General features: G+C 41.3%; 11 protein-coding genes and 1 long non-coding RNA gene across 27 annotated transcripts; 1 reads left to right on the plus strand and 11 right to left on the minus strand.

The window, feature by feature from the left end:
- Window positions 1-9,366: 9,366 nt before the first annotated feature.
- Window positions 9,367-11,233, minus strand: hoxb1a (homeobox B1a). Its single transcript, XM_048246250.1, has 2 exons — window positions 10,590-11,233; window positions 9,367-9,680 (listed from the first exon to the last, which is right to left on the minus strand). Exons 1-2 carry the CDS (start codon window positions 11,224-11,226, stop codon window positions 9,367-9,369), a joined length of 951 nt encoding a protein of 316 aa, XP_048102207.1. The 5' UTR covers window positions 11,227-11,233.
- A 13,179-nt stretch (window positions 11,234-24,412) lies between these two features.
- Window positions 24,413-27,354, minus strand: hoxb2a (homeobox B2a). The gene is given in 3 exon segments (XM_048245124.1): window positions 24,413-25,678; window positions 26,577-26,673; window positions 26,675-27,354. Coding segments are annotated over 3 exon segments (1,164 nt in total). The 5' UTR covers window positions 26,996-27,354; the 3' UTR covers window positions 24,413-24,932.
- Window positions 27,355-29,642: 2,288 nt separating this feature from the next.
- On the minus strand, window positions 29,643-84,417 carry hoxb3a (homeobox B3a). Of its 14 annotated transcripts, none has more exons than XM_048245115.1 (5): window positions 84,029-84,417; window positions 53,881-54,093; window positions 38,884-38,950; window positions 32,588-33,170; window positions 29,643-31,883 (listed from the first exon to the last, which is right to left on the minus strand). In XM_048245115.1, exons 4-5 carry the CDS (start codon window positions 33,060-33,062, stop codon window positions 31,126-31,128), a joined length of 1,233 nt encoding a protein of 410 aa, XP_048101072.1. In that variant the 5' UTR covers window positions 33,063-33,170; window positions 38,884-38,950; window positions 53,881-54,093; window positions 84,029-84,417; the 3' UTR covers window positions 29,643-31,125. The 14 variants fall into 14 exon arrangements, with proteins under 14 accessions (XP_048101072.1, XP_048101067.1, XP_048101069.1 ...); XM_048245110.1 differs by having other exon boundaries at window positions 53,881-54,096; XM_048245112.1 differs by lacking the exon at window positions 84,029-84,417 and adding an exon at window positions 70,492-70,596 and having other exon boundaries at window positions 53,881-54,096.
- Window positions 55,523-70,566, minus strand: hoxb4a (homeobox B4a). Its single transcript, XM_048245127.1, has 3 exons — window positions 70,492-70,566; window positions 58,206-58,636; window positions 55,523-57,259 (listed from the first exon to the last, which is right to left on the minus strand). Exons 1-3 carry the CDS (start codon window positions 70,518-70,520, stop codon window positions 56,940-56,942), a joined length of 780 nt encoding a protein of 259 aa, XP_048101084.1. The 5' UTR covers window positions 70,521-70,566; the 3' UTR covers window positions 55,523-56,939.
- On the plus strand, window positions 70,843-80,540 carry LOC125295723. Its single transcript, XR_007193689.1, has 2 exons — window positions 70,843-70,975; window positions 79,922-80,540. It is a non-coding gene; the product is annotated as an uncharacterized LOC125295723 (long non-coding RNA).
- On the minus strand, window positions 71,513-74,010 carry hoxb5a (homeobox B5a). The gene is made up of 2 exons (XM_048245125.1): window positions 73,318-74,010; window positions 71,513-72,641 (listed from the first exon to the last, which is right to left on the minus strand). Exons 1-2 carry the CDS (start codon window positions 73,895-73,897, stop codon window positions 72,394-72,396), a joined length of 828 nt encoding a protein of 275 aa, XP_048101082.1. The 5' UTR covers window positions 73,898-74,010; the 3' UTR covers window positions 71,513-72,393.
- On the minus strand, window positions 76,022-78,581 carry hoxb6a (homeobox B6a). The gene is made up of 2 exons (XM_048245132.1): window positions 77,919-78,581; window positions 76,022-76,632 (listed from the first exon to the last, which is right to left on the minus strand). The coding sequence occupies exons 1-2, from the start codon at window positions 78,346-78,348 to the stop codon at window positions 76,376-76,378; spliced, it is 687 nt and encodes a 228-aa protein (XP_048101089.1). The 5' UTR covers window positions 78,349-78,581; the 3' UTR covers window positions 76,022-76,375.
- A 1,514-nt stretch (window positions 84,418-85,931) lies between the features above and the next one.
- Window positions 85,932-91,151, minus strand: hoxb7a (homeobox B7a). Its single transcript, XM_048245131.1, has 2 exons — window positions 90,642-91,151; window positions 85,932-87,062 (listed from the first exon to the last, which is right to left on the minus strand). Exons 1-2 carry the CDS (start codon window positions 91,072-91,074, stop codon window positions 86,800-86,802), a joined length of 696 nt encoding a protein of 231 aa, XP_048101088.1. The 5' UTR covers window positions 91,075-91,151; the 3' UTR covers window positions 85,932-86,799.
- A 1,183-nt stretch (window positions 91,152-92,334) lies between these two features.
- On the minus strand, window positions 92,335-97,344 carry hoxb8a (homeobox B8a). 3 transcript variants are annotated; one of them, XM_048245129.1, is made up of 3 exons: window positions 97,282-97,344; window positions 94,229-95,070; window positions 92,335-93,409 (listed from the first exon to the last, which is right to left on the minus strand). In XM_048245129.1, the coding sequence occupies exons 2-3, from the start codon at window positions 94,650-94,652 to the stop codon at window positions 93,093-93,095; spliced, it is 741 nt and encodes a 246-aa protein (XP_048101086.1). In that variant the 5' UTR covers window positions 94,653-95,070; window positions 97,282-97,344; the 3' UTR covers window positions 92,335-93,092. The 3 variants fall into 3 exon arrangements, with proteins under 3 accessions (XP_048101086.1, XP_048101085.1, XP_048101087.1); XM_048245128.1 differs by lacking the exon at window positions 97,282-97,344 and having other exon boundaries at window positions 94,229-96,742; XM_048245130.1 differs by lacking the exon at window positions 97,282-97,344 and having other exon boundaries at window positions 92,335-93,406; window positions 94,229-95,603.
- A 4,141-nt stretch (window positions 97,345-101,485) lies between these two features.
- Window positions 101,486-108,498, minus strand: hoxb9a (homeobox B9a). The gene is made up of 2 exons (XM_048246378.1): window positions 106,887-108,498; window positions 101,486-103,406 (listed from the first exon to the last, which is right to left on the minus strand). Exons 1-2 carry the CDS (start codon window positions 107,398-107,400, stop codon window positions 103,171-103,173), a joined length of 750 nt encoding a protein of 249 aa, XP_048102335.1. The 5' UTR covers window positions 107,401-108,498; the 3' UTR covers window positions 101,486-103,170.
- Window positions 108,499-113,108: 4,610 nt separating this feature from the next.
- On the minus strand, window positions 113,109-116,400 carry hoxb10a (homeobox B10a). Its single transcript, XM_048245759.1, has 2 exons — window positions 115,580-116,400; window positions 113,109-114,197 (listed from the first exon to the last, which is right to left on the minus strand). Exons 1-2 carry the CDS (start codon window positions 116,373-116,375, stop codon window positions 113,923-113,925), a joined length of 1,071 nt encoding a protein of 356 aa, XP_048101716.1. The 5' UTR covers window positions 116,376-116,400; the 3' UTR covers window positions 113,109-113,922.
- Window positions 116,401-135,350: 18,950 nt separating this feature from the next.
- On the minus strand, window positions 135,351-137,172 carry hoxb13a (homeobox B13a). The gene is made up of 2 exons (XM_048245760.1): window positions 136,445-137,172; window positions 135,351-136,040 (listed from the first exon to the last, which is right to left on the minus strand). Exons 1-2 carry the CDS (start codon window positions 137,109-137,111, stop codon window positions 135,793-135,795), a joined length of 915 nt encoding a protein of 304 aa, XP_048101717.1. The 5' UTR covers window positions 137,112-137,172; the 3' UTR covers window positions 135,351-135,792.
- Between the last annotated feature and the right edge of the window lie 7,007 nt (window positions 137,173-144,179).

The raw sequence follows: 144,179 nt of genomic DNA on the forward strand, positions 1-144,179 counted from the left end.
AATGCAGTACAATACATATGCAAACCTATGGACCAGTAGCATGCACCAGGTATTCACAATATCACTTAACTTAAGTGATATATAACTTAACAAGCACAATACTCAGTTCTTAAGGGTATAAGTAGCAACGTCTCCGCCGTATGTGGCGGCTGCCAATAATAGCAGAGATGGCACAGTACTTTGCAAGCTGTTTAGCCCTCCCTTTGACATACATACATACATACATACATACATACAAATAAATAGATATACAATATAGGACAGGATAAAAACAAATAAACCAGAATAGGATGTAGATTTTATATGTGCGTGTGTTATATTTTATATGTGTGTACATGTCAGTGTTGACAGTCAGTGCATGCATGCGAACGCATCAGGAGTAACAGGCATGTGTGTGACTTTGTGCCAGCATGTGTCTTATGTGTATGCGTGCAAGCTTACGCTTTATGGAGGATTGAAGAAAGAATGGCAGGATAAGGAGGAAAGCTAAGATCAAAGACACAGTATGAGCGAGATAGTGAGTGTGTGTGTGTGTGTGTGTGTGTGTGTGTGTGTGTATGCTATGCTTAGATGTGCACATATTCCATCGGAATGTGCAGCATTTAATTTGCATCTGTTCCCAAATCTTTCACACTCTTTCTCACCCTGTCACTTACTGAACAACTCCTGGGGTCGATTTTCTATGGTGAGAGTGATAGAGGAAAGAGCAACGAGAATGTCTGTGGTTAGGGAATCCCAGACCATGTGTGTGGAGACCAAGAGAAAGAGGGAAGGAGAGGGAGAGAGAAAATACACCCCAAAGCAACCTTTCTCTGTACGCTGGCAATTGACAAGCAGCCATCAGCAAGCAGCAGGCAAGCCTTCTCCATTCCAGAATGTTGTCTCCTGACTCTTAAACAACCCTGGGATCGTGCACAAACCACAGCAGTCAGTGTGATCATAATCAATATGCAATTTCACCAAATGGGATTCTATTGTGATTAATATACAGTTCAGATTACACTCAGTTAAGAGAATCACAAAAGGCGCACAAGGACATTTATTTGGAATCTAAAGAAATGCACTTTAGTGTGATGACACACAGACTTGTTCTGTTATAATTGAGGTGGTACATTTGGTGGTTCATCAGGTTATTCTTGTCTTCCTCTCATTAGTGACCGTTGTGGTTTGTTTGGTTGCTGTGAGGTTGAGTCGGGGTTTGTCCAGGGGTCACAGAGCTGTTTACCCTCATAGCTTTCAGCTGCTAATTCTCCCTCTGAACTACAACAGGCAAGTGTCCACATGCTGTGTTGACTTGAAGTAAACACAAGCCATTGTGCTAGCTAGCCTTATTCAGCACCCACAGAGGTGTGTGTGTGTGTGTGTGTGTGGTTTTGGACAAGTCATCTGTAAACCCACCTGGAATAAGGACATGGGGTCAATGGTGACCAACAGATGAAACTAATTTCACAGTTTGCTCTTTCTCTGTATCACACATTGGCTACACACACACGCTCATTCTATCTCTCGCTCTCTTACAAAAAATTAATTATCTGACTGTAAACTGTAATATTTTTCACAGCCTTTAATGTCATTACACACTTAGAAAATAATTGATAATTGATAAAGTGATTGATAATGATAAAGTGATTGATAATGTGTTACATGCTCCAAATGTAAAGCACTTTGAGCTGCATTCTGTGTATGAAAGGTACTATACAAATAAAGCTTATTATTATTATTATTATTATTATTATTATTATTATTATTATTATTATTATTAGATCATTCATCTGCTATCAATATCATGTGACTTTGCAGTGGCCTCACCCTGATAACAATTGCTTGGGTGCCTCTGAAAGACCTTAAAGTGACCATAGTTGGCCTCTTAGGGGCGCATGACGTCACTGAAGACCTTTGCCAAAGATACAGATGACAACATGACCATTCAACTCCGTAAATGTGATCTTTATCATGTGCGCCCAGTGAAAAATACTCCATTAGGTCGACACATTGACATATCTGGACGTGAAGTATCGATATTACAGTCGATGTTTGTGGCTGATAGTTCACGGTGTAGTTGGCCTTTTTTTGGCTAAGACGTCATGCTAAGGGGACATGGAAGATGATATTATTGGACTCAGTCGTCTGCAGGGTAGGCCTATGACCGATACGTCCACTTTGAGCTGAGTTACGAGTTCCATCATGTGGTTCTGGTCTTTGGTTGACGTCTTCCCTGGCCTTCCTCAGTCGTGTCAGGCATTCTAGACTGATAACCTTTTGATCTGAATTCACCCAAGAATGTGATGCAAAGCAGAAATGAGTTGTGTTCTTTCCCAAGAAAAGTGAGGCACGATACTTTCACACCTTTTAAAACTAAAGTTGACCATTTTAGTGATCGATCGTCTTTTTATAGCCTTTATCTGAAATAGTCAAACGGAAAAAATAATCTACCACAACATTAAAGAACAAAATATGACACAGGGATACCTTAGTTCTTCACTACGCTTTCATGAATGTATTTTCGTTTTATCATGGCTTGGGAGGCAGGCTTGGCCGCGGGGTCGTTGAGAGTTCAGCCGCGGTTCTTAACATATTCAGTTGTATGAACCATGACGGCCCGCTGAGAGAGTCTTTCTCCTCCTTGAGTTTGATGGATTGTGTGGAAAAGCCACTTTTTTAGTCGAATTCACATCGTGAGGGCAAATGCTAGTGATAAGACGTCCATAAGAGGTGTTTAGCTGTATTTATGAACTGTGTAAATAAATGGGTTAGGCCATTACAGTTAGCAGTAGCCTAGCTAATACATTTAAACAGTAGCCTGTAACTTTTATGTATTTTAATATGTTAATCATGAATAACTTTATTAACGTTTGTAAAGCCTGTATAGCCTATAAATTATGTCTATTTAGCAATTTTGTCTATATGGACATAGATGAGGCTAAACACATGCATATAGATATAGCGCCTGTAAAATTCTTTGTAAACTTTTTTTAATACACATTTTGAAAAAAATGTCAATATCTGACTTCAAATGTTTTCAGTTTGACGTGGTATTAATGGTGGCGTGGATGTTATGCTTCGACTTTTATTAATAGGCTAATGATAATAAAACGTTTATTTCTCATAAGCTTTATGCAATATATACACACTAGCTCCATTCTCTCGCAGAAGAACAAATTAATTATGCCCGGAAAGCAACAATATTTTTGAAGGAGTTAAATATTTAGACAGAAATTATAGGTTTTAAGTTTAACGCTCCATATCCTGATAAAACACCTGATGCGTATGGAGCCAAATACATTTTTTAAAACCGACCTGTGTCTAACGTTCATTTTACGCGTGCATGGGAAATAATATTCCCAATATAATTAACTTATTTAATTAACTAAAATAGTTTGACAGTGATGGATGCTAGGGATCAACAGGTTTTATATTTTCACTTCAAAATTAGATATGGAGAAAACACACACAAGGAATTGGTGCAGTAGTTTTAGAATGTGGACATTTAAAAAAAAAAACAATGCCCTAACATTAGGTTGTATTTTACCTTTGTGTGGCATCAATAAAAGTGATAAGCGATTTTTATAGTTATTGTTTGTATTTACTATTGTATTAGTTGTCTCTATAAATATAATTGTATAAATATGTAGGTTTCAATTCTATAATATATATATTTTTTTACCGTGAATTGTTCAAGCTAAATCATCGTTTATCCGTTTGCAAATGACAAATCATAATTTATCCTAATTAATTATAGGTTAGTCTATTGGACATGAAAGTCTTTTTTGCATATATTACCACTTGAAAGCGTGAACCCTGACCTGATCATGGCTAAAGAAAACAGCAACAACGATGTTAGCTCTGTGAGGGGAGGTGTTGCTATCGAAACGGTGGGTCTCTTCATCGACATAAATAACATAACGGATATTTACAGTACGGACGAAACATTACATGGACACTGGACTATAGAGGGGGGAAACTGAGGGGGAGGGGAATGAAGGTGAGTCTCTCTAGAATGTGGACAGGACAAAGTGAAGGCCCTGGAGAGGTGCTCCAGGGCACAGGCTGGAGAGAGAAACCTGCGGTTGACCCCGGAGAGATGGAAGCTCATCGCGGCTTCTGACAGCCTGACCCCCGCCTCTCCCGAATTAATTTGGGCCTGAACTCTAGATGAACCTAGGCCTGGAGAGTGGGCAGGCAGGCTGGGCTGTTGGAGGTAGGGCCCTGGGCAAACCTATCCGCCTGTGTAAATATTGAAGCAGTCCGTCAGAGGGTCGAGGGATGAAATGGAACTGTCAAGTCCGCGTAAACTTTGCAGAAGAGGTGAGGCTACGAGAGAGAGAGAGGGGGGAGAGCAAAAAAAATGGGCAAACTCGTTTCCTCATCCTCAAATGTTCCCGACCCCCACCGACCAACCATGCCCTTCCATCCACCTCGTCTCCTGTTGTCAGCACCCAAAAACTCAACCCAATTCTCATTCAGCAACACCCGCGCGCGTTCACCTGCGGCACTCCCGCACAAGAAAAGATGGACGGCCTCCAATTGGGTGGTTATAATTTGAGAAAAAGGGAGACCGAGAGACTGTGTGGACGGAAGTGTGTGTGTGGGGCAGAGCATGGTGAGATTCTTTCAGGGTGAACTCATTGGGTAACCCCCTGACTTCTGTTTTCTTTCCCATAACTCATCCCAAGTTCAGGGGGCTGAAGTTTCTGCGCTCGTCGGCTCTGTTTTATGTGCTGACTGAGGATTTGGATTTGCTGAGATGTGGAAGCCGCGCTAGGCCAGATAAAATTATGAGTGTATCGATAACAGCCATTAAACGATGAAAATGAAATCTAGCCCTCTGCGTGAACAAGGTGCAGCGGGGCGTTCTGGTGTCGTCACGTTTATCATTGAGCTCTTTTATCAGCTAGTTGCGTTATAGGCAGTGCTTGACATCAGTGGACATTAAAAAACAGAAAATAGAAAAGGCAAAAATAATAATGCTTTAATGTATAATGTATGCCTGGTGCACTACTGTTACCTTATAGAAACTTTTATAGGCATTCATTTGTGAATGGACACTGTAGCCATGAATGCTGTCTTACTAAAATAGTCCTGAATTATAATATAATTTGGTGCACTTTGGTGCGTAATTCTGTGCACTCATTAATTATAATGCAGATAGGCTGGCAGAATGGAAATTATAGTTGTAATAAGTCTCTGCTGTATCAGTGCAGGTAGTATCAGTGACAGCCATGATTAATTTTAAATATTGCATTGACCAATACATATGCATCCCTATCTGAGATGGATCTGTATCCAGCCGCTTCCTTGTGTATAAACAGCTGTGTGGTGTGGCACCATTGTAAACATATCACTATACTCTTTAAGATATAAAATCACTTACAGTATAATGCTCATATCTGCACTTTGCTTGGGGTAAAGTATTTCTTCATTCAGTATTCACTGAGAGGACTTAGATAACCCTCAGGGAGCAATTCCAGTCCATTAACACTGGGTAAACTCTTACATTGCTCATATGTGACGCATACAAAAGTCTTCTATGAAGACATGGGCAAAAAAGAAAGTGTCTGTGTGCAGGCAAACTTTTCTAGTGCGTAACAAAAACCTTTTTGGACACCTCTATGACATTCTATTGCGCACGAGAAGCCTTCTGGTGTCCATGTTACTTTTGATCATCCATGATGTGCTTTATCTTGTTAGCTGCTCACTTGTTATTCAAAATCTACTCTGCTGTTCATTAAGTCCTGTTCTAATGTCATTTCATTTCTGAGTTAGACGGGAGTATAGACCAGGCTGTTTAAAGGCCTGTTTGGGGGTAAAGGACAAATGCCCAAACAGCGTGCAAGGACATATGACCATATTAGCGCTCCTGCGCTTTGAGAACTGTCATTACATTTTTCTTGTAATGTTAACATGAGCTATGATATAGGTATATTCTAGGCATACTCTATACATATGTATTGTTTTAGGGCTCTTTGCGTTTCCCGAACAACGACTAAAGTTAGCGCTGACCTATGGTGCGATGCATTCTTCAACTATCAAAGCCTCCCAAAAATGTACCGACGTTGTGCATTTGAGCCATAGTTAAGACGCTTGAACTAACTTATTAATCAAGTGATGAACTGTAGCACGTTGACGTAATCACTTGTCTACCCCGGTTTCAACCATTTCCCAAATTAGGTATATCATTACAAATGAATGCATTCTCATTCATACCCTACAACCTAATAAAATATCAATTTTGACATTCAATTAACTTTTACAGGACTCTACATATCGAAAAGATGTCCATTGTGGTTTACAACAAGTTCCTGTCACCAGCTGAATGGATCAGTTGGCGTAGAAGTACCATCAAGAAGTTGCTCCTATTGATGATGATGGGATAATACCGGTTAGATTTATTTTTTAATGTGCGCATTCATCATGCTTATACCCTGCTATAAAACGGAAAACACATCCCATCTCTACAACATGAGAATATTGAGGCAACAGGTTAAACGTTCTCAACTGAGAGCAGAGGTTCAACATAGCAAGATTGTCTACAGGTGTGTGAATTCACCTCCGTGCTCGTTTCATACAAGTGGGTCTTGCATGTGCTTTGCTTGAGACATCTTGAAGTGTGGTTATTTGGTGGTTTGGTGGTTGATCTTCGGTTTTGGTAAACACTTGCATCGCTCGATTTGTTATAAGGTGGCTCAAGCAATCTGTTTGTGTAGTCTAGTCTATGTTTTGGTCATATCATTTTCATATTGGCTATGGGATGTGATTTTAGTCATGACTGGCAGAAGAATGAAAATATCGCGTTTTTAATTCTTGTCCTTGGATTATTATATTCATAGCAATCACCTGTCAAGTCCTGGAACACTTAAGATCTAAATAAAATTATCACCTGCCATAATTACATAATTATTGAACACCTGCTTTGACAGTGTGTGGAGTCCAGACTTGACAGCGAGAGGAGTCCAGTCCGTTGGTCTAAATCCATGTCTTGAAAAGAGCTATTGTTCAGGAATCACCACGTGATACGGTGGTGTGTGCTCTGGAGAAGATAAACTGGCTTGTACATTCATCTGTGGAGTTCGTGGACCTCTGCCTTAACAGTCTACACGCTGGGGAGAAGGCTTGGCGGTACTCCAACGCAAGAATTGAAATGCAACATCAGTCTTGTGGGGAAGTAACTTGTTCCTAGAATGTCTGCTTCAGTGGCTCGTGAGGTAGCTGGCCCGCTCTGGAAGCTTTCTGGCGAGGGGAAGCAGGCGCGTCACTCAGGCCCTTAAAAAGTGCTCTTTTGTTGGACCATGGGGGTTTGTAAGCTAGCCAAAATGGATCCTGGCACGACGCAGACCATTCCAACAATGATTATTTCAAACCACAAGTGTACAGTCGAGGTTCATTTTTACTCAGACATTATAATTCACAACCTAAAGTCCTGTATACACAAAGCAATGTGACGATGTTGTTTTAACATCTTCACTGAGACTAAGTCTGTCGGATAATTGGCCACTGATTTTATTTAAATTATTAATAGCAACCCTGAATGTGGTCAAATTCCCCCCATGAAACAATTCTCACTGTAGCTAATGCAAGTTATACATTTTGAAGGTGTTGGAAGGTTGCTAAATTTTCAAATAGTAAAACATTATGGGCTACTTGATTTAGTGAAAATGAATCATATCTTTGGTACACAGTCAGAATATTCACGTGACATAGGTTTCCAAGTAATGTTTTTATATTTATGTTCTATAAATACTATTTCAATTCTTTATTACCAATTGTTTGTCTCCACTGTATTTGCCATGCAAATAAAATGTTTAAATACCATTTCCACACCTGCTAGTGACAGAGTGGCATTGTGGTTTTGTTTGCATGTGTTTTTCCATTCGATTTAGAGCTTTTTTGCCAAATATGTACAGATCTCCACACCACCAGTGAAGGTGGGTAACGGAGTCTGTTTACATGTTTAGATATCCCAAAGGCGTCGCGAGGTAAAAAGGTCAGCGCCAGTCACTAGAAATCTCGGCTGCATTCCACACACAGCTCCTCGCACAGCCAGGCTTAATTCGCTGGCTGGTGGTCGCTCTCTCCGGAGTGCTGGGGTGAAATCGGACCTAGTAAAGACAGGGATTCCCCCCAGTGAACGTCCGTGGCAGATGTATGTGTTTTTTGAAAAAGTGTGGGGTTTGCTTAGTGCAACATGGACAGATAGCGAGCAGCCTACATTCCTTGATTGTAGATTATCTAAATGTATCATAGTAAATGTCACGTTACAGTAAGACTTTTGCTGGCTAGTGAAATATAGCCTACCCTACTCAGTCTCAACACAGAAATTAACCAGAAAATAAAATGGCAAATTGTGTCTGGAGAACTTACTTTCACACACGGACGTTGTAAAAATGTAACTTTATTTGAGGTAGTTGCAAAGATGAGACATAATTGAGACTTGTAGGGGTTTCAGAATAAGACACACAGACAACTAATAAAACTCAGTTCGCCTGTGAACAGATTCTACGAAATACATTCAATTGTCCCAAACCAATAAAACAAACTGGGGCATAGCCTACTAAAACACTGTGCTGCCATACTTCAGCTCACCAATTAGCTAACGCATTTTGAAAACCAGATCCTTTCACAGGAACAGGTGCATAAACATTGCATGATAGCCTACATTTTCCTGAGCTTTACTCTCTAACAGATAACAGAAATAAATAGCTAGGCCTACCCATCCATAACGACAATCAAATATCCTATAATGCAAGTTATTCTTTGTTTCACATTTACAAATCATTTTAAAGAATTATGTATTTGAATTTAATTGTGAGCTCTCTTATAAAAAAGTACAAATCTGACCGTGGTCTGTATAACGATACATTTAGATAACCAACGTTATAAGACAATACCCTGTAACCGTAGTGCAAAGGGTTTTAAGCGAACCGTGGGACAAAAAAATAAACATATCAATTTAAGAGTGAAAATTGCCAGTGTTACACAGACCAAACAAGCTAAGACATTAAAACAAGAAAACTAAAATACGTTCTATAAAACAATATCGTTTGCCAGAAGGCTCCCTGTAATGTCAATTAAAGGCTCACTTCGATATTAGTAAACATTTGAAAGTGCATTGCATGAAGACCCTGTACATTGACTATGAAAGTACAATTTTCCGTACAAAATGGATGCCCATCACGCATCATCAGTTAGAGCTCACATCAAGTGATTAACTGGAGCAGGAGCTGCAAAACAATTTGCAGCACAATCCCTCTACATAAGTATTGCATAAGATGGGTATATGTTTCCTGTTCGACCCTACTTATATTTTTAACCTCATAATAATTTATTACGTGGTGATTCAGTGCCACAAGTTCCGTCTCATTTGACCCATTAAGTCTCGGAGCTCGGTGACGCCCCGGGGGACGTGGAGGTGGAATGGTCAGAGTTCTCCTCGAAATCCTTGGTTGCGCTCGTGGCAGGAGCAAGTCCTTCTTTCTCGCGCTTCTTCTGCTTCATCCGTCTGTTCTGAAACCAGATCTTCACCTGGGTCTCGTTCAGCTCGAGCGTGGCGGCTATCTCCACGCGCCGCGCTCTCGTGAGGTACTTGCTGAAATGAAACTCCTTCTCGAGCTCCGTCAGCTGCTTCGTTGTGAAGTTGGTCCGGATGGTGCTCTGTGGGCCCAGTCCGTAATCTGTCACTTTTGCTGCGTGAAAAACAGACGGTGTCAGACAAGGGATTTGGCATGGCTAAGTGACATGACATGGACAAGAGTTAGAACTGATCTTCACAGCCTTTTGGTTCGTCTTAAGCGCGTCTTAAGCGCAATAAAGCAAATCATGTTGGTGATCATATGACTTTAAAACTCCATGAGTTCACTGTAAGCCTGTGGAAAATATTTCACATATAAATGTCTCTTATCAGAAAATGATGTTCACAAACACCATGGTTCAACAGGCTATCATGTGCAAACACTCTAAACTTAGCACTTCCCACTATAATACCACTCAGAGTCTGTGGAAGATATCAAGGCATTCACCGTGATACAATTCCATTGCATTCCCCTCTCAGGCTTTTATGAGTGTATGGGATGTGAGATCACTTTTGATTTGGATTTAAAACAAAGTATATACTTGGCATTCGAGAGTAATTCCGTAGTAGGCCAACGTATAGCACAATCCTTCGAGTGACTTGACAAGGAAGGAAAGACTGTGAATACAATGGGGGCCAAAAAACGAATGCAGCCCAGGGAGACCTTGTAGAAGTTAAAGATAACAGGGCTGGGGCATTTCCTATGGAGAAAGAAAGCACGTCTGCTCGATGCATTAGTGCAAGGGGGTAGGGGAGAGGGAGAGGAGAGCTGGATGTTTGCAGGCCAACTCTCCGCAAGGCGCGTCTGGGTTGAGATATCACACTGTTTCGGGGCCAGTCAAAGTAAGTACCATATGTTGTGCCTCAGAGATATAGGGTATTTCCTCTGTTTCAGAGTGCTCTGGAGCAACTCTGGAAATATTCGATGGAAACGCGCGATGAACGTCATGGTGCAGATTAACACACAATTGAAAGATAATTTCTCCTTACAACATGTGAATGGTAAACAGTTACACAAACTCACCTGTTTTCGGAGGGTTCCTTTTGACTTTCATCCAGTCAAAAGTCTTCCCTGCTTGTTTCTGATCTGTTAAGCTTTCTCTGCCCTGAGAGACCGATATGTCTGCATATGTGCCTTGTAAATAACCCCGCTGATGGTCTTGACCCTCGCAGCTGTGATGTTGATAAGGGGCTGAAGGAACGGCCCCCTGCGCTCCACAGTAAGCACCGGCTAGCGATCCGTAGTTTGGTCCGACATTGGGAGCGGTGAAGCCTTGTGATTGATAGTACATTGCGTCCTGCTCGTGGTTTATGTAGTACTGATGATGTCCATAGTCCTGACTGGCGCACGACTGCGGTCCATAACCGGTGGCAGCGGTGCCACTGTAAGGTAGGCCTATAGACGTGGGATGAGTCTGAGGTTGGTGATGCGCATAACTGCTGTTCTGGTGCTGATGTTGGGAGGCCGCTGCTGAACTGCTGCTTCCCACGAAATGTCGTCCATCAGAGGTGAAGCTGTCATTTGTAGTGCCGTTACCCGTGGGGAAAGGGCCCGAATACCCTTGATCCAAGTGGTGGAATCCAGATTTGGGCGAGTAGGCGTTCGTCCCACGGTTACAAATTGTGTACTCCAAGTAAGAGTTCATTCTGGAATTGTCCATGCGCAATTGATGACGGAGGGTCAACCTGCGTTGTGGGGAAAGCTTCCTGCCCTGCAATCTCTCGACAGTATGTCATACGGAAGAGAGGAAAAAAATGCTTACCTCCTAAGTATTCTGACCGTGCTTCCCTATAACACAGTTTTACCTCAGCTGCTCGTCACGTGACCCGTCACGGCGCCAATAGTGAAGGGACGTCCAGAAGTTTGTCAGCGCACCGCGACCATCCATCACGCGTCTGACATTTGCATGACAAAGCCACTTCAATCAAACTAGCCCATCAATCTGATAACAGCACGAATATGTCAAGCCCTGTAAAAAAGGCTCTCCCTAACAGCGAAGAAAGAAATAAAGAAACAGTGGTCTGAAAGATCTTGCATGGAAGTTTCCACTCTCTATTCTCTCTTTATTTTGCACACTACTTTACCTAACTTGGTAAAATAGTAAAACTTAGAGAATTCCAACTCACCTTCCCCAACTGTTAGGCCGTGTCGTTGAAAAATGAATAGTTCAAGCACAGTGTGTATTTTTTACCCACTGGAGACTTTATGCACAATACCAGTATTCCTGGCTGAAATCTGTTTAACACTCGAAAAGAGGCTATTACAACCGTTCGGATCTGGGTTCCTGGTCTGCACTGGGCGCATCTAATTGAATCAGTAGACAGATCTGTTACAGAAACCAAATTAAGCAGACAGCAAGCCTTCTGCTAATCCCAAGGCATTGGTGAAGAAAAGGACATATTTTTTGTCACGTAGCAGTGTGTGCTCTGATGAAATAGTGTGCTGTGATGTAACCTGACGAGGTGCTGAGGCCAACTTCTTGTATTGATTTTGGCCGATTGGACCGTAATTTACATTGAAAGCTTGCCAGTTAAATTTCATTTTCGGAATTCAACCTAACAATGTTAAGTTTATGAAATAAAAAGGACATTTCCGTCTCATGTCTACAGCGGTAGTCTACAAGGTTGATAATGATGGAGGACTGGTGGTTTGACATGCGTTGGCGGATTACATGGTAGTGAAGAAACGGAGCAGCTAATTATTAATTGAAGTGACAATGGCTACAAAAGTAGTCCTCTTCATGAGGAAGCCCACGCTCAAAGGAGGAGAACACGACATGCTCTTACATATTTGCTTGATGCTACATGGCTGACAAGAGTGGTTAACAATATGACGCCCACAGTCATTTGTAACTTGTCAGGCTGTTTAAGGTTGGCTAGTGTCACTAGGAAAGGAATGGTCTCTCGGGCAAAAGTTCAAACCAAGGAGTTTGTTATTTTCCCTTGGTGACTATGTTTTCTTTGTCAAGCGCCCTTTAAAATGCAAGTCTTCCTCCCAATCAAATGTAGGCAGCTCAATAGCATCAGTAGCCTATCCTGCTTTGGGTCCACCCTGATTATAATGCCACAAATAATAAAATATGGGTTATATCATTTAATCGAGTTTATTTTTTCCTGAATTCAAAATATCACCATAGCCGATCGTGTTAGATATCTCGAGCGTGCTTTATTATTCTTTTACAGGGAAAGAGACATTTTTCGTATACAGGCCATTTAACATAAACAGAGAGGAGAGAACTTTGACCCTTCACCCATGCCCCTCCTCCGAGTGACATGGGATATCTTCGTTCGTTCACATTGTAGCATAGTATTTCGCCACAAACTAAAGAACATTAATCCGGTATGCAGCACTGTATGGCGATATCATATTCTTAACGAATATCTTTATTTTGGGGATACGTGATATGTAGGCTACAGCCTAATGTATATATTCACATATATATATATATATATATATATATATATATATATATATATATATATATATATATATATATATATTATATATATAATTATTGATGGGCAAATGTGATTAAGTCGTAGGCCTACTCTTTTCAAGATTGCTGCCCATGGAGATCTGTGGAGCGCAGAAATACCGAAATCTAGGCAATGCGGCAATTACACTCTGCTCAACCAATGATGGTAGGCCTAGACCTTAATGGATCTTGGGGAGAATGTTACCGAATTTGATAGAATATATATGTATACATGTACGCTTATGTATTATGTTTGTGTAGAGGCTGTTTTATGCAGATTTTATGGATACTTGGTGTTAGTTAATAGTGTCAGTTAGCTTCTTCTACAGTATAATAGACCGTATGAATCAGATGGATCACAGAAATTAAGAATACATCTTTTAAATGCGGAAGATTTTCTTAGGACGTTTCCCTAGTTTAATCCACCAAATCCACACTATCCGAGAAAGGACAAAAAGAGCTAGCTACACTACGCGTTCTACAAGCCACCTAGGGGTAACGTCCAGAAATTTCGTTATACATAATCTCCTCCATTTTTCCGGACAGGATCGAAAGGAGTTTATCTAGAAGAAAGTAGTCTAGCTTTTTCTACAAACCATTTTACCTGTATTCATTTCCTGGTCCGTTCATTAAGGTGGTGGCAACTGTAGTGTAATGCAAAAGCAATTGACCTAGCCAAAGAAGCAGTAAAAAAATTATACAAAAGAATAGTTGTATAAAAGTTGTATGATGAAAGGTTCAGTTCATAAGATTGTTTATTCAACTATTTAAAAAGCTACATCTATATGCGAATAGACTTGTTGATTTGTGGTGACAGTATAATCCATCCAGCCAGGCAAAAGGAAAGACGAACTTTATTCCTGGCATCTGAGTCATTTCTGAATGAAAATGCGTTTTTGACGCACACGAATAACTTGGTTCTTTCATACATTAGCCTACCTGTAGAAATGGTTTACCACACACCTTTGCCCTTTTGATAGTTTTTGACACACATTTTAATTGAAATGAGAAAAACGAGAGATGGATGCAATGATGTTGACTAAGAATTCGAAAAACGCTCTTTTAATCGATTTACGAATTATCAGGCCAAACAGTTGTGTGCTATCATGACACTATTATTTTGAATAGTAACATAGTCTAGGAATGGCTGTTTATAGCCAAATTTACATGTTTTCCAAATAAACAAATTAACCACTAATGTTAAGTTTTCTCTTGATATTTTAGGTGCATTTTTTGCTTTCCCAAATCGATCAGACGAACCTAAAGCCGTTTGTAAATTCCACCCCACCCACCTAGTGGTGAAGTAGAGGAACAGGCATATCATAGAAACCCTCTCACTGAATTTGTGTTGTTGTTCTCACACACAGTCCCTCCTATCTGCTGGTTCATTGGTGCTAGGATAAGTGGAAAGGAGGAGAAATAAACGTTTCTGAGTAAACATTGGCTGAGAACATATCTGAACCACAAAAATGCGCAGCGCAGCATAAAAATAATGTTTTGGTCCGCGCCATTAGTGCACTGGCTATTTATAGTTTTTAACCTTTAGTGTCTCACCATAGATTTTGAAAATATAATAAATAAAATCATTCAATATTAACACGATACATGTTAAACATGCAATGTTTCAATTCAGACAATATTAACACAATATTGCATATCCCAGTTTGGAGGGAGGGGACGGGGGGGGGGACGGGGTGTTTTGGCTGTCATCTGACAGGACAGTGGAGAAAGTGACAGGAAATGACCCAGGCCGTACTCGAACTAAGGTCCCCGTGGGCAGGTGGACCAGAATATGGTATGGCCGCTGTAACCAGTTGCACCACAGCCTGCTGGTTTCTTAAGACGTTTTGTTCTGCTTCAGCTGTTCAATGGTCGAGAGCATATATCATTATGAATTGAAGCTCTCAGTTAAGTCCAGAGGTCAGTACACCACAGAACCAAGGGGATAATTCCAAAACCTTACACCAGACCAGTAAGACTGGATACAAACTTTTGCAATGTTTTGTTTTCACAGTGTTAATACCTTTGTATAGGAGAAATGTGCTTTGGTCTTAACATCGTTCACAGCATCCAATCATCACCAAGGTTAGTGTATGCTGCAGAGGGTGCAGCTTTCCTCTGCCACTCTCTTGCAGTAAACAGTGGATAACATCTTAACTGCAGCCAGATGTGGTGCAAGCAAGCCGGGTGTCTGCACCCTCCACCGCCACAGAGGAAGCCCCGTGGATTTAAAATATATACGTTCACACTGTTTCTAAGGGCACACTAACATTGAGTTTACATTTAGTGGATTTGGCAATGAAATTCATACAAGACCATCCCATTTCGTGCTCACATTTTCAGATAAACACCCCCTCGCTTTTTCTCGCACACATATACACACACACACACACACATACACATACATACACACACACAAGCGAGCGCACACACCCGTGCATCCGCATGTATACACGCATACACATACTGTGTGACCATATGAGACAGTGAAAGACAAGCAAAATGGGCATGACAAGAACAGCTGGAATGGAACAGCGGGTTCAGAAATTGTGTAGCCTCTGAAGTGAAGTGCAATGGAATAGAGGCTACATTCATACACCAAACATGTATGATTTAGATAATCTCCGTTGAAGTTTGTTTTACAGGACAGGAACATGACTCCTTTCGTTGGTTTTCAACACACTGGTTATGATAGAATAAAAGTGGAAAGCTCCATAGTGCAATGCTGGCAGTTCCAGACACAACTCCACGTTATTGGAGAGGCTATTCTCCATGTTGTAAGTCAGTGTGTGATGAAAATGAGCTTGGAGACATTATTTTAAGACAAAAGGAAGTACATAGTGTTGCTTTGTAACAGTTTAACAGTGTCACTTTATGACAATCCTGTTCTTAGTGGGATCTTGTACCAAAAAATTACACTATTATAGGAACATGTCGTATGATTGGATTGTCATTCACATGCTTTTGCATGACCGTGATATATAACATTGTGAAAACTCTTCATGATCGATTGAAGCACTGTATACTTTTCATGTCATCGCACTAAGAGCTTTTATTCCTTCTCAGAATGCAGAAATACAGTTCCACGGTCCAGCTCCATAGTGCTGTACTGTGTTCACAGTCTTAAAACATGTTTTCAGTAATTGCTTTCCAACATGTATTTTTCCAAGTAAATACTTTAATCAATATTTAATTTGGTGTTAGATGAGCAAATCATATTTTACATAACCTTGGAAATGTGTAGATTTAAACAGAGCTCAACCCTATATGAACTTCAGAGGTGTTAGCCTGCCATGTTTGTCCTTTCTCTTTTCTATTTCCACACATGCTTGTGCCAAGAATGAAACCATTACACCCCCCACACCAAACTGGACTGAGGAAAGCCAACTCTAGACGATCTGACCACACCTCCCACCTCTCTGCAATGCCCCTCACAACAGCTGCATATTTCACACTTCTCCCCCTCTGCGACCCCCACACCACTCCACACGCCTCACGCCAGCATCCACCAAATGCTCACCACAACCCACAGCACCAGAACCCGCCCCAGCTCCGCTCACGCAGAGCACATCCACAGCAGCCAGGGGATTCACACCTTCACTTTAACACACTGCAAACAAAGAGTTGAACCAAATGAAGTTATAAGACAAACTTATAAGACTATTCAGACTATTCTACATCCAACTGAATTACTTCTTTACATAGTTTGATAGGAACAATCCCATATGTTTGTGCACCACTATAATAAAGCATCACACCAGCAACCAACTCCTATGATTTACATTGAATCGAAGCGATGTTACACGGTTTCTAAGCTAAAACATTTTTTGTCACATACAGCAAACATCTCCTCACAATCTGCTAGCTGCCTGTCCCCTGAATACACTGTTTAAAAAAGCGGTCTCTGTAGACAGCCCAGGCTCCAAAAACGGCAACTAAAACAGCCTGGTACAGCCTGGACCATGAAACATAAACTTTTCCAGCCATTCACCGAATAGGCGCGCATTCAGGAGAGTTTCAGTTGCACAGGAGGGAGAGGGTGGGAAGGGAGAGCTAGCTCTCTGTTTTGTTTGAACGTCAACAGAAGTGATGTTACCCAACATCGCTTAGAGCACCTTTAATATAAAATACTTTAAACCCTAAATCATAACTATGAGCATAACAACTGTGCCTTTTGTATGTGATGTTTTAAGGATGTTTGATTTGTGTGCGTGTTATCAGTATAATCACATGAAGTGGATTGCCACCCCAAACCGCCGTTCTCCATGACTGGCGTCTTGATGTCAGCCATGTAAACTGGATGCAAATGTCACAGGAGTAGTCATAGTGTTGAGGCTTACCAGAGAGTTGGGCACACACATTTCCATATGCAAAAAATGGACTTGGCACCATTACATGATTCAACATAATGTATTATTATTTAGTATGCTTTGCATCCATAGGCAGCCTGTTCAAGGAAAAAAGTTACAGTAGTGAAGAGAAATATATTTTTACAATCCAGCAACCCAAATGTTCACATACATTACAAAAATAGCATCAACATAGATGTAGGCCACAGCATATTACAAAAAGCATAACCTTAACCCTGGGTTAATATTAGCTTAGACTCCTTGTCTTATTCAGTTAGTTTAGTAAAATTGACTGATGTATAAAGGTATTCTTAAGTCTGTTTAAAGGAGAGAAGTCTAAAACGTCTGTTGGATGGCAGGAGTTGGTGTTCTCTGCTTAAAATGTGTATTTCGATCAAGGAGGTATTATATAGAACTGGAAAGAGGGTGGGGGATAGCCTACCACCTCCATTCATTTCAATGGCCCATGCTAGGCTAGCTATTTCAGCCAAATAAGTTTGAAATTCTCTGCATCCATCTTTTTACAATGCCGTTTCATGGGACTTTCCAGCACCATGTAGAGTTGGCCAATTAGGCGCCATGTTACTGTATGGATACACCTGTATGTCGTATCTGCAAAGTGGTAGTTGAACTGGCAATTTCCTGCTGGGTGGAAATTGGTTGATCCTCCTAACAGGAAATTGCCAGCTCAATCACCAATCCACACCGATGGCATAATGTGTGGCCATCGGAAAAGTGGCACCTTAATTGGCTTGTTTGTGTAAATGGTGCCAGAACTGGGCACATGTCAGGCGACATTTTTAAAGATGGTAGCGGCTAGCTGTAGTGCTAACTGGCTGAAGCTAACCCTCCAAATACTGGTTCCAATCTCCAGTAACACTGTGAGAGATCTAAACTAGATCTTTCCTTTTACTTAGCTGGTACAACGCCAAGCAATGGCAGGACCATGTGCATTATTGAGACCGCCTTCATGGGCAGTTAACTCAATCAAACCAGGTGGTAATAATTCCAGTGTGTTGATACCAATGGAGGACACTTATGTATAACTGTCCAATACTGTTAGTTCCCTCAGATAAAAGCAGCTGCTAAATGTTTAAATGATGAATAATGTGTGTGCTCTTGAGATGGGTGTAGCCCTCTGCTCTACTACTGCACGCATGGAAACCTTAACATTCATGCCTCAACTCAAATTCAACAGAGAATTTTGATCTGAGAACACATCTGAAATAGCAGCATTTAATGGCCTTGATGATGGCATCCTTTTTATCTGTTTATGTGAAACATACAGTAAAGCTTTTGTCACTGAGGCTGAGTGAACCCTCATCAGCACAACCTCTGGTGTTAAGGGGTATTGCACCACAATTGCTACACACTATGATGCAGGGAATTGATTGGTTCATACATGGTCATACATTTTTATTGGAGATTGTTGTTGTAAAGTATCATCTTTACCGTTACAAAATATACTCTTGTGTGAGTGTGTAAGTAAGGTTTGCTTACATTTGTGTTTATTCAAAGGCAGCATGGGTGTGTCTGTGTGTACACGTCTGTCTGTGTGTGTATTTAATCTGTTATCTAAGCATTTGTGTAAACAAGCATATTTAGAATTGTTTCCCACATTGTTCTGATATTTAGAAGCTATTCAAACAAAATCATTTCACAGTTGGGACCTTTGACAAAAATCATGGCAAAAGTATCCTAATTCTTAAATGATGTTCGGCAATGTCGTCCAAGCTTTTAAGCCACGTCACATGACCTACAGTACATTACTGGATTCCTGGATGCCTGCCCTGGCTTTCCAGAAAACTGTGGAAAGTGATAGGCTCAGTGAGAAGTGATCCTCCGACCCCCACACTCTAGCAGACTATTAGATTAGCACCCTGACTGCATGGCCCCACTTAAAACGAAGAACAAAAAAAAGAACGATAAATAAGACATAAAATAAAATCTACCGCAATGGAACAGACTGACAAGAAAATAGATCTTGCACAAGAACCCTGTGTGTTTGTGTCAACTGGGGCTGGTCCTTATTGTCTGTTAGTGCCCTTTGATGACAAGTTCTTACCTCAGCTTTTTGTAATCCTCACATAAACAATTACAGACGTAAACGTTTGGGGGAACACTTCACTTAACACTCCCCTCGTCATGGAACCTACCTAAACATGGTATAAACATGGCGCAATGCCAGTCACTTGATGACCGTGTGTATCAGATGACTTCATACTTCAGCTCTGTACACACAAGCCCTCTCCGGCTAGCCAGCTGGCTAGGCTACATATACACACTGACCCACTGAATCATGCACAGCAAAGGGACTCTGTGTCTGTGAGTACCAGAGAGGGTTTTATTTTACACCTTTTTTTTTAAATGGCATTTTTTGAGCCAAGTTAACTTTGAACTAAAGCATAAACTCTGTTTTGCAACTCTTACTCATAGATGATTGACAAATGATTGCACAAACACTTGCTGTGAAACCTTTCCAATGAAGTGTCCCTCAGATCTTATTTGTATTGTGGTATTCCCACACGTTTCATCAGCTTTCACACAACAAAAAAACAGGCCGAGTGAGGTCCTCCTCTGTGCTTGATGACACCCCCACACATGTGCTGGGAGGGTTCATGATTAATCGTGTTTAGATTGGTCGTCTCAGAAGCCTGTGTGGGCGTCTTGACCGCCGCCTGCCCCAGCATCTCTCAGAAGGTCCCCGTCTCTCAGAAGTCGTCGGCCACATCACGCAAACTTCTCAACACCTGATGAAACCCTTTGGGTTTTGTCAACTGTTTTCACTTTGTGTGTGTGTGTGTGTGTGTGTGTGTGTGTGTGTGTGTGTGTGTGTGTTCAGCTCCGCTCTTCCCATGTGAAGGAGGTGTAGGCTGAACCTGGTGCTTGTCACCAGCCCAGGAGGAGGAGTAGGGAGAGTTATGAATGACGTGTCGACTGAGAACATCAGCAACACTACAGTCACAAAAGACGCAAGAGCAACATGTAATGTACTCACAAGAGCCTGGTGTTTGTGGACAGGTGTATGTGTGTGTGTGTGAGCGTGAACATGTGTGTTATTGTGTGTGTACATGCATGTATGAGGAACATGTGGGTGTGTCAACATATTTTTTGGCTGGAGTACAAATGCACTTGGAATGCTGCTAACCCTCCACCAGCATTTCAGCATTTAGTGGTGAACTGTTACTAAATTGATCCTTACCCGTAGTGTTGACAGCAGTTATCTCCTTCTCCTGGCAGCCATATTGGTCGAGGCAAAGCATTGAGCAGTCACTGAAATTTGTCTTATCTATTTTAAGCCATCACTGTTCTTGCTACTACTGATTCACCAAGACAGCCAAGCAGACAGGTATATACAAAGAGCTAGTGGCCCTATGGCTCAGTAATATTGCGACATATCTCTGCCTAGAGAGAAACACACTGAAACTTGTCCTGACAGCCATTCGGTGTGTCAATCAATGTAACTCCTTTTTTCCAAAGTGGCCTTTCACAATCAGTGCCTGTGTTATGGAATGTGTAACATTATTAACAGTCTTTGTTAGAGCACGTTCTTAAGGTTTCCTTAATTGTAAACAAAAATAGCAATGCATAGACACAGACATAAAAACACATACGCACATATGTCCACACACACAGTTGTTGTGTTGTGATGATGGCTTTATAGCTGAATATATGTAGGCTATTGAAAATGAGCCTTACAGATACTAGTTATTGTATATTTAATACAGAAATTCATGAACTGCTGAAGTATCTCAAATGTATTGACCTGCATTGTGTACCAAAACTAATGTCCACTAACCTTTACTGAAATTCCTGGCCCAGAGTCTTATACCAAAACATGCTGACTGATATTTCAATAATACTATCTCTGTGCGACCAGTCAAGTAATAATGTGCCACCGCTGACAGAGCTCTTAATAATGGACTTTTATCAAAACTTGGAGGGCACTCTGCCTAGGTGACTGTCATTTATAATGGAGTTATGACAGCTGACTCCTGTACGCACTTGTATCACTTTGAAGGGTGGGGGGAAAGACTTGCCTGCTCTCCACTCGCACTACCATCTTGTAAGTCAGCCAGTACCTTGCAGACGGACAGTGGTGCCAAAAATGGTGTTTTGGAAAATAAATAAACAAGTTCCTGATTGTGGAGCGGGCGGGCGAACGATGGAGATTGAGAGGGGGGGGCCAAGCTGATAAACGCCCTGTGGGTATTGGCAACTCTCCAAGGAAAGCTGAGCGAGATAGATAAAAGTCGACGTGGCACCACACCTCAAATTATGGAGCCAGGGAAGCACATCAAAGTGGCCACAAACTGTTTACCCAATATCCCTTCCTCTTTCTCTTCTCTTTCTCTTCTCTCTCTCTCTCTCTCTCTCTCTCTCTCTCTCTCTCTCTCTGTTTTACCCTCCTTGGGGCATGTTGTATGCTTATTGTTTGCCTGTCCAAAGTCTTACATGCCAAGGCTGATAGGTGAGTGTCCTCTCCTTCTCAGGTGCTGCTGGAAGTGGATGTGATTGGGGCAAATGAGACGGAGAGTGAACGGGCTGAGCCATTGGCAGTAACAGGGAGTCTGACTGTTAGCCCAGAGGCAAAGTGGAGCCATGCCAACCTGTGACACGAGATGCAAAACACAGAAGCTACAGTAGGCTATGTTCGGTAGGTCCGCTGACTGACTGACTCACTCACTCACTTACTAAAGAAAAATCTATTGAATATTTAGGGAATCAGACACTAAAATAACTGATTATAGCTAGTTTCGGACACTACATTCCAAATCATTCCACATCGATAGCACTAGTTTAGCAACATGGAAATGCTAACATCGCAATGGGACTGCTCACCTTTGTTAGAATTATCAAAATGTTTTTACAAGACAACAAAAGTGATATTTTATGAACGTATACTCTATATTTTCCATGTTGCTCCAGGGTTGGCTTTAAATTGTTTTCTTGATTTCCCTTAATGTGGGCCTACACAAATGTATATAGGCCTAGCCTACAGAAAGTAACCGGTAATCAAAAGTAAAACTGAGTAAAAAGTAAAACTACATGTTCTCAGACATAAGATAACTCTAACCCTAGCTGAAATTTAGAGGATAACATGTTCATGAAAGAATGTCTGATTGTCTTCTTCAGTTCGTTCACCTTGCAATAAATGGTGAAGCACTGGAGAAACTGCAGTGTACATTGTTTGTACACTACAATTTGTGGTGTCTATGAAAATTTTATGGAGCACTATAGGCCTACCACTACTAGCCTACTACTACTACTACTACTAATGTACAGTTGAGAAGATGCCTGGGTGGGTCTTTGGCAATCCATGATGTTAACATTGACACCGACATGGTGCTACTTTTAACGTCTGTCTGTCTGTCTCTATGCTCTCCCCATGCCTATTTAATGTGCAGAATGTTTAATTAGCATAAGTAATTATTTCTCAGCAGGTTAACCTCTCTCCAGTGTTTTGTATCTATCTCCCATCTACATAGCCTATTTTTGCTTGTTCTCTCAGTCTGGTCTGTCATCTGTCAACTGTGCCTAGACAGCAGTGCAGATTGAAATTAATCCCATAGACTCTAGTGATCATTTTAAATGCTGAATTGATTCACAAGAATCACCACTGAGACTCTGACTGGGCAATAGGGCTAGTGGCATTGAGGAGCTAGAAGCCTAGAGGCTTGTATAGATGAGACAGCTCTTTCTCACACACACACACCGCCTATGCATTTACACACACACACACACACACACACACACACACAGCCAGCCTATGTATTTGTACACACACTCACATAACCTAGGCATTTGTAGCCTACCTATAAAAAATTAAAGCCTGGACAAACTGCAGCCAATATATAAATTAAATGGGTCCTACTTCCTAAGATTTGCTGCAGTGGCAATTCTTATAATAATATTATTAGTATTATTGACTGAATAATTAACCATTGACACACACTAAATAATGGCAATAACTATGTAATTCCAATACCATACTCATAGGCTACCCACTGAGATATACATAAGTCCTAACATTATGTGCAATACAACGAACATAAACCAGGTTTGTATTGTTCAGTCTTTTCAGTCTAATAGTTGTTTTGTTTTGAATATCGAAGCGCACACTATGACAGACGCTCCAGACCGGGTCTAGTGCTTCCATAATGGCCGCCGCTTTATTGTTCATATCGCCCATTGTGTTCCCATGCAGCGCCATTTTACATCCAAGCAGGAGCCCGCTCGGCCACTTGGTTTATAGTGCATGCAGTACATATAGAACCGAATTGTGAGTGTGTCTTTTGTACATGGAGAAAAGAGTTATGAGTCTAAACAGTTGGGATTTAAAAAAAAAATTGGCAAGGCTAAGAAAAAATGATTAGCCTATGGTTCTACATTGTGCAATTAAAAGGCATGTTCTACATAGGCTTCTCTGTTGCATATATGCACTATGATGAAGAAACCTGCCTTAGCATTTGGCTAATTGCTAACTGCATGCAGCCAAGAAACCGCCTTTCCATCAGTTAAGACCCGCATAATGCATTTCTCTCTCTTCAAAATATGTAAACCTATATGGTTTAAAGAAAATGTCATAGCCTATTCCACAAAGTCTTCTGAAGTATTTCTTATTCAGTCTTTGCCAACGGAGATACAAACTGGAATCCAGACTAAAACGAACCATTTTGATAAATCTGCTACCTAATCAATTTATGAAATGATGCTGTTAATTGCCATAAAAATAGTATTACAATATAAGGACATGTTTTATGATAGACCTACATTAAACAGGCCTAGTGTAGTGCTATTGCTTTCAAAGTGCATTATATGATTGTCTGTTAAAACCCGATAATAACGTCAGTGCATACAAATATTAACAGAAATATTAGCGCTAACCCAATTCAATTTTATATTTTTTATACACTTTTACAGAAGGTGCTAATAATCAAAATATTTCCATATAGGCCTACTAATGGTGCGAGAAAAATAATTCTACATGCAATGTGCAATTAAATCACACTTACTCCATCTTATAAAGGTCGTTTTTATTTCAACTATGAAAATAATGTACAATAAATAATCTGAAATTTGCTATTAAAGAATCTCAATAAATAAACTAGTTCTAAAATTCTTCAATAGGACTGCCCAACCAGGAGTGAATTTCTAAAAGCAGTTCAGTCTGACACAGTTCCTGAGAAGTCAACGATTGAGCTTAACTGGAAAAATTCCCAAATGTTATGCAGTGAGCACAAACTGAGCACACAGAAAATTAAAAGGAGATAAATACCTGAAATTTCGACAGGGGAAGTCCGGATGGGATTTCGATACGATTAAAACATAGCAATATTGTCAAATAATAAACGTGTTCGCTCCTTTACCATTCAGTGCTTCAATAATATTGTATTCATAATTAAACCCAAGATGAAAGGATATTTTCTATATAAATTTGCAGGAATGTTGCAGTCGAGAAGAATTCAAAACATTTTAACACGGCGACAGTCTTCAGGATTCTTGAGTTATTGGTGCTCTAATTGTTCTTACTGTCCTCCATTAGAACTGTAAATGCTGTAAATCTATTGTACAGAGAGTGCTCGTGAATAAGTCAAAGTCCTCTTCGGAGAAATCTACTGGACTGTCTAGAGAGCTTTGCAGACTCGGCGACAAAGCGTCCGAAATCTGCAGGCATGAATCCCCAGAAAAGAAATTCAAATCGGGTAGCGAGGCGGCGTCCTGTGGCTCCGTAAACGAGTGATCTGAGCCAGATGCACGGCCCTCGCCTATTGTTGCAGGGTTATCTGCAGTGGGCGTTGTGTATGGGGGAGAGTGGACAGCTGTATCAGAGGCAGATGCAGGCTCTTGTCCGCTCGGCTTATTCTCCTCGGGCGTGGGTTGCTTATTGTCAATGCTGTTTGTGTAGGAGGCTGTTGAGCCGCATGTCTCGGTTTCCGATGCCGCCGCTGAGCCAGAGCCCGAACCCGAACCAGACGCTTCCAGGGGCTGGCTTGAGTATGGCGATGCGACGTCGGTGCCTTCCAGAGGCTCGTACCCTTCAGGGTCGCCCTCTTGGCCCTCTCTGTGGTGCGTCGTTTGGCGCTTGTGCTTCATCCGCCGGTTCTGGAACCATACTTTAACCTGTCGCTCAGTTAGATCCAGCAGCGCGGCGATCTCTACCCGCCGAGGCCGGCAGAGGTATTTGTTGAAATGGAACTCCTTCTCCAGCTCCAAGAGCTGAGTGTTGGTGTAGGCTGTCCTCAGTCTCCGGGATCCACTGCCGTTGTCCAGCCCGCCCTGCGCCTCTGGAAACACCAACACATGACAGAAATAAGTATAATACATCAGACTAATGGCACAGTTAACTCGCTGCTGAAAGCCCCAACAAATGACGGGGCAAGCAATAAAAATCCCAATGCGCCATAACCCATTGCTTTGCGCCCACTGCGTTAGCCATGGCTGCAGAGCTATGCTTGTCTGTATATCAGCTTTGTAATGTACACCCGTGATTCCACCAAGTCCCATATTTTGTTTTGTTCCACTGCCTCCACGTTATATACTGACATCCAACATGGCCACCCCAAGCCCCGAGACATGGTTATGAATATATATCATGAAGACGACGCTGACACAGACTGCGATTAAATCGTTATTCTAGATTTACAATGTGGAATCGGAAGAAAAGTAACTTTATCAGGAAGAATGTGCACACAATCACATCCTCCTCCAACAGAATGGGGGAGGGGTGTTTAAAGATTATAGGACCTTGTAATCACACTATGCGTTTTCCATTTAACATGATCTATCATTAATTAATGTTCGATTATTAATATAAATAGTTGCTTGTATATTCACAGATAGCTGGCCATTTATCGTCTCCATGTAAATGACTAAAGGTGTTTTTGGCTTAGCTTTGAATGAGAGACTAGCTCATGCAAAGCAATACTGCAGGTTGATGCAGCATCTCGTTCGAGTCATGTTTATGACACACCGACTGCACACATTTTAAGACATAAAATAACACGTATAGCAATCAGCAAATTGAAAATAAATGTATGGCTTAATGACATGCTGTGCAGATGCCGGAGTTTTCTGAAACAGGACCACAGTTCACCTCCGTGTCAGACAGCCACCCAAATGCGTAAAAATTAAAATTAAAAAGGGAATAAATGTTCATAACATGATACACATTCCAGTACAGACCTGTCGGGGACTCCAGTCCCACGTTGGCATACCCGGAAGATGCAGGCGAGGGGGATGAGGCAGCTGCTGTAGCAGGTCCGGGTTTCGTGCACTTTTTTCGAGGATTTCTTCTCCTTCATCCATGGGAACTCGTGGGCCAGGGTACCGCCGCTCGCCGCCGGGACCGGGCCCTGCTGCGGCTGCGGCGTCCGGAGCTGGAGGCCATTGGAGGTGCGCTTTTGGCTCCTTGGTCGCGCCTGGTTGCTTGTGCAGGGGCTCAAGCTGGGTATGGTGTGCTCGAAAGGAGGAGGAATTACTGTCGAGTCCTTGATTGATGAAGTTTGAAATGACTCCAGGACAGCGGGGAAAGACGTCAGGCACTCAGCGAGGGAAGGCTGGCTGTTTATGAACCCAATCTCCCTCTCAAATTCAAAATTCATAGCTTCTCTTGGTCACAAAGCGGACGGCGATATCAAACAGCAAAAAGAAATAAAAACGAGAGATTATTTGCGCCCTGCTATGGCGTATTTGCGGGCTTTAATAATTGTGTATATTGGTGATATTACTAGCGTATGGGGACCTTGGTCTACTAAACTGAAGACTATGGGCGAAATTGCAGCCAATTCCTGGTCACGTGACCAAACATAGCCAATGGGAACGCGGGGCCTGGTGGCAAAAGAAAGCATTATTTTCACCAACTGATCAAAAATATCTTGGGATACAGGATTTGTTTGTATTAGCAGGGGGTAACTATTTCGTTAAAAAGGTGGCCGCTTACCATGTGTTCTGTCATAGCTGTTTCGTGTGGGTGTCTAGGTGATGGACCCTTATGACAAAGAATGAAGATATGTGCGCATTGCTTCTGGACCTCGGTGATGTAATTCGGTCGCATTAAGTGATTGTTAAAAGCGCATCCACAATATGGCAAACACTCAAATCTTTCTAGGCACTGATCATTAATCTTCAAAGTTTTGACAATAGTAGCAGACAATCAAGCTGTCGATATGTAACTATGCCCACACAAAATCTGTTTAATGTCGTGGCCCCTTATGAGGCTGCTTAGTCTTTCTTGGATGAAATGCCAAATACCCGTTACTTGACCATAAGAGAGCTCATTCTAAGCATAGTGTCTTGGTGAATTTGTGTTTGTACGCTTTGTAACGGGATTGCGGAAAGTGGAGATACAGGTCAGTGATTCACATCGCAATAGCCTATAGATTTTCTGAACATATGATGTAATAAAACGTAGCCATAGTGGTCATAGAAATAATGCGATGCATATGTTTAGCCCAGTGTGTTTAAACTGTCTATGTACTTTATGGACAGGGCCTCATGTATTATAACCAGTGCGAAGTTTTCACTGTCGTCGTGTTTACTGGACTGACTAAAAGTTCACTGAGAGGTCGCGTTTACAACTGGGAGTACTCAGTTAAGTGTAACAAGAAAGGGGTTTGTTGACTTTAAGATGCATTTCAGTAATATGCTGGTTAAAGGGAGAAAGTAAAATTACTCTTGCACTACATGTAATACTTAAAAACTCTGGAAGTTAACAAAGGCATTGTGGGAAAGAGTGGATATTTTTAGAATCGAAGTCGTGAAATAACAGCGGTGATCAATCTTAGCCCCAGCAAAAGGCTTGACAGGAGAAGCCCTCAAGAATTCTTCTCTTTTCCTCCAAGAACACAACAAAGAAAACGACCTCTCTTTGCTCAGTTATCGAGTAATGTTTTCCCTTAACGTCTTTCTATATAGTGACGTAGTATTAGCAAAACAGAAACACTGATTATCTGAATGCGTAAAAGAGAACCCCGGTTGTAATAATGTGTGTTCGTTGTGGATAAAAAAAATCTATTTTACGAATTTATAATTTAAAGGAGACACAGGGAACACATGATTTTCCAGGGGAATCTGCGTAGGTGGTTATGGTTTTTCACATGAGATACAAAGAGGCTAGCAGGCCACGGCGGAGGCAGAGGAGGTCAAATCACTGCGAGGGCCTCCACCATGCTGACTTGGGCTGACTACGCGTAAAGTAGGACAAGAGAACTGTGCTGTTTATCTCTCCAGCGATCGTGCTGACTTCAGTTTTTTTCACAATTTTGGAATTTCTTATTTTCTTTCCAAGAGGAACTGCCCTTTCCTGGATTTATTTGCGTCGCCCACATGTCTGATTGCGTCGGTAATTATCATTATAGGATAGCTTTTGCATTGTTTTACCTTCGGTTGCATGTTGAAAACTATCAAGTGTTCAATTAGTCAACGGTTGCGACAGAAATTGTGTTCACTGCTGATAAAAATGTACTGGAGTGTTTGTGTTGCAGTGTAAAGCGGCTGAAATGCCATTTGCCTTTCGACTCTGAATGCCTATTCTTGGCTATTTTGCTTGGGTACCTTACTCCGTTGAAGTGTAAAAATCAGCCTAAAGTAATACAAGTAGGGCAATGTTCATTACAATGTTCATGAATTTAATGGCATTTTTTATTTGCCAAGCTCTGAATTATGATTGAGAAGTGTACTAATTATTATTATTGTTGTTGTTGTTGTTGTATTACTACTATTTATTATTATTATTATTATTATTATTATTATTATTATTATTATTATTATTATTGGTATTATTATTTCTACTAGGCTACTACCACTGCTACTGTGGATTGAATCATTTAGGATGATATATCTGAAATTGTTAAATATTTCATTGTATTCTGGGCCTACATAGGCCCAAATCATACGCTTTTCGAATAAAAAGCAAAATAATGAATGTTTGGAGAACATTTCAGTGTGTTCTTGCTCAAACACAGTTAACCATTAGCAGAGTTTTGGAAAGTATTAAGTGCATCATGATAGAATGGTATCTTTAGCCAAGTTTGGATTTGTGTTACCCTGAGATCACGTGACTTTTTCAGGCGCGGACCCGAGGGCTCTTTCAGCGGTCTGCTATTGCCACGAAGAGAGACAGAGCACATGCTCCCATGAAGTGTGTGTGTGTGTGTGTGTGTGCGTGTGCGTGCTCGCGCGCGCACGCTGTTGGCTTGGTTGGTTGTGTGTGGGTTTTTTATCTTATGTTTAAAGGAACAGATGTAGAAGTGAATAACATAACATTTTATTAAAGAATTGCTCAACAGACAACTCTTACCAAGAAAAAGAAAAGTAGCTACAAAGGACAAAAGAAGTTCTCAAAAAAGTGTTCTATACTTCGTCTAATTCTCGACTATGCAGGAACGGTTTGATTCCGCTTCCTCGCCCCCTGTACAAGTCAAGACATAATTTATGTACAAGGGTAACATAAACTACTTGTCTCTAAAATACAACAACTAAAAATTAATTTGTTACAATGACAAGAACACAACGTCTTTATAACAGGTAAATACTAAAAAAGTACATTTTTTTCTTGATATAAATACATGGGGGGATAAATAATAGAAAAAGAATGTATTTAAACTGGCTATAACAAATAAATATATATTTATGAATGTTCACTTGAACACACATACCGAAAGACGCTGATTGGAGGTCTTCCATTTCAAAATAAGATTTATTTTTCCTTACCCATCAAAATGTAAACTCTAAGTGCAACAATGATGCCCAGCCAAGAGAGCATTAGCGTAAACTGAGCCGTCTACCGCTCTCTGCTTTCCTGGACATGCATTTTGTTCAAATATACCCTGTTTCCACGTTAAGTCAAGACATGAGAAAATGTGGGCTTTTCGCATTAGTGGTGGCTAATGTAAGTGAACCCTAAAGATTGGAGGGGGTGGTTGGGGGAGGGAGGGGTTACACCGAGTTGAGAGGAAGAGGGGTGGGGGTGGGGGGGTATGCCTGTGTACTACATAATTTCTCAACTCTTTTTTTTTTTTACCCTGTTCCGATGACACAACAAATAACAATATCTTTTCGGTGCATTGCCCATGGAAGTTGGTAGCACAACTTTTATAGGACAGCATAATAAGTAACCCTATAACCCAGTACAAAAGGGAGGTACACTACTTTGTTTTCCTAAGCGAGCAGCAAACAGTCGCTTGGTGATTTTGTTATTTGACCAGAACCGATTCAAAAAATAACATGTTAGTGAGACGTTTGAAAAGAGAGGTAATGTGAAATAAAGGGAAGAGAACCAAAACAATCCAGTGGTTTACTTGCACCAATTCCATGTAGCATACTGCGTTCTTAGCTCCGCATACTGGGGGAGTTATCCATAGACTATGCTGGACAGCCATGACGTCAGCATTGGTTTTAATGCTGACGAGGTACACAAATAGTTACGGTGATGCAACGGGAGTCACAAGAGGTCACACGGTAGTTAATTTTCCGTACAACACATCCATTATATCACCTAATAATTATAGTCATCAATTCCTCACTGGGCACGCCGTAGAAAAGGGAGATCTGTGTGAAATAAACACTAATGTAAACTATTATGACAAATGGTCTTACACTTGATGGAGAGACAACATCAATACAACGGTCTATGAACACGCAAGAAACCACTGGATCATCTTTTTCAACCCCATTGCATCGTCCCATGGGTTAGTGTTTTTTTTTTTTATTCTATTCACTTATTCCAAACCTGCTACAGATGCGTTAACTTGGGTGCTTCCTGGATTCTACCCTGAGAAGGATGGTGAGCTGACAGATCCGTGTATGTTGGATGGGGGTCACACGGTCCATGATGCTGGTTCGCTGACATCTGCGTAGCACCGTTGTAGTCCATGTTGCCCGACTGGTGGTGTGGCAGGTGATTGAGACCGTACATGGATGGCCCGGTGGTGGGCATCCCATCTACGTAGTTCCCTCCAACGTACACAGGACTGCCCTGCATGTTGGGAGTTCCGTAGCTGCTGTTACCCTGTAGCCCGTGCGGGTCGTACTCTGGCGCTGTGTTGCCATATTTTTGTTGCGAGGGGCAGCTTTTCATGGGGTTTTGGTAGGCTGAAGACATGGCATATGCGTTTTGATGGGGCTTATTGAAAGATGGCGGAGAGGGGGCGTCATAGCTGCCTGCCATTGAGTGCATGGAGTTCATGAAGCCTGCAGAGGACTGCATGGGGAGGGGTGGGCTTCCGGTGGGGGACGGTCCACCAGAGGAAGAGCCCATGCCTTTCGATTTCTGATCTTTTTTGTACTTCATACGCCGGTTCTGGAACCAAATTTTGATCTGCCGCTCACTGAGGTTAAGCAGGTTTGCCATCTCCACGCGGCGTGGTCGGCATAGGTAGCGGTTGAAGTGGAACTCCTTCTCCAGCTCCACAAGCTGTGCGCTCGTGTACGCGGTGCGCGCTCTCTTGGAGGCGGCCGAACCCGGGGGGCTTTTTTCACCGCCACTGCTCTCTACAGGGGTGGGAATGAAATAAAACATAATTACTACACGAGTAAATTGAATGCATCTTTCTCTAATAAAGCAGCCAACGAAACTTATCCCCCTGATATTAGTTGTCAACACTTCATAACTTTGGCATTTATTAAGCGATGAGAGCCCCAACATGACTCGGTGTATGTAAATTGTATTATTTCCAAAGCCCACAGCCAGAATGGTGTTGGGGTGATATGAAGACCACTTTCACTGTTATCATTGGTAGTTTGGAGTATTACCCAATAGCACAAATTCAAACTAATTTCAGAAAGCCTGAATGTTTGACTGCAAAGCAAGGTGCATTTGTCTGTTACAAAATCATACTAACGCTTCTTGACATTCGTCAAATTAAATGAGCCAGGGCGTTTATCTCAAGATATGTACAATCTCAGTGCGATTATCGCCCTTTCAGATTAAAAGAGATAAATTCAAATCCCTGCGTAATCCTGGCGTTTAGTAATTCGTTTATTTTCAAATGCTCATCAAGAGGGCGTAACACTCTTGATTTTGCACTGTATAAATAACGGGATCTTTTTCCACAGACAATGATTAAAATGGTGAATGTCTGATACACCCTCTTTTGTCTCTGTTCTCAGGCTAATAAGACTTGGCTAACATCTGTCTACAGCACAAGGAGGCAGGTGGGGGAGATGCGGGGGAAGGGAGGGGGATTGGCACACACCGTTAGCTGAACTTGCACTGGGAGAGCTGTTTTTTTGCTTGGTGTTCTGCCTCGACTCTTTCATCCACGGGAATATCTGCTTGCTGATGGTTGGATTCGGGGGCAGAGAGGACGACTTGGGGGTGCTTTTAGCTGCTCCCCCACCGTTGCCTCCACTGCTGCCCGGCTGCTGCGCTGTGGAAGAGGTGGAAGAGTTGACGGGGTTCTGGGGAGGGGAGACCTGGGGGGGCGGGTGGTGCTCAGGTGGTAGACTGGGGCGCATGCAGCTCCCGTTTAGCTCCTTCGTCTTGGTGTGCTGCTGATTGGCGTTGTTGCCAAGAGACTGCAGCGAGCAGGCAGACCTCTGATAGTCGCCATCGAGGTGCGCTGAGGACTGGAAGGCCGGTTGAGGGGCATCATAGCCGAAGCCATTGGCCCCTTGATACGAATAACCTCCATAAAGCGTCGAGTTGTCGTAGTAGGTCGTTTTCTGCATTTCCAAAAGTCGTGTTACCGGCTACCAGGGTCCTGACGACCTTCTGGAAGAACATTGGCACCAGGTGTCACGTGACGGTCTCTTTCCAACGGCCTCTTGGAAGCTGACCTGAAAGGTTATAAGAATCACATAATAAGAGAGGCTCTGGATAAATCCATCTTACTCCATGAAAGGCGCCATGACATGAATTGAGCCTTCCCACAAGGCGAGTTGCAGATGCTATGTCAGCTTATACTCTGCGCTCTTTCGCCCTCCCCACACAATCGTAAACACAGCCTAACACATTGTCCTATACTTTAAAAAGTTCATTTTTTTGTTAATCCGTTAAATTAAGTAAATTAATAAATAATTTCGTAATTGTGTGTTGTGCCATTACTTTACGTGGAATCATGTTTAGTTTCTGAGGAATAATAATTGGGAATTATCGTAGCTACAATGTCTTTAATGTCATTAAACTTAATACAAACCACATTTCTGTTGTCTTTCTTATAGCAGTCATGTCTGTATGAGAACAATTCAGTTGAATGAACACTGCATCATTAATAATTTAGTGTATTGGTTGATAATGCTGAATGACTATTAATACTAGACCATATACAAGGCTATTAACTATTTAAATGTTACCTACCAGATTGATAATGACTGTACATACTACCATTATATTGCAATAATATCGTTAATTTCAATGTAATAAATATCATGCTTGGCTATATAGCTTAACACCAAACTATAGCTTAGCTTATATAACAAATAATGGCTGCCAAATTTGAGTGCGTGTAACAAATCAATTATTTATCAGACAATCGTGGAAGATGTTTCTACAACTTTTTTGTAACAAATTGCCTGTGCTTGTGCTAGTGCTGCAGTTCAGACTGCATATGTAACTCACAGAGCATTTCCTTTAGGTTTTCTCCGGTTACACTGAAATGTATTTAGACAACATTAAAAACCAGAAAAACCGGCACCAATGTCTCTGTGGTGAACTTTGTTTGTGGGCCTCCGTCAAAACAAAATGGAAGAGGGTCCCTGGAAGCTTTTGGTAGGTTTGATTCATGAGGTTTGTACGACCAGAGAAGACGACGTTAACCTATGAACTACTCGACCACCTCCTGTTCTTCCAGAATTGGTGGATAGCCTACAAGACGCTAAAAAACTGCTACAATAATTAACAAACACTTGCCTTTCATTTGCAGCGACAGCCCCATTTACACATAACGCTAGATGTGTTAGGCTACATCTTGAACATCACCTTAACAGTAGGCTATAAACGGGAACACTTTTAATTCGGTTAAAAATAGTATGTATATGTTCAGTTGGTAATAACAATTAGGCCTACTTGAGAAGCTATTTACCAAAATTCTGTTTTCTATTGTCTACAGTTTTAGTATTTGTCCATCTTATTGTTGTTGATGAAATAATCATTGGTAACCAAGAGTCAATAATGCTGAATTTATATTCATACTCAATAATGCTGTATTCAGTGCACTTGCATTTCATAATCTTATATTTTAAGACCTAGCTCAAAAGAAAAACTCTAAAAACTGAGTCATTTTACAATGCCAAGTGGACGGTTCTCTGCCTCGAAAATGTAGCCTATATCGTGCCCCCTTCCTTTTTTCAAAATAATCTGAAGAAATAACTATTTCAAATTCTGCATGACTGATAAACCAGAGGATAGCCCTGCTAGTTTGCACATTATATATAACACACAATATCAATCCTCTGACCAAATCTAAAGGTGGGTAAATTATTCCCACCTCAGTGCCGTCAATGTCGTTACACAGCTAACTGGCCACTGACGATTGGGCCTTAAAAAGATAAAGATGCATGTTTCACTTTCAATGAATAATATTTTTAAAAGAGTAAAGGAATAAATTTAATGGCAGCTGTGTGTAGGCTATCTGCTTGACTGGGAATTCGAGCTACAGCTTTTGGGCATCAACTCTCAACACGTCACAAATGTCGCTCATTTATCTTTCCAGTGGACGGGCGGAATCCTAATTATTTACTCCAAGGAATTGTTCAGGGGAGAGAGAGAGAGCTTGGGTGAGTGAGTGAGTGAGTGAGAGGGGTAAAGGGAGAAACACAGCAGGAATAATAGATATTAAATCATATCGCGGTTCCATTAAATGGGACACGTAATGTCTTGGCCTGCTTGTTACGGTAACGCAATAACTAACTTTCCTATAGATTCGTTCCTAATACAATTATGGAGTCCGCGGCAGACGTACAAGGAGCAGACGAACCCCTGAACGTCAACAACAACAACAAGGAGAAGATGGGCATATGTCTGAGTGGCGAGCTCGTTTAAAAACGAATAAAACATACACAACCTACTGGAACCTTGCTTAGCACGGAATAAGCCGCATTTGCACATAGGTTATGCTACCAATAGCACACGGAGGTAGAATCAAAACAATAACTGAATAGCCTACAACCTATGTCTCTTTGGTCCACACATTCACATTGGTTGGTTGTGAGTAGCCTTTATTTCAACGAAGCAGGCCCCTGCTGAGCGAATTCGATATCAAACGAAATAACAGCCAAGTGTCAATCGCAAACGTTTGGGCAAATGGTGACAAATCGGAGAGAAATAGAGAGTAGCGTAGCAACGTCGCTCAATAGCATTAAAGCTACCTCAGCCCCGGGCTTGAAAATAAACGCGAACCCGAACATCAAAGACCGAGAAATAAGATATCTCCAAAAATGATTCCCGCGTTGCTTTACAAACAAATAAGAAGCAGAAAAAAATGAATCCGTTGGATAGGGATTCAGATGGGAAACGAGGGGGTTGCTGCGTGGAAGGAAGCTTAAAGCATTGTGAACTCTTCTTGAACCGCGATTGGAGTCATATGGTCATAAATCACTGGGACACACACTCCGCCATTCACAAACTGATAGCCTATTTCAGACCAGCTTACCTTAGCCTCTGAAGAGGGAAGCACAGGCAGGCATCATATATTTTTCACATTCAGCCACGGTGCAATCAATAAAAACGGGATCCCTCCGTCCCTTTCCTGTCTTGATATTCGCAGCGAGCGAGCGTATGATGCCGGTGTCTCGTGGACGGCTGCCCCGCGCCTTAGTCCGGGCGCTCCTGGACGGATCCCCTCGGCTTGGGAAGGGGGGAGACGGTCTGGCATGAAAGATCTGAGGTATGCGAGGGGCGCTGCGAATGGACAGGCAGCTCAGCTCCTGGCCGCCCCGTCGACTGGTACGCCCTGCTCGCTGATAACAATGGCCTCAGATTTCCCCCTTTCTCTATCTCACGGTGCAAACCTTAACATCATAATCCGACCAGAGCTCCGCTTCGCTGTCACGTATCCCCGTCGCATTTTTGCCCGTTTATTTGTGGTGGTTATAGTGCCGATTCTAGTCTCGTCTCTCCCTTATCCTTTTAGCGTGTTATTGTGTTGTCAACACAAGGCCTTTGCAGCTATTTGGAAATAACGGGGCATGCTTGGAGCGCCAGGCGCGGGAGTTAATCCCCATGTAACAGCGTCACCAGTGAGAAATTATGCTAATTGCAGCCGAGTGGGACAGGATCTGGGCCTACGAGCAAAGATCCAGCGCCAGGACTTTTTTATTCACTTGTCTCCCAGTTAGGTGTCTAGGCTATGCTAATATTGTTTAGTACACGGAAGAAGCGTCGTTTTTTCTCCCTCACTCCACTAGTCTATATTGAATTACCAGGAAGTGCGTCTCCAGCGCTGGCTCCTACTTGGCTCGAGGCAGAAACAGCATTCTATCTGTATTGTTAATATTTCATCACATGGCCCCAACACACCCAACTAGTAATAACTAATGCGCAAAAATGAGAAAGGGTGGGGAGGGGTGACAGAACAGGAGAACAGACAACAGGCGGACTGGTGAACGAGGGAGGGGTGAAAACAAATCAGTAAAAAGGAAAAAGGAGAGATAATGTGTGATATTTAACAGCTAGGACGAGTCAATGCCACATAAGTCTTTGCAAAAACTTCGATAGCGAGTCCATGTTAAAAATTCAAGAGGGCACTTCCTGTGTTTTCTCGGCATATGAGAACTTCGACAAACGTGGGACAAAAAACATTGAAAAACAAGAAAGAAAAGACGAGAAGGAAACGAGGAAGAAAGCTGGCGCGAGACCAAAATGGAAAAGAAAATATGGAGGTGTTTTGGAGACATTTTCTCTCCTCACTGTCTCTCACCATTTTTTCTCTCTCTATCGCTCTCTCTCTCTCTCTCTCTCTCTCTCCCTCACACTCCCTATCTGTACGCTCTTGCTCTCTCACCATGTCTCCCTCTCCTTTTCTCTCTATTTTTTATTATTCAAGACACTACACCCATCTTTTTTTTGCCTGCGTAAGATTTATGACGACTATCACCCACGGCAGCTGTAAACAAGGAACTTTAAAAAGATGCATTCGGTGTATTTACTTGAAAAGAGTGAGTCCAAACGGTGTAGGAGGAAGACGTGGGACAAAAATGTAGGTGTCTGCAACTTTCTCCTAGGCAGCATTGTTCCTCATTTTGCAACTATTGCTAAACGGATTAAATCAGCATCCTGAAAGATTACTAATTAACTCAAACGAGCTAGAAGAGATGAACGTCTTTTGAATCAGCACATTTAGATTTTAACCACCCACTACACCACTGGAGCTAAGTTGTGGTAAAATCGAAATGTTCAAAATGAATTTTGGAGTACAGCTCTCAGAACCTTGAGAGAAGAGTGTTATTGAACAATATTTTAGGTGATTTTAAAGGATGGCAAAGGACTGGTATTACCCTTTGAAAAAAGAAGATAACAGAGAAAGGATATGCCTTGCAGTGGTGGACAATTCCAAAAGACGCAAATATGTTGTGCCAGGAAACAGCATTTGTTCTAAAACATCACAAGGAGATGAAAAGACGAATATGTTTTGCCAAATGATGGATTAGTTGGAGGAATTTAAGCTTTTCGCGGTTTTCATGTGAAACTGCACTGCGTGGTTGTATGCTGTTTATGTTGTTTGTTGAAATCGTAGAATATATAAGCTTTACTTTCAATAATCTAGATTTCATGTTTTGTGTCTGTATTTGAAATGAGTAACGTGTGTTAAAATAACAGTAGGCTATAGGCATCGCTGTACATCCATTGGTTATGCATATGAAGGCAAATGAAGAATCATTATATAGGCTACTGCTAGATTATTCAACTTCTCATTAGTGGATATTCTCGAATGTCGGGGCTACACTGCAGGCTATAGGTCACATCCATAGGACTATCTGACCATGGGCCATCTACCATTACAGTAGTTTGAAATCATACAATAGCATACAAAAGTCACGACAGTAACCCGTGAAAAATAAAAGCAAATTCATTGTGTGTAGATGAAGATAATATCATAAGAGGTCTTTAACACAAGCTGTACAATATTTTGTTTGTTTGTCTGCAATAATAATGAGAAGCCTAACACAGATCTGCAAATAGCAGTTAAAAGATGGAAATCTCACCATGGACTCAACAACCAAAATATCTTTTCAAATAGGCTATGCAATATGTTCAAGTGCATGCATTGCTCGTATATTATGAAATCATTGTCATCAAATAAAAAGGATTGTAAGGCTATTATGGACCATCATTTTTTCGTTCATCGTTCCCAATCGCTTCAATAAAAGTCATGTCCTCATATTTACCTCTCCTGGGTCAACATTATCACATGTGAGCTATCAATGCAAGGCCATCATACAGTTCAAATCAATTCAACAGCAATGGTGCACTAGCACATTGGTGTCATATCACCCACCGCACTCATGCAGGATGTTAGCAAAAAATATGAATCAAAGAGTCTGGTGTACTTACCGATATAATGTCCTTTATCACCACTTGCTTTTATGCGAGAATGCAGCTTCCAGATTATAGGTAGGAACTGGAAGGCAAGGGAAAAAAGAGAGAAAGATGCAATCAAAGAAGGTCGCCGAAAATCCAATACAGTGCATACGACCCCTTGTAGACAAATCGAACACAAAAGCAATCTGAGATTGGGCCATGGGTGACAGACATCGTTAACCTTAAATTATTCTCGAAATATACGGGAAGAAACGCGAGGCCATCGAAAAAATCACCGAAAGCAGCGCAAAAGCCACCCCTCTCGATATTGATTTTAATCGTTTATTGAGTTACATATTATATTTTTGATTAATCCGCGTTTCGAGTCTGACTGCTGGTACTGAGATGCATCTGCTCTGCTGTTTGGCTAGTGATTGAACTGTTTCGGAAATGCGATGAAATTTTTCATTCGGTGACCTACATTTCCCCATATGACTTAACAGTCCACATTCTACGGCTTTGTTTCGCATTAAAATATTACTGGAGCCTTTACAAACAGTAGAACTAACTCAAAGACTGGTACTACTGGCTAATGTAACTAAGTGGATTAACATAGCCGATTATTTCGACGTTTTTTTTTTTCGTTCACAGACCATGAAAAAATATGATGACCATTGGCCTGAATGGATAAATCGCATAATGTATAATAATGATAATAGGCCAATAATAACCATTATTATTATTGTTATTATTATTATAACAATAATAATAGTAATTATGATAATAATTATGTTATGAAATGTTAAATAGTAACTCACAAATTCTCCCAATAGGAAACCTTTAAACGAATCAAATATAAAATGAACGAAAGTAAACGCCGAAAAGCAATCCCAAAGAAAGCCATAAAATAACAGAGGCATCATTCTGGAAAAAATAAAACCAAAGCCCAGGCATATGCTGCCCTAATCCCAGAAGGAAGCAAAAGTGGACCGAAAATGACTATATACAGTAGAGAAGGCCCAAGTCGAAATGAAATCAAATGGCCTTGCTGGTGTGCATAGTAGCGCTTATTAAAAGTGGAATAAAAACGTTGGACGCTCCCGTTCGCCGGCTCGTGACAGCTACCCCAAACACATAAATCAAAACGAGGATTCCCCGACCTCCCCGACTCTGCGGCCTATAGCGCTATAAAGTTATTTATTGCATCCCCGCACTCACGCACGGCGTTGGCTCGCGTCCATCCCTGTCGCCCCGGCCTTGTTTTGAACGCCACGCGGGTAGTTTTTGAAAGATTTTCGGTACCGATAGCTCGTCGGCGACCCGGAGCCTAACTGGACTAACCTAAAGTTACCTACAAAGTGAAGGGTGCTCCAGCCCCCGCAGCTAGCCACGCTGAGCTCTCAGAACAAAGGGAGGAGGCAGCTCTTAGCAGAAGAGCTGATGAGCCAATTTTAGTGGGAAAAACGGGGAGAAAGGGAGCCAGGGAGTAACGAAATTCAAGACAAATCAGGGCTAGCTTTTCCTTGATGCAACGAATATCCACCGAAAAGCGTCGTTTAGTGGGCAAGGTATCGAAGGAACCGAGAAGAACAACAGTGGGATTTGGCCGCCTGATTTCTGCAGGGTTTGCAACAAAGGCGCTCCTGCATAATTTATCAAAATGCATATTAAGTGGATGCACAGGCATTAGGGAACTGGGAATGTTTGCCTGCTCGAGATTTTCAATATAAACACTGCGATAGCCGAATCCCACTGCACATCCAATACACATGGAAGCACACACAGAGACAGAGCCCTGGGCACATAACAAACTGTTTTTTTACCCCAACTTTATTGTCGAGGTTTTTTTTTCGGTGTCTCTCTCTTGCTCTCCCTCTCTTGTTCTCCCTCTCTCTCTATCGCTCTCTCTCTCTCTCTTCATTCTGTAGAGCTGCCGTTATCACATCATTCCGTTAGGATAGTCGTCATGCCCCTGCCTTGTTCCAAACGGTGCCTACCAGCACCCATGCTTAACCGTACCCCATGAAACCCCTCTACTTGTGACATAATTTTCAAAAACCGTTGCATGCTCCATGTAAACACGAGCAGGCAGTCAGAAACACGAGAAATAAACAGGGAGAGGCGCGCGGCGTGGCTGTGTCGCGCTTTGACAGATTGGTACTGGGTTTGCAGTGTGACCTTTTGCGTCGAGGAGCAATAACTCACCAGATTAATGATCAATCAACGGAAGTACTTTGGAATCCCCTTGTAATGTCTTATATTTATGAATTAATCCCGGCCCTGTCGTCCCAGGCTTTCAAAGAGCCTGCATGGTGCCTTCTGGAAGTCAGCGAAACGCCAACCTTATCCCATTTGCTGTCTAATTACCAGGCGGTTGGGAACAGCAGAGTAAGAGCCTGAGAGAACCACAGTCAGTGAGTCCAGAAGGCCCCTCACCAAATCCAAAATAATACTCTGAATGATCCGCTCACGTGACACGCATACGTCAAAACTCTATCGTTTAGAACTAATTCGATTACTCTAACCTTTCATATAAAAATAAGGCCGTTTTTTTCGAAATGTGTTGCCACTTCAACTTTTGCCCCAATTCTGGAGGCACCACCCTCCAAAAATGGCCTATTTTCTCCCGCTATCTCTGTGAAGGTGCGCTTTCATCAGCTCCATTTGTAGAATTCCAGTGCCTTGAAACGTAATGAGCTCGAACGACGGGCAAGCCCCAAATGGCCACCAGTGAATTGTTTTAAACGAGGAGAGGCACAATATATCTTCTTTTCTCTCCCATTCTGGCGGATGACATGGGACTTTCAACACCAAGGACTTGAGAGCTAGAGCGGTGAATACGCGAGGCCTCTGCATCCAATCTCTGGGCGATAAAAGGGGGGGTTTCTTTGCTCGCTAGCGAGTGAGAGAGCAGGGGGCTTGGTTTTTTACACCCACGCAGATAGCCTTCTACTAAAGATCTCCGGATTACAATTAAACTCTCATTTGAGCCCGCCTGACCTGCGCGTTATGGCAGTATCGATCCCAGTGGAGTTGCCAGTCAGCACACAGGAGTCAACGCATATTTCCTTGAGGTGGAATTGTGGTACCTGTGCAAAAGCATGCGTTGTTATTGTATTTTTAGAGTTGTGCTAATGACGCAGACTTCATCGAGCACTCCAGTTGTAGCCTCTTGATTCAGCAATAAAAAATAGTGATGGTGAAAATAATTTTAGTTGACTACGCTGACTGCAAGCCGCATGCAAAGGTTTGTTGGAGAATGGCGAGGAGCTGCAACAGCAGTTTCCAGTTCTCTCATCTACATGCATGGATCCTTAAGATGTGGAGGTTTATAGCAGTCTCCACAGAAGATAAGCATTACCTAGTACTAAACAATGAGAATGCTCACAGTCAGTTTTTTTGGTGAGCCAAGTTAATTTTTACTTGACATTAGGGTCTTGACGGGGTAATCTTTAACTGCCTTTCAAAGGAGGCATAGTCTGGAGTGAGTTGGGGGGGGGTCACTATGGGCCCTGCACTCGGGACCTGAAAACTGCCAGCCTCATCAAATAAGATAAGACAAATAGGGAAAATTATGGAAATTCATATATATATATATATATATATATAGGTTTTGTCCAAACACTTAATAGGAAATTGCATTGTTGAAAAACTAAAGGCCCATTCTTAGACATGCAGCACAGCATCCAAAACATTGTGGTGTATAATAATTACAGTAACATTGTCACAACAGCTAATAATGCAAAGTGCCCCAGGGATGTAATTGTTGAGACCGGAGCATAATATGAATAAACTGTGCTCCATGCAGATACTGTCAGATACTGTCGTCTTGCACAAGTACCTTCACTTTCACTTCTCCCCGGTGCTATGCCCAATGTCAGTGATGTATGATCAAATCGATTAAATGATAGCCACTTAAGAGTTTTGTGGTTTGATTGAGGCCGTTCTCTGTGACGCGTAAACCGCTGGGTCACTTTTGCATTTGCTGGAGGGCTAACTACATTTTAGACAGCACATGGGCAGGAATTAATTCAGGCAATTTTTGTCCCATATTGTGAGCCTTATAAATAACTCCATACCATTCGGTGAGCCTGGCGAACGGTTGCGAGAGGGACCTGACCTCCAATTTGGCAACAAAAGGAGTTTCCTGCTCCAAAGCATGTTGATACTCACCCAAGCTACGGGCTAGGCTTGGCTCTAATCCTTGTGATGCTGTGATACCACTTAGGTTACATGTGGCAGAAGGTTTAAGTAAAAGTGATTGAGGGCAGCGGCTGTTCAAGTTGCATCTGCAATTTGGTGACTTCATCTCGGCATGAGATTAAGATTAACATAACGCTTGTTGAACGACCATAATTCCTATGAAAATGCAGGTGGTCATATATTTAGAGTATTATGAAATACTTCTATTTAGAGTAATGTGAAATATCAGCACAATGGCGCATCACTGGTCTTAACGCCACTGAAGTATTTTCTGGGTCGAACGCAGTTGGGCATGTTACGTCTGAGTAGCTTACATGACCTCTTCAATGTGTTCCACATTCTATCAAGGTTATGGCCTCTATGTTCAACGCCATAGCGAGATATGATGTGGGTGTAACTGAATTTAACATATGTAAAAAATAATAATAATAATAACCCCACTTCCATGTGTGTGATCTTCAGAGTTATAGAGGAAATTTCCAAGTGTGTTTACATGTGTTATACGCAGCATGACCCAGCAAAACTTTGGGGAAGATAATAATTCAACATAAACGTCCCAGGGAGAGGGGGGGGGGGGGGCAAATTCGGATTACTGGCATCACTTTATACTACTGTGGTGCCTTGTTTTAGGTTTGTTAGGGAAAAAATAACAAAAATAAATGCCAAATGTGAGGTTATCGCCAGGCTTGAATTTTGGGGGATTCCTGCAGCGCAGATTGGGACAAAAAAGCGATTCCAAATTGAGAGCTGCTAGAGTAAGCAATCCGTTGTCGGGGTCATAAATCATGGACACATGCGTCTTCTTTTTACACCCTAGCTGCAAGATCCATTCACTTAGTTCAACTCACCCAGCAGGTCTACACTTAAGGCTAACTAACTTGTGTCGTCTCATAAAACTTTAGGCGGCTTGGACAGACAGAGCTCAACAGAAGATAACTAAAAAGGAATCCAGGAGGTTCATAGAGGAGGGAGGAAAAGATACAATGAGTTAAGAGAGAGATAGAAGGGAAATGAGTAAGCTACACCTTCCGCCGCTTTGGTTACCTATTTGAGGGCATCTGTCTTCGGTTCTAGAAAGACAAAAAAGTTTGCGAGCTTGGGCACACCCAAGGATGGCTCCTGCCTCGGTCACACAACGGATAATTAATGAATTGTCTGCAGGACTGCTTTGGACACTCAAAGAAGAGTCCAGGCACCCGGCGTCAGTTGAAGCCTGCAAACCTTACCTGACTTCCAGCACTCCTCTCGGTCCCGTAAAAATGGATAGGCGCGTGTTTAGGGACTTTATGTTCAAGACACGCATGGAATACTTGCTTTGTTTGTTTCTCTGTTACCTTGGACGCACTAATTCTCACGGTATGCTACAGTTGGCATGGTTGTTTGCTGATCTCCACGAGAAAATCAACTAGAAACAACAGCAGTAACGCGTTTTGAATCCACTAGCCCATCTTGACAAATGCAAATGATTTACGTACTAAGACACGCGCGCACACACGTTGGAGCACTACGCAGGCAGAGGACCTGTCCGAACGCCTCCGAAAACACGGCTTTTGCTCCCCTGAATTCCGCGCTCCGACAGCGGCGTGTGATTCACCGGGCTCAGCAGTTGTCAACAGGCGAAAGATTCCACCTCTACCTTCTAACTCCTTTTCTGTCTCTGCTAGCGTGGAGCAGGGAGGATTGACACGGTGAACTAGTGAACCAGTGGACTGACAGGACACACAGGGTGGAGAAGGCAGCGGGGTTCGTCTATCCAATAGGGAACTACAAGGCTCCGTGGCCGACACATGGGCCATATGGCCATTACAACCTGCGGGCTTCTACAAGGGTGAACGCGGTCAACCTCATTCCGATAGCTGTCCATTTCCTGACAAATTCCTGTTCTCTTTATAAGTTTTCGGCAGTCCTATTAGTTCGCGAATAACACTAGAATATATTTTTACGCACAAAAAAAGAATAAAATTTCACTTCATTCCGATACTGGAGCGGATAATTTAAATGGATTTAATGCGAAGTTACCTTTTTGGGCACTATTAATATTCCCCTTTAAAAACCTACTTAACTTTGTTTGCAAATGAGTCTTTTGTGTGTACATATGTAGTCTACCCACGCAACAAGATCCCCACGAGTGCCCTTTTTCTCTGGTTTTCTTTCTGTCTTTCACACACACACACACACACACACACACACACACACACTAACAAAAGCGGGCAGAAAGGAGATACATCGTCTACAGTTCAATTATAGCGATTCAGAAGTGCAATGATAGTATCCGCGCTATTCTTAGCCATCGCACATAAAAAGCTACTCGTTCTCCCGTACATTTCCGGCTCGATGCTCTTATCGCTGCTCTCCATGCTTCTCAAGCTGGTGAAAACCCTCCGCGCAGTCGCTGGATACCTTTTCGCCGGTCATTTTTCATGCGCTTTCAATCGCTGCTCTCTTAGACCGTTATAAATTAGCGTGAGGTTTCGTATTGATTTATTTCCAAACTGGTAATCATTCCTGCATTACGAGGCAGGGGAACACCTGGCAAACCGGCCCCCTGCCCTCTTCTGCAGGGGAACACAGACGCTTAGAGACAGGTCTTGCACTTTTACCACCCCAATTACAGAAAAAATAGTTGCCAAAATAGCAGGGATGTGGGTGTTTAGAGGAATACTCAGATATGTTGGTATATATTCCGATTATAACGAAAGATATGATAGGTATGTGGTCAAATCAAGCCTAATGCTTTCAATCTTATACAGTCAGCCATTATTACGGATTTTGCCTTTGGGGTGAACAATTCTGAATCATCACAGTACTTTGTATTCTCCATTTGGAGAACCACTATAAGTCAGAAATACTGTAGATATGTAAGACTTTTCCGATGGTTGACTGATAGCTTTTGTGCCTTTTCTCAAAATGTGACTACGTCATTACAAAGAATATTGTTTTATTCGAAAGCATGTTCTATATTAGCCTATTATTGCCATGCACAAAGCTTGGCCCAATAGGCCCACTATATAAGAACTATGCGGGGTCTCCTCGACTTTTCATTTCGAGTGTGTGTGTGTGTGTGTGTGTGTGTGTGTGTGCATTTTATTTCATATACCAATTTATGTATTTTTGTCTACATTTGTATGCATATTTATGAGTTTTGCCTAGATTTTGTCGTTGAATATTGATCATTCTAATAATAAATAATAATTTTACCAAGCATGCAAACTGTGTGCTGCTTACACTCTTGATCTAATATGGTCGGCTAATGAATGAGAGCAACCAATTATAAAGAATCGAAATACTTGCACAGTTTTTTAGTAGCGTCCATGCTTTAGTTGTGAACATTTAGAACCATACAATATGGCTGCCATACGTGGATGTATTGTTCCAAGTGGTGGGAAGATTAGTTTACATTGTCTCCTCTAGAGCGTAGGATTACAACACTGTTGTCTAACATTTAAACGACAAACAAACAAGACCCCCATACCCACAGAAACGGTAGCAGACGTCGGCCACTTTAACCAAAGCACGGTTTCAATTATAGGACCTATTCAAGGATTACTTGTGTTAAACTACTTGATTGCTTGTGTTAAACAGTCTATAGCCAACGTTTAGATAACGTTTGATCTTTTATGTCGAATGATGATGTTACATTCTTTTAGATGGGAAGGGTTTTCCCATTCATGTCATGCCGTGTTTTGCCTGATGTATGCAAATTCGCATGAATTATATATTGCATCTTTAGTTATATAGCCTATAAAGATTTCAGGGCATTTAAACGCAGCAAATAATTCTGGGTTTATATATTAATGAAACAGTAGCCTGGACGCTGTGCTGCTGAGTGATCCTTTAGCCTTGTGTTCAGGGCTGATATGGGCTACTGCCTCTCTGTTAGAATCCAACGGCCTGTCTTATGATGGCGTTTTGAATCATTCATTCCACTCACCACTGTCATTGAATTGTGAAATCAGATATGAGGTGGTTTTAGTGAGCTCGAGTGATGTCCTGTGTGAAAATGTCTTCTCTTCTCTCCCCCTGCGTGTCCACCGAAATGAGCTTGGATATTGTTTTTGACACAGCGCCGGGCAACGAGAAGCGCCGCTGGAATTATACATTTTGAAAGTGCTGCCCCTCGCTGCTGCTCCCATTAATATTTGATGGGATCCACAGAGTTCTTCTAATTTTGCTATACAAAGGTTTACACTACCAAGGCGGAGAGGAAGACCAGGAGGCAACCACACAAAATAATACTTGTCATTATGTGAGATTCATACAAATGTTATTTGAAATTGTTATTAATATTAGACAGAATATTGGTTCTAGTAGCATACGTATATCTCTAGTACTGATGGGCTATTGACATTATGATACAATGCCTTGTTTTTGAGAGAAAATAAAGAATAAAGTGAATAACTATAAAAGCTACGCCTCTCCTCTTATTATGTTGTCTAGAGAGGTAATGCCCACTATAGCATCACCGTACCGTACAAATATTGCCGCCTAGCCAAAATAACATTAACGCGTCATAAACTAGATTTACCACTCTTGGAGCCACACGTTTTGTAAACCTCCCCCTCCTCTCAGGTAGCAAAGGCTCCACAATGAGCTGGATAAATTAGACTGATGGTGCTTGAGCATCCGGCTGGGGTTATTTATGACCTTTTTTTCTACAAAAGTCCTGCACATAGTTGATACATACGCCTGTTGGAATAAAAACTAAAACTGCTGCCATGAAAGCTATACGACAAGGTTTAGAAACATCTATATTATCTCTGGTAACGTCGAGTTTCATTCGGGTCTGTTACAAGTTTCCCACGGATCTGGAAGAAACAGACCAAAATCTTCGATTATCTCAGAACAAAATCAGTTAATCCTTCCTGGACTGGGCGTATTGAAACTCAGTAGGTCGTTTTAACTGTTCAGCAACGTTCTTCTGAAGCCTCTTCTACTAAGGTTGCCTTCCAATTAAGTTTTTCCTCCTGTGTCGCAAAAAGAGTTACAACCCAGGTATGTAACCTCTGGCTATAAATCTCCAGGCGGGCTCTGGCGCTTTTATGAGATTTACATGGCGGCGAGGCGTTCCCGTTTTGGCAAATTTAAACAAATCTTCCCTTAATTGGTAATTGTATATGCAGTAACTCAAGACCTGCAGCTCCTTAGCCTTTATATTAGCTTCAGAGCCATTGCATGTACATCTCCCGCGATAATCAACTCGAGGTCGAGAATGGGAAGAAAAAGGAGGGTTTCGCCCGCTGCGGAGGATGGCAAGAGGGCCGGCAAGTAGCGAGGAGCCAGGGATCTCTTCCTCATTCCCGTGTATCATCGCTCGCTCATCATTTTCCCAGCGAAATGATTTATCGCAGAGACGGTCATAAACAACACAACTCCCTCACAAACACACAATGGCAGCCCCGCTGCCACTGACACACAAATCACTATAAATCAAGCGAAGTAGCTGAATGAAAATAGGAGAGGGACATGCTGTGGTAGGGAAGGAGATGGGATGGGGGACAGTGAGAATCCTTTACCGCTTAAAAAAGAAAATATACAGCATGATATCAATGGAGCACAAGTGCAAATCTATGACATGTAATATCAGTCCTGTTACCACAACCGAAGTCAAACAATGGGATGGGGTTTGAGACGTGCATGCACGATGACAAGGTATGGCAAAATGAATATTTTTTGACATATTTACCACAATATCACAAACGGCAAATAATTCATGGACTCGGGCAAGCCCGGAACGTTGCAGCAATGTACGCGCATGGAAGTGGCGTCCCCCGTTTCCGCTATACTCACAATGTCCACACGCTGAGGTGCTCCCGTCCAATTTTGTTTTATTGCAGCCTCCGCGTGTGTCTGTGCCTCTCTTTTTTTCCTCCGCTATAGGGCTTGTTTTTAAAAGGACAGTTGAATTTCACGTCAGACACAGGGAGACCATGTCTGCGATATTCCTGACGAATACATATCTATTCTGCAACCACTGCATTAATTATTTAATGAATCACGTGACCACGAGGGGGATGGGGGTGACTCTCCTTGCAAGCTCGTGGGACCACTCTACCTCAGCGGTACAGACACTCACTTTTATCTTGATTTTCTTTGAACATAAATGTATAAGAAAATAAAATGATACATCACCGTTTTCCGACCTGAAGCTGCTGGCGAAATAACTTATGTATTGGCAGTTATGGTAAGTATTAGTAGTGTCATAACCACGTTCTGAATGAACTCGAACTAAGAGAAACTTGGATATCTATTTTGCTTTCTTATGTCTATATTTTCATAAACCTGTATAATTTCGATACATATTTACGATATCTAAACATTACGTCCATAGTTTTTTACTGGTGTCTTAAGAAGTGCAAGTCTTGTAAAGGTTTTCATCTTGTTATCGCTTCGTGCTCAGTGTAATGTCATCTTGTCTTTTCTATGTCTCTAATTGAATTAAAGTTTGCAAAGCAATTGAAACTATGTAGTCATTTTCTGCACTAAATCATTGTAGGCTGGACTCCAGTTCGTGTTAATATCACTGGATTACGGAAAGTTTCATAAACACCATTATTATACTGGCTCCTTTGTGCTCATGCATGATGTTACAGTTTTTGAAAGATATGTAAGATTTTACGCGTGCACTTCTGATGCGTTTGGTCCCAACTCAAAGTGCACTGTGATCTCTTGTGGACTCTAAATGATGGTTATAGCCCATAGCAAAAGGGAGTTCATTTTCACGGGGACCGAGAGAGATAGGCTTTTAGACAGGTAGCACGCGGCAAAGGGTGAGTTTAGCAGAGACCCCGCCGTGAGCTCTTAGCAACAATAGTTTTTTTCCTACACTGAGGCACAGCCACGCTGGGTAGACTATAACAGAGCAGAACAATGGACCTAGGGCTGTGTAGAAGCAACGAGTCGACAGAAGACTCTCCTGAAGGTCAAACAATAGCTCGACTTGGTGTGCTTCAAAATCTCAGAGACTTCTACATTGCATTGCATTGCCTTGCCTTGCCTTTCCCTTTCTCTCTTTCACGTAAACAGAAGCAAAACAGCTTAGGGGGAGATAACAAGGAGGAGGGGAAAACAAGACTCACTTTCATCCCACAGAAAGTAATCACTATCAAACGCAATTACACTAAATATTCTGGGGGAAAGCCAACAGCACTAGGATAAGCTACGATAAGCTTTGTTTGCAACTGAAACCAACATCACGCTGGTTCTATCAAGGCGTTGAATGATCCCTAATGTTTGGACCGAAAGAGCAATGGGAAAAAGGTGCAATAGTGAAATTATAAATATTTTAATCATTCGTTAAACATATCTCGTCTATATGCAGACAAACCTGATGTAATGTCATTGGCTACGATTTTGGATTGGGTGACATCCCTTACGCGCCCTTGAAATGCCACAGTAGGCTATACTTATTATTGTGTGTATTGTGTATTTACCGTCATGTGAATAGAGACCTGTGTTTCATCAATTCGTGGTATCAAAACGTGGAATGGCTATGTCATTTTAATCAATCAAACTAGTCTAACATTAATGCTATTAATTGCTAAGAATACATTCATTACAAAAATACAGTAGGCCTAGTAATTACCAATAGCGTTCAACTGTTCAATTCAAGTAATTACAAAATGGTTTAGAATCACGAAAATCACTATACTCACTATACTCTATACTCACTATACAGATCTTTGCAGGAATGGGTGGTACATATATGGGAAATATTGCATGGGACATTTTAGATAGACATAGTATGTACACTATATTTACTGACAATGAAAATACAACAATGACGCGGGGGAAAAAATCACTCCCAAATCGACATTCATTACATCCTCATTCTATGGGTAATGGAGCTACAACTAGGCTACTGCTACTTCCATAACTGCTATTGCTATACAAGCCTATGACTAGTTCTAAAATTAGTTACCTAATAATAATAATAATAATAATAATAATAATAATAATAACAACAACAACAATAATAATAGAACAGTCAGTGTAAATTGCTTTTGAACAGTGTCGCTGTAAACATAACCCTTTGCTGAAGGCTTGGTTTACACAGGCGAATGGAGAATGATTTACGGGCCGAACATCTCTTCTTTTATTGTGGACCGTAAATCTGTCAAACCCGGCAGGGCGCGCGTAGTCCGATTTGAAATATATTCTGAAAGAGACGCACTCCCTCCACGGGCAAACAGCAAGCGAGTGTGTGTCCTCACCTAACATTAGTAGGCTAATATTTTTTTGGAACAGCTGGGTCACTGACCAATGTTTGATATTTAGCTGAATGTAGGCTACTGATTTTTGTTTTGTTTTGTTGCACTGCAGAAAGAAAAGTAATTCCTTGCCATTTTTCTTTGTTTTTCACGTCGGCTGACACAATCATGCACTTTGAATACATTATTTTAGTCCTGTATTATAGTCCTGTGTTTTAGTAACATAGGTCGCCAAAGGATATCCCTAGCCGGCTAGTGCTTATAGCAAACGGGCGTATCTCTAAAATATTAAAACTAAATGTAAAATGCTCAATTAAACGTGCTATCTATTTGATCAATAAATGGCTATTTATCTATTCAGTCAGATGTTCTCTCTCTCTCTGTGCTGGCATTGTCGAATCTAACTCTGTCTTTTTAGCAAGTTAATTATTGATAGAGCATAAGCACAATCACAATTGTGCGTCTGCTGCACTGAAATTAAGTTAGCCATTAAAAGATTTTGAAAGGCTATAGACTACAACCTAAGCTAACCTACTACTGTTGGCATTTAAAAAAAAAAGGTCGTTACACCATTATTTGTATGACGTAGCCTACCATCGAAATATCACCGCGAAGACGAGTAATGTGTTAATAACAATGTAGTAGCTTTTTATTAAGTGTGGGGTAGGGGGATAGTGGCTGTGGTAACATTTAGTCTCTCCTTTACTTAATATGTGTCCCTTGTAAAAAAAAAAAAAGACTAGCCCTGGCGCACGGAGCTCGCGTGCGTTGGTCATATATCTGTGCTGACTGCACGGCGCTGACCTCCGATCCTCGCCTTTGCACAATAATAATTCAGCTGTGCGCACAGGACTATTTGTTTCGCAATTAGCAGTGTGTGAGCTAAAACAGGCCACAGTGCGCGCGCGCACTTCGGGCCAATTTACCAGGCCTTCCAACACATCTTTCAAGGAAGCAGAGAGGATGCAGTGGAAAATGAGAGAATGGGCGAGGAGATACCTCGGTATTTATAGCCAAATAACCATTACATTTAGGGCAGTATATTCCTCTTAGCGAAAGAAATCAATGTAGTTGTAACACAGCCTATAATCTGTGGAGACTGTCTAGGGTTCAGGAGAATTACAAAACCTTGCAGCAAAGCAAGGCAGGGGCTGCACCGTCAATCTACAGCACCATGGCAACCAAAAACTTTGGATGAATCAGAGAGAAGAGGTCTAGGCAAGGCCACGGCCTGTGTTTTCTTAAGGCCCCATCAGTTTATTCGAGTGTCTTAGCAGAGAGATAGTGTGTGCCCTGAGGCTACAGTGGCCAGGCCGCGGTGTTATGACTACCTCGCCCCGGGGTTGGGCCGAAAATGTAACCCGGAGCCATGTCCAGTCTGCAGAGGGTCAAGGGTTTCGAGGGGGGGCAGTCTGTGCCTTCGCAACGGACCTAATCGGTCAGAAAAACGTGTCCCCTGGTTGAACTCTGCGAGGCCATTTTGCTGTCCACTACAACCATCGATTCCCAGCACTTTCCTCGATACTCTGTTCTATATTTTTACCATTTGTTTTAGGCTTTGCCACGCACCAGGTCTCGCAAGTCTGAAGTGGACACTGGAACCACTGGCCCGAACGCCTGTCATTTTTCTGATACTCGCTTGAGATTGATTATTGTGGGGTTAAACGCCGGTGAATATATCGGAAGCATCCGTGCACATCTAAGTACACACATTCGCAATTACATGAAGCAATTTGTGGCCAGTGGGTTGTGTTTTTTTTCTTCTTTAAATCGTTTCTCTAATCTAGCTCCTTTGTTCGTTTAAGTTTATGTTTCACCTATTCCGGAATCAAGTCATTAGGCACTAACACAATGCAAATACCTTTCCAAATCAATTCATATATTAGTAACATCGTATTACATAACATGCTATTATCACAATATACACATAATCAAATACATAATGACTTTGAAAGTCATTTCCTGATGTCTCTCATAAGTGTTTATTGTGAGCACACTGCATGCACCAAAAATATGGCCTGTAATATTTACACCCAGACCTACATGCGCACACATACACACACACACACACACACACACCTTGAATCACAACCAGATTTCCCCAGCAACCACCAGAATCTGTCACTTAACACACACAAAAATACGCTTTCCATATACTGCAAACCACATGAAAACACACACACACACACACCAACCATCAACATCTCACATATATGCACGTTAACCTAGAAGTAAGCATGCATACGTAGGCCTAAACTATAAACACGTGCGCCCACACCAACAAAGAAACACACACAAACGCAAACACACGCTTTCTCTCTCTCTCCCCGCTATCTCTCTCTCTCCTAGGTGAAAGAGTCAAAGACAACAAAACAGTTGCACAGTTTGCACATGTTTCTCACGAAAACAAAGTGTGCCATGCACGGTGTCATCCAAACTCAAAACAAGTAAGCAAACCCACACAACAGCCGGCCTTCACAAATCCCCTATGTCACAGCAGCCATAAAAGTCACTTGTCCCCCGGCCACAACAAATGCTTGCCCGATACCCGACTGTGAAACTCAGGGCCATAAAGTAATAAAACCCTAAAGTAAACCAAAACGAAACAAAATGCCTTTACCTTCGTCGCTGCCATCACGCATCCTGCGAAGATTCTCACTTGCGTTAAAATTTCACTGGTTTTGCTGCTTTTCCTAGGCTGATTTTTTTTCCTTGAGGCATGACTTAGTTGAATAGAAGGTGGTGTTGAGATGTTAGGGAGGGTGGAGGGGGATATCTTCAAGTGTCTTCCAAGATTTGACTCCCCTCCTAGCAGAAGGCCCATGCAGTTGTGCTGCTGAATGACAATAGAAAAGAAGTGTGTAAAAAGAAGCGGTGATTAATGATTTTTCTGTATAATTCTCACATTTTTCTTGGGCTCTGTCCACAAATAATGGCGGTGAACTTTCGGGCCCCCTAAGAAATCTGTTCTCTCCTATTCATACGTCGGTGGCAGAAGGCTTTTTTGATATTGAGGATAAGAATAGGATTCCAAGGTGCACATTGTATCAGATGCCACACGCAGAAGGCATTCATTTCACAAGGCGAGTGCCTGTGGGCCTTTCTTGTAAGGAGATAAATGGTCACGGGAACCGATCATCTTGCCATGTAAATGTCCCATGTCCGAATTTAAAATATCATAACATTTGGACATAAGAAGACCAGCTATTGTATCTTAAGTTAAGGCCCTTTTTATTACAACAAGTAGGCTACCTTACATGTTTGGATGGAAATGTGTTTTCTTTGTAGAGTTAAAATACATTTTAATGCTCTCAAAAGATAGCCTATACCTTGAAAGGAGAACTAGATGAGCTCAGAGCCTGCAGAGTGTCTTTTGGTGTTTCGTTGACTAGACACATCTTGGCTCGTTGAAGAGTGTGACGTTTGTAATATTGCTGGGGCATTTCATAAATAAAGGAAAGAAAACAGATAAATGGATAGAGGGCTCCATATGGCGGGAGGGTCTCGCCGATATCAAGGAGCCAGTAATAGAAAATCTTCTTGGTGCCTCGGAATGCTAGCAGACCAATTTGAGGCTACACTTTTGTTTAAAGTTCAACGCCGGCAAACGGAATGTTATTTTCTCCTGCTCTATATTTTCGATACCTGCTCTAAGAAAAGAAAATGAAAATTAATACAAGGGCCGCGCCTTCCAAAAGAAGCCATTTGTCTTCTTGATTATCTATTTGGTTGTCAGGGTTTGAGCTATGGCACCGGCCCGCTCCTTTGTAATATAAAAAACACACAGCGCACCGGCGAGCAGCCGAGAAAACTGTTGTGCAAAAATTACACTCATTAAAGCATTAAAAGCCCACGAGCCGAGAAACAATTTTACTTGTTTCTGCCTTTTTTCAAAACAGGGATCCATACTTTAACTCCTCTCTCAGCATCGTTGAGCAGCGAGTGTGAGCACCGTTAAATTAAGGCGAGAGGAGAATGAAATGAAGGGCCTCGTGATTTAAAACGAGATTACAAGGCGTAATGTACCAGGATTACTCATGGACGCAAGATATAAATCACAATGCAGATATACACTGATATTTAAGACGGCCTGGGCTAAAAAGCAAAAAGCAAATCCTCCGTGGCTGGCCGAAATTCAATTAAAAATGTATGCTTTGGCATATATCACACTGCCTATTGGCTCTTCTTCACCACTTGACTCGTCAAAGCTTCCAAGACAGGCTTCTAGTTGCAGATGGCGACATAAGGACAGGACACAAAAGGGAAAGAGAGATGGTTTTTCGCCATTTATTAAATTTCTAGCTATTTACAAGTAACAAGGAAGACAGAGATAGAGATAGAAGTAAGCAGGGAGAGAGGACAACATACAAAATTGGGGGAATAAAATACATTTCTGTCATTTACCAGCGTCAAGACTGATCTTTGGAATGTAAAAAAGAAAGACATAAAAGGTAAATACCCAAATGGCACAGGGCGAGAAGAAAAGCGTGAGAGAAAAATAAAGAGGGGAGAAAGAAAGACAAGAGACATGTGCGCGTGTTTATGTGCCTGAAAAGGCGTAGAGTCAAGAGAATAAACGCTAAAATAAATGTGTATATTCAGTCATGCAAATATACGCACCCCTTATCTCTGAACAACCCTGGCCACATATTGACTTAAATTATACATTTCACTTACAAGAAATGAATAAGTACTTATTGCAGATACTTGTCATGTAAGTCAAACGAGTTCAAATCTGTCACTTCATTAAAACAAGACAACAAAAAATCAACACAATTACAATTGAGGTAATTCACACAGTACTTAGCAGTGCTCTGTTATAAATGATTTGCGATGTACCAGGTTTTGGTTCTTAGCATATAGCTATGTCCAGCTTAATGAAATTGCAATGACCTTCCCCTGTTTCCGAAAGAACGTCTCCTTTATATTTCCCCGATTATTTCAAATATATGATAATTAGATATTGAAAATAAGCGGGGGTAACAGTCCCTGTACATACTAAACGATCGATGCGTTTCACTATCGCTCCAAGGCTTCTTGCCATTGCATCCTTGAAGAATACAACAAAAAATAACAATAATTAAAATAAAAAGGTAAAATCTGAGATATTTCAAGGAAAAGGAACTTCATATTTGGGCAGCCGTGCTCGTTGTATTTTCTGAACGGAAGGCAGAAAAGGGCAGTAAGAAAACGGCTCTTGACGAAACAAGGAGACTCATTTATTAAACAGAACGCTAGACGTCGAGGTAATGGGCAGGCCTACGGTTCATCCTTTGTACCGCAGAGTAAACATGACAAATGGGACCGAGTTTGGCGTGATTAAAGATGAAACGCGGATCCATCTTCACCAAATCTGAAAACTATCTGCCGCCTTCTGTTCTAATAGAGGGGGAGAGAGAACAAGAGGGGCCCGGGGTAAAAGAGGGAACTGGATCGAGAGAGAACACATCTGTGGAAGTGTTTGTATTTGGACTCTTTGCCCCTCTCTCTTTCTCTGGCTTAGAATCGGACATATTTTCTTCTTCTTCCTTTCCTTAACCCTCTCGTGTAACATCCCTGTCAGTGAATAAAGAGATGGAGAACGGGCAGAGCCGCATGGCTAAAATCCACGCGTGCCCCTCCAGACACTGTGGTTTCACAAAGTGCGTTTATTTCTGAATGGGTATGGAGGGAGGTTGGCTATAGGCTGGGTGGGGGTCCGCTGGTCCGACTCTGTGAACTCCCCAGTGTCGAGACTCCGCTTGGGTTTGTATTGGAGGAGCTACTGGACCTTATCTTGGTGTTAGGCAGCTTGTGGTCCTTCTTCCACTTCATACGTCGGTTCTGGAACCAAATCTTGATCTGACGTTCCGAGAGGCATAGGGTGTGGGCTATCTCCACCCTGCGCCTGCGGGTCAGGTAGCGGTTGTAGTGGAACTCCTTTTCCAGTTCCAGAACTTGTTGTCTTGTGTAGGCTGTGCGGGAGCGCTTGGGTTCACCTCCTGAATAATTTGGGCTTACTGTTGAGAGAGAAAGCCATACATTACTCTACAACTAACCCGCTTGAAAAAGCATGCAAACAGCCATAAACACATAACATGCGTAAAATGTAATCATTGACTGGTGATATATATTCACAAAAGTGTTCCATCTAAACGCTAGATCCAAATACAACAGCGCTGCATGCAAAAGACGAATGATCATAGTCTATGTGGTAGCCTAGGTTATTTCTGTCAGGGGGGCCAGAGGCATACAATGACGTGCACAATCAGGGCAATCCACACAGAATGTATGAATTCATGTTAAATGTGTGGGCATGTCATAAAACACTAAAAACATGTGTGCAGCACATAGAAGTACACTGCAACACAGTACACCAAAAGTATTATATGACAATTCTATTTTTGTGATCTCGCTGTGCAGTGTAGACGTGCTGATGGCGGGTGACTTTGGAACACTCGTATTTGTCCTCGTCTAATTGCACTCTAGTTCTCGAAGCACTCACTAATTATTGCAGAATAATACTCTTTACCTATAATATAGTTGAACTGTTTGCCTAACCATTAGTGGTTTATGGCTTTAACTATAAATATGAATATTTCAGCTTCCATAAAACTTTTACCTCACAATAGAGAAGTGACAGCGAAGAGTACACGTTTATGCATCCAGCCACTTAAAATCAAATTACGAACGCATAAAACTTAACTTATGGGTTTCTTGAGCCGTAATAAAACCTACCCTTGTAGAAATTAGAAAGCGAAGGTTGCATAGACTTCAAAGGTAGTTGGCAAAGAAGTGCAATAAAAATTTATGGAGGGTGTAATTATATTGCCCCTACAAACAGCCGATCGTAAATCTCGACAGAGCGCTACCTCACAAGGGGAGCAATAGATTTAACACCGGACATTCAAGCTTCGTAACTTGGTGAAGTGTAGTAGCAGAGAGGTAGAAGTTAACAGCACTTACCAATGTTTACGTGGACTTTTTTCATCCAGGGATACACCACGGGATCCTTGCGTGAGCTGGCCGATGAAGTGCTTTGGTTAATGGGGTTCTGGCCACAAGCGGGCGGAGGGCTTGGAGTTACGGAGTCGCAATGATGGCTTTGCTCGGGTAGAGGAGTTGAGAGTCCGGTTGGTGGTAAGACGTGACTCCTCGGCGACATAACCACTGCGGGCTGCCCCGGACCCTGGCACGACGTGTAAGGCGGGTCGACACAACCCGACCGCTGGTGGTAGATCGACTCATGTTGGAACGCAGGCTCTTGCCTCTGGGCGCCGTAGTAATCCGGGGAGTGACTGGGCAGGTAGTCACTCTGGGAGTATTCCTCGCAGGGTGGAAACTTCGGGTCCACATAGTTGGAGTTGATCAAATAGGAACTCATGGCCATTAATTTCCTTGAATTGCACACAAAATATACTAAAATTTATATCTATCCCTTTACTCGTTTTCCTGTTTTGTAGAACCCTCCTACTTTCTGTCAAGTGAACAAAGTTAAGGATCCATGTGACAGCAGTAGCCAATCGCGTGGATCCCTCCAATTCCCGGATAAGGAAATGGGATTAGCCAGAACGGACCCCGCACATCATCCGTGCATAGTTTGTGACATTCAGATGTTTTATATTTTTTATGATAGCACGCGGAAGATAGTCAACCAAGAGAATCAAAACAATAACAAACGAAAGCTTATAAGTCTACAATGCGTGACGCATTTTCCCGACAGTTTTACGTCTGCATGGACGACTTTCAAGTCCCCCTCCCTACTCCACCACAATTCGTTAGGAAAAACTCGCGCATGGGCTATGCAGCTCGCACATATCCAGTAACGATATTTAAGGTATTCTGGAGTTTTTCTTTTTTGGCTTGTTCTGGAAAAGAAGTGCCAGGGAAAGTGATGCAGAGGAGCAACCCCGGCCAAGCCCTTAAATGCGCTCGCTAATAATGCACGGGCAATGTCTCTGGCGTGAGCAGCGTACAGCGGAAGACTGTCAGAGATTAATCTGGGCTTGTTTGAGATCGATAGAAAATTCATCAACTAATTCAGGTTACAAAGCCTCCTAAATCACAGCAAGACCTTTTGCATTCAAGCAAGTAGGCAGTTAGAACCATCAAAGAATAGCGCTCATTCTGCACATGCATTTACACACCTTGCATGGCAATTGGAAGTGCAACCCCAAAGAAGTTGAATCTAACATCTACCCTCGGTAGGCACATCTCTCCACAATGCTGGAAGGTCATTAAGAGTACATATCGAATTTATATCAAGTGGATATCGCGCTGAAACATGTTTTGTTGTTTCAATCGAAGACATCAAAATCGAAAGCTGGTGGAGCAGCCACCAGAGCGCCTCATTAAAGGGACAATCGCTGCATTTTATGCAACTAGAATGAGGGAAAACACGTGTTCAATAATAAATACACCATAACCCCCCAGCATGTCTTCACAAAATAAGGGAGAGAAAAAAGTCACCTCATGCATGTTCATTTTTTTTATTTTTTTACACAGAATAACAAGGCCTATAACAAATAAAGCATTGAAGTCGTTGAACGTCTTCGGCGTAGCGCATATATCAACTACATACTCCCCTAGATACGAATTTGTGACTGTGTGTCTTTTCACACAAATCCGGATCTACAGGGTATATATAGATGACAGGTATCTCCTTAACAGGTATGGAACAGGGCCGCACACCTTGACCACTGGCAGTCAAGGTGCAGCACCTGAGTTGGTCTGCCTTCAAGTGCATCTATTGTCTCCTTCATTTCGGTGACGGGTGCTTTGCAAACAGACAATAGGCTTTAAACAGACTGCATTTTCGAAGTTTACCCTCAGGATACACCAGACAACATTATCAGTTGATCTTGAAAAAAAAAAGAAACACAGCTCCTTCCGGAGATCTACACAGCCACACGAATAACTTGCGTTTCAAAGTAAAGTAGTTTTAGCATTCAGCAGCTCCGTTGTTATCATCGATTCATATTTATAAATGTAAATTCTTTGATAGAGCCATTCGCAGCATCGGACTTCCATCGGACCATCGGAGAATGGGAAAGGTCCAGAATAAAAAAAGACCGTCAGAGAGCGAGTGCGAGATCATGTAAAATGCGAATGAGCAGGTTGTGCGATAGCACAATCATATATCTTTACTACGATGCATATTTCCAGTTTTCACAACACAAATACAGCGTGAATGTGCATTGGTTTGAAACGGCAGGTATAAGGAAAGATTGGGAGAGTGGGAATGGGAAATGATGGGAAATAATGCATATGGCTTTTATGGCAGGTCACTCCAATTTGCAGCTGGCTGCTTAACACCACTCAAACGGAGTACGTATCCGGAGATGAGGGGTATAAAACCATAAAATATTCACAGAGGAAGAAATGGCAGCCTCCTGACACATCCTCAAAGCACCAAACAAACATTTTATGACCCTTTTAACAAGTTTTCTTCTCTTGTTCCAAGCACCCAGCACTCCATTTCGATTTTAGACCGTATTGGAAAAAGAAGCCTTAAACTCAGCCTATGGATTACTCAATTCCCTTCCTCACAAGGATCCAGAAAAACCCACCATAGACACAGAAATTACAGTGACTTTTTTTGTTGTTATCATCTGTAAAAAGGTAAGCTTTGACATGGTTGAAAAGACGGCTAAATCAAACGTATAGTGCAGAGAGAAGGGCAGCTGTGTGTAGAATGGTAACTCAAAAAATGGAACGACTGAAAACTTAATCTTTTCTGAGAATAGACATGTATACATACCACCTTCATTGCAAATTGCTTCATTTTAAATTGATTTTAAAACTCTATGATGTACAAGGTAGTATTTCGGATACTGTAGATTAATTACAAATTCAGAATTGAACTTTAACAGTAAAACGTCTCTTTGTGCATAGTCAACATCATATATAACAAAGGATGTCCTGACCGCAAACCCAAAGACTTTCGTTCAACATAATTTGCAGGGGGAACTAAATTAACCTTTTTATTTTTTTGCGAATTGAAAACAAAGAGGAGTACATGAAGAGATCAAACCAGGTGACAGAATATGTAATTCACTGTGTAGAATATATTTTCACAGAATCGAAAAAAATCAAAATAATCGATATTTCATTTGTTTCTCTTTTAAACACGAAAGGCAAAATTATTTATACCTTGTTTAGGCCTTACTGCTATCGATATGTGTAGTATATGTATTCATGTTTGCAGCTCGTGCTTTAACTGCTCTTCAAAATCACTGTTGTCCCCAAGTAGGCAGTAGAAATGACAAAAATCACACCTCAAAACTTTTTTACACGACAAATCCAGTTTTCAGCAAAAAGTGGAGGGGCAGATAAAACTAATAAGTGGTTGAAACGGGTTCTAAAAACCTACCGGTTAATGTTTCTTTGTTCTCGTTTCAGTTGGATCTACTGATATATAGGCTACACATGTATTAACATAGAAATATGCCAAAATCCGTCCTAGATTAATGTAAAAGTGGTGGTATTAAAATGGTGAAATCGAATGTTTTCTGAAAAAGCCATGTGTCTATATTTTCGTTTAATTTCCTGGGTAGATAAAAATAAAGCTCAGGCCATCAATAAAATCTGTAGCACCCCTAGCGTCTGCATAGCCTATTCTACGGCCTACTAATTTCTCAAATAGGCCCGAGCAATCAAGTGAACACAATAGTTCTGAAATCGCCCTTTTCTTTCCTTGACTCGTTCTTCTCTTTTGTCCCTGATATAAATTGATTGTCAGTGTCGAATAAAATGGCCAGCCCTGCCAGGCACAGTGGACTTGCAACTATAAGAAAATGTATATAAACTTTACATTTTGCTGCACTTTCTATAGGAATAGCCATTATTTACTACTATAAGAAAGTAGCATGAAGCTTAGCAGTGGAGGAGAAAGTTTAGCCTTGCTGTCCACTCTAACCCTTTCACCCCCCGGTGTCCACGACCTCGCCTTCACCCCAGGCACCATCCCCTTAACGCGGCATAGGGACCCACCACCATCTGCCTCATTATGGGGTTAATGTGTACACCGCCAGCCATTCAAAGAACCCAGGCAGAAACTATAGCCAAGGTAAATATTCACTACACTAGCTCCACACACAACTCAACAACGAGCGGCACCGTGGGGCCCGAATTCAGCACAGAACTCCGGTGGGAGAGGAGGGGGGCACCCGTGGACTCGCTGCACAGCAAGAACACGTGGTCCGCCCAGGCAAGCACCTGCCAGAGAACGCCACATATGTAAATGAAGCGCCGATTTCTTTACTTACTTCTCTCCACGCATCCATTTCACTCCGTGCTCGGGACTTCTGTCTCCTCGATCTTTTTTGCGCGTCCGCCGCGCAAACGAGTGTACTTGCTCTCGCCCCGGTTTATTTTCGAGTCTCCTCGAGCCCATTATTTCCCTGTCGCCGTGGCTTTAACCCCTCCGCCGCCCCCCTTCCCCTTTCTTCAGCGCCACAGGTTTAGCCCATGACCTCGCCGTGATACCTTTGTGCGTGAAACTCCTTCTCATTTCCGCGGGTCCCTCTAGATCCGCTCCAACAACCACAGCAACAATGGGCAGGCGGACATAAGATCGTCCAAAACGGTGCAAGCCAATCTTCAACGAGCATACTACGCTTGCCATAAGAGGAAGAAAAATATGCGATAAAACAGCTTGAGATCAACTTCATCTGCCAGAGCTGAGGTGCCGGCTGTCCTTTGTCGCTTAGCCTAGCAAACGGCGACAAGAGAGGCTATCCCTGCGCTCTATGCAACCGTTTCCCTCCTAATACATCTAAAAAATAAAATGCCCCATAACTCCTCCGCTGATGTGGACGCCACAATACCATCGAACGCTTTAAGGCATTTTGTTGTGGACTCTCAAGTTTTCGTATTAATCTCGCACTTTGGCAGTCTTTGTTAAACAGCGAGGCGTGTCACGAGTCCGTACATTTTAATATTTGTTAGACGCAGTGACCTGCGATTCACCCCGGCTCAGGGTCTCTCCCACTCGCAAGTTCTATAGTAGTAATGCATGCATAGCATGCTCGGTCATATTGAATTGTGCCCAGGTCATTACTTTGAAGAAAAATGACTTTGGAAGGGGGGTTCATTCAAAAAGGCTTTCCGAGCCAGCAAACAAATCAAGCATAGACCATTTCTTAATTTTCTGTGTGCATAAATGAAATGTTGTGGGAAAGCTGGGCAGCATTTGATGTTGACCTAAGATGAAACTGCTGATTTTTAAGCAAATATATAAGAGAATATTTTTTTTACTACGAACATAAATAGGTTACATTGTTCTTTAAAAAAATTGACCTGATGTTTTTAAATATTATTTGTAGCCTACTCATTCATTTAATTAGCTATGAAGGTATAAGACGTCAACATGCACAAATATAGCCTACAATTAATTCATCCTCAGTAAAATAATGCAAGAAGCGCGTAGTAGTAAAGGAATAGGTTTATCGGTCTTTTGTGACACCATCTGTGCATGGTGTTTTGGTCTTCAAAATATCTTAAACACTTTACATTAGCTTTAAGGGGAAAGTATGGCTGTTTAATTTGGTAGTAGTCTAACTGTTACTCAGGAAAACTGTTTACATTTAAATATAATTTTACAACTGCAGTTTATCCCGTGCAAAATCCAGATATTAAAATGTTGGACAATGCACTGCCTGGCAACGGCAAATGTTACAATGGAATTGAGATGAATTCAGTGAACTCCGAGTGAACTCCAATTGCGACGTGTTTTCTAATACAATTATTCACCACTTATGCACTTTGTTTTACACAATACCGTCCCAGAGAATCATACTATCCCAGAAACCACCATTAGACCCAATCTTTGTGCCAATAATGTAATTATTTGTTTACTGAATTATGCATTTTCCTTCTCTCTGCGTTGAGGGCGTCTGTGCAGTGCACGTTCACGAAAGTCAATCACCAGAGAATGAAGTTTGCATCCTAAGTTTTTATTTTTATGCCAAGCTTATGTTTACATTATTTTGCTCGCAAGGATAGACCTATAAGTAGGCTACTATACATCTGTTGAGATTCAAGATTTCTTAAATTTGCCATAGCTGTTTTTTGTTTTTTGTTTTTACTAATGATTACCACTAGGTAAAATATATATGATGTCTAAGACATTATCAGCAAGAGTTGCTTCAAAAGTGCTTATAATTGTTTTATACGCATAAACGGGAGAGGATTGACATGGTGAATATAGACAGACCTTCGGTCTTCGGTATTTTCCATGACATAATAAATAAAAACAATAAATAAATAAATAAATAAATAAATAAATAAATAAATAAATAAATAAATAAACAAATAAATAAATAAATAAACAAACAAACAAACAAACAAACAAACACACACACACACACACACACACACACACACACACACACACCTCACACACACGCACACCACGCCACACACACACACACACACACACACACACACGTAGTGTGAGTGGCAAGTAGTACGTCGTGCATTATGGGACTCAAAGCACTCTAAATGATGTATAATCACTGAATTGGGTGGGGATGTATTCCGTCTTTGTTAGCCATTCTTTTTCAAAAGAATAAACGTTTTCAATGGTGTGGGGTCATCCTACGTGCAGCCTATACAATTTTGTTATATTATTACAATGACCAAGGAGGCCGTTCTGATAAGATTCAGTGAATTGGGATGATTGGCATTTTGAGGTTATTTTCAATATATTTTGTCAGGATATTATATATTATAAAGTGTACGTTACGTTAGGCCTACGTTAGGTTACTACAATAGTCTATTTTATCTAGCTATTGGTTTCGCTAGTTAGCCTATTCTATGACAGGATAGGGGGTAAAGTCGACAACTAGTATCACTATCTTTATTTTTACCTTGTTTTTATTCTTTCCCAAAGTTAATTTTGCAGTGTAGTGCCGCCACTACAGTGTAGTGCCGCCATGTAGTAGGCCTATAGCCTATTAAACTATCTGAAACGATTTGATGATTGTTTGTTGATGTTTTCAAACTGGAATGCCTAAGCAGAAAAAACAAAAAACATTTTGTAGTTGGCTAGTATTCAACAAATCATGGCCTGGGCCAAGGGCATGCTACTCTGTAAACGCGTTGTTATGGTGCTTTAGTGCATGTAACAAATAGCCTATCTTGCTGATTACATTGCATTAGGTGCATTAGGTGTAAATTAATTCACATATAGCCACACCAAGATGCGACAGAAACTTGATTTCAGGAGTCACTGAAGCCATCGGCCAAGTAGGAACCATCGGTTGTCGTTGGTGCATTGCAGTGACCTCACACGGCGGGAGAGCAAACACCTGCATTATGAATAGGAGAAGCCCAATGTCACCCAATCCTTCCGTTTAGTTCTTCGGTCTGTGCGGCCATTTCTCTGTTTCTCTCTGCCTGTTTGGTGAGCGCGAGGGGCTTGCACTGTCACACCGCGAAGGTCAGCCCTCCACCTCAACCCTCTTTTCTCGCTATCATTTCTCTCATCTTTGCGCATGAGACAATCTGTGGCTCTTCACTCCCCCGCCCGGAGCTTCTCTCTCCTTTCAGTCACTCCCCTCCCTCCTCTCTCTCTCGCTCTCCCACTTTGCCATTGACATCCAGCAATTGGTCTACAGAGTCGACAGCCGAGTCACGCACGACGTAAACTTTTGACCCCTCAACTCTGTGACCCCGAGCTTCTACGCAGCCATTCTAACGAGGATAGATTCACCTTCACTTGCTTGAGGCTAACGTGTAGAATAAAGAGAGGAGACGTTGTGATATGACTGCTTACGGCCATTTTACATTCAGCGACGCACGTTGTAGCCTATTGCATCTCTTACTAGCGAGGAAACACAAGTGACATTTGGTTGCACATGGTTCTTAGGCTACCGTAAACCTTTCCCGCACGTATGTATCGTGACTAAAGTCTTACACTACCACCTCGGATCATGAATTAAAACGAATCTAGCTGTATAGAACCGTATGCGTGCATTACATTTTCAACTACAATATTCTGGTAAGGCGAGGTTGTTCTGCAGGAAGAGATATTCCTTCTGAAGCTGTGAACTTTGGTCTAAAGCGGGCTCTGCTGGCCATGGAAGAGCGTTGCATCTAGTTTTCTATCACTTCTCCCAGGGAGAAAACTAGGGCAGAAATAAAATACATATGAGGTATTTGAATTAGCCATCGAACTTGGTTGCACATTACTTCGTTGGAGACAATCCTCTACAATTATGTTATCTCCACCCATATATTAAACGTATCCATTCTCGCCCCGTGGTGTTGTTTTACAGTGGTGTAGTTTTTTGCGTTAAAACCCGAAGAAGACAGTATAGGCCTATGTACAATAATTATGTTGTTTTTCTAGATTGCCATGCGCAAAAGACCAAAACCTGGTCAAATAACACACTCACTATTTAGTTAGGCTTGATTAAATCAAAATACACCTACATCCGATCGAAATTGATGTTTGATAAATAGCCAAAGAATTGATTACGCCTCAACCAAAACATAACCAGCCTTATTTGTTTGTGTCTATTATTATTATTATCATTATTTTCAAGTATATTATTATTATTATTGCTGTTGTTTTCATCATTATAGGCATATCGCAAGCTTAATAATAATATTTGAAATTGTTATTGCGGCAATTATGTTGGAAGCGTTTAGTTTCGTAACTGTCAAAGGAGTCAAAAATATTGTCTCATCTTTTGATATCAGAATGATCCATAAAAAAAACATGTAGGCTACCGGCACATCGGAAGTATAGCGTTATAGACGTGATTGAAGCTTAGCCTAAATATTTCCTCAAAACAGTCTTTCTTAATATATTATTATTTATTTATAAAAACAAACGATCTAATTTCCTACAAGAAGTCTTTCGAACAAGGACTGGGAATTTATGACTGTTTGGTCTTCAAGCACTGCAGAAAACACATCCGTTGGGTTCAGCACCAAATAATGAATAAAAAAGACAAGAATCGCTGGTGTTGCCTATTCGCAGTGGGGTGCACTGGACTGATATTGGGGATGTGGGATGTTTTCGTTGTCCGTCCTCGCGCATGTAATGCTTAGTGAATCGGATGCAGAAGAGGAAAGAGAGAGGGGTAAATAAATACATTTTCCGACAGCCTCCCTTTCTCCCCCTCTGGAGGGATAAACATCGAGTGGCCCATGTGATGAGCTCGCTGTTTGTTTGAGCGCGTGCGCCGAAGCGCTACGCGCGTCTGCTGACCTCTGGATGATCCCGTGCTCATGCATTATAGATGAGATATACGCGCAAAGATTACCCCTATCAATATGCAGAACACATTACGAGGTTAAAATGGCAATTTAAACGTTTGAAACGACGGCATAAAAATCTGTTCGATCTGTCCCTGAAATTCAATCCTACGTCAATTCGAAATTTTGCTTGACCATTGGCACGTTATTTTAATTATGCATAACAAAACAATGAATCTATACAGTGCAATAAACAGGCAATATTCAATAGTATCAATATATTGCACCGACTGCATATGGTGTTTAACTGCGTTCAATAGAGCCTGAAGGTCAGCACTGTGACAACTGTAAAATGTTGACACAAATACTTCTCAGATCCAACGATTTAATTTTCCCTACAGCTATAGTACAGCCATTCTTAGCAGACTGGCTAGGCCTACCTAAGTGTGTTGCAAGGGTAAATTTTGCTATAGACTACCATGATCCCAACCCACCCAAGCAAATACATTCTGACGCACAAACACACCTTACATTGAATTTGCCGTCGCCTAGTTACTCACCGACACACCTAAACATGTTAGGCCCGAATGAGATCTGTAGGCTATGCGTTTCAGACGACGCCAGGCAAAGCTAGTTTTACACAAACTTTTGGATGTGAAGGGTCCAGGGCGATGAACTCGGATGGGGATTCTAAAAAAGGCCAACATGGAGGAGTTTGGTAGAGGCCTTGGTCCTTCCCACTATATCAGTGACAAGGAAGCCGATGAAAAATTATATAGAACGCCTTGCCTCTCCTCGCGACTAGAGATCTGCCTTCCTGTTTACCACATGAAACTTCCTCATTCTGTTGCGCGCACAACACACACACACACACACACACACACACACACACACACACACACAGACACAGACAAACACACACACACACACACACACACCAAACTATTCGAGCCTGAAGGGGATGTAATTTTGATTTCCCTTCAAGCTTATTTTATTTCAGACTAGAAGGCCTAGGCCTAAACTGAGCCAAATATTTGACTAATAACATTTAATGCAGGAGACATTTGCAGTTGTTTTAAAATACTAAACATCAACATTTCAACAGCAATTCACCTTTCCTTAGTCGTTATGTCATCACACAAGTCACTTAGGTAAATTCTATACTAGCCTCCTTAGAAAGTACAGTGTGTAGGTTGCTTGAGCTCTCACACAACAGCCGTAAACTCTCGCTGACCCCAGCAAGAATAAATTGATTTATTAACAGATGGTACCATGTCAGATTTACCCTAAATGCCATGTCGGCTGGCCTACCTAGGATTCAGTATCCAAAAAGAGCGAAATTATCGACACAAGCAACTGGCTGTGCAGAACATAACACACAACAGAAAGAGTAGCCTATTTATTTTATTTTATTTTATCGCCTTGCAGAGAATGGAAAATGTGTAAAATAGGCCTAACCTACATCCGCAACATTTTCTTAATGAGGAAAGAAACAACAAGAGAGAGAGAGAGAGAGAGAGAGAGAGAGAGAGAGATAATGGCAAAGAGAAAGAAAGAAAAAGACCATTGCATAACTGCGGTTGCTAAATTTATGTAATGACTTGTAGATAAACGAGATAAGCTACCAAGGGTTCTCCAATCCAGCAACTGAGTTTATGCCTGGGCATAAAGCGGCGCAAGGAAACCACAGACTTCTTTTTGCGGTTGTTGTTAATGTTGGATAACATTAATAGTCACATCAATGACAGTCCTATGCTCTTATTACTGGAGTGCTACCACTAGTGAAGTGCTGTTTTTAAAGAGGGGTCTCTTTGCGCGGTGCTGAGTGGAATCTAATGGTATACAGTTCCGAACTTTACACTCGATTTGAACTCAGCTGGGCCTACATGTAAGAGTCATGATGACAAAAACATTAAACAGTTTATATGATAGGTGTAATTAAATCATATGAAGATCCCCTGTGATATGTGAGCTTTGTCCTAGCTTTATCCAGGCTATTTTAGGTGAACGTGAGCTTTTTCTTGCAGACTCGTAGACACTTTTATACAAATGTCGAGAGTCGCGGTAGGCCTATCCAGTGTGTTGTTAATCACACGTTTCCCTTTTGGAAATACTTGGGCGGAGTTGGAACAAAGATGTGCTTGTCGAATTGTGAGTGTGTATGTGTGTGTAGGGTGGGGGGTGAATGTGATACACTGAGTGAGAAAAAGTGTGTTCGTTTGTGAAACAGAGAGAGACAGTGTCAGAGTGGAATTATTTCCAGAATGTTTAATAATTTTAAGAAGTTGCATGGCAGTAACTTTACTCAGTCCTCATAATTTCCTAACAACTAGCGACAGTGAACTGTCTAATTAACACAGCCAATAGACAAAATACATCTACAAAAAAGTAGAATATTTCACGAAATTGAAACTTGAATTTAAAACATTATGCTAGACTAGGCTACCCTTTGACTTAAGTGGTAGTCTGATGTCTGAAACTATTATTTAATAGCAGGTGTGAATTCCAGTAAACATCAGAGTCGCCAGGTATCTCATAGGTCTATTTCGTTCAACTTAGAGCCTAGGTTTTTGCTGTTTTGTGAACGGCAATCGATTTTTACATAAGGTAGACTAATAAAGGCCATCAGAACTATATCCGTAGCGATTTAAATGACATTTAGCATCAGTATTGCTTTGCGAAGTTGTTTTGATGGGCATATCATATTCATATAGGCTAACCTGTTCATTTATAAATCCAACGCACATTTCTATGACAGAGTAACCTAATCCATAATCCAAAAGGCTAAAACAAACCATCTCAAAATTTACCATGACCATAAATAGCCTATTATGTTTTTTTACCCTCGTATCTCTATGCAGGCGCGTTTATACAAATCTGCAAGACGCACAAAAGTCCAGTGCTTCATCAGCAGTAACAGCTTTCATTGCCCTGTGACAGTGGGGCGAAATGAATTGCCCCCCACTATCTGACTCAGTGTCCCTCTCCTCCCAACCTCACCCTGAGACCAAATGACCGAGCAATAGGCTTAATCTGAACTTACTTCATGTACGCATAATCCATAATCCACATTTCCTTGAAAGTAGAACCAGAGAGGAGACATTATACGGACCAGGCGCGGGCACTGCAGTGGCCTACCAGACTGCTCTTACCATCGCAACTGACCCTTTAGAATCCCTTCGAAGCAGTTAAACCGTCACTTGCATTCTAGAATGTGAAATATATAGTACATTGTCAACTCCCCAAAACCATAAAACTAACTTTATGGACCCCACGTGACTTTTGAGAGCCAGTAAGGGGTATCTGTCTGTGGCCTGGGCGATTTTTACGATCTAACTTCAAGATAAAATGCTCATCCGTTTGACATGTAAATGTCATAGCTACTTTTGGTATAGTTTGGTGAAAAGGGAAAGCGGAATTGCTAAACGCAGGCGACCAAGCAGGTCGGACAGCTAGTCCCCATGACAGGACCCTTACGCAGCTCTCAAAAGTCGTCTAGACTTAGCCTAACCATTGGAGACACTTTGGTAAGTTTAAGAGTTCAGTGTTTGTTTACTTGAAATCAGATGTAAAGTCGTTAGTCTGCGAGGGGCTGTCTCTAACAATTAAGAAAATCATGCAGGGAGCATTGTGCGTGCTATTTTATTTTTTCTGTAGAATGGCTGGCCATGTGTAGCCTATGCAGTAGTTTGGTTTTTGCGTTGTTGTGGTCAGTGGTTTTGTTGTTAGTTTACGTGATGGCCATGTGATTCAAGCGCGCATTTTCAGCATAAACTTAGAAGTTGTGGAGTTAATTTTTCTCTGAGTAGATTGACTGACTTATATTTCTAAGAATTCAACAAAGCCAGACACTCCATTGACTTAATTGTGCAAGGATGTAACAAGACAGTTTTAACAATGTTGAGACAAATCGATGGTTGATTATTGTCAAAGTAGGGTTGGTGGTCGCATTTACACCAGGAAGGAAGTTGGCAGAGTGTTAGTGTCTGAGATGCGTTTGACCCACAGATGCCATGGTCGTGGGGCACACTCGTCCATACTAAAATGCAATCAATACAGTCCAGTTTTTGGTCTGAATATGAGGAACTTTATTTTTTACTCCAATTTAAGCTACAAACAAATACAAAAAGCGTATTGGCAAAATGCGTACAGGCAGTCTGACATGATAATTGCCATTTATTTCAGCTTTCACACGCTTGTCATCCATTCTGCCTACTACGAGGAGCTAATTGGTCACATTAAAAATGTCTAATATGTACATCCTGCTTGGAACATAACCATGATCCAATAATATACAATTACATTTGTTGAATAGAACTATACACATGTATGAACTGAAACAGCGAGGTCTATATACAGGTTTCCCCTTTTTACTCAAAAAATATTGGTGGATTTGAACACATGACGAAAACCTAATGGAACTTATGCAGACAAATATTAGTTAAGCATGAAGAGGAGCATGAAACACACGGAGGGTTCTGCAGAAGCAATGCAGTTACCACTATACTACAGCTTCACTTCATATAGGGGAAAAGGCAATTCTAAGTTGTAAACTCAAAGTATACACTTGTTATAGATCGTAAATAAGTTATAACATTTAAGAGCTGCATGCTAACTTTCGAGAGAGCATTAACATAGCCATTGACACATAAACAATATTTATAACAAGAACATCAGGCGGCATTGGATATCTTTTTTTTCTTTTCTTTTTTTTCCTCTCGAAATAATAGTCACCATAGTATTAAAAAACAACAACATGAACACTAAGTTTTTTTTTTAATTAATTATAGCAGTACCACAGTAGAATTTTAAGTTGCCTAAAACATCAACAACATGCTGAAAGGTGCCGCATTGAACTGGATTCTGTAACTGTGTCTTGTCTATTTTTTTGTGTTTCATTTATTATGATATCCTTTCAACCAACACAGAATGATTTGCACGACTACTACGGCTGGAAAGCGCTACCTGCAGTAGCCAAACTCATACTCTTCAGCTTATTGTCCTTTTTCCATTTCATCCTTCGATTCTGGAACCAGATCTTAATTTGCCGTTCTGAGAGACACAGCGCATGGGCTATCTCTATCCTCCTCCTCCGGGTGAGGTACCTATTGAAATGGAACTCTTTTTCCAGCTCTAGCGTCTGATATCGGGTGTATGCGGTTCGGGCCCTTTTGCCGTCTGGTCCCGTCATATCTAAACAGCATGAACAAAACGCAATGGGAACAAGCATTAGCGGAATGCAGGGACACAGCAATCAGAAAAGCAGATGACCACTCACAACGTGTTAGCATGCGTTCGTTTACACATATTTAGTCACAAATGAGCCTTGCTTTTCAGTAGAATTCTAAGGCGGACAGATTAAAGCAATGGGCTGGGGTTATGCTACACATGCCTCGCTTGCTGTTATTGCTTTCGCCTTTTTAGCCTACATGGTCTGAAATGGTTTAACATGGAATAGCTTACTTAGAAGTGGCTCGGTAATTTCACACGTTACTATTATCCTTCTTCCTCTGTTTTTGCTGTTTTCCTCGTCACCCCTCAACTTTTTTCTCCACCTCCTTTTGATTCTACTGGTTTTATGGCCCCTCGTTTTATTGCCCCCCAGCCTAATCAAGTTCCCACAAGAAATAAAGCGAAACTTTCCGAAGAAACAACAACTTCTAAGTCTCCCTGTCGCCCTGTCCTTTCTGCCACCCCACTGCCATTCTCTCGCCAACAGTGTAAGGCTCCACACTTCAAAGATTTATGGCGCTATCACGGAAATTAGAATAAAGACTGAATCATGGTGCATTTGTATTAGCATCGAGTAAAACAAGTAACATTGCTATACATCGAGAATACTTAGAGTTAAAACAAAATACATATATACCATGGCTTATATGCAGTTTCCGCATCCAGGGGAATATCTGTGGCGTTTGGCCATCGGTCGACGCCGACGTGGTGGATGTGGCGGTGGACTCCTGCTTTTGCTGCGTCCGGGGAGCGGAGTTGCTTGATCTGTGGGTGCCTTCCTCGGTCTCGGAAGAAACACTGGCCTCGTCGATTTCTGTAAAATGTGTGCTGTTGGTGAGGTTACTGCCCGCTGTTGAGGCGCTCTGGTCGGAGGGGGGAGAAGAGCTTTTGGATCCCAGGCTCTCGCTGTTGGAGCAGGGCAGGGGCTCCGGAGACGCGAGCGAACAGCTTGATGGCTGCCGAAACCGCGTCTCCGGAGCCGGGGACTGGAAGCCCCGGGAGTTATCCCCAACAGCCCCAAAGTGGCCCGTGGCGGTTGAACGATTGACGCTTAGGTCCATCCCATTGTAGTTGTAGCCGTAAGAGCCTGAATGCATGGTGCCGGAGTCCCTGTACGAAGCGTTCATAGCGCTGCTGCTAGTTCCATAATTTAGTAACTGATAGTCGGGGCCATTTGGGTAGCGCCCTGAGAACGAGTTTACAAAGTAAGAGCTCATTTAGGTTGTTTTAGAGGGCTTGATTTGTAGATCTTGGTCGTTATAACGCTGTGCTTCACGATTTATGATGTATTAATGAATTATAGCAATGCACTGTACTTCGTTTTTGCTATGTATGCGGCCAAATATGGGGGTGGGGGTGCGTTTGGGAATCACGTGCTTTTGTTGACCAGTCGTAAATTCTCACTGATGACTTCAAGAGGTAATTCATGCTCTATGGTTACAAATGATGACGATATGGGAGTCGTTAGGCTCAAGTCAACGTGTGCCTCCCAATGCTGTGGTGTGCTGCGCGTTAGCAGACAGCGTCACCTACTGGACATATAGGTTTTTGCGAGAAAATGAAACGCTTCGTTCCATACCTCACCTCCTTTTGTCCTCTTTAACTACGATAATAAAAATGATTTGTATCACTATTGTGTCCAGTATCACTTGTTGTGATCACAGTATCATTAATAGTAGCCTACTTATTGACCTTTTTTTGCGTGTTGGTTTGTCCTGGACTGCTTTGTTAATAGTCAAATATATGAAAGAAAAATAGCACATTCATACCAATAATGCCTCTTTCATCATGTTTGAGACTGCATATTCTTTTAAGCACGAATGGTTCTGATAAACGTAACATTACATCACACTTCATCTAGACTTTGCCATTATTATTATTATTGTTATTATCATTAGTAGTAGTTGTAGTAGTAGTGGTGGTGGTGGTGGTGGTGGTGGTGGTAGTAGTAGTAGTAGTAGTAGTAGTAGTAGTAGTAGTAGTAGTAGTAGACTATTAGTAGTAGTTTTGGTGTTCGGCTACTATTTAGTATATTTGTGTTTCTTATGAGATCATGATTTTTACTGTTGTCATGCGTGTTACCAAACGTCATGGAAACGTGGTGTTGTTTTTAATGGGCATGTATTGGCAGTCTCTCTTGTAAAGCTTTGATTAAATGTATAAGCAGACTGACATTGTAGGTGAGCATTTACAATCGAGCCACAACCACAGTCACAGGCTGCAAACGTTTTGGACTGAATATGTGGAACGCAATTCTGTGATATATGGTCTTGGCTGATTTACGGTTTGTTGACACAGAAGCATAAGTAACTGCATGTATGTGCGCTATAATATGTAAACTTTCATTCTGACAGTGGTGTTCTTCCTTAGCTTACATTTAAGTCACAGAAAAGAGTAAATGAGAGATACCAGATCATTTTGATAGCCTTCAGATTTGTTTAAGTTTTGAAATGTTAAAAAGATTCACGTTTCGTTTTGATGAATTCAAGCTTTTGCAATTGGCACAAAACGACTTCTAAAAGAGCTATACGTGCATTTGCATTTGGACACTAGATGCGTCGTTTTTTATAATTTCTATTACTTTAGAAGGCCCACTCTGTCTATCTGTCTATCTTACTATCAATCTGTCTATTTTATAGCCATATCAATATGTTTTACATTGAGGCTAAGGGCAAAAGTTGCCTAATCACGCGCCTGCCTACCTGCACAAAAAGAATGCGCCCATTGAGAGGGAGTCCTTCGGCCACTCAACGCCTTCAGGTGAATGTCCGGCTCGGACAGGTCAACTTTCTCCTTCTGCCATTAATTACACCACTTCAGTATACACCACTTTCCTGAATAGGCCTACTACTCTCATTGCGTTCCCCTCTCAGTGCATTATAGGTTATAAGGAGATTTTACCTGTGCGCCCGACGGATGCAATGAGTTGCAATGTTGTCAGTGGACAACAAAGAAAATATGGTGTATAAAAATACTCGCATTGTTCCCCTGAGATTTCACAACACATAATTTAACTTGTAATTTGACCATACAGATGTAATCCATGTAACATTTCACTCTGGTTTAAACAAAGTTATGTTATTTGTTTTCAGAGTATAACCCGGGAACAGGTGCTCTACTGGACTGAATCTAAAAGTTCCTGTTCCTATGCTCGGTTCAGCAATATTATAAGCGGCATATTTAGGTATAGGTGCTTACTTTAGAAAAGGTTAGTATAGATATCAGGTATGCATTTGCGTAACTGTTATTGACTGATGTTGTTCCCTTTTTCTCTAGGGTAAAAAACGTGCTCTCTACAAAGGTCCTAAACCATGAAGGAAAAGCAAGGCCATTCATTTGTACAATGAGATTTTCTTTTTATTGTAATACATCTTAAATATGAACACGAATATGACATATTTCAAATAGCTCGTTAAACACGGTCATTTTCTTTATAAGACCAACTTCTAAGTCGAGACGCGCGCACAAAAACACATTTAATCGGTATTCGGCATTAATTATACAAAAGAATAAACATAAAAAAAATGACAGCAACAATTAAAATGCAATATTAAGATGAATTCTGGAATGCTACAACGAATTTAACAACACAATTTCACTGGTGCGAACTTTGAGGGAAAGGGGAAAGTCTTCATTTCTTTTCTGAAAGGGAGAATTGGTGTGCCCTCTATGCTATTTTTATCTACGGTCCTTTTTTATTCTGTCCTCTTCTCCTCCTCCTCTTCTCCACTCGTTTGTGAGGAGTTGATGAGTTTGTTTTCTTTTTTCCACTTCATCCTCCGGTTTTGGAACCAAATCTTTATTTGGCGTTCTGTCAGGCACAGAGCGTGCGCGATTTCTATACGGCGCCTCCGGGTCAGGTACCTGTTAAAATGGAACTCTTTCTCCAACTCCAGCGTCTGGTAACGAGTGTACGTTTGACGACCTCTTCGGCCAGGGTTACCAAAAGCTCCTGTTCAAAACAAGGGAAAGAGAAAGTCCAGCATTAAAGTCTTGAGAGTGTGTACCATAATGACACATATGAGGGAGAAAATGTCCTCAGGCTAACATCATGACTTGAAACTCGTGAGCATCGGACATATAGCCTATGCATGTGCTTTTTAAACAGTTTTGCTTCACCACAAGGTAGGCTACCCCACAAATTCCCCAGTATTACGCCATGTTTAAAAAGAACTGAATAGTTGAATGAATAGTTTGTGTTACTATTTTGCCTTGCTATACACATATTGTCATTCAGATTGTACCTCTGGATCAAGTCTGCGTAAAACTTCAGATTTGCCCAGGCCAACAGAGAACAAAAGATTGTATGTCAAGTTCTATTTGTGTTCACATGCACTTTGACGAACTATTTTAATGTAGGCTATCATATCAAACTTCACATCCGTACATAAATCTACAGTGTCCGGTTACAGTTTGGACATCTGACACACTGTTCTGGGGCTAAGGCTCAATATTTAAATAATGGCGAAAGGTCCACTAAACCTCACATCACACTCCATGTACTGGCACATTGGCAAATACAGTGGAAATTCCAAACACCAACCTAGAAATTAAGTGATAGTTCTAACCAACCAGTGATTCACTCTTAGGAACAAGCTGAAATGTTCTTAAGGTTGATGGTAAATCGGTATTCTACCGCCTCTGCTCATTTAATATTTACTTAATGCCTAACGTATTATAGTGTAGAGTACACGTGTTTTTCGCATATTAATATTTCTGTTATCATCTGCCCTTGACGTACTGTGCGGAATTGTTAGCCTCACATATCGGTATCATAAAGTGTATTTGTCTTGTGATTGCCACTGCACTTGGTGATAGTGTACAGCAGGGCGGTAACAGAGGGAGAGCTTGTCAAAACAACAATAAGAGCCATTTTGCGATAAGAGAAATGATTGGAGTCAACAGCCATGCCGTTGTTAACTGGGGTTGTGCTCTGGTCTTACAGGCTTTAATCTGCAGCTTGATAGATATGAGCCTTGCGGCAATTAAACTCATCTCATGGTAAATGGGAGAAAGTGAAAATCTTGCCGGCAGTGTAAAGTGTAGAAGGGCAGTGTGACTGTGACTGACTCTAGCCTGGCTGTTATGGAGCTGAACACCAAACCGACATTATTTTCATACTGTACGGGCTTCCGGCTTTGTACAGTGAAGTAGCAAGTCACGTATCAGGCGGATCTGTGTATATGTAAACATCAACCATAAACGGCAGCTAAAATGAGACAAAAAACAAGGACTCACCGTTGCAAGAGTTCATTCTCTGCATCCATGGGTAGACCGGTACGTTTGGCTTCTGCTCTTCGCTTTCGACGAATAAACCCTTGTTATGTGGCCCTGTGCAGTCCGTCTTGCGATGGTCTTGACTAAGGACAAGAGAGTGATCTTCTATACTGGCGAGTGCGCAAGCGGCGTCCTTATCCCTGTAAAAGCTGGCTGCTGCATAATCGCAAGCACCGGCTGTGGACGACCGGCTGTAGGCACCATTCGTCTGCTGGTAAAAAGAGGATGAGTACGCCTTCTCTTGAACGCTGGTAGCTCCATAAGCAGCACCAGAATAGTGTCTTAAAGGATCTGTATATCCGGAGGAATATAACGGTATTTGTCCCAAGAACGACTCCTGTCCACCAGCCAGAGTCACTGGGAAAGTTGAGTTTACAAAATAGGAACTCATTGGGAGGGTACGGTTCTTTTCCTTGGTTTATGATTTGTTGTGTTTTATAGTCCAAGTGGTTTAGCTATTAGTAGTTTATCGGAGATTGGGTTTTAGTTGAGGGGGGGTGCTGGGTGGCTGTGTGCCAGTGTGGGACAGAGGGAAACCGTACCATCTGACCAGACGCTGACCAATAGCATGAGCCCTCGCCTGCAAAATAGCACCCTTGAGGGGGGCTGTGATTGCATGCGTCGGGGGACCCCAGCGCGAAGCCTAGAGATCGCCTTTTCTTTTTTCATGTCCTCTTCATAGCCTCCCCTTCCAATAAGATTGCACTATGCGAATCGCAATGGAATCTTAAAGCACTAAATTGAATACATCGACACTCTCACCCTTCTGTTTTGGCTGTGGTGTGCTCATGTTGCCTACACACGCTATGGCCTAACCCCGTCAAAGAAAAACGTAGTACAAAACGGCATCGAGTTTCAAAACACGTCAAAACATTAAGCTTATTTCAGTATTATACAGATATACATTCCAAGTTATATATATATATATTAGATACATATTATGTATGTCTTATTCGCTTATTAAACCACGTGGAAAACAAATAAACGACATGCACACATTCTCTGTATCTATCTTATCATATAATGTTCAGAATTACTTGAGGTGGTGCTGTTTTTGCCCAGGAAGACTTAAGGGTGACTCAAAATGAAGCGTTTGCAACAGGTACCTCTAGCCCACTGCGATACTTTATTTGGCTTCGTTAGGTCAGAATTGGTTATCACAAGCAGAATGTGCACCTCACATGATGACGTCAGATACATGTCTAGCATAGACATTCCCACTGAAGTGGGATACATTTTGCGATACATTTTTGACATCTGCGGTTGTTTTACATTGTGTGTGTGTGTGTGTGTGTGTGTGTGTGTGTGTGTGTGTGTGTGTGTGTGTGTGTTGACCCCGTGGCTTTCTACACCACCATAAAAGTCACTTATTACTGCATTTGTTTATCCAGAAAACCTATTTAGACACATGGCTTCCTGAATACATTTCGTACTTGGCTCTGCAGCGCATATAGAATTATGGCCTAGTAATATATTTCACCATGCAGTATACTCTTATGTATATAGATATCTCCACTAACTAAACATGGTGCATTTCATGTGTAGTCTCTGGGTCCTTCGGGTTTCGTGATGTGATTAATAGAGCAGTTCGGCATCACAAGTGGATTTTAAGCGTCATTTGAGGGGACTGCAAATTATTCTTTTTTACTTTCAGTTTTGCTTCCTCTACACCGAGGATGCTGCGTTTCCTTCTCCCCCGACTGCTTTTGTGCGGACGGGAAACTGCCATTGTGTGTCCGTTTGTAAGAGAAAGCAGACAACTTTGCTATTCAAATGTCTAGTCAATAATCTATTAGTAGGCCTAATAGTACACGTACGAGTTGAAATGGTTTTAGATTCTTTCCCATATAAAGCGCAGAATGATGAAAGAAGATTCTGTGTAGTTTGTAGAAGGAATTATAACTTAATGTATGAAAGTTGTCTGATGTAACAACATAATAATATTAATTATGCTTTTGTTTCAGATTCAGTTCAGGTTTACTGAATGGGAATGACGGCCTAAAAAATGAAGAATCCATGGCCGCCTCTTCACAAATACAACTTGGCTGCAATAAAGTGCTTCAGAAATAGTTGAGAAATGACCCACGGGACACTAAATCACCGCGCAACGCAGGAGTACGGTGGGGCTCGGCCGGAAACCTCAGCAAAAGGCGCATCGAGCAAGAGCTGTAGCCTACTGTGTTGACCCAGTCTGAGACCGGAGAGGAAACGCGTGTCAGACACTTTTTGTCAAGTTTACTGTAACTCTCCTTAGCCTCTCGAGTTTGCCGCATGATACTGAACATATGTGAGTATTATATTGTTACTAAAAGTATCGCTAACTATTGCTTAGGATAGAAAGATAATTGTTTAATATATTAAGCCCTTCCATTTATAGTAATGAAGTGTGTGAATACAAGTACTCTATCACCAATGTCATATTTTTGGCGTACCTGGACTAGTACAGTTTAGCCTGAGAAAAAAATGTAATTGTAGAATATTTCCATAACCATTGCATTGTGCCCTTGTTTTGTTGATCATTGTGGTACACATTGAATGTATGTTTGGATTTTGTGAATAAATATATCTGTAATTAAATATTGATTCTGACGAGAGGACGTGAATTTATTTGAATCATAACAGCCTGGTGTGAGAAAAATAAGAAGCTCCTCTGTTTATGTTCATTTATTGCAATTAAGTTTAAAGAAACGTCGACAGGCACGAAAACAGGCTAGGCCTACGTGTTTCCAACTGATTTGTGATAGAAGTAGGTTACTAATAAATTTGTGTCTGTGTGACGCAAACTCAGTTGTGTGTTTTGAAACTGATATTTTATTTCGAGTAGAAATTATACAGCGTGTACGACCTTTAACGCACGGATGATGCATAATGCTTTTGAAACACATTTAGGAAATGATCTCTTAATATCACAAACACGCTGAAAACAAGGAGGTAATCGATTATTTCCTTATGTATGAAATGAACATGTCGATTTCCAACTTACTTATGAATTTAAAACCTTTATTAATGTCATTATTTTTATTTTTAAATTGGTTCATTTTATGTCAAAATCGAAACTAATACAGAGATAACAATGTAGGCAAGAAATGGGAAGTGTTTGGGAGAATATCAATTTCAATATGAGCTACATGGTAAAGGCCTACGCACGGATATTGGAGTTCTTATAAATAAAAGTTAAATTTAAGTGCAATGACTGAGCGGGACTTTAAATATTCATGGCTAATAGTTTGCCTTTCACAGACAAAAGTGTGCCGAGTCCGGCGCCAGAACTCTAATAATAATTTAATAATTTTCCCTTGAAATGTTAGAGTTTATTATTAACTAGTCTACTTTGCTGTATTATTCCAGTTTAACACCAATAAATATGCCCGTTTTAAAACCCCTCGAGTCTGTGCTCATGTCATGGTTGCCCCTCAGGCTGTATGTGTTTGTGTATATGCTTGACAATAATCTCATTAGCATTGAATAACCAACTATTTTTCTGGAGGAACATAGAGCCATGCATTATCTCCGATATTTAGTCTGCCAATTTATTATGACACGTAAAACTGGAAAATTAGCGCACATAATGCGAACAAATTATGCAAATGTTACTGACGACTACTTTAACAAATGTGTTCTCCGGAAGCATACAGTGTGCAATAAACACACAGGGTGGCATGGTCCTTCCAAACACAGGCCAGATGTTAACTGAAGATTACTTTCAGCCAGTAACCTGACCGGGCTATATATGAATGGCGAGTCTTGGTATACACCTCGTATTCAGCACTGTAAATCCAAGCTCTGTGCCCTCCTATTCTACACCAGCGTTATACCTTTGCAGTGTCCACAGAAGAAGAGCGTACGTGTGTTGCTGAAACCGCTGCCTTACGCATAATGTTACTTTGCCTATTTGAAATAAATAAAGTGGAAAACCGTCACATCATTAATATAAACTTTTCTGGGATCCATGGTGGATAGAGTTCCAGCACAGTGAACACATGGCGCAGGGGGCCTAGACGCGCTTCACTGACAGAAGAAGACAAAAACTGCAATAACCTTGGAGCGGTCATCTGCTGGTTTTTAAGAGGGAAACGTAGGATGCACGAAATCGGGGCCTGCAGGCCTGGCTGCTACGTGTGTGCCACAAATCTCTCCCAAACGTAGGCACTTCAAAGCGCGCCCACAGCAGCCACGAGAATTTACAACCTCTGCATTCTTTTGCGTTTCAGTGCCGCAGGGTCGCCCGCCCCTCCCTGCTTTCCTGTTATCTCCAGCCGCAGTGTCTGTGCGGTTTATTGCGGACAACATTTCAGGAAGGTTCTATTAGCATTCAAATATCGCATTTTTGCTAGTCTGTGTGTGGGAAACTCACCCTAGCTGACAATACATTACGCCATTGCCAACTGAAGCACATGCACGCACGCGCGGGCTTGAGCGCGCTGCACAGATGTCCAAGCTGATATAGGAATGTCAAAAGAGTACAAAAGAGTCATCAATAAATATACGGATCTCCTATTTATCCACGCAGACACCTTTAGCCCACGTTCTCATACACATCAACACACAAGCACGTTTGCTTGCGCACAAACACACACGCGCAAACAAACACCCCCACACACAAGAACATAAAGGCGCGCGCACAAAACATTCCTTTTTTCCTACTGAAAAGAACGCCTAGTGAACTAGGAGTTGACATTTTGGAGAAGCGCACACTAGATGGCGCCAAAGAGCATGGAATGAGCCGAAGCTGAGGACATTGCGCCACTGGCTGCTTGAACAAATCAACAAGCAGCGGATCCTGCAAAGACCTGTCACCTCATCACTTTTAGCCTATGTAATGAAAATGGCAGACTGACAGAATTAACAAGCACTGCAGCTTGAACGCTCAAAGAGATGCGACCTATGCTGTTTTTACATGTTTTTATATCCATCATATTGTTAGGATTAGTTGAGATATGAGTTGGATATAAAATCCTAGGCTATATGCCAATGGTACATGTCAAAGATGGGGAAAATGTTCAATAGATAGATAGATAGATAGATAGATAGATAGATGGATACAAAGAAAGGTGGATATGTAAATAGATACACACATTACATACATACATACATACATACATACATACATACATACATGTATACATACATAAATACAGAGAGGGAGATAGATAGACAGACGTGTCACCAATAATTAATGACGACATTTATATTTCAGTTTTATCCTATTTATATTTTGGGGACTATAGACAGCGGTTCAGGGTGTTTTGCAGTAGGCTAGTCGAACTTCAAATCTATAGCAGTTCACTGGCGCCAGAAGGTGTTACATTTCCGAGAAAACAAATGGACACCAAAGGGTGCAAGAGTTAAAAACGGACCGCAAGCTGCCTGACAGGAAATGGAAGGGGAAATAAAAATCCGTAAACGTCGGAGACCCTCACCCATCTGCCTACATACACACGGCCAATTGTTAGGAGGAAGAGAGGGGACAGAGAGAAAGAAAGAGGGGAAGGGGAATGCCCTAAAATGAAGAATGTGATCTTGAACTTTGGGCTAAAAAACATTCCTTCCTATAACTAAAGCTTAAAGGTTCATCTTTTAAACCTGTGCTTGACTGGGTCCTCCCAAGGCACGAGCTAAAGCAGACAAGTGCAGGAATGTCGCAGAGCAGCGTGTGTCTTGATTAAGCATTCCACGTAAGAGGTGACCCCGGGCAGCCGAGCTCGGATCCGATTGGCAGCAATGCAGCTCCATCAAACCTAGGCTTCTCTTTGCTCCTCTCTATCCGTTTACCACAAACATCATCCAGCAACCACAGCAGAGCTCAACACAATCAATACTTTTATGTATTTCAGAAATATGACTCTGACTCAAATACTCTTAATCGACAACGTGAAGCATCAAGTAAGACATAGCACCGGTCCAACAATTATCAAGAAATTAGATAAACGTTTGATTAGTCGTCTAACAGCACGGTGCGCACTAACAATGCACGCGCATAGTGCAGCAAAAAACATCTAAAACACCGTGTAAGATTACAACTCTAACTCCAAGAAACGAAGCAACCGCGAGATAATGACAGCACGCCTTACCTTTGTTGATAATTCGTCACCGACTCGCTGGACAGCGCGAGCCCTACGCCGCTGGCAGGCGGGCGTTCCCGGAGCTTGATTCGGTCCCGCCATTAGCCCGTGAGTCGCAGTTGTGACAGTGCTGTCGCCGCTGTTTTCCATCCGTTTCTCTCACATTTGTCATTGGGAGATGGATCCCCGTATGAAAAATTAGATGAGAACGACAGCATGTCCAGAATCTCAGTCACTCTCCATGGCAGCGGAAATCCCAATCACAAGCGGCCACATTAGCATAGCGCTACGCATGTAGGCTGGTCCTGTGCTAAGGCACTGATACTCACCCGGCGACACGGTTTGTATCTAAATTGTTATTTTGTTTAAGTTCATGCACTATTTTCTGCTCAGAAGCTTGAAGGAGCACAGTGTTGTAACAGAAGGTGCGGCGGCCAAAAGAATGCTGCAATATAACCACTTGGGAAATCATAAAAAGTTCATGTTCACGGTTAGCCATCCACATGACCATCCTCGGCCAATCCCAGGACCCAGGCACTCATAAAGTTCTATCACAAAGTTGTAAATTTTCATAAAACAACAAGGAATTTATTGCATTTCTTCATGACTGCTTTAGCAGCAGTGGTTCCTCGTCGCCATCTTTTTCACCTACAAAACCAAGGAGAAATTTGGAGTATTTCCCCCGTTTTTGACGTAAGACCTTTAGATCTTTTGGTGATATTTGTCCTGTGATCTATACAAAGCCGAGAGCCACACGTGCGGTTTTCTGTAATGTTTTAGGAGGCTTGTAAAAGCTTAAAGTTTATTCAGCCGCACCCTGTTGAACAAATAGATTCAATCTAGATTACGACAGTAAAGAAAGTGGGCTTTCTTTGCATCCCAATAAAGACGACAAGCATTGGCCTTTACAGATTGGGTGTTAGTTGACGCAACTGCCACTGTTTAATGAAAAAAGGTTTTCTGATATTGCCTTCATAAGGCTACATAAAATACGCGATTCCCCTTTTGTTTTGTTTTTAACCTTTTATACTGTAACCAAAACGAATGTTAAATATTTTAGTCATGTTCAAACATAGGCCCGAGAAGATGAATGTAAAGACTTTGACTGCAGAAAAAAACCCCATGGACTGCTTTAAAAATAGATTTTCTAAAATAACAGTTGATGGATAAACCGCTGTGGCTTTATCTAGTCATTAAGATGTTTAATTACAGGCTTTTATTGAGCTTACATAGGGTTTTTCAAACCAGAATATGTTTATAGAAATGTTTAAGCAATATTTTACGCACAGGCTACTACATAACCTACTAAGGTCTTAAAATATAGCCATGTTCACCCTGTTATTGTAGTATAATGATAAATAAAGAATTTGAACATACTAACTTGCCACTTGCTTTGCTATCTTGTGTTATAGGCTATAGGAAAATGGAGCCCTACAACATTTCGCAATGCGACAATCCGAAGCCGCATTCGCTGTGATAATACCAACGAAGGCCCTGATGTTTATGTGCCTCTGACCCTCATACTGTTGTACACCAAAGTATTTTTGTTACACCACCCTTGTGTAGGCTATAGGACAGTGGGCATGTTGCTTAAAGCTAGAGTTAAATATTAAACCAGAACGGAAAAGAGCCATTGTTTGTGTTATTCAGAGAGAGCATATGGACAGGCATTTATAGCTGGAAGCACGTTTCCTATTTTGTTTAGTTTTTTTGTCACTTTTATTGGCTATTTCATTGACGCAATAAACACATTAGTTGCAACCTGCCAGTGCAACTGTGATCTTCTGCTCAGGTCGAAAGCAATCGGAGGGTACATAGGCCTTCTCTTTACATACTCAACACAGACACGAGAAGATCACATGAAAATAACTTGATGGTTTCAGAAAGGTATTTATGTAAGTTGCATTTACAGGTTTAGGGGCCTTGGTTATATTACTTATGGTGGTCTAGACTATCAGATTTTCTATACTTAATATTGTTACCCTTTCTTTAAAATATCCTTACTACTATGCATATTTGCAAACTGTTCATGCAAACATATTTGAACAATTCCTGAAGCTAAGCGACCTGAATAATATGGCAATCACAACCATTTCCCTGCATCGTCATCCATGATTGCAGCTTGCAAATCTATAAGAATGCACAAAACATAATAGAGGTTTCTTGAATTATCCAGAACACTTAAGTCTGATCCAGTTTTTTTTTCTTTTCTTTTTTTTCGTTTTTTAATTGGAGCGCACATAACATTTCACAACGACCCCAAAAAAAAAAGAAGATAATAATAATAATATAATCATATCCCGTTGTCCACTGTACATATTTTTGTCACAAATACCTTCATCGTTCAATATAGAAATGCTACTTGAAGAAAAGCACAAAATATCTCAATCAATACACAGAAAGAGAAAAATTGCCTGTTAGCCTATTTAAATGTTTTATAAAGAGTCCCTTTTTGCATTTTCCCTCCGAAAAAAAAAAAAAATCAACTGAATATAAGAAAGCACAGCCATTCTGAACATTATTTAACAAAAAAATCGAATGGTCATTTTTTATATAGCATTTTATAGGCTATGCTATGTGCAAAACCAATTGGTCTTTTGACTATTGCTCATACAGCCTACACGGGACTTCAACCTGCACATCTACAGAACAACAACAATATCTTATTAGGTAGTATAATTGTAGTTTTACTCAGTGTTGAACAAACTGAGGACAACAAGGATTTCTGTTTCACAATTAGAGTCTGTCTGGAGCCCCGCTCCGTTCACGCAATGCCGCCGTCACTCTTCCTCGTCCTCTTCTTCCTCCTCTCCGCCAGGCGCGTCAGTAGTAGGAGAGCTTGATCCCGCTGTTTTGTTCTCTTTCTTCCACTTCATCCGTCGGTTCTGGAACCAGATTTTGATCTGACGTTCTGTGAGGCACACCGCATGCGCAATCTCGATGCGCCGCCGCCGGGTCAAGTAGCGGTTGAAGTGGAACTCCTTTTCCAGCTCCAAGGTCTGGTAGCGTGTGTAGGTCTGTCGGCCTCGTTTCCTGTCCGCACCTGTGAACAAACAAGTCCGAACAGAGTAGAGAGGTAGGTTAAATTAGTCTTAGTTAGTATGTTTAACAAAAATCATAGAAGTTGGTGTAAGTTGGTATTATTTAGAAACATAAATATGACTAACGCAACAGTAGGCTAGCCTATTAATAGCCTACATCTAGCAACCTGATGTGACTAGAGTTGTTGCGTAGGCTTACCAAGATAAAATGCTCTCTGCCCATATCCTTAGGTCCTTTCAAAGCCATATAGATAGTCGGTGGCATTAGAATATTTACCAGAAACCGACTACGGGGGAAGATGATTTTTTCGTTTTTATCGTTGTTACTGTTGTTGTCGTTGTTGATGTATTATAAATGAAGAATTATAACAGCAGAGGAAACGTTTCACCTTATTTTCAAATAACACAAGTGTGCTGAGCGGTTTTAGATTTTAACGTTATGTTTAAAGTGTGTCTAACTTTATGTTTTAATGTCTAAAATATAAAAAATAACTCACATGCTTCCTATACACGTCTCCGAGCCTTTTGTTATCAGTTCACCCGATGGTTAGATAACTGTGTCCATGGTTAGATAACTGTGTCTCCACCTAGCCTACTTATTTTTTGTATGACAAAATTAGGGAACGAAATTGTGAAGAAAGATGTTGTACTCTCCTATCCACGATTTTCGTCTGGACTGGATTAGACCATCAAGAGTCACTCATCTTCCAGTCACATGTTATGAAACATCCACACACACAGGCAACTTACACCATGCATGATTAAAAATGTCAACATTGGTCCAGCACACAATAAATACTTTGCCTTTTCTTCTAACTGTTTTTTCTATGCAATTGTGATCATTGTACTATTAAACCATAAATACATACAACAGAAAAAAGAGAACTGCTGAAGGAAAACAAAACAATTTTCAGGCCAAGTCTAAAAATACCAACCAAGCACTGCACAAAAAAAGTGCTGGCATTCCGGAGAATGAGACTATGGGAATGGTAGCTTCCCTACAAATACTGCAGAGGTCAATGTGGACTTGTCTAGTCGTTGACAGAAAATGCGCTGCCACATCCATCTAAGAATACTGAAACAGCCTAGTGAAGTACACTAAATGGACATTTGCACCATATCCAATGTCGCTTCTTCAGGGTAATTTTCAAGTAAGAGAGATTGTTTTTTTCTCTATTTTTCGCAAGGCAGTAGAAATGTCTGGCGCGCTGGGCAGAATTGCATTTCTGTGTATGTGTGACAAGCGTGGTCCTAATTTCCTCCCTGGCAACACTTTCGAGAGGACACCAAAGGCAGATGAGACAAAACTATTAGAAAGGCACAGAGAGAGAGAGAGAAGGGTTGTTCAGAGGGAATTCCTCATACTATGCCCCCATAAAAAGCTCAAACGAAGAAGGATGGAAGTGCCGGGTGGTGCCGTTTAGGATATTTCAGAGAAGATCCTAAAAGGGTGAAACAAAGATGGGTATTGTGCTCCAAAAATACCCACAATCATGCTCACAACACTCTGTAAAAGAAAAAATGAGGGAAAGGATTTTTAACTGACAGACATTTTATCTTCTCCCTATACTTCATGTTATTTGAAAGGGGAAGTGTGGCTGCGTGCATGCATGCGAGGTGGGCATGAGTAGGTATACGTATAGAGACAGCACACAGATTAACCCAAGCCGGGGCTTCTGTCCTGGCTATAAGCGTCAAACTTTAAAGAACTGGGCCCTGGGTTACAAGAGGCCTAGTGCTTAAACACGAACACATTACACAATAATCTGAACTTCATTTGTCATAATTGACCGCACGCGCCTGAGATAAGACTGATCGGATTAAAAGCTTTTAAGTCGACATCCATCTCAGATGCTGGGCTCTGCTAAGAACACGCCGTTTTGAGTATTCATTTTTTATTCTCTGGTCAAGTAGACTGTCGACAGAAACAAAATATTAGGCCTATCCATCTCCAGGCCATGGTCACATGCAATATAACTCGGACCCGTTCAAATGTAAGTCAAATTGTGTGTGTGTGTGTGTGTGTGTGTGTGTGTGTGTGTGTGTGTGTGTGTCGAAGACAGAGAGGGGAGTAGTAGCATACTCATGAAGTTCACATTTCCGACTGTTGTAAATAGATCTACCGCGCCAACACGTTCTCCCGATGCATCCATCTCCATAGCTTTAAGGCCAGTATTCTCATTAGATCACACTCAATGTATAAACAACTTGCCAATTTGCATCCGTCAAAAAAAAATAACAGACGGACTGAGAGAGTCATGGATAGTCATGTCAGGCATGCGCGGACCTAAAATGTAAAGCTTGTACATTTCATAAATATCTTCCACAAAACTAAGACGATAGCCAAGAGTTTACAGGAAAACATGAATCGCCGATACCTGCTTGTAAATGTCAGACAAGCTGTTAATTAGAAAGTATCTGTTTCAGAACTATCAGCCTGTGTTGTTGTATTTTTATGCCGGAGGCTAACAAGACCAGTAGTGCCGCAGGTTGTCATTTGATGGATAGGTCCTTTGCAGTTCGTGGCCCGAGCCTGGAGTGCTTACAGAAAATCATTACACAAAAAGTTGTCAGCTACTATTTCACTGAACCTGCTGTTGGGAGACAGTGACTCACATTACTTCAGGCTAAAGATCCGATTTTTACATATATTCGCAAATGTATGTATATAGTTTCTTTCTTTAGTTTCATACACACACACACACACACACACAGAGAGAGAGAGAGAGAGAGAAAAGAGAGAGCGAGAGAGAGAGAGAAATAAAGAGAGAGAGAGAGAGAGAGAGAGAGAGAGAGAGAAAGAAACAGAATACAACCAGAACAGTGCTCACTCACACACACACACACACACACACACGGCCATTGAACAACTATAACAGCGCGTACACACACGTATACATGCACGCTCACTTTGAGATGCATATAGACATGCGTTAATCCGATGTGAACACACGCATATCTTTTCATCTTTCATGAATATTCATTTTGTTGATCGTCAACAAGAGGCCTCAAGACCTATCTCACAGGTACCAAACTCTATGGCCTCTGTCAATAAAGCTTTCCGTCCATACACATTTTGCGTGATGAGGAAATGCACCACCTTCGTGTAATGAGTTGGAAACAACTATTTAGTAGGCTACTCAGCTATGGTCTAAGAGAAATTATTACACCTCGGACTGTGATTATGGTGCTACTTTTCAGACTTGCGAGCTTAATTCAAGTGCTACCTATACATAACAAGCAAACAATTGTCTAATAACATGATTTTCTATAAAATGCGGGCAAATGTGCCACCGGTGTTTTTACGTTCACAATTCCTTCAGATATAACCGACCCATCCCCTTCTACCCTTAACACAATATGCTAATGAATATTCGCGTGCCTTAAATGATGGCTTTATACAGGTCGTATAGCAATAAATGTCCTGCGAATGCAGCACATTGCCTGGTGCAGATCAGGAAGTTGCTCTGATCACTTCACAGCGTCGGTCAAAGACCGTATACAAAAACAATTAGCTTTTTCCCCATGTCTCCAACCAGCCAACCCCCTGACTTTTACAAAAATATTTAACTCGAACGCACCTGTACTTCTCATCCAGGGATAAATTCTGAGGTTGTCTTCGTTTTGTTGATGGCAACTCCGCTGGTCTGGCTTACTGCAACCAGCGGGCGCCTTGGACGGATCTACGGTGCACTTCGCTGCCAGACCCGGGTAATCAAAGGGGGAGCAGTGCATGTTTAGTGGGCCAGTGGTGAACCCATAGCCTGCAGGGTACGTGCTCTGGCTCTGACTGGACAAGGCTCCTCCGGTACTGTACAGCCCCGGCAGCGGAGAGGAGGCTGAGGAGGTAGTGGAGAATGAGGCGCCGCCGGAGTTGGAGCCATAGCCGTTGGCTCGCTGGGAACTGGACGCAAAAGCGCAAGAAGTTTGCTCGGGAAAAACCCCACTTGGAAACACCGAACTTGCCGCTTGATATTTGGAAAACAACGCGTTCGCATAATACAATGAACTCATAATTTGACCCGTGATTTGTAGACCAGAAGGTTTAAATGTCGGTTTTACGAGGTCCTGTGATATATTACAGAATTACAGTCTAGATTTACACCAAAAATCACCCCTTTTTCCTCAGGGACCACGTGATGAATACCACGTGACACATAGTCCTCCAATGGAAGTGTTGCTTCCCACAGCTCTTCAAATGTGGAAAAAGTGCACAGCACTGACCATCCACATAAAGTACCTTACATTATTCACTGCAAGACAAAGGTACCCACAGTCAACAGAAACTAACGTGTGCGCAAAAATCGATTGACTCCCGAATATGTCCTATAATCACCGTCTGCGATTCCATGCTATAAAATATCTCCAACTGTATAAAGGTAATCTACAAATAAATATGGCCTACCATACTTTAGGTGCATCCTCTCTCTATTGACACTACACAAATAAAAAGAAACCTATTTGTTTCTGAATCGATTTCCATGGGGTCTTTGGGGTCTCTCCCCAACAGACGCTCCTTGTCCTCCAACCCTCTACACTGTGGTTGCAGTTCTTCCGTCGCTGACCTGTATGTTCAGACTCTGGATGTTCAAGCAGTGGTCAGTGTCCCCATACTGCATACTGTACGTCACAACATTTTCATTCTCCCAAAATACCCTCGCGTGGGCCCTAACCTCCGCATGGAACCACTTGTTGTTGCTAAACAACCGAAAGGGCCACAAAATGACACGTTATAATGTTTAAGAGGCCCTAATGTGCAAAGGTGTGAACACTTTCATGGCATGTCCTCTAAAAGCTTGTGTCGAAGCCACATTTTATGAGGTGCACTAGGAGGGGAAATCAGGGGTTTATATGAATTGAAATCAGAGGCCTAATATAAATATCTCTTTGGAGTGTAGTCAGAGGCAGTATACTTCATGCCATAATGTCAGGCTGTCAGAGATGTTACGAGGCGTTTAAATCGCGGTCTAACATGTCACTCACTTTGCTTCCATTTCACACGTACAGTTGTAAATTTAAACGTAAACCATATGGTGCGACCGTGTGAGCTCTGCGCAAAACAAACTCATTGCTAAATGATCAGATTACAAAAAACAGACAATTTCAAACAATTACAAACCCGGTCACTAATGTGAGATAGATGTAGTGTACTCAGTAAATTCTGATTCTGACTGGGTTGGATATATCTGGCATGGGTAGGCTATAGGCTAATGACAGGTGAGGGTCCCCTGATCCGCACCTCGGCAGGAAATGAGGCAGAGGACTCCAGTGATGTCATGGATTCTCGCTTGTAAACTTTATTGTGCCCCCTTTCTTCCGCTCCTTCCAGGTTTCAGACAATAGAACAAAGTGATGAGGAACAATAAAGCATATCATCAAGTCCCCATAAACTAATTCACAAGTACAGTATACATTCTGTTTCACAGTTAAACGAGGGGTCACATGACATCACTTAGGGTATTTTTTTATTTTTATTTATTTTTTAATAATTTTCTTCAACTGTGCGCATGCTTACCCGAAAAAGGAAGACAACAAAATACCATCAATTTAATTGAACTAAATGAGGACAAGTGTAAAAGAGAGGAAAATCTACGGCATAAATAGGCAGTTTCATGTTGTTGGAATTCATTATTTGCTACGTCATCATCATAACATATAGGCTAAGTGAGGACAGTCGTAAGTGCACCATTTAACTTAAATCTGTACAGCTGCCAATTTAATTGTTAATGACAATATTCTAACAACATAAATCTTTTTTCCACGATCATAGTTCCACAAAGTCAGGAATCTAGCTTAAACACTATAACATTTTGCAAATGTCAGGTAAAAAGTAGAAATGCTTAATCCCTTCTGCTCATAGTCCCGTGGTCACCACATCGTTTCAATGTTTATCGTCCTGTCAGCCATCATCTGAGGCAATCTTATCGATTGAAACATGATAGTGATCACCAGAAGACTGTCACGTTTCCGAGACAACCCCACACAGTTGCCCCCCACCCTCCCATGTTTCTGAGTCTTTTTCAATGTCCACTTTAGATCTGTTTAGCCTTGTCGCCATCTTCGTCGGTAGACGGTGACCCAATGCCCAGCTCCTTTTCCCGCTTCTCCTTTTCAATTGCCTCTTGTTCAGATTTGCTGCTGGGAAATTTGTCCTTATTGTTTTCCTTTTTCCACTTCATCCGGCGGTTCTGAAACCAGATTTTGACTTGCCTCTCGGTCAGTCCCAGGGCATGCGATACCTCAATTCGCCGCTTGCGGGTCAGGTACGGGTTGAAGAGGAACTCCTTTTCAAGCTCCAGTGTCTGGTAGCGACTGTAGGTCTGTCGGCCTCGCCTCCGTCCGGCAGCTACTGGCGAGAGAAGGACACGGACATGAGTCTGAGTTGAACACAACTGTATGATTCCACATTTGGTTTTATAATAACACAATCTGACATAGGCTATAACAAATATAGTGGATATAAATGAGACTTAAAAGAGGATAAATATGTATCACACAATACTATTATGCTTGGCAGACAACTATCTTGACCCCCTGCTTGTCATCCAGTTATGCGTTTATTGTTTGTGTTTGTATGTTATAGCCTATCACCCGGATACATTCACATGTGAAAGAAGCATTAGATAGAGTACAAATTACATGTATATATACAATCAACCACACTGTTGTTTATATGCATGGTGTTACCATTTCGCTCTTCCTCACGTCCATATTCTCACACACTCAACGCATTAGGCTCCGGTCATAAAACATAACCTGTGTAAAACGGCCACCTTGTAGCGAAATAATCCCCGCCATCACTGTAAGTCGTAAAAGCCTGCAGTAAAACTTTGACCAGGGTGAGAAGTGAGGATTCAGCTGTGGGCCAGTGGCTCACACATTAGAAAGCAACAAGAGAATGGACCTTTTCTCTTTCCCCTTTTCTCAGTGCTTTCTCTGCCGGGGTCGTTAAACTGTAAAGTGATTCACAAGTTTTGAACACCATAAAACCATAAACCACAAATTACCCCATCTCTTTTAGCGCACAGGAAATGCGTCTTTATGGCTCCAAACGCATTGTTTGGTAGAGCCAAAGTTTCTGAACCCAGCAGTTCTTAAAATACATGCAAACACACTCACATTTCCCCGCGATGCCAGCAAGAGTGCGTGGCTGGCTACAAGGGCTCACCTTGCGGTCGCATCCAAGGGAACAGCTGCGTCGGAGAAGAACTCTGTTCTGTGCTCTCGGTCTCCTCTCCCATGCCACCCGCGGCTAGCTTACAATCGCTATACTGGACCAAGTCAGCATCCTGAGCACCGAAGAGGGTCTGTCTTTGAAGGGCATCGTAGCTGTAGAAGTTTCCTGGATCTCCGTGACATGTGACGGCGCAAGGACTCTGTTGGTAGGGGGTTGCAGACAGCGTGGACGCGCCGTGGTGGTAGAACTCCTGGATCTGGGGAGCATGTTGGAAAGTTGCTCCGGTGCCGGGTCCATATACCACGGTGGGTCTGCTTCCAAGGTCCTGCGCAAACCCACACTCATAATAATTGGGGCGTAAAGAGTCGCTACTTTTATATTTTGAGAAGAGAGAATTTACAAAATAAGAACTCATCTTTTGTTAGACTCTACTGATGTTGTTGTTGTTGTTGTTGTTGTTGTTGTTAATGGTGATTACTCTGGCTGTGGATTCAAGAGAATAACAAACCGTGGCGAACCTTGAGATGAAAAACAGATCATGCGTGGAGTCCCAGAGGTGAATATAGATTTTTGTCTTATTGGTACACTCTTTTAAAATAGCCGTGCTATAGCCACATTCATTCAGATTCCATGAAAAGCGCCTCCACAGAAGTGTTCCTGCATCACAGTTCCGGTATGGGGTGCCAGTTCACAAACAGTTTTCCGTGATTTACTCCGCGGCAAATGAGTTGTTTCATATTTTGCCGTGTCTTTTCACGATAATTTGCATCTATTATCGGCTCCTCATCCCATTGGCTTCTTGCATCCCTACACGGACACCGCTCTCCGAGCTTCTGATATGGAGCGAGTGAGAGAATGAAAAAGAGAGGAAAGAGAGAGGGAGAGAGACGGAGAGGGAGCGAGGGAGCAGGCGAGAGAAGGGGGGCCAAGGGAGAGAGGAGGAGAGAATATGCGCATTAATATATTCAAGCAGGGAAGTTAATGAGAAATCTGCCGCTTTGCATCGGATCAAATACTGACCCCCCACCCCCACCAACCACCAGCTTATCCACCCTAGACCACCCTTTTAAAGATTGGTTTTAGGATGCTGCTCATAGGAAACCAAGAGAGATGCATATTTAATCGTTAATTTCTAAATTCTAACGAGGTGGGGTCCCCTTTTTTGAAAATGTCAGGGTCACACTGGTAAATTGTGAAAGTACACTGTTTAATTCATATCAGTTTTAACAAGTCATATAAATATAATTGCGGTTCTAAACCAACCTGTCAAAGGCCCCATTTCCAGAAGAGTCTGGCGTCGAAAATAAATGAGCCAGTCATATTTAGCATTTTGATCATCGTATTTTCATCAATATCACATTTATAAAGATGTAGAGACGTCGAAAAGGACTAGCACGCCTGAGGTAATGGACAAAGTGGCTGTAAATGTTTTAACAAACTATAAAATGCAATAAACGGTGGGGCTGTTTGTTGTTTACACCATGCATCAAAAACGCTGTTAGGATTTTATGAGGTTCCACGAACAGGGCTGTAAATGCATCACTTGGAGCAATTTCTACCCAGCAGAAATATTCAAGTATTTAATTGTCATTTTCACTTTGTTCCCCATACGGACAGTCGTAATGTTAATAAACATTAGACGCCACAATGGTTTAACCCCTATATACTGGCTTGGAATTGCTACCCATACACAACTTTTAAAGATTAGGCTACTCGTGGTAGCTCAATGAATTATGTGCCAATTGAGTTTTAGATAAATCGGGCAATGCTTAAAAGGGAATATGATATTGTCAATATCACGGTGGACAGTTAACACCAACCTAGTCATAACATGTATGCCTAAATGTGTTTCATACTTCACCACCTTTTGTTGACTTGGGCGGCTTTGCTTTTTTTTTATTCGTGTCTAGGTATTAGTCTAGCTTACATATCAATATATGGACAAGATCATCCTGTCCAAATTAATATCCTAATGAGGGATGGCTACGCAGGTAATGTACTCAAAACGTAAAGGAGTCTTCACTGTAACTTTTGTGAATTCATGTAGGCTAATCACTATATTTACGTTCATACGCATGATTAGTGCAACTATGGTATTGTAAATCACTTTCTTTCAGGTATTTGCAAGTAGGCCTACGTCAACAATAGGCAGAAATAGGCCACAGTTTTAGTCTTAATACATTAGTCTTAAAATAACAATTCCATTTGTCCTTTTTCTCAATAACGTCAACTCCTTTATTGTAACAATAGAACAAATAGTTTACTATAATAGGTTGATTGTAATGCTCAATGTCCTACATGACATTCCTTAAATATGTACAATGACTGCACGTCAATGTGGAAAAGTAATACACGTAGTTTATTCATTCCATGTATTTGTGCCCTATACATTTGCATTTCCATTATCCGTGCTTTTACAGTGTATGATCAAAGTCTAATTGTTTTTTTAATGATAATTCCCGTTTTAGATTTCAGCGTGTCAATGTGAGAACCAGCGATTTGAACCCAGCCTATATGTAAATGTATTTTATTTCAATAAAATTATGCATTTTCTTAACAATTGGCTACACTTGTCTGTGTTTGTGTGTGTGTGTGTGTGTGTTTCTCTCTCTCTCTCTCTCTCTCTCTCTCTCTCTCTCTCTCTGATAGTGTATGTGTGTGTTTTGCATTGACATTATCTCAGAACCTCAGCAGTTTGCAATTATAATTTGTAACCAGAAAAATTAGACACACAAATTATTCTTAGTTCAAAACAACTATAACTGTATAAACACCATCACATCTACAAGTTAAAGCATCTCAAAATCCACTGATTACAATGACTGATTTCCAGTTGGCCTCCTAGTCTGGAATAAAAAAAAAATGTTTTTAAAATAGCCTTTATGGTGAGCGTGAATTGACACACATAGGCCGTCTACTGCATACTGACAAATGTTTAGTTAGATCGGTAAAAAAAAAAAAAGATATTGTGTATCAGTATCTTGATATGCAAAACTCTGTAGGCTAGGCTATAGGCTGCATCAAAACCGCCATCGAAAACTTACTTGGTTAAAGGGCTTTAACGACTATGTTCCCTTATCCACTTGAAATTCCTCACGCGCCTCTACAGAGCAAGACTTGTGTGATACTAATTTTAGTCAAGTGTACAAAAGGCTTCTCTGACTCCACCAGCTTCCGGTTAACACAAGAGTGGTGAAAAAAAACAGCTTCCATGCTTTCTTTGATGGACCAACATTGCCATCAAGCGGTCAACAGTAGGCACAGCACTAGTGAATCCTATTTCCCTGTGACGTCAGAAGCCATGTTTACACATGTGTAAGCAAAACAGAATAATCCAAAAATGAAATATTTTGCCATAATTTGGCATCTTTGATGTTGGTAGGGGGTTTTTGATCTTGAACATTATGATAGTTACTTTGAACATTATGATAGTTACAATAACAGTCCATTTATTCGCCAATTTGTTGAAAATGGAATGGCTGGTGCATTTACACACAATTTGTGAAAATTATAAACTGGAATAAAAAGAACATCGAGTAAATAGACCTGCTACAGAAAGCAGTAGCAGAAAGCTACTTATATTTTAATAACGCCAGGACAATAGCCCATGGCAGTAAAATGCCCCATTTGTATCACTCATTTGGGCTACTTTATTTGTTATTGTAGCCTTTTACTTGATATGTATTAGGCTCAATAATTATTGTAAGATTATGGTTATTGTTCTGAATTTTATAGTATCAAACATTCGCTGAATGGTGCCTTGACATACACGGCGATAATTCGTCATGAGTACATTTAACTAAATTGTATTTCATTGACTGAAGCCCTAAATGTTTAAAAATGTAGCATAAACGTATATGCAAAATCCAACTTCGCATAGGTTACATTTTCAGTTTTCTGTGGCTGTGTTGAAATAGTAAAATTTTGTAGACTACTCAAAAACTAAATCGCAAAAGCATAAGGACACCATAACAGTGCAATAATGTTAAGTCCGAGGCTACCATTCATCGACACAACATGAAAGCAGCCACTCTCAGTTCAGGCAACATTATGATCGTTTACGTACGTTTCAGTAGACTGGGAAAGCAATGTTGTGACCATGTCAATCGCCTAGACTGCAAATAAAATATGATCAAGCCCAGGCATCTATGCAATCCAAACAAGTCGTTGGTTTGAGAATTGTAATGGCTTTAAAACGTGTTTTTGACATAGGCCTATTATTGGACACGACGAATATGCCTATAGGTCTGATCCAACCCTTTTCGTCTTTTCATTATTATCAGGGGAAAATATCGTATTATTTCTGCAGCATTAAATCTTTCTTTCTTTCTATTTGCTTCTTTGGTGAAATTAGTTCATGGTCTATATTCATACATTGTAGCCTAGCCTACTCGGCTAATGTATTAACCTTAAAACAAAACAAACTTCAGGCCTAGAATAATGTAGGCCTATACAACAAAAATAGCAGTCTTCGTTTAGAACAACATAGCCTATAGCAAATACCTGCTGCCTCTACTCACTACCTTGAATACCAACTTAGTTTTAAAACCGTCTATGATGTTATCCATGTGTATATAACTATAAATTAACTAAGATGTAACCTAACATGTAGCCTATCTGTATTTATGTATTTATTCTCTTTAATGGTATTAATGATGCGGTTGTTTAAACTAGCCTTGTTGTAGGCCTATTAGTCTACATTTCCCTGCGACATCACATAGGCCTAATATTGTATATATGATTAAATTGAGATTGAGGCCTATTATGAAAGCAGAAATGATGTCTCGTGGACGGTGGTGTCCTTCTGAAACACTCAAACTAAATATTTCTGATATTATTGCATTATATTATATTATTTCAGTTGACGGAAGCTGGTTTTCAAGATCCCACTTTGCCATGCCAAAATTCTTAACTGAAATATGAAAAATAATGAATATGTTTTCACGGTGATCTAACAAATAAGATCATAATCCAAACGTGCATGTTAGGATACGTACTGGCTTTTTGGTGTGGGCGATGGAATAAAAACTATGGCAGCATAGGCCTATAGGAAATAAACTGTCAGTAGGCTATAATTGTTCCATTTTGAACTACCAGTGTTAGTGGATGTCATCTGGTCTGGGCCTTGCCAGATTATAGACTTTACTTTTATTATGTGCTAAAACTGTGTAAATGGCACAAATGAAAATATTGTTGAAGAATGCTGTTGTTCCTCCTTTCGAACCCATTTACCCTCGTCAATTGCGCAAGGAAATACGAGGTGGGAACTGGAAAAAGGGAGAATGCGCATTTTACAAAAGAGAAAGCTGCTCTCTGGCAACCACCTATTGTATACCCGAGTCCGCGACTATATCGGATATTTGGTCACAAAATGGGGGTTGGCGCACATAGGTGGAAGGGGTTGTAAACAAATTAAGGGTGGTCATCCCAGACGTCTCGCCAGAGATTCTTTTCTGTGACGTTTTATGGCCCGCTATAAGGCGACCGGGGTGCGCTCGGAAATGGAACAAAGGGAGGCGACGGAAGAAAAAAACTGGACTGGGAGCCGGTCATCTGGAAGTCCAGATCACACCACTCCCCACACCCCGCGAAGAATCTGGAGCCTAAACAACAAACGTTGTGAACAATAAACGACAAATGCAGGGGGGCCACTCGGCACTGATATACCCAGGATTATCCCGCGACACCTCGAAACTGTTATTATGGAGGACTTGAAACTTTTCCTTTTTGCGCCCATGTTTGCTTTACAGCCGTTTAGTTCTTAACCTTCAGAAATGTATACCCTATAAAGTTTTATTGCAGTCATATTCTTTTATTGCGGCACAGCGCATTGAATTTTCTTTCTCTTTTATGACAGTCGACTTCCCACTCCTCCTTCCAAGCAAGCGCTCACATCCTTTTGCAGTTTGTTTCCTTTCAAAATACCCCAAAAATAAAGTAGCCGACGCCAAGAAATTATGATCCCAATATGGCTTTGATATTGTGCAGGGTTAGAGAGATTTTTTCATATACCATTGATACTTTCTGATGATATAATTGACGAGTCAGAAACATATCAAGGCGCACATCTGCAAGCCAGCGCTTCTGGCCTAGTCTTCAAGATGGACGTTTAATTGTAACAGTATGTTTGAGCAATCGGTATGTTCATTAAACCATTCTACTCTAGCCAGTAGGTTTCCTTTAAGCATACTGATGTTCGAAAAAATGGATAGAAGCAGATTGATAAATGACCTACTTAAGCATGTTAGATATTGGTAGCCTACTGTAAAAAATGCTGACTTTGACCATGATGTTAGAACACAAACCTCTGCGGGGCAACATTGTTGAAATTAGTCTTATAATCACAATCTGATTCAAACATGGTGACTTGTGGAAGCAATGCTGAAGGCTCTCCTGTCACCGACTGGGCACTGGCGAAGGATGGCAAATGTCAGTTCCATGTCCATATAGTTAAACATTGAAAATAAAGAATCATCACATACAGGAGAGGACCATGTTTCTCTTTTGGGTGTTAACTCATAATGTCCGCATGAGGCCCACTCTCGTACGCTGACAATTCCAAACAAATGCTCTGGCGCAGGAAAGCATATTTCAGACATATGCCGCTAGTTAAAATGGAATAAAAATGGAACTCCAAAAAACGGCGCACATTTTATACTCCAGCTTGGTGTGAGGAATGGTGGGAAAATGTGCTAACTTACAGAGGCAATGTGATAAGAAGGGTAACGTTTGCCCTGTTTTACACACAACGGATTTGTTGATGAAATGCTACTATGTTTGAATAAATCGCTTAAGTAAAAGACAAGAAACGATAATTTACTTTAAAATATGAGCTTGGCATGCGGACTTTAAATAGTAACAAAACCGTAAATGGAGGATAGAATTTAGGCCTGCACTGTCACCAAGAGAGGTTTCACACTAAAAAAATAGCTTGATATGGTAGGCTATTGCAAACCAGCTGTCTGGATGTAGTCGCCCTGTATTTTCAAACACAGTAACTGTGGGAGGAAGTAACCTAGCGTGGCGTCTGCCGGAGAAGACGTCATGGGCGTGAGGCGCTCTAAGCTAATGGCGTCTCGTTCTCTTGACACTGGCGTGTTTGTGCTCCATTGCCACAAACCACGCACGCGACACAAAGAAAACACAAAGATGTGTATCCATCTGTGGCCAAGATGCCTGAAGTGGAACAAAATTAATGTGGTGCATATTACAATCCAAACGTACAAAGTTGCAGAGCATAAGAGCAAATACAGAAATTGTTTTATTGGACAATACAGTTGAATCTCATGACATTGTGGACAAACACATGTAAACAATAACTAAAAATCCAAAAGATTACCTCTCATTCAAGTATGAGGTCTCTTCCCAAACCCGCCTTCTCAGAAATATAAAACGCATTCCATAAAAAGAGCCAGGGTTATTAACGTATTTACAATAAGTTAGACATCTCATCTCATCTGCAAGGTAGGGATAACTTATATGATAGGACTATATGCTAGTAATAAAAACACGCATGAGGAGAACTAAAACATGATGGTAAGGAGCATGCTCTAATGTAAACATATTTGCTCGTAACTGGTGGGAAACTGTTAATTAGAGGCTCTATTCGACAGTTACGCATTCCCTGGGTTACCGGCACATTCAGGTGTGTTACAACAACAAAGGCAAAATGTTAGATGAATATGCTTAAATGACAATTTGGTAAAAGTAATCTCTAATTCTACGTTTCATACACGTGATACCAAAGGGATCGCTTGCATCAAGTCAGGTGCCACACTAACATATCGAAGCATGATCTCAAAACAGCCCACACGGAACAATAATCAATTTTCTGTAAATTTCATGAAAATAATACCCACAACTTTATCAATCTAGATGGGATATAAAACCGACAGATATTTCAAACACATTTGTACCCGTACAAGGACACTTATCACGAAGAGACCCGGGCACTGCCTGACAGTTTTGCACGCAAGACAATTTGTTTTTAGCAAAACCTCATAAGCATCTTCCAGTTTCAGAGTAAATATTTAGCCAAAATGATGGATAAATATATGATTACAGCATATGCGAAATCACACAAGCTGGACACTGACTTCGCAAATGGCTGCTGAAAAAGCATGAGCAAGGCCGTGAGGCAACGCTAGCTCAAATGAACAACAGTAATAATAATAATAATAATAATAATAATAATAATAATAATAATAATAAATCCTTAAAACTATGGTCAGCTTATTCTGCCATTTTAATTTAGATCCAACAGCCTTAAACACCTATGGCCTAGACACAAAATACTCTAACCCAGTTAAAATTACACAACCTAACAAAGAGACAGATTTAAATTACATCCACTACTTTTATTTAAATAATCGCCAAATAATCTCGGTTTACTTCATTTTTGTTTCTGAATTATATAACATCACAAAATATTGGTGTTAAAAAGGAATGATTACAAACAAATCCAAGAAAGGAAAAGATGCAGGTAGAGGACACAATCAGCATCCCCCATTTTTCTTAAGCATTCACGGTCACTTGAAGCCCATGTTTCAACACAACACGCCTGTCCTAGTGGAGCGCCGGCGCAGTGCGTCAAATAATAAATAAGTAATAAAGTCGCCTTCGAGAGTCTGAGCCCCTGCGACATGCCCTCGCGTCAACCATTCCCGTTTCAAAAGTTGGTTTGAAGCCCAGTAATGAGTGTGTGTTTTATTATATCAAAAAGAAACAAATCAAAGACAGACACTCAAAGCATCATCACCAACAAGAAACGGGTCCGACTCTGTAAAGGCATTTCAGTGAGGTGTGTGTGCGTGTGTTAGTGAGAGAGTGAATGACTAAACGTGTGTGTGTGTGTGTGTGTGTGTGTGTGTGTGTGTGCGCGCGCGCGCGCGCGCGAGAGCACATGTATGATGATGTGTTAAGGGCATCCCTCCCTATTCCTTCGGCTGATCCTTATTCATTTTCTTCATTTTCATCCGTCGATTTTGAAACCATATTTTCACTTGTCGCTCCGTCAAGTTCAGCAAACGAGCCACCTCGTGCCTCCGGTCCCTCGTTAGATACATATTGAAGAGGAACTCCTTCTCTAGCTCCAGGGTCTGGTATTTGGTGTATGGGCAGCGCTTTTTCCGAGATGATCGGGCATGTAACCAGTTGGCAGATGGATCACCTGTAAATATGGAAAAGAAATAAACAAAGTCAAATGTCTGAGATCAGCACATTGCGCAAATGAGCTCGCGCAAATGAGCGCATTGCGCAAATGAATAACACATAATCACTATTATATAGGCCTACTGTCTATCGAGGAGATATGAGGAGTTATGGCTTTGAGATGTTCCCGTGTACTGTACACTTTTGAAGCAAGTTTGATATGTGGTGTCATGACACAGCACTGCAGTTTGACCTTGGCGCGTGCTTTGATGACACTGTAAATCCATAAACATCTATTCTGAAGTTGATGTGGAAACACGTCATTGACCTCAGAGGGAGAGGCAACCTATAACACAAATGCCTTGCTCGGTCACAGGTACAATAGTCTGTCCCAGTGCCTTTACAGAACGCAGCAGGGTGTTTAAAAAACAGATCTGTAAACGTGACATTTTCATCCCTGTTGAAGTATTTGACGAGACGCTCCAATTATGGCAGAACCACCCTTTTGCCTATAGCTCAAGGAACCCATATCAAGGCAATTACATACAATCACGCATGCCTTTTTGGGGATGCACATTTTCTTTTCAAAATATCCACCAGCTCCAAAGCGGCCACTAAACCCTAAGACCACAGTGAGGCCTTGTGCCTCAACATGCACCCTCTGCTGAAGAGGCTTGTCCCACTGGATTATCTGTGCTTTAGGAGAAATGTGTAGGAAATTAAAGTGATTTGATCCACTGGGGAAGGACTATTTCGGTTTGGGTGTTTTCCCCGAGAAGGCAAAAGTGAAAAAAATGTGTTTCTTTCGTTATTTGTACCCGGGTGGTTGTCCAGATAATGCCACGTGTATGCTGTGCCATTTTGTCTTGCTTGTGCTATGTGTCAATGAGCTATGCTCTCAAACAAGAAAGACTCATTAAGGATCGCATTGGAGTCATTTTGGAGTTGCAGATATTCTTCCTATTCTGGAGCACTAGGACTGAAGGGTTGTAAGCCTTTGTCCAGAGCAAAGTGGTCCTTCACTGTCCCCTGGAGCACAAAATCACCTATTCACCAAATCCCAATTCACAGCCTCAAATTCAAGGCTTTCCCCGTGTGACTTAAAGTTTCCATCACTCGCATGGATTTTCTGGGGGCTATGGCTAAGACAGGGATAAAGAGCTGACCCATTAAAAGACACGCTGTACACATTTCTCATCCTCGCCACCCAGCACGGAGAAACCCAATCGTCTCACGCCTCAAGACATGGACTGCAATGCCACATCAACTGTCTCCGATATCCTAAATCCTATGACGCAGTATTACTGCTATCATGAAAGGGTATATGTCTGGTTGGGAAATGATTGATTGATATGTGTGTAAAGACGTCTGAGCCTAGTGGACAGAGGGGTGTGCCATCTGTAAACTCGGATGGGAGCATCTCCTGAAAGGTGGGCATGTCAAGATAGTTTCAGGAGGATGGTTCCACCTCAACAATGGCTACTGCCCTCCAGAAAGACATTCAGGGTCGATACGAGAATGTCACTAATATTAAAAATGATATATCCATCGCCAGAAGCATCTTGGCTACATGTTCTTAAGAGAACTTTCAGACAAGCAGAATAAAACTAGAGCTGTTCTCCAAGAAAACGTTGTGGAAGTTTTAAAACACTCTAGCCTAGTGTTGAATAAATAGATAGGCCCTAAAAAACAATAGTTTAATAGATGTATTAGGCACAGTTGTTGGTGTGCTTCATTAACAGTGTTTGGTTACTGATTAACATAACTACTTTTTCGGATGAAAACTAGTATGAAACCATGACTTCCATCACAAAGGCATGAGATGCATTATTTATCTCATGTTCTAAATCGTGTTTTAAATGGAGTGAGCAGGGATACGAGGTGGCAAATTGTCCCGTTTGTTAGACTGTCCACTGGTAATGTCACCGTATTGCTCCTGAGGATGAAGCTTTCATATTAGAGGGCGTGTTATTACCTTTCTCTGCGTTGAGACTATGTCGTATTTTATCTTTTCTATTTCCCCTTCCGTTGCTGTCCCAGAGAGCCCACATACAACAATTAATGGGGATGTTGGCTCCTCTTATAACTTAATAAACTTCGCGGGCAATAACTTTTTCTCTCTCACGTACTGCTGGAAGCACAAAGAGGGACGTGTAATTCCCAACTTCATTGCCTTTGCCAGTAGTTTATTCTGGAATGCCGCCCAGGGCAACACAAAGGGAATTCTGTTGCGCACCGTCCATTAGACCTGAGCCTATACCGTGGATTAAAATCAATGTTCATTTCCACTGAAATAATCAGAAATGACCATCTGTCAGAATGCTGAACATTACACTTAGATGAAGCGTCATATACAACTCACTTTTTAAAAAAATGCCTGAACGGGTGCGGTACAGTTATTGCTATAATCAAACAGGGTATTTTTTTCTACACGGGCGCTTTAGCGGAGAAGCACACATGAATAAGTACTAGTCTTGCCCAGCCAGAGAGTCTGATGAATCATCCATAGCTCATAGCGTGAGTCTGTGCCGTGCTATAAGGGCAGAATAGCTCCCTTTCTCTATGCTGGATCTTGCTCAGTCTCCCACGCTCCGCTGTGGACACGGGAGACCCGGGGTTCAATGACTAACATCCCGACGATAAGTCTTCGGCTTAGACAGACGAATCTGCTAGTCAAAGACCAGAATTTGCGTTTCACTGGGAGTCGACTGCAGATTTATTCCGTGGTATTTAAAGGCAAACCTAGCCGGCATACGAGTCATAAACTGTCAGCAATATTATTTCTCTCCACAATCATAATTCTTGCTCAGCCACGCAAGACAGGTTGTTTCTTTCATTAGCCAGCAACGCAAAATGAGGGACCAATGTGTTTCTAGATTTTTGGTGTGATTTTTACACAAATCATACAGCCCGGGGATAAGAAACCTAATTCCAATACCAAACTAAGACGCCGAACATAGCACTGAAATAGTGGTTGTGTCTGAGCGTGGCATGTTCACAGTTATTGCTGAATTAAAATGTGGCTGAAATACAGAGAAGTGCACTGAGGCTCAAATAACGAGTTATTGGTCTTTCTCAAATTCTTAATTTACACACTACTATTTCAAACCTCGCTATCTTTACACACACACACACACACACACACACACACACACACACCATGCCAAAAGTCACACAACTCCAAGAGTTAAGAACCCTGCCATAAAAATCTCATTCACTGCCTGTTGGTTTCCTAAAATCGAGGCGCACCAGAAACCTGCACACCTATGAAGGGATAAGGGTTTAAGTTCCTGAAGTAAAGCAGCAGCAGAAAACTTAATATCAAATGAACATATTACTATGATCCCATAGCTGTTTTAATACAACAGAGAGAAATCACATCCATGCAAAGACTGTCAGACCAAACTTAGCAGGCACGGAGCTCTGGCCGTCTTTGTTCCTGTTTTATGACAGCATTAAAAGCTTTACAGACTGTTCACTTCCTCGTTTTATAACTTACTTTGATCTGGCCCCTCTTTGTCCTCGCTACCTTCGCAAATGTCCTTATTGTCTTCGAACCCGGTGCCCTGGCCGGGATTCAGCTCCCTTGACGAGGAGGATTCCAAAATGAATTCGTGCCCTCCGATTTTGGTGGGCTCCCCGAGATGTCCCAGCAGCGGTTCCATCTTGACCTGCCCTTGTCCGGGTAGGGACTCGGCAGTTCGCGGGGTGCAGTCGAGCCATGAGCGGAGGTATCGGCTGTCCGTGGAAGGTACAGGCTGAGTTGGTATATACGGGTGGTACACCGCTGGTAGGCTGTTGGAAGCATGGGGACTGAACGGACTCCAAGACGAACTGAAAACGGGAGGTTTGGGCTGGAAACTGCAGGATGGAAATTCGGGATGCTCGCCATGTCCCGGTTGCCTAGAGCTTGAATACTGCACATTGGAGAACCTGGTCGAGGTTGGATCTTCATTCTCATGACTTATGATGGAATCGACATAGTAGTTGCTAAGAGTTCCAGAAATGGACATTCTCGGACATTATACAACGCACGGTTCATTGAAGGGAAAACATGTAAGAGAGTACTGGGTATTTTTTTCCACGCTACTCTCCTCAACTCTCTCGCCAACAAAGTAGAGCCAGGCTGTTCTGTTGTGAGCGCCGAGCTAAATGATTGGTCAGACTTTTTTCACCAGCCTGATAAAGCGTCAATGGGGCGTAAATCACTCCGCCAGGGGCTGCGTGAGCTCTCCTCCTCTCGCACTATCCATATTTTCCCTCTAAATAAATTGTCTTGTTTATGCAATATGCAAAATGAGAGCGTGTCCATATATCACACTATATCTACCGACGGGCGATTAAATTTCCACTTAAATTTTGCATTGCGCTGACATTATGTAGACATGCATATGTAGAAACAACGAGGAAGAAATAAAAGGGAAAATGATTGTATTTTGGCTCATCTGATTAGCATATCTGTGTAAATGTGAGAAACAGCAGTTAAAAGAAAATGCTCAGTCACATTGGTTCATTACATCCAGCTCATCAAATTATCAGCAGCTTTCCAAATCTAACATATAGATCAGGAATGCCTATCCAAGTTCATTTCTAACGACGCCATGTTATGACATAACACTTCTTTGATGCGTTTTATCCTTGGACAACTGTTTACTTGCTCTTACTAATGTCGTGGCCCATTTCAGCGGAGGGGCGTCAGGGTAAAATAGTGCTTTATTGGAAAATTAACAGTAATTTTTCTTAACGAGGGTATTAAACACCACCGCGCGACAATCCTGTGTATTTATGGAAGAAACTACTTGAACTTTTTTGGTCGTTTAATACTATAATAAAATACTACATCAGGCAGCTTTGATTTTTATAGACCTGATATACTGCCTGTGGCGGAGACCGTAAACGACTCTACTTCAGCATTCCTCCCACCAACCGAAACGCACTCTCTTCTAAGCAGCACGTAATAAGTAGCATAAACGCGGAAGAATTTCAACAAGATAGATACCTTTAAGATAATAACATTGTGAGGCGTTAGTAGGTCAAACAGCGACATGTGAGAACTTCTCTAGGGCCACAGCTTGGAACCGGTGAAGTATATATCAGTCCTTTTCATCGCCCATTTTGAATGACTTGGCATTGGAGAGCGATATTGTGGCCTCCATACAGACTTCGCTGCTCCTACCGCGTTGCGGCGAGAAACCATTTTGCCTCACGGAGCAACTTCAATTTAAGATTCAGACCGTTCTTTATTTGGAAGCAAGAGATCTGCAGATGCAACGGGTCAATGTATCACTTTCAGTTCGGCGTTTTAAGCTGTTAAACTTCGAGCATTGGTGAGCATTAGCGACAATAGCAGCTCATTTATAAGCACCATACCAACAGGAGATTACACTGGCATAGTTCGTGTGTTTACAAATATATAATGGCCTACTGCGCAGTGCTGGTGATAATTTGATACACCCTGCTCTATTACGACAGCAAACCGTGCCAAAAGTGTAATGGGAGGCATTTTTTCTGTAAACCCCACAAGAATGTGTTTGCACCGCAAACTGTAGGCCAGTAAATATCCAAAGTAAAGAGCCTCCTAACGCTCATTGCAATTATCCTAACCAAAACTATTCTGTTTGGAAATAGAACACATCTTCAAATACTTAGAATATATGTTTTTCATTTAAAGTGCATCGCTTCTCCGAGGACAGCAAGAGCGTCAAATAGCATCACTGCCGGTTTCATAATTCTAATGATCCAATTCCCCGAACCGTAGAGTCAAGCAGGTTGCATATCTGGGATAGTTTATGCAAAACAAAATAGCCAAAAAATGAAAGGTGTGAAATTGACATTTGAGAGTTTTTAATAGATTGTATTACTTAGACTAAGAGATAAATAAAGGAAGAAACATGTGGATATATTAGTATACATCAAAAAAATATTACATCCAGAGGCATCATGATTGCAAAAAGTGCTAGTAATTAAAGGGAGTTTATGGGTCCGCTAAGTATGAACATTGCCTTACTGCCACCAAGCCCTCTGAATCCCCTATCCAAGTTAGCGAGGAACCGCTACCCACACAACAAAAACTATTCTTCTTTTTTCTTTTTTTTTTGTAAGGTTTGGACACTGATTTTCACATAATCAATGTGCCTGCTGTGGTGATACATTAAACAGGGTCCTCCTCTCCAGCGCACATGGATAATACTGAACGTATCAGCTGTATTAGACAGCTGTCAGCGTTCAAAATGGCCAATAAGTTCAGAAGTTTACGACGTCTCAATCTCCAGTGAACCAAATAAATCTTCGGTCTACAAGGTATTTCACTTGGTTCCTCAGATTTCGTCTTGATAACAATAAGGTGTCAGAAGAATTCAAGCAGAAATTAAATGTCAACACGTTCTTCCTCTGCTTCTAGGCAAACTACAGTTCTTGTTAAAAGCTAAAAGTTATGTAGTATTTGTAGGCTTGATACAGTTTTATTACAATGGACTCTACAGAGTTTGCTTATTGTTTAAAGTGCAAAAAGCCTACACCCTGCGCAGTTCAACACGCTGCCTCCATACCCTACCACTAAGGCCTAGATCCTATTCCAACAGAATACTATACAGGATGACGGGTCAGCTGACTAAAATATGACTTCCTGCAGAGGTTGAGACGAAATAGCATTTCTGTACAACCATCCAAGGAAGAAGCTTCTGGCGTCCAAATGGAACCATGCTTGTTTGGGTAGGGTGGACGTGAAGAGAATAATCTAATAATTTCCATGCTTAGCCATATCATGAGTTTCCTCATTGTTATTATTTCACATGCATGTCTGTATACGCGTGTATGTGTGCCTAATTAAAGTCCAGTTTGTTCTTGAAGATTCATAAGATATTATTTTTAGGCCAGTCTTTTATTCACGCTTCACTTTTTTACATAGTTCTAATGGCAGCTTGCTATTGAGAAATGGCAGTATTATTTCAAATTATATTCTGGATATTCACCAGCCAATCACAGTTATTAACAGTTGCCTTTATCAAAATGGAGACATGAAAAAAGTGAAATTATTGAGGGTGGGCTATTTCCATTAGATAGAGCAAATTTACATAAGTAAAAATGAATGGCATCAAAAATAATAAAAACTGCGATGAAGCTGTAGCCTCTTATGAATGTTAAGTTATTGTTTTGACCTTATGTATTTCGGCATTGTAGGCCAGAGCCGACAACTGCCTAGGCCAAGTAACGTTTTTACGTTTATTTAATATATTCGTAATAATAATAATACATAGATAATGAATATGTGCTTAGAATGTCTATGGAAAATCACTGAATGTGTTCTGTGAATTGGTTTAATGTGTCTTATTGCAAGCTATAATTTGTTATTGTCACTCTGCGACTGCCATGAAGGTACAGTTACTTTCTTTCTTACTTTTTCCAAATCGGAAATATTCTGATTAAACTGCCCATTCTAATCAGGATGCATATTGTTACAATTTCATTCACAATATGAAGTATTTTGTCATGGATATAATATTCATTTTCAGTTGAGTGATTGACGTTGAAATAGTTACGATTGCTAGCGACTTGCAAAGAAACCTTTCTGCTAGCAAAATTGATAAAGGGAGATGTAATGAATTAAAATCAATATTCCATTACTTAAAAAATGTCGAGATACTTGTCACAAGTATGCATGGATACACAAGTCATAGGCCTGACCCTCAAAACACACACACACACCCGCAAGCCCGCGCATTACAGGGACACGTGACAGCCGAATAGCTTATCCCAAATATCCCTAAACACATACCAATAGGACACACTGTATGGTCATGGTATATCATCACAGACTATACCTATATATGATGAGAACGGTGGTATATTATGTCTTAATAAACGCAGCTGTGTTGTGTGCTAGGATAGATAGCATTCAGCCTTTCCACAATACTATTTGCCTATATAAAATACAGACACACATAAAAAGATGATGGAGAAACATCGATTCTTATTTTTTTTTTTATATAATTATTATAATATATCAAGTGGGCCTAGTAGTTTGATATGTTATTCAAAAATTAGATCTTAGTTCACACTGGGAGGACGTCAGTGTCAAAATGTACCGAGATGGATAAAAGTTAATGTGCTATAAAATGGAGCTCTGTGCACGCAGTGTCTCACTCCCTGGCGCAAAGTTAAAATGAAGCAGAGCCCTCTGCCATGTTTTGGGTGTCCTGATTTACTACTGATGGGCGTCTCCTTATTCATAAGGGCCTTACGACTGGTAACGAACTGGAATGGTGGTCACAAAGCCACATTAGTAAGGAACTGTTTATGCGCAACAGGTTGGGATTGGTTGCTACAATGGACAAGATGACGACCATTAAAAAAAAGATGGCCAAAACAACAAATGGAAATATTTCAATAGCTTTGCTAACTTCTGTTACACAACTTACCCAAGCACACGTTCAAGCCAAAAATCTCTGATGTCTTGTGGATCCTGCTTCGGTTCACTACGCATGGGCTCTGATGCACGTTCCACTGGAGTGATTCAGGCAGTTTCAGGTTCCTGCGATATTAATCGTCCACCCCAACAACTTGAAACTACCTAAATCACACAGTAGCACAGCCCTCCCCGTGTTCAGTGGCAAGACTTTGGACGCAGGCCATTGGAATTGCCTACCAGACATAAGAACTTGGTGACAACACAAGAGTGAATTTATTAGAACGGATACTTGGTGCTGTCTTCGTAGGGATGAAACCGGCCTATTTCGGGAAATATGTTAAATATAACGGGAAGAAATACAGAAAGTAAAATCAGAGACGTAGTGGAGGCCAAGGAAGGTGGCCTGTGTCGTAGGCTGCTCAGCACACTTGCGCATGTTCATTTCCCCCTTAAGTAATTTGAGAATTCTATACGACAGTGCTGTCTGATACAAGTAATACAATCCTATGGGTGCTCCCTCACTTCTGTTTTGTTGGGGCTATAAAACCCGGCTGTAGAATGCCCCCCATTTCGCTACAGGAACCAGACGGCCTTGTGACGTTGAACATTGTCTCTTCTCAACATGGCCGTTGCCTTCGCGTTGGTTGCACTGCACTACCTCTTCCTCTCAGTGGACTAAGGAATACCATATGCTTCTTCTGTATGACAAACCTAGGGTTGCCCAGTTTGTAAAGTTAAACAAAATCCTGAATGGTATACAAAAATAGCACAAATGCTACATAACTTGCACCTAAATGTTGCACAGTTTCAAAACATACAGGTAAGTTTCAGGTTATGTCGCCATGTCGCAGTGTCCACATCATCTTACATCAGTCACACGTTCACCTAAAACAGCTTATTTGAGTGAGGAATTGAGGAAGGACTGAGCATGATTCTGACGGACTTGGCAATTAAAGCAACCAGATGCGGAAACATGGACGGCTCCACCATGGCTTTTGAACTTCGACCACTGCTGCATTCAGAATGAGATGAGATAAAGGTTAACCATCAGTTCTAGCTTATAAAATGATTCAAGGAACTTTTTGTATTAGGTATGTTTTTTTCTGCAAACTATTCCTTGAAACATTTGTAGCAACTGACTTAATCACCACAGGCCTAATACATTACAGATTCTGACATTTTATTTTGACATTTATTCATTGAAAGTGTAGGCCTATTCTATTTCATATTGGTGTGATGAGCAACTGGAAGCTGAATTCGATTTAAATGCATTGGGATATACACAGAGATCTCCAGGTTAAAATCGCCGTCATATCCAGGAAATGTGTCATTCTTTATTCAAAATGCACTGTTAAAAAAACACAAGACAAGACTACCGACCACAAACATCGAAATACATTCAATCATGCTCCTAAAGAACACAAAAACGCTGACCAGAGTTTACAGCAAAATTTACTGAATTCACAACTGCAAAATGTTCGTATATTCAGAGTCAAATGTCTGAAGACTTGCTGTTAAATCCCTTAGCCTATAAAACCCATAAGCTACTGACTTTGTGCTCCTTGTTAAATGTAGCAATTCGCTTGCAAATACACCTATGTCAACCATGCATCTGAGAATAAATAAAATAGTGCTCACGTGATAAATTAACTTCTTTTTAAGCGTGTTCCAAACTTCAGAAACTGTAAACAGTATATAGTCTTCAAATCGTCAAGGCATTTCTGGCGGTTCCAGCAGAAAAAAGAGGCTACGTCCCATCAATGCAGCCAACATGAAAGATGACTTAACGTATTGTGTTGTAGTGTATAAAGTGCTTTTGCAAGATGTGGCTGAACAAACGAGGACAATATTGAAAATCACATTCTCCATAAATATTCTATCAAAATACATGTTCACGTCCAGTCAACACTGGAGGACAGAAACGTAGGCTACCGTAGGCTACGGTTGTCCCTTCCGATGTTACATCCATTTAGATGTTGTCTGACTCCGTGGCTATCCAACAAAGCATGACAGGATTCCATCAGTAACTAGTTGTTGAATCACATTGCATCGCTTCTGCGAACATTTGTGAGCGTATAGGCAACTGTGTTAGCGAGGCCTGACTTTGAGGTGGAGTAGATGTAATTCTTCAAAGGGGAAAGTGGGATGTAATGTCCCGCGTTCTGTGTTCCCTGGACATTTTTTTCTGCTTCATTCGACGATTCTGAAACCATATTTTCACTTGGCGGTCAGTGAGGTTGACGCTCCGACTGATCTCCAGACGGCGCTCGCGAGTCAGGTACATATTGAAGAGGAACTCCTTCTCTAGCTCCAGGGTTTGGTGTTTGGTGTAAGGGCACCGCTTCTTTCTCCCGGCTTTTGCGCACAGCCAGCCACTCGCAGCATTTTTGAATTTCTCGTCATCTGCTGCAAGAGAAGAGACAAGCCAGTGCGGTTGTCATCATTTCATGACAAAAAACAGTGTGACAAGGCTGTGTGTGTGTGTGTGTGTGTGTGGGTGTGTGGGTGTGTGTGTGTGTGTGTGTGTGTGTGTGTGTGCCTGCAACTCTTGAACACATATTCCATAATCAACCGCAAATTAAGAAAAGATAAACAGACGATAATGCTTTATAACGGTTGTCATCCAGGAGTACGCAACAGTACACAGGTCATTTCTGTCGACCTTATTTATAACTTTATCCCACAGTATGATTAACCATTCCAGTAAATTCTAGAATCCAAATTATTGCATATTTTTGTGCAGTCCACAGAAAATTGCTTTGGCAGTCCTGGTCTTGTGTTCACATTTAAGATACTTGTTTATACTGCGAAGTCCCTAGTGTTAGCTTGTTTATTGCGATATTTGTATATCGCATAATATTTTTTTCATAACAGTGACTGTTCCACTGATCTAGTCTTTATTTGCCAGTCTTGTTGAACTAAACTGTTTAGAGTTATGATTGTGCAGTACAGCCTTAATATGACAATGAGTTAGCAAAAGGCTATGAATAATTCAGACGGAATCATCCTATTGCTCGGTTTTCTTTCGATATATATTATATAGGAATCTTTTTCAAATACACTCATGAAACGGTGTTATTTGAAATAGCAAAATATGCTCTCCTTAATAGCATAGAAATGAAAAGGATCTTTCGCCGAGACGTTCCACTGGGCCAAAGGATTTGCGCAGGTTATAGGCTAACATGTATTTAAAAAGTCGCAGTAAAACGTGTCTGGGCTGAGATTTTCAGAAAGTGATGATTTTACAACATTACCATATGTGACAACACACTATGACGTCAATGTGAAACAGAGAGTTTTGGAACAGACTGGAGCCTAGGACAAGGCCTTTCTATAATTCTAAAACAATTTAGTTTGCAGTAACGCGTTTAGATGTTTATGAATCAGAAAAAACTACATTTAGACTCGACTGGTGTTAGGCCCTGCGCTATGCTACCACACACCATTGCACACCTGGCAGACTACAGTCCCTATGCCTCACAAAGGCGCCTTCCGCTTTTTTGATGTTCCTAAGGGCGCACCGTAAAAAGGAGCAATTTAGTTCGACTGAGGCAATTCAGTGCAATAAATTAATTTGAGACTGGGCTCCTTTCAAGCCGCGCCTTGCCCTTCCTTTTAAATTGCCTTTTGTTGAAAACATCACCTAGTTTTAGTCGCAAAGAAGCGTAATTCCCTGAGGCTATTGCCACGGACGTCGTTTTATTTCCCTCAAGATTTTTAGGACCTTTCTCTGAGTGAAAGAGAGAGAGAAACTCTAACATCATTCACTCTGCCTGTTCACCCACCTTGTGTATCCTGTCTAGGCGTTTTTTCAGCCTTGGAGTAATCTGTGAGTGGGTTGTCTTGTCGTAAACAAGAGTCTGCGTCGTCTGTGTTGGTCTGACTACCGTTGAGCGTCATGCTGCTGCTGCTATTGCTCCGGTGACTTCGACATTCACTGTTGTCGATCACTAAGTTATCGCTAACAAGCTTGCCATCAGAGTCTGGGCAGGACTGCGCAGGGAAATTCAGGCTGTACAACTGGCAAGACTCTGCGAGGGGCGCAATCGGCGAACTGGTCGGATGCAACTCCTGGTCGCCGCCGTACTCGTGAAGTTTGGGACCTTGGTAGGATGTGTCCGTGCGAAAGTAGCCCTGAATGGGACCAGCGCCGCCGCCATTCATGGAGCTCATTCCTGTCATGAGTCTCGTGAAGGTTGGGACGTCTGTTAGCGGTCTGGAAAGCTCGTCCGGTTCCAGGGGGAAATAGGAGGAGTCATCTATGCCTTTGGAAGCGCCAAAGGGGCACGCGCTCACCTGCGGAACGCGGACGGGGCTCAAGCGAGGTTCCCTCCAGATCATCTCTCCTTGATGGAATTGGTGCCGCGGCAGAGCCACTGAGTTCTGTGGCTGTGACGGTTGCTGATGGTTCATTGTTCCGGGGAGGGTCGGCTCTGGCACGGAAGCCCAGTCCGGTTGGACTTGGCCGGCTGGGCTGGTGTGGACCGCTTGATAGACGACACAGAGGGGGGGGTTAGGACCAAGGCTCATGAAAGAGTTAACCGTGGACACCGTGAAAACGGATCTTTCGGAGCATGACATTGCGAGGGCATGTTTTGGCGAAGCCGTAAGGGTGGTTCTCAATTGGCTTTTCAACCAGAAAAGCATTCTTGAGGTGCTCCTGTTAGGGGTCCAATAGCGGCTGGGGTTCATGGGCAAGCTCCTCCCCTTGCGGCGCTGGTTTAATTCAAGTGCTTGCCAGGGTCTCCCTGCCAGACCCTCCAGTATAATTGATTTCTTAAAATATGTTACAGATTTCATTTCTTTCAGAGATAGTTATACACTAATTGGCACTCTAATTTCCCATAGGAAAGAAATTGAGTTTGGATATACTATTTGACATTGATCACATAAAGGCTCGATTTTCTTGCAGAGGCCATGTCAACTGCAGACCCTGGAGGAAACTGTTTTTTGTCCACGTTCTACCATCATCTACTTAGCCAGTGTATTCGAAAGTGTGAAATCATCTAATGTCTCTTAGTAAGGTCTTATGAGAAACGCACCATGGGCATAATATCACGGAAAGAAGTGACTTTGGACTGTAGGTTACCCCCACTCCTTGTAACTCCAAGTTAAATCTCTTTCACAAGGGTTTGTGTGTAAAAGACAATGTAATGGATCGCAAGGTAAATTCCTATATAACGTCAGGTTCTGTAGCCTACGAAGAATAAATCGGTTGAAGGTACAACTTCCAGCTACTACAGTTGTGATTCCTGTGTGCAAACATGGCCTAATGTGCCAACCAAATTACACAAACTGCACAGGTACTACTAGAATATTGTGGATGACAATGACTCCTAAATAAGACATTTTATTGGGAGTAAAATGGGTGAAAATTCCCTAGCAAAATATCGAGACGGGCTTAAAATGTAAACAAATCCGAATATGCTTTAATTATTCAAATGCTGTTTATATTATTGAGTGTATATCTCTAATTGTTCACGAGAAATGTCTTCTACACATCTGCTATATTTTTATCACAGAAAAGATAATGCCATGACGCTATAGGCCTACAACACACATTTGTTTTAAAAGAAATTCCAGCAACTTTATCACTGTAAACAGTTCCATCAACCATGGCAACCTGATTTTGTAGGCTTAATGAATCTCTCCAAAATGTAACATGCATTGCAATTCTAACGTTGGATTCGTATGTAGGCCTAAACTATGCACAATATGATCTTATGGGTCTACACATTTCTTCGAATTCGCAAACTTGGAATCTTTTATTGGCGATTATCAATTCTGGTACAAACTCAAGTTTAACTCTGGGAATAAGAATGAGATCCCATTCCCTTGATTAAATTAGGCTACAAACATCTACGTTATTGACAAACCCACGGCTTTTAGACTAAGTTATAGGAATCATTTATTGGAATTGGCAATAGCCTAGGTTAGCCTACTAAAGCAAGAAAATATTAACTGAGAACAAACGACTATAGTCTTGTCCACAAATTAATTTAAATTAAAAGATATAAACGTATGCATGTGGGTTTATAGGACAAAGCAATTTCTCACTGCTGGAATAATTTCACAAATGAAGGCCATGGGCGTTTTAGTCCTGCATATAAGACTGCGCCTCATTGCCTGAGATAGTGTGCAGTAGGCTAGGCCTAGTTTTGCAAATATTGGCGGCTATTAATATGTTCATAAAATACCAGACACCGATCATTTTATCAAATGCACGCATATTCTAACGATGCAAATCTATATTTTGAAAGTGAACTTAAACGAACCTAGTTTTCGTTGTGACCTCTAGATGTCAGTGTGCCGCTAAGCATATGACACGGCCTGTCCCAAGGTTAAGTAAGAAAATTTCAGCATTTGTTGGTATGTTGGACTACCACTTAATTAATTCGTTGTACAAATGTAAGCGATTATGTGTAGGGCTATAGATTGTTTTACTATTTAATTCCTATGCTTTTCATTGCTTCAGTGCTGCAGAGTAGGCATATATGCCACATGCCAGACAAAGCAGAGACGGCAAAAACCTGTTTATGAGGTTTTAAAAGCACTCTGTACTCTTATGCAACATGCTAAAGACATTTATTGGAAACGTGAATATGGCTAGCCAGCTTGTTTAGGTGATTTTTCTTCTGTTATGGAAATGTATCTGTTCTCTCTTTTCGATTATTTTCTAACATTAAACTTGTGCTGTAATGGCGGATATGCGTAACCTAGGCTATTAGAGAAATTGCTAAACGACTGACCAAACGGTAGAACTGGAGTAAGCTTATACAATTAACTCATCAAGTATATGAGAGAACAACTTTTGAACTATTCGTCAATTAAAGGCCAAAACAATTAGGCTACTCAACAATCTGACCAACAGGCCCTGTATTTTTTGTGATTTTAAATAATTGTGTATGCGAAGTGGCAATGCGAACGAGAATATTTACATTAAACATAAAGGATCTGTATAAGGGAAGCTGAGCAAACTCAAGAATTATTATTAAAAAAAAATAGGCCTTCATATCTCGTGTCTTTTCAAATGAGGCCTTTTGTAGCCTAAGAACAAAACACTCATTGCCAAGCAGGTAAAGAATAATCTGGTAGTCTAAGTCATACTGAATAGGCCTGGCAGAGTTTGAAAAACTTACCTGTGAGAAAATGTGCGCGAAATATCATCTATATCCGTTTAAAATATAGCCCACCATAGTAGGCTATGTTGGGGTGGGGGGTGTACCCCGTCCATGAATATTCTTTAGATGAATATCAGTTCCATAGTTCCAATGTGAGTTGAGCCAGTGCGTCTTTGGCCTTCGACGTCTTCCGAACTATCACGCGCGCCACAGTTTTGACGTTGACAGCGTCAACCTCTGCCGGCTGTTTACTTTTTGTCTAGTGAAGCACAGCACTAAAGCCATTAAACATTTGCAGTGTAGGCTGCAGCTTTGAAGGGCGTCGTCTGTGAAGGACCGCAGTCTCCCCTTACCCTCATATCGCTGTTGCCTTTTTAATTTGTCATACAGAGAAATGCAGTTCAGAGAGCAGACAACGGAAAACGGGTGCATTTTATATGTAGGCCTATTCTTCGCATTCCTTCTCCATAATCACAAACAGAATCTCTGGCCTCTGCAAATAGTGAGCCGATCTTCGGTCAGACTCGTATAACTGTATCCATGACAACGGAGCCCCTCGGTTGCTGTAAAGTTTTACTGCAGGAGAGCCTCTAAATGCCGTGCCTCTAGTTTGGTTAAAAACAAAATCCGTCCCAGAGTTTTCATGCTAGCACAATGCTTTATTTTGCACTTTGGTCGAAGAGCACTTTTACGCGTGAAGATCTTTTTTTTCATCCTCCTTGAAACTTTAATTTGTAGGCATGTGCTTATTCCTCGTGTAGCCTAGGATTAAGCGTGGCCCAGGCCTATTCCCTATCTATTGTAGCCTAGTGGTATAACTAGGCTATAGGTTAGAGATAGTTTAGATAGCAGATATTGTAAGCATAAGGTAGCCACAATCATAGAGAAACTATAGGAAATAAAACAAAACGTTTAGTCCCCTCGAAAGTTTATTGAAAATTCATTGTAGGCCTAGGCCTACCCTCCACAATATCCAAAATGTAGACAAAGTAGTTTAGGATAAAGAAATTGCCGTCAAAGGTTTGAGGATGAAATGAGTCATGGCCAGATCATAAACCAGGAAAATCTTAATGTCTTCGTGGTTCCTTTTTTAACAGAGGGAGTGACTGTTACGCACGACTCGAAATCTAACATTTTAGGCTGATGTGCCGTGCGTAACAAAAAGGCCCAGTCTTTAGATATTATCCTATTCAAACGTAAATTTAGACAGCGTATGTAGGCCTACTTGAGTGAGGAACAGAGAAGTAGCCTAGTCCATGGACAAGGTAGCCTAATCGGTTTGTAGTGAAGCTAGGCTACATTACAGATGGAAAGTATTTGCAGACCAGATGTTTTGTTAATCCTGTCACGTCTTTGATACAGGAAAACTTAAATCTTCGCTATTCAATCATCAAACGTGACTCGGATAAGGACTATAAGCCTCGTGTAGACGACAAATCCAAAGATAGAGCGAAAGCTCTGCAAATAGTCAGACGTTCATATAGCCAACTACAATTTCCCTAAATGAACCCGCACATTTGTGAGGAAAGAGGGCGAAAATGTTATAGACCTAAATAGAAAATTATTTTTAAAGCAGCATTTGGACATGGGACCAAGTCTGTGCGCAAATCCAGTTACTAATAAGCAAGGAGGGTATTATGTTTTTTTGTTTGTTTTTTTTTTAAATACAGTATTGCCCTCATTATTGTTTATCCGAAAAATATATCAGAATATAATTTTGAGTAACCTATATTGCCACCAGACCAAACATAAACTAAAACTGACATATTAGGCATAGCTTAAATAGTTTAGCTTTGGAGGTAATTATAGAAGCTGTTAGTTCTGACGAAAACATAATGCTATTTATTTATTCATTCATTTATTTTATTGGCCTGACAAAATAATTTTTCATTAAAGGAAATTATAAAGGATTCAATAACATTGCACTGCCTTTTAATGGGAGAATTAAAATAGATCACAATCTTGACACTGGTTTTGTTTTAGCTTATACCTACTAATAACAGAAAAGGCATGGGGATCCAGATGGCATTGTCGCGGGTAAACAAGTTTCCAATTAATTAAACTAGCTTGCCTATGTTCCTCTCCGAATTCCAACGGCTTGGCTTAATTAATATTTGCAATACACAGTTCTGCACATGCTCTGGTAGGCTGCATCTGGCAAATATGTAATTAAATGCATGTGAACCTGAGACCGGCTGAAGCAGAAAATAATGGAGTCTCCACAAGGTTGTGAAATTAGTTTGATATTGCTTCCTGCTAATCTCATTCAATTATGTCAACTGTTGTGTGTTCATACGTGCGTTATCTTTTCAGTTCTGTTTCAATATGTATTTACCTGTAGTCCAACTGGCTGTGGCTAAGTAGCATTGCTATGTAAGTGTATTATACCATTTTACTGCTGTCAAAATGTTATGGTCCCTTTCGAGATTCCCATGTGATACTCAGTCTCCTAAAATAACATTTAAGTGATGGTGCAATGTGCTACCATTTCATCCAACTGCAAAAGAAGCTAAAGTAACAGAATTACTGTGGGACCGGATACCCCATCCTCTAGCAAGCTGGAAGCTTTGCTGAACATTTTATGATTTTGGCTCATATTTCTGGATACGTCAGGGTGACCAGCTATGAATAGACCATTTGATAGGGCATGACATGCTTTACTTCACTGCTCATTTTTATATTAATATCAATATATTAATACAATAACGTTGTATCAGTCATTTCCAACCTCAGTCTATTCTTATGTAGCATTCTGAACACAGCAGATTCTATAGCTGACGTTGTCCTGTTTTGACTTTGGTGCACACCAAACCAAGACCAGCCCTTGGATCCTTGGGTGTCAGACTTTATTTCCTTAATGCTGTCAGTCATGTTTGTGTCATGGGTGAATAATAGCAGATTGTTGTGCTGGCATGCAGTCTCACTGTGGCAGTGGTGAGTGGCTGTGGGCTCACGAACATAGTTGGAATGTCAGAATTGAGAGCCTGCATTCCGAAGCACTTTGCTCACTTGGGTCTCCACTTAACTGCACTATTCCTTCATTAGGTTTGGTATCATTCATAAGGGATTTCTTCTTCCACTGTCATTTTAAGGGATGTTTCATATATGGAGCAGTTCAGTGTGCTTCAATAATGCGTGTGTGTGTGTGTGTGTCAGTGTGTGTCAGAGAGAGAGAGAGAGAGAGGGAGAGAGTGTGTGTGTGTGTGTGTCTGAGAGAGAGAGAGAGAGAGAGAGAGAGAAAGAAAGAGAGAGACTGCATTTGTGTGTGTATTGTGGGCCACTCCAGTGTGTGCGCGTGTGTGTGTGTGTCGCTGGGGGATGGTTAGTTGAGTGTCACTGTTAAATCCATTTTAGGATCTACTGCAAGCCGCTGGCCACCATTCAATAACTGAAATGTAGATGGTGCTAAAGTGCCTCATTCCTGTTCCCATTTGCATACACAGTCCTACATACTTTTCTTCATTAGCTATGTCATAAGGAGATGCAGGAATACAACAGCACTTAAATTAAATTAATTTCATTTAAATTCATTGACAGTTACAGAGTTAATGCATATTGGTATGGAATTATTTTAGTTGAGTTGAAAATAAACACATTCTGTTCCAATAAAGCATTTAAAGGGTTTTGTTTGTTATTGTGTGATTAATTTTGCTAATTAAAATGGCCTTTTACACAATATGGTGTAATCTCATTCAAGTCCAATGCCTGTGCTTTCGCATTACAGCTAATATTAATCAACAGTCAGCAAGCAGTCCTAAGATAAGCAAAGTAAGCAGTCTCAAGATGAAACCAAGAAATAAATGTCGTGTGAAAGCAAATGCACACATTACTGCTTTTGTTGCCGTTGTTTTTCATTTGCAAGGCCAAACAAGCTCTTCCTGGCAAAGAAACTTCCGGATGAGGTAAGCTGAACTTTGACCTCCCCTCTTTGTCACTCTGCAGCCTCCTGCTTTATAGGTTATACCTTAAATTGAGTTGGATCGGAGCCTTGTAAGCCAAATTAATTGGTGGTTTTATTACGATTGCCCGGCTTGCTTTACATCTGAATCATTTCAGAGCTCCTTCAGATGTAAATTGATTTTTTTTCTATTATTGTCTGATGCTGAGTCTGAGAGTTTAGCAAGAGATCCGGCCACAGTGGAGTGGCTCCCCTTTAGATTCATGCTATCATTCAGGCCAGTGCCACCAGATGGAATATTCCACATGGAATGTTACGGCGGGTAAAATCAGTTCCTGCCATTCTATTATATGTACAAATTCATATGTTCAACACATATAATATAATAATATAATATAATATAATCATACATTAATAATATGAACATAAATCTGTGCATTGGTATAGAAAATAATTCAAGATATCAAAGTCAAAGTAGGTTGTGCAACATCTGCATGTGCTTTCTGGATATACCTTTGTGTGGCTATATTCCCATGGTTCCATGTGATCATGCAATGCATTCAGAGTAGCGTAGAGAGAGGTGGGCATGATGATGCCAACTGGGCAGGGATATATGGTGGCATCGGGTGAGTAAAGGAGCACAAACAGACTTACAGTATCTAGTTAAAAAGTGTCATAGCTTAGTCTAGGGTGCAATTTGGGTTTAATATTTTTACATGATCACATAAGATAGAAAATGATATGGCCTTGTATACAATGTATTCTAGTTATAAATAGTTTGTAGTAGCTAGTAGTTAAGCACTATGCTAGTTCGAAACTATATGCCTCAGATAACTGTGTGAGTGAATTATTTCATTTACAAGTTGAGTTGTATATGAGAAACATTAAGTAACTGATTAATGCAAAGGCAATATTTTGTCAGAATAAATAAAATAAAAAATACAGCTTCTTTCTATGAATTAGATGCGAGTCCCCTTATGTGCCTTTAGTGTCCAGACTTGTGTTATATAAATGTTCTCATTCATTCATTGTATTTCCGGTATTTAGCATTTTCTATAAATATCACCAGCCTAGTGATGTCACATTAGTCTTCTTCAGCTCTCCTAACACCCTAGCACCCTCAGATGCTTGCGACCAAGCGAGCAGCCGATCCGTCCCCGGTCTGGTCCCGTACCCCCTTCTTTCTAAGATACCATCCTGGTTTTTCATCAAGCTCATATTTAACACATGTACGGCTGTGCTAAAAGAGGTGTGAAGATTTTCTTCCGGGGTTCCTCTTTGCCATCTCAGAGCTGACGGCACATGTGTTGGTGTCTGTCTTTTGCATGTTCCTGAACATATGCCAGACAACGGGGTTGGGATAGAATCACCCTGATGCCGCTAAGGATTTCATAAAGACTTGCCAAATATGGACTATCAAAAAAAATACTAATGAGTTCAGTCAAGGAAATATGGATGGGGGGAGCAACAACATCAAAGCCATTCTACTAGCCTTCACCACCACATTGCAGTCATTACCATTTTACATTCAGATTCCCAATATGCCCTTCGCCAAAAAAACATCTCACATTTCACAAGCACTACTCTGAGAAATACATGCACTACCAGGGTCACGGTTATGGATTATGGGATGTTTGCTGCCATGGTTTCTACCTCTGCCTCCTTATTAATCCCTTTGTCTCTTGTCTGACGGACAGTAACTGACTGACGGCAGCTAGTTGATTTGCTAGGTGTGAGGATGGGAGTCTGTGATGTCTGCCCACAGTGTGGAGAACGTGGGAGCCTGGTTTCACACCTTCCCAGGCCCTGAGTGGGGTGTGATTTAGGGGGCTCTGGGTTGAGTGTGTATGACCACATGTACCCCGAGAGAGAAAGAGAGTGAGAGAGAGAGAGAGAAAAAAAAAGACCACACCTGCAGACCGACAGCTGCTATCCTGTCTCGTGTCTAGACGCAGACACCACCAAAACTGGCAGAATATGAGGCATGCGGCATGAACATAAAGTAGATGCCTCTTGCTCAGTCCTTGAAAACAACTTTAACGGTTAGCAGTTTCAGTTTAGCTAAAAAGAAGTTTGCTTTAAATAAAAGTATCAACAAAATACTAAGCAAAAGATGTCAGCATCATGCCAGTGGTGGTATTAATAATGCTGTAACGAAGCACAATCATTAGTTTGTCATCTTCGAAAATCTCTTTTATTGAAAACATTCACGTCACATCGAGTGAGCTTTTCCCACAATCTGTTTCTCATTTTGGCCCATGGCGTCCAAACACAGTGGCGTGTGGGATCCTTCCCTCGTACTCCACGGCATTGCACAACTAGGAAGCGCCCTCCAGTGTGGCTGCGAGAAGCTAACACTACAGCTAAAACGGATGAGGTGGCTAAATGTTAGGGTGTGATTTAAACTTGTGCACTGAAGGAGGGGTTTGGGGGCGAGTGGTTGGATGAGATCAGGCCCTGGAGTTTTTGTCTGGTTGGAGCACCAAGAGAACACACAGGAAAACAGACTTAGGACGGCTGGCGCCACAGAACTGAAGTACTCTCAACCAGTAGGAAAATATGGCTGTCAGGTCCTTGAGAAAGGGTCCTTAACTGAGAAAATGCTGCAGGGACTTTGCCCTCACTCTTTTTCCTCTGTCTCTCTTTATTCTCTCTCTCTCTCCAATTTTCCAATGTCTTTTTCCTTCTCTGTTTGTTTCTCTTGCACTATTTGTACTGCTGCCATCACCCCCACCCCCTCCCCTCATCACATGCGGTCCAAGTTGTCTATTTAAATTAAAACTGATACACTGTTGATGTGCCTGTCCCAGAATATGCCATTTTGCCGTGAAAAACACTTGTTAGATTTGGATGAAACACACTGATAATTCAACAAAGTATGTGGCATGACGGCCAGAGTTGCTAAGATGTTGGCAGAAACAAAGTCATACCAGACCTGTCTGAAATGATCTTCTATAATGACTGTTTGCATGCTGATGCAATAGAGAGGATTTTGTAGTGGTTGTGTGTTACAGTTCTGGGCCACCCCGTTGGCAATAATATGTTATTCAAATTGGAAGGTGCCTCATTATGTGACAGGACCAGGTGGGTTTAAACCTGTCTATATTCAAACTAACTTTGTCAGAAGAAATCGCCTGCCTTGCACTCTATTCGACTCTCCATGTTATGTCATATATCCGTCAACAGATGGCGATGTTGTACAACTTTGCGCAAGGACCGCTGAACTGTCTTCGAGGATGTTCGCAGATCAGGATGGATGGATGGATGGATGGATAGATAGATAGATAGATAGATACTTTATTGTTCCCCAAGGGGAAATTCAAGGTCTTTTGAAGCTTGCTTCAATATCTTAAATAAAATATCTTTACATACAATTTCTATAGAGAAATATGTTAAACAGTATGCCTAAACACCACAACCCCCACTAATAAGACTTTGGGGCGAGAGTGAGTGAATGGGTGAGTATAGAGAGAGAGAGAGAGAGAGAGAGAGAGAGAGAGAGAGAGAGAGAGAGACACTAATTGATTAGCCTACAACTAGTACCACCACCACAATACTGCCACATATTAGACTAAACTGTGTAGTAGGTCTCTGTTAGAAGTCAGTAATCTAACCAAGCAGTTACAGTTTTTTCTGAATGCTTAAACACAACTGTGATTCTTATAGCCCAATTTCTAAAATTATTAATACTTATAGCAAAACCACTCACTGAGTTCGCAAAACTAAAAGCACAAACACTGCTTTGCACTCAGTTTGCAATTTTGTAACACACACTTTGCACAACTGTAGGCACAATTCACTGCACAGCACTCTTTTTGCGGAACTGTAAACACAACTCACTGCTTTACACTCAATTTCCAAATGATCAACACACTCCTGGCAAATCATACACATGTATGGCTATTATTTACACTATTTTGCCAACTCTCTGGCACACTTTCTCATGTGAAAACTGTTTTAGATAATTAGTTCATTAGTTTTTTATTCAGACCATCAGTGTGTAGTTGGCACATTGTGTGCTTATTATTGTGATGGCTTGTGTTTACTGTTTGATACGAAAACATCATTTTTACGAAGGTGTGAAGAGTTAAGCAAGGTGTGTTAGCTTTTGCAAGAGAACTACAATGTTTTGCTGATTGGGTGAAAGGTTTTCCTATTTGTGTGTAGAGTTTTGCAAAAAAAAGCCATAGTTACAAAAAATGTGCTTAAGCAATCAGAAAAAAACTAACTGAAATTGCACAAATCTCAACGTCCCTTGGAAAGGAACTATCGTCTGTTTCGAAAACACTTGCAGGTCTCTTATCTGTTAACCTTGACCTCGACAGTGACTGTTTTACATGGTGGGTGCTAAAACGAGGATTTCTATATGTCCAACAACTGGCAAACGCATAATATTAATCATGTACAGTGCATGTACTGGCATAATAGGTAAGATGCAAGTCTTGAAAAGGTTGCAAATCATATGGCCTTTCTACGCCTTATGAATATTCATATGAAATTAGTTATAATGAGTGATGAATAATCGCAAATGTAAGAAAATACATGATGATGGCAGGCTATAACAATCACAAAAGAAAAAAAGAAATTAAACAGTGACCATGTGAATCGGCTAAATGACCAACTGTGTTGGAAAATGCCCAGGCACTTTCCAACTGTACAATATGGAAAGGTGGGCCAATTCTAGAACCTATCCAACTCTATTTTCGTTTATATATAACATTGGACAGCCAGGCTTTATCATTGGACATGGGTGAAGTCTTTTATAGTTGTGTATTTCAGTGAGTTTTTACTGCCACCAACAGACAATTAAGTTAAGGAACACACGCTCGGTGTCCCGGGTGCCTATCAGAGCGAGAACAATTCAATAAAGGGACTTCCTGTAAAAATGAGAGGCTGATGCAGTCACCGAGACACCGCCGGCTTTTCGGCATCATAAAACCATGGGTCGTGTTCAAATCAGTTCTCCTGCTTGGAGATCCGAGTTGACCTTGTGTGTGCTTGAAGGTCAAACTATCCTGAATTCTCTTTCCGTCAGAAAGTTTTTTTTTTACCTTTCTCTTCCCTAACCGAGCAATTAAATTCGCTTATCATGTCTGACAAGCGCCTCGTCAGCGCGCGTAAAACAAGCCAGTCTGCCAAAGTTATTAACCCGGATTCCAAATTATTTTCCAGACTACCTCTCCCTCTTGCAATGATGGCTATTGGACAGTCGGTGGCGACAAAGACACATGCATGACGTTTCAAATAAGGTCTGTTATGATGAATTCATATCAAATGAGCCAATTATATTTATCAGAGCTGTATGTTGAAATGTATTGCGTCACTCGGGTTGGCATTGCCTATGTGCTTTTGAATTGTGTCTAAAACCCCTTCATTCCCGTTCTGCTGGGCCATGTAACCTAGCCGTCCGCAATATCTAAGCAAAGCATCCATGCTTTCTTCATACGAAATTAATGCGACGTTTTGTCTGTGCTCAGAAGTGTTGCATTTTCTTAAGCACTGCACAAAATGTAATACAGTTCAAAGCTGGAAACAAAAGGTTTTCACTTCAAAGAATATACAAAGAACACATGTTAGTGACCACTGTTCATAAAAACACAACAAAATAACTGATGACCACTAGACAATTAACATTACCAAACGCATTTAGCTCATATTACTATTACATGAAGTCTACTGTTGCAGGCTTTGTCTTTGCTACACTAGATCCGCACTATAGTAGGCCAAAATCAGACACACTAAACTTGGAGGCACATTTTTGCCCTCAACAGTTCACCTTGGCCATATTTGGAAATATGCATTTACCAACCCTGGACCTGTCGTGATAAAACAAATTAGGAGATGAGCATTACGCATTTGCCATCTCTAATCTCCCTGTGTCCGCCAACACCTTGTTATCAACACTGGCCGGGCACCTAATGTCTGCCAGAGGCGTGCATCACAAGAGGTGTTGATAAACCACCCACATCAGGATAGAAACATTCGCGTTTACTACCGTTCGGAAAGGGGAATCGGCGTTACAGAATGTGATAGAGGTCAATTGGGGCTCAATGTTTAGCTCGCCCCTGGCTCGCAGAGGGCACCGCAGCATGTTGGGCGAACGGCCTCAACACATCTGGACCGCATTCACTGAGTGCCAGCGGGCTCGTGCGGCGGCTGCTAAACAACATTTGTCGGCGTTTATTGAGCCACGATCCACACAATTCATCCAGATGTTCAAGTGAAGATACTGGATTTATCAGTAAGCTATGGTAAAAGTGAAGTTTTCATTCTTGTTTTAACTGGAGCTCACGTTCAGCGTTATCAATGGCAGCAGGCCTAAGTTAAATCACCTAATTCATGTAATGCAAAAGTCATGAGAAGCTATGTTCGGTCTTGCAAAAGCACATGTACGCCGCCCCCAACCCCTATATACTCGGAGCCGATTGTCCATGAGCAGTTCAGTGAATTAGTTATTACCATCATTACGCATCGTACTATTCGAGATCAGTGCGTAAATGAATAAGATGACCGAACAAACAAGAGACCGCATATCATGCGGTCTCCATTCCTTCCAAAAACAACTCGCCTTTATAAGGTCAACATAATTGTAGTGCCCTGTAAAATTTCACACATGAGTTGTGTGTTGCATGCCAATACATTTGGTTATTTTACTGCCGCAGTCTTAAAGTTATGTTGATCTCGGTTTGAGAGCGCCGCGCATTCCTTGCTGGCATTATGATGTTCTGCCATTGCGCGCGGGTGGGCCGGTGCTCATTAGCGCGCGGGAACCTTCCCAACTCATGTTCCTGTTTGTCAACACTTACACTATCCCGCTGTTTCCGATCACCCACAGGACCTAACACCGGTAAATCATTATAGATAGGCTATATTATTTGACGTTATATCAAACCCAGTTGTTTTAACTTATAGCTTGATTTGGTATTCACAATGGCCGCACATGGACATCAATTAGCATGCCGCTTGCAGGTGAGTATGCAGGCCTATGTATCACAGTGCACAGTTCACAATTAGTGAATAACAAGCATCATTCTTTCTTTTTCGTTTTAGGATCACCTTCACCAAGTGCATGCGCGTCATGTATGTAGCATATACAGATGTTTGCAGTCAGCCCCGCATCTTTGATTATTTGTTTGTTCAGATGTTTGTTTGTGTCTATTGGTCGGGAGAGAGGGCCGTGTCGTTGAAAAGGGGTGTCGTTGTAAATCCTACCAATTTGCACTTCGCTAAGTGAAATAACGTTGATGTTTTTTTCTGTAGGCTACACCAAGGTGAAATGCAAACTGATATACAGCCAGCGTGGTATTAGACATGCTTTTGGTTATGCCAAAATATCCCAGGCTAGACAGTTGTTTCAGTCCTTTAACAGTCTGTATGCGCAGTGTGGAAAATATTACAACACTAACAATGTTGTTAGGCATTAAATTGGTCACACTGTCCCCTTTAGATACATTTTCCTGTAGCATACACATGGTACATTTATGATGCCAGAATAATAATAAAAAGAATATTACATTGTTATGAGTATGGACTCAAATTAAGATAGGCTATGTAAACAGATTAATGAGAGATTAAGGTGTTCAGCAGGAATTAAGTGTTTAAGCAGGAAGGTATATTGCATAGTTTCGAAGATAATTAAGATAAACAAATGAATTACACATGGTCCCTTTTAAGGATTTTTTACTATAATGGTATCATATGGAATTGTACCAGTGTTAAAATATCTGCCTCAATGTTTTTAATTTAATAAAAATCTAAATTACATTAATTCCCTTAACACAATCCAGCAAAGAGCAATTGGACCAGATTCATATTAACCAGATTAGGATGGAGAGCTACCTGGCCATTTCTTTCGCAAAAAAACTCCCTATAAATTAATGCACCTAAATGTTCAGATTATTTCAAATGATGACTTCATACCTCCCATACAATCAGTATTGTGTGCCATCCCTTCCTTTTAATATAGGCATATTACATTGGCTCAGTATGGTGATGAAGATGCCCTAAAGCAATCTTGCTAGATGCTTCAAAGACGGTAAGACGGTTTAATAATACAACTAAAGATATACTAATTGATATCAACTACACAATATCTCGTTTAATTCTCTCCTGTATCTGGTGCCTATTTAATACACTGGATACATAATAATTTGTTGAAAATATTATATATGCTTGTGCTTTTTCTAAGGGTTAAATCAGATGTTAGTTAACACACTACAAAAGCGAAAAGGGATTGTGTTTATTTATTAAACTTTCCTTGTGTTTAGCGGTGTTGTATAGTTTTCAAAAGACGAATATGATATATAAGGGCTTGTCTTTGTGATTAATAGCCTTGGCTTATATATTTTAAAGAAAGTAGGTGTACTGCAATAGAGCACGTCGTTAGCGGTATTTAACAATTATATGTCTACAAAATATATATATATATGTTAAACGTGTGTCTGGGTAAAAGAGTAGGCAGAGAAAATCAAACTACAGTATTTGATTCTGTACTCTACACTAAATAGTCTTTTTTGTACAAGCAGGACTGCACATTCGGCAGTCAGACAGTTGAGAAGTCAGTACCCAAAAGTGCCATTTCCGCTTAACCTCTTGTGCGAGGTAGGCTATTGAACTAAATAATGTGTATGTGTGAATCCTGTTTAGATACTTCATGTTTTTTAAAATAAAGTAGCGTTGCAGTTGTGGATTCTCAACAGTATTTGTGATCACTTTGTACTCAGTGAATAGTCTGGTCAATTCTTACCTTGCTCTGCCCATTTTGTGTTGGCAGCAACGCTGGGGGGTCGTGTGTCAGTGTGTGTGTGTGTGTGTGTGTGTGTAAAGTGGTTTCCCTGTCTTCCTGTATAGAGACTCTCTGCTTTACGCCACAGGTCCATTGACCACCTCCGTCCGTCCAGACAGGGCCCAGACTACTTACTGTTTACAAGATGTCTCAAGTTCAACAGCAAAGTCCTCCGGGTAACAAAGGACTGTCCGAAATGCAGACGTGGGGGAGGAATGGCCCGAGTGGGGGAGGTGTGTGAAGTTGTGTGTGTGTGCGTTGGGGGGGGGGGTGCTGCTGGACATGAACTTGAGAGACAGAAGACCGACATTCCACTGACCACTCTCTAAACCGGGCCAAGAGGAAGAACCGCCAAACCTCATGTCTTTAGATGCATATTTGTTTGACACTGAAAGATTGGACACGTTTCCAATAGTGTCAATGCTTCAGCCGTAGCGGCTCCACTGTGGGCGCAAATCTCTCTCTCAAATGTTTAAGGCTTACGCGATTAGTATTAAAATTTGTAATGGCACCATGAACATTGCTGAATAAAATGTAAACCTATGAACGGGAGGGCTTTGCAATTCTCAGATATCGGCTCTCGAAAATCTCATAGACCAGACTTGCGCGGTTGTAGGCTAAATACTAAACACAGGCTTTGTCGTTGAGCACAAATGGTAAAATACCGACGACCCTTCCTGTCCGAACAACTCACTTTCATAATCATTCACATTCCAGTCTATTTGCTGTTTTCCGCAGTCGCTCTGTGGTGCATTACAAGCAATTCTGATGTTTGGGGTGGGGGGTCAGGTTAAAATCGGTTAGCAAAGGTTTGAGCGACCATTAAGAGGCCAACATAACATTTCAGGCTGTAGGCCTATAGGTTTTATTTTGGAGTCTATAACCAAAAAGCCTACTCAGCGCGCTCGAGTCTTCTTGGCCTAGGCTACTCTGAATAACTGAAATACAGCAGTGCTTTTTTATCTAAATGTATCTTGAACAGAATTTTCTGTTAACTAGCCCCAACATTTTAAAAAACTGAATTGCAGATGACACAGCAAAGTCCTAAGTGCGTTACCTTAAAATAGAATAGGTAACAGTCAAATTCCGTTTTTGGCTGTCAATCACATAGGTCTTCTTGCCTCAGGCGAACCGACTTAAAAAGATACGCATTCATACATTTACTAATAACAACATTTTAAACAGTCATAGTTTCACTATAATGACAATGTTGGGCTGGTAAAACCGTTTTTGCTTTTTTGAGCTAAGAAGACATGGCAGCTTTATTGTATAGCTGAAGGTAGACGACCTCCGCGGTTGATTTCTATATTGTGCGTTTTCTAAGGAGGCCGAAAGACCACCATTAAATCACAGTGTAAACACAAAGCAGACGCGCCGTTTGTTAGAATGCTTTTGTCAAGTTCAATGTTAACTACAAGTGGAAGGAAGACTATTCGACCTTTATTGCCCCATGTAGTCTGGTAGGTCTAAGTCTAGTCTGAAGTGAAGTTTTGTGCGATGAGCCTTCTCCGGCCACAGACATATCCATAAACTCTCAATAACCAGTATTTGACCATTTTCTAATATTTCATATTTACAGACGTTTCATAATGTTGATACAGACTGCATTTGACATAGACGGACTTGGTGACAATATACCGATGGTGAATGCACCTGTTTAGCGGTTTCAACGCATAATTTATTTGTAGAGGGCACGAATACGGTCATAGACGTAAAAATAGCACGACTGAGGGAAAAATCCATGATAAGAACCCAATTAAATCAGCCAAAAAGCCACGTCCCATGTATAGTAGCCTCGCCTGCTCTTGAAAACGAATAATCTTTGAATTTGCATGTTTGTGAGATTAGTTAATCTCTGGCTTGGTTACAGTCCGTTTTGATGATGAGCGCCCGGGTCTGGGAACATCGCACCATGAGAAGTGTGTATGAGCTGATGCTGTCGCCGTTATGTTAACTTCAGAGAGCCATGCCTGTACCCTAAATTAGGTCTTCAGTTCAAATGTAGCCAGTGTAAGGTATACGTCATGGTTTTGTAATTACATGCCCGGAACTGGAGTTGGGTGAGAGTAACATTAGGCGGCGGTTTCAACTCTTGAGTGTGTGTGCGTGTGTGTGTGTGTGTGAGTGTGTGAGTGAGAGCGAGAGAGAAATTATAAATATTGACGCATTTACCTGTTTAAAAAGAGATCCCCGTTTTGCATTTCATTTTGGCCCAGTTGGCATACAGAGCTTGGCATATTGCCAGATATTTTGTTGGTCGATTCTGCTACCGGCGCGTCTGCTGCATGTCTGCTCATCAGTAATGTGAATACGAACAGTAACACAGTGAACTGTGTTATCAATCGTCATAACATGCGTCAAAGTGGCTAAATCAGACCATATGGATGTGTGTGTGTGTGTGTGTGTGTGTGTGTGTGCTTTGCGCGTTGGATTTATTTCCATAATTTAGACGAAAGCCAAATGTCTGACGGAGAGACTAGTGCAGGATTGAAGGAAAAAGCGGCAAAAATAAAGGCTGAAACGAGCAGATAGGAAGGTGATGATGGAAATCCCTAGAGTAACGACAGACCCTTTTCACCCTGACTAATCTAGACCGGCGTTAAGTGCAGCGTGCAGAAGGAGCGCCGAGCAGCTCTGCTTACTGTCCAACAATTAAACAGCTCCGACACGGACAGATACGTAAATCAAGCCTCAGAAAGACTATAAAGAAGATCATCGAGTGTAAATCTGCTCTCCAGAATAAAGTTCTTTAGGGGGAGAGGTTTCATTCTGTTCCTCTTCAGACCTGGACGCTATACAGAGATGTAGAAAAGCAGGACATTTCCTTTCCGTGGTGACCGTAGGACCTAGTTTAATTGTCCGCAGTCACATTAAATACCGTTTTGTGCGGTGAAACGCGTGATTACAGGTTGACATTTGGTGTCCTGTGTATTTGCGATGGGTAAGCAATCCAGGCCAACAAATTCCCGCATTTTCATGGCCTGGCGAGACAAAGGCCTCAGCTCATCCTGTTAGCACGTGACTGTCAAGGTCAAGGTTAAGGGCTCGTTTAGTGCATCTGTCTGAGGCTTACTCTCCTTAACAATTTAAACGATTCATACAAATGCTGGATAGCAGTAACTGCATACACGTGAAAAGCAAACATAGCACGATTTTCTCATATTTTTAGTTCGTATATTTTTCTTTCAATGTTTGTATGCATTTTTGAGGAACATGTAAGAAACATGGCGATTGATCTCAAAATGAAAGTGTATTGCGTAATGCACTCAACTGTAGGCCTGGAGGCAGAGCAAGAAAGACAAATAGGAATAGCAACTAGGCTTGTCACAATGTGGATCTAAGGAGTTGCGTTGGAGTCAAAACTGTATATTATTTGGTTGTTCTAAAACAAAATCACATATACTTTTCGAAAATCTTTTCACTAGTAAGAGAAGTTGACGTACACGATGAATAAGCTACATACAAGACTTGTCAAACCATCTAGCGCTGTTTTCAAGTCTGAATAAATAATATGATGTGAAGTAGGCCAAACATAATTCTTCAAATCAAATCAACTTAATTTTATGTAGGCCATATTATAAACTAATGCAACAGAAAGATTGTGGGTTATGAGCCTGAGCCTAGGCCTAGGCCTATATGCGTCTAAACAATTCTTACTTTCATTTTGTTGCACTATATTGATACGTTGCTGGTGACTGCATTATATATCATTCTAATGACTTTTCAAAACCAATACATAAAGTTGTCTTGAGATTAAGCAATTTATTATACATTGCGTAATATTTTATACCGTCTTACAGGCGTTATAAACAGTATAGATTAGGGATATTATTGATAGCACAATATATTTTCTAAACTACTGCAGCAACAACAACTGACACACATAACATTTAAATGCAGTAAAATACAAGTAAAAGGACAATTTCAAGAAGTAAGAGAACATTATTGTCATACATTAGAGCAGGCACGTGCTGTATATACAGGCCTCTAAAATAAAGTCCTTGCATTTTTTTTTTCCATAACCCATCTTTCTTTTCGAGGATACTCTACGATGCAACTGCGTGGACAACAAACATTTTGAGCCCGGATTCGAGAGAGCACCACGATGACTTTCTTTCCGTCACTTCTTCAAAGTCATTGAGGGAAAAAAAAACAAGAAAGTCTCACGCGCCATGGCCACCCGTTCCTCCCTGTTTACGGCACGGTGGTCTTGACTTTGGCGACGAATTTCTTTTCTTTTACCCTCCTGTTCTGAAACCAGATCGTGATCTGCCGCTCAGACAGGTTGGTGGCGGCCGAAATCTTTCTCCTCTTGTCTTTCGTGATGAATTTGTTGGCGGCGTATTCTTTTTCCAATTCCTTTAGCTGCACCTTCGTATAGGGTATTCTTTTCTTTCTACCACGGCGGAAGGAGTTGCCGTCATGCTGGTGAGCCACTACATCTGGAATGGATAACAACAAAGTAACTCATGGGCTTGAGGCCTTATTCGTCTACAGCCCAAATAAGACATCCCAATTTTACAAAAAATCCTTCCGGTTTGAATCTACAATCCCCTTCCCCTTAAAATATATCAGTGAATAAAGACATGCTCACATATAGCCTAGTAGTACTATATTACTTAAGCATAAAGCTATATCGGTCTCTAAATATAATCTTGTTTAATAACAGGGTAGGATAATGACAAATGCCATTTCTACTAATACAAAAACATTTTCCAATTTTATTGTTTAGCTTTAAACAAAGATACATTAAAAGCTAAATAGCTGAAAATAAAACCAAACAGTGCGTAAAACTGTCTTTCAAAATCCCAATGCAACACATGTAGGATAGAAGACTTCTGTTTACCTGCTAGAGCGGATTTCCACAGATGTCCAGCTTGACTCTGGTCCTTGGAACAGTACATCTGGCCGCCCCAGCCATTTGTGAGAGCCCATGGCTGATAGCTGTCCATCGGCAGTAGGGTGTCATGGCGTGGCTCTCCTGTTCCCAGAGTCTGCACAACTGAGACATCCAGGTAACTCGCCATAGATTGATACGGGCTTGGGTAACCATGATAAAAGGCGAATTCCTTGGCTCTGCTAGGGTATTCTTCAGACGTGACGGGGGTGTCCATGTATTTTTCTGCAGAATAACTAAGCGCACTAGGCTGAGTGCAGGATTTCAGCGAACCCCGCCCCATTCTGCAGGGGTAATAGCCATTACCGAAGTAGCCATAAGGCAAAGGACCCGTGGACGAGCCTTGAGGTACCCCTGGACAAGGTGTGCACTGTTTGCCCGCTTCACTGGAACCTGTTCCAGGTACATCCACGGCGGAATAGCTAGAGCTGTGCACTAGGCTGGATGGATGACCCCCCAAGGCGGAATGAGCCATAAGATTTCTGCACTGGTTGGCTGCGAAATTGCCGCTACCAACCAGACCTTCCATGTTCTTGTTCAGCTCATCCAAGTTGTTTTCATACACAAACATAACCGTGTCCGCCCAGCGAGGATTCAGGACCAAAGAGGTGGTCATATCACGCTCACCATTCGGGCGGAGAATTCTGTTGTAAAGACCGAGGTCCAGTTCAGGACACTTGGTTACATCCACTCCGCTGCATTGACGCAATGGTCTACCGTCCGAAATGGTGCGCCTTCATTGGGTAAAACCTAGACCACGTGATACACAGCACAAAAACCTTGACGGTGGAGTCAGTCAAAGAAATTATTTTTGCAGGGGCAGACAGAAACGAGCTTAAGGTGGAAAGCTGCAAATAGTTGCGAGCTTCCATTCAGTTTGGCGTTATGCTATTTACGGAGACACATTTGATACATTGACATAATAACACTAGGTTTTAAGATGATTTGCCTTAGAAATCATTAAGCGAAACCACCGCACCTTGACTAAGAATGCTCAATGTCACGCGTCATTATACGCAGACTAGACATGGACATAAATGAGTCATACCACCGAGTAAACACACAAGTTTTTTTCTGTTGTTGATGATGAGCACTGTAGTTGAATATTAACGCAAATGGTAGTGAGTGTGGTCATAAATGCAATACAGAATCCAAAAAAGTTTTGACATGAATTCAAGCATTATATTGTTTGGACAATTTAATCAGGAGCTCTAAATAGTTCTGAGGTCTGTGGTTGTTGAGAGTTTGGTCCATTTATGACTGACTAGAGTACGGGAAAGTGCTTGGCGAACTCTCAACTGCACAGTAAAAAGATAAAAGAAAAATATTGAATCATTTCTGAGTGGTCTGTTTAATGGAACTATTTATTTACCTTAATATGCAGTAAGAGGATTATTTAAACCAAATAAACTGTGATACCTCTCCCATAATTCGAGGGGAGACGTCTTTTACTTAAAAATATCCGTTTTACCACACAATCAACAGATTTTGTTGATCCTTTTATCTTTTTGATGTTGTGTTTGATACGATTTGTACATTTTTGAATATTTTTCAATGGTTTCGGACACTTTTAATGGCTAATAATCACCCGTGCCAAATGCATAAATAAGATTTATCACCTTCATAAAAACTGCAATCATAACTCGGCATTTCATATATTTCTGCAAAGAATTTTGGAAGTTATACTACAGGGCAGCAAGCGCAGATATTAAATGAGTGTCCTTTGACATTGGACTAAACATAAACAAGTTTGTGACTTCAGCCCATTTGTTTAAACATCAGAATTCAGCTGCATGCAAAGACGCCAAATGCCTGTTTGGAAAATGCTTATTTTCTTGTATCATTCTTTTTTTTCTTTCATCACACTATTGTTAGTAGCCCCCTAAACTACTGCACGGTAAAAAGGTCATTTGACAAAATCACAAAAGCCGTGAGTAAGAAACAAATCCAGAGAGTAGGCTAAGACATAATACGAGGTTATTCCAGGACAGGATTTCAGAGCTATTCAGAGCTAAATCGTACAATGTCAAAAATTAATGTCACCCATACCATATAGGAAAGCAAGTTATTCAGGTTGTGCTGCAAGACTGAAATAAAATACATAAAATATAAAATACCCTTAACAAACACTTACAGATCACCCTAAATGTTTCGCGACAATATCGCCAGAGATGCCTTGTGACATAAAAGGTTCAATTATTATTTAATAATATGCTCACTGTATTCCTTAATTAATATAGGCTACTATGCAAAATTATATGTGCGCCTTTCAATGAGAACGCGCATTCAAATGTCAGCAACTACACAAACTGAGGGTACGAATAATTTTGGTCTTCAAATGCATTGTGGGTCATCATGGCCAAGATTAATTGTGGGTAATCAGTACATCCAACTGCTACTACGCCGTCTCTCAAATACAACACATTGAGCCCTTAACCCACGCATGATAAGATACATTTATGACTTGGGCATATTTACAGCTGTAAGTTAGAACAGACAGAATCCGCTCATTAGTGCGGGATTTGCACATGGAATATGTTTACGGGAAGAACAGGACACCCCCACCCCCAAATAGGCGACATGCCTCCTCTCCTCCCTCTCTCTTGCACGCGCATGCACTCAATCTCTCTCTCACACACACACACACACACACACACACACACACACAAAGAGGAGAAAAAGAGAGAGGGAGCAATGAACAGCACACCATCCCACCCCACCCCAGACAGTCTTTACACACAGGTCAGACGGAGCCCTGAAGGTCAAGGCCAAGTTTAAAGCGGAGAGTCTGGCCCTCCCAGAAGGCTCGGCTCAAGAGGCCCGCGGCGGGGCTCCTCCCTGTGCAAACGCACTCTCAAGTTCAAGGCCTTGACACCGGCAGTGTCATCACAAACAAACAATGTACGCTCATTTTCAGAGGATACCATGAAAAACAAATAAACGTCCATGTATCAGACCGAGTATGTGTGAAGCTATCATAACACACGTTTCGCAAGCACAATGTATGTACAACACTGTGTGTTGCACTTGTGTGTGCTTGTGTACACATATGTATAAGTATAACATGTTGGATGAAAACGCAACGCACCCTGTACTCCATCTACCGTTTCAGCTGGGAGCAAGAACTCAAGTCTAGACGCATGCCACGCGCCATGGCTTTGTGACGCTGTTGTGCGGTAGCCTCGTGGCACATGTTGCACTGGCGTGCACCAGCTACTGTACCCAGGAAATGCCATAATAGTATTATTGTCAAACTTCCTGCCCATTTGCAAGGCAATAGTGGAAGCAGGGCGCACCACACGCTTCACACTCCACTCGAGAATAAAAGAAAAATAATCTCTTCAAAGACACAGAATGCGCACAGGGTAAGTTTTCAGGAAAGGGCATCATAGTTTTGGGAATTCGGTAACTCGTTTTTTGTTTTTCTTTCGGGGGTAGCCAACCAGAGACTATACGTCTAATGACTATTGTGCATGTTCAGATTATAACATGCTAGCCTTTGTTTAGCTAGACATGGTTGCTGAGAAATTGTGGCGTGGTTTGATGTCAAGTATGCCGTTTTCTGACTTGATAAAAACTTGTTTTCATTGAAAGCCAGACGCTAGATTTCCGATTTAGACAGGTTTGATTAGTTTGACATTTTCGACACATTTGACGGCCTTTTCCCACCGACTACAGTTCTATAAGTAAAGATCTTAACACCGTATACAGTGCTTTGGATGCAGCCGTTTGGGTAGAAACAGGCTATTAGAATGAAACATAACTCAGACAGACAACATTTGGGCATCATGTGTGTGAATAAGCGTGCAGGCATGACACATACATTTGATAAACGTTTGTGATCAACTATCACTGATATATTCTGAAACATTTTAGAATCTTTACATATGAATAAATAAGTACACTGCATTACGCCTGGTCAGTTGGGACGGACCTCAATGTTTAGTAGGCAACTCGGAGAAATCATTACTTGACCACACAGTCTACCAATTATTTTTCATGTTTTTATTATTATTATTATTGGAAAATTTCTCCATTACAGGACAGTATGTTAGCTTCAATTTAATCCGCTTATTATGAGTCACAACATTGTTTCCTCCATTTATCAATTTAGTTTAGTATTATCTAAATGTCGTGCATGCATCACAATAAATTCCGAAACTCTGTTCACACAGTGTGTACATTCAGACTAATACAGATAAAGACTAGCCTACTTCAGATAAGATTAGCATCTAAAAGCCAGTGCATCACTTTAGTAGGCTATGCAGGACTCCGCGAAGAATTACCAGTTTTCTATTTACTTCATGAGGGTAGCTTTATGCTGTATTGGGACTTTGCCATAATATGACATCCAAAATGCATTCAGCCACTGTGGCATTTGTAGCCTACAACAGCTGCCGTGTGCGTAATAATAACACTTTTTGAACCAACAGTCAGATGAATCAAACGTCAAATGAATGAATAGTCAGTTATAGATAGACAGTTTCATAACTTTGGTCTCTTCACTTTACCCATTGCATTGCACCAATGAATAAAAAAGTTTTGTGTTGACGTGTCAACATATGAATATTTACGTGTTGGCTTAATCCAATATTCTGTCCGATTCCAATAGGAAGTTGGTTGATTTCTATGTCTTTTTAAGTAGTTAAACTGCACAGAGTCAGGCTATGAACGTGTAGCCTTGGTGTTGTAATTTTTTATAACTTTTTTTGCTGATCAGCGTTTTTTCGAAAGGGCGCTGTACAATACATGAATTAATGCCATGCTCTGTTCAGTCAAATACAAGCAGCGTAAAGTTTTATTTTGATTGTCGAAATATCTAAGTCAGCGGTTACTTATGCCAAAGCAATCAGATGTGGTATGGTAGTAGATAATTAATGTCTATATAAAATTCTTACAAGGAATTAAATCCATCTCTTTCAGCTCATTTATAAGTATGCACTAGTTGATTGTCCAAGTGTTAAGCAACTGATTAAATTTTTGCTCTAATCATGCCAAAGTGTCAGGTGATAGTCTCACACAAATGTCTAAATAATGTCAATAAAGTTTCATCCCAGATGAAGTCTTTAAATTGCAACATTAAATTGAACAACAGGAGCTGAAGTCCAAATCTAGTTATCAAAATTCATTAACTATTCAATGTGTTGAACAACATTTGGCCGATGCAATGGAAATAATATTGTTGTTTTGCCGTTGCGTTTTTTTTAGTTGTCACAGCCATATCATTTGTAGAAATCTTCAGAACTGATACATATGGGATAACCCCTCAAGTATTTTTGGGTCGAAAAGGTGGGGTGGGTTAAAAAGCAAAACATACATCAATAAATAGGCTGAATAAGGACGTGAAAAAGCAAAGAAGGCAGTGTGGTAGCGATGACCTTGACCTTGAACCTGTGATTATTTGTGCCAGGGTAGGCTAGTCTGTGTGTGCATGTGCGCCTTCGGTCAGTGCTGTTACTGTCGCCTCAACTTAAATTATAGACTATACAAAATATTCGTGTAACCAAGCCCATACCCGTTGTATAACATAATATTACTGGCATCAAGTACAATAACTGTACGCTTAATTGACGTCGTTGCAATTCATCGAGCTGTTTAAGAGGAAGAATAAACATAACTAGAAATGCCTAGCACTGTTAATCACGACTTGTGAAACAGAAGAAATTGAACAGGGCTATTTATACTAAATTTCCCTTTTGTCCGCCAGCGTGTTAAAATTGTGTAGTGAAGGAGAGCAGCTATTACGCGGTTGCATAAATGCCTCTAACAGTTTCCAAATGCACCGTCATTAACTCCGTGTCAAGGTAAAGAAGTTTGCTTCTGATGTCGCTGAAACAGCAGAGAGGAGAGACCTTTTCCGCGGCCATTCCCTTTCGCGAACATACTGATTTAACATGTTCATTCCAAGCAAACGACTTTCGCGCTGGGAAACAGATACGAACATGAATAAATCCATCTGCCACTGTACTGTCCAAGAGGGAATTTGGTAGTCTCTCACAGGCTATAATCAACATCTGGGTATCCTACAGTGCCAGTGGATAGGCCCCAGAGACATATGTGTCTATGTTGTTTAAAAAAGTTCACTGTGGATCTCACTGTGCCATTTTGTCTCAGATATTATCCACATCACCAAACCTTCCTTTCCCAGATATATCCTTGTCTGACATGAGGGGCAACTAAACTGTTTTTGTCCATTTCCAAAATGTGTTACCCCAAGTGAATATATCTCTGTGACTGGTTACAGCTATATCTGAAGACAAGGTTGTCAAAAGCCATTTAATCTGTCTGTGTTTTAATGGTGCTTCTGTATTCCAAAGAGCTTTTGTTGTCACAGTGACATGTCCAAAATAGAAGCACAGCCTGGGTGTTTGCATGCTGTCTGTTCACAGGGCTCAGCAGGGTGATGGCCTGCGTGCCTTCAACCATTGTATTCTGCTCAAAATAATAGACTAAAAACTCTAATTATAGTTGTATTTTACATCATACCCAATGGCATCCTCCATTAGACTAAACAAGACATCCAAATCAAGTTTGTCATCTACAAGTGGCTACTTCCATTTCTCAAGTTCCGTCTTCTCAAAACGACTTGTTATTTGTCAGTCTTGTCAGTCACAGTAGTGCAGGGGTGCTGCCCCCTATCTGTTACTTGCCCTTGATTGTCCATTGTTACCTTTGCCCCATATAGCAGCAGAGTCCTGAGAAGATCAGATCTGATTCCAGTATGGATGCAACCAATCTGTGTTAGACACAAGCAAGGTTCAGTCTAAATCTATTCTACTGAGATACTGTCAGAGAGAACAGTCACTATCACCATATCTGACCTATCTGTTTGTTTGCAATGCTAGACACATGTCAATTTTGCAGACATGTGGATGTCAAATTCTTATCTATCTATGTGCCCGAGATACACTTAATAGTCTACTGATCGCTGACCATGCCCTATGGCTCAATGCCCACCTAATAATACATTTATGTTCAAAAATGTTACTAGTTGGTAGAGGAGGTACACCCCACCACTGGTGAAAAGGAATCTACATCTGAATACATCTCAATACAAAATATCTTGGAGGAATTATGAATTTGGGTTGTACATTCCGAAGGTCATAGTGTGAGGTCAGTGAGTAAGGTCATAGTGAGAGCAATAGCAATGTTAAGACAAAGCAATAGGTTAGACAAAGCTAATAAGTATTTAATCAATCATGTGGGTTAGTGTGGCAGTGGCACATACTTGGACATGCTCCATCTTTGCTCTTTCCCTTGTAAGTGCGTCATTCCCTCCTTGGTCTGTCAGGATACTGGAATGCTTCTTTGAAGGAGGGCACACGGACACAATTAAGTTCCATCTGGCCCTGAAGCCCTGAAATAATAATTTAAAATAAACTAAACATCTTTATGTCAATCAAACAGTGTCAATCAAGAAGTCGCGCTAATTACACACAAATTGCATTTGTACTATACAGTATTGAATGAGGTTCATTCATTTGGCAGGAAGGAAGTCATCACAAGCTTTATGCAAGAGCACTAAAAACAGAGGATGCAAATAGGCTCAATTAGAGCACCATCAGTCTGTATCCTTCAGATAAGATTAATTGTCAGCTCTTCAATGCACAGCACAGTGTTCACCGGAATATTCCAAATCACATGCAAATGCATTCTTTATCTGGTTTTAAAACATAAAAAATGT

The sequence above is a fragment of the Alosa alosa genome, chromosome 6 (genome assembly GCF_017589495.1).
Source record: "Alosa alosa isolate M-15738 ecotype Scorff River chromosome 6, AALO_Geno_1.1, whole genome shotgun sequence".
Taxonomy (NCBI): domain Eukaryota; kingdom Metazoa; phylum Chordata; class Actinopteri; order Clupeiformes; family Clupeidae; genus Alosa; species Alosa alosa.

Excerpts from the sequence above, each read along its gene's own strand:
- hoxb1a (XM_048246250.1), bottom strand. The coding sequence starts at position 11,226 with ATGGACAATTCCAGAATGAACTCTTACTTGGAGTACACAATTTGTAAC. Across the intron at positions 9,681-10,589 it reads AAGGAACCCTCCGAAAACAG|CAAAAGTGACAGATTACGGA; the intron begins GTGAGTTTGTGT and ends TTTTTCACGCAG.
- hoxb3a (XM_048245115.1), bottom strand. The coding sequence starts at position 33,062 with ATGCAGAAAACGACCTACTACGACAACTCGACGCTTTATGGAGGTTAT. Across the intron at positions 31,884-32,587 it reads CAGTGCAAGTTCAGCTAACG|AGAGCAGTGGCGGTGAAAAA; the intron begins GTGTGTGCCAAT and ends CCACCCCTGTAG.
- hoxb4a (XM_048245127.1), bottom strand. The coding sequence starts at position 70,520 with ATGTGGATTATGGATTATGCGTACATGAA. Across the intron at positions 58,637-70,491 it reads ATGGATTATGCGTACATGAA|GAAATTAATGGCCATGAGTT; the intron begins GTAAGTTCAGAT and ends GTGCAATTCAAG. Across the intron at positions 57,260-58,205 it reads AAAAGTCCACGTAAACATTG|TAAGCCCAAATTATTCAGGA; the intron begins GTAAGTGCTGTT and ends CTCTCTCAACAG.
- hoxb5a (XM_048245125.1), bottom strand. The coding sequence starts at position 73,897 with ATGAGCTCTTACTTTGTAAACTCGTTCTCAGGGCGCTACCCAAATGGC. Across the intron at positions 72,642-73,317 it reads GAAACTGCATATAAGCCATG|ATATGACGGGACCAGACGGC; the intron begins GTATATATGTAT and ends CATGCTGTTTAG.
- hoxb6a (XM_048245132.1), bottom strand. The coding sequence starts at position 78,348 with ATGAGTTCCTATTTTGTAAACTCAACTTTCCCAGTGACTCTGGCTGGT. Across the intron at positions 76,633-77,918 it reads GAGAATGAACTCTTGCAACG|GAGCTTTTGGTAACCCTGGC; the intron begins GTGAGTCCTTGT and ends TGTTTTGAACAG.
- hoxb7a (XM_048245131.1), bottom strand. The coding sequence starts at position 91,074 with ATGAGTTCATTGTATTATGCGAACGCGTTGTTTTCCAAATATCAAGCG. Across the intron at positions 87,063-90,641 it reads TCCCTGGATGAGAAGTACAG|GTGCGGACAGGAAACGAGGC; the intron begins GTGCGTTCGAGT and ends GTTTGTTCACAG.
- hoxb8a (XM_048245129.1), bottom strand. The coding sequence starts at position 94,652 with ATGAGTTCTTATTTTGTAAATTCTCTCTTCTCAAAATATAAAAGTAGC. Across the intron at positions 93,410-94,228 it reads CCCTTGGATGCGACCGCAAG|TAGCTGCCGGACGGAGGCGA; the intron begins GTGAGCCCTTGT and ends TTCTCTCGCCAG.
- hoxb9a (XM_048246378.1), bottom strand. The coding sequence starts at position 107,400 with ATGTCCATTTCTGGAACTCTTAGCAACTACTATGTCGATTCCATCATA. Across the intron at positions 103,407-106,886 it reads CAAAGAGGGGCCAGATCAAA|GTGATCCATCTGCCAACTGG; the intron begins GTAAGTTATAAA and ends CCATATTTACAG.
- hoxb10a (XM_048245759.1), bottom strand. The coding sequence starts at position 116,375 with ATGTCATGCTCCGAAAGATCCGTTTTCACGGTGTCCACGGTTAACTCT. Across the intron at positions 114,198-115,579 it reads GCCTAGACAGGATACACAAG|ATGACGAGAAATTCAAAAAT; the intron begins GTGGGTGAACAG and ends CTCTTGCAGCAG.
- hoxb13a (XM_048245760.1), bottom strand. The coding sequence starts at position 137,111 with ATGACCACCTCTTTGGTCCTGAATCCTCGCTGGGCGGACACGGTTATG. Across the intron at positions 136,041-136,444 it reads GTGGAAATCCGCTCTAGCAG|ATGTAGTGGCTCACCAGCAT; the intron begins GTAAACAGAAGT and ends TATCCATTCCAG.